This window comes from Carassius carassius, chromosome 3 (genome assembly GCF_963082965.1).
Source record: "Carassius carassius chromosome 3, fCarCar2.1, whole genome shotgun sequence".
Taxonomy (NCBI): Eukaryota; Metazoa; Chordata; class Actinopteri; order Cypriniformes; family Cyprinidae; genus Carassius; species Carassius carassius.
Window position 1 is genome coordinate 36727257 of NC_081757.1, and position 144179 is coordinate 36871435.

The 144179-nt window shown below is 38.5% G+C and overlaps 10 protein-coding genes across 13 annotated transcripts; 6 read left to right on the plus strand and 4 right to left on the minus strand.

Moving 5' to 3' along the window:
• Positions 1–8302: 8302 nt before the first annotated feature.
• kcng4b (potassium voltage-gated channel, subfamily G, member 4b) lies at positions 8303–14049 on the plus strand. Its single transcript, XM_059523497.1, has 2 exons — positions 8303–9125; positions 13037–14049. The coding sequence occupies exons 1-2, from the start codon at positions 8379–8381 to the stop codon at positions 13775–13777; spliced, it is 1488 nt and encodes a 495-aa protein (XP_059379480.1). The 5' UTR covers positions 8303–8378; the 3' UTR covers positions 13778–14049.
• Positions 14050–15744: 1695 nt separating this feature from the next.
• Positions 15745–17715, plus strand: LOC132115103 (beta-1,3-galactosyltransferase 2). The gene is made up of 2 exons (XM_059523506.1): positions 15745–15854; positions 16196–17715. Exons 1-2 carry the CDS (start codon positions 15829–15831, stop codon positions 17250–17252), a joined length of 1083 nt encoding a protein of 360 aa, XP_059379489.1. The 5' UTR covers positions 15745–15828; the 3' UTR covers positions 17253–17715.
• A 12386-nt stretch (positions 17716–30101) lies between these two features.
• nqo1 (NAD(P)H dehydrogenase, quinone 1) lies at positions 30102–36723 on the plus strand. Of its 2 annotated transcripts, XM_059523524.1 has the most exons (7): positions 30102–30236; positions 33121–33265; positions 34132–34299; positions 34505–34635; positions 34725–34838; positions 34965–35066; positions 36171–36723. In XM_059523524.1, exons 2-7 carry the CDS (start codon positions 33262–33264, stop codon positions 36477–36479), a joined length of 828 nt encoding a protein of 275 aa, XP_059379507.1. In that variant the 5' UTR covers positions 30102–30236; positions 33121–33261; the 3' UTR covers positions 36480–36723. The 2 variants fall into 2 exon arrangements, with proteins under 2 accessions (XP_059379507.1, XP_059379499.1); XM_059523516.1 differs by lacking the exon at positions 33121–33265 and having other exon boundaries at positions 30215–30236.
• Positions 36724–38142: 1419 nt separating this feature from the next.
• Positions 38143–50696, plus strand: kiaa0895l. Its single transcript, XM_059537024.1, has 7 exons — positions 38143–38328; positions 38945–39722; positions 40802–40945; positions 41032–41164; positions 42350–42655; positions 48761–48858; positions 48963–50696. The coding sequence occupies exons 2-7, from the start codon at positions 38982–38984 to the stop codon at positions 49122–49124; spliced, it is 1584 nt and encodes a 527-aa protein (XP_059393007.1). The 5' UTR covers positions 38143–38328; positions 38945–38981; the 3' UTR covers positions 49125–50696.
• An 873-nt stretch (positions 50697–51569) lies between these two features.
• On the minus strand, positions 51570–57871 carry LOC132125965 (casein kinase II subunit alpha'-like). The gene is made up of 13 exons (XM_059537025.1): positions 57473–57871; positions 56865–57056; positions 56609–56720; positions 55921–56022; positions 55412–55462; positions 54999–55058; positions 54821–54904; positions 54591–54701; positions 53459–53560; positions 53258–53358; positions 52982–53130; positions 52143–52230; positions 51570–52055 (listed from the first exon to the last, which is right to left on the minus strand). The coding sequence occupies exons 2-12, from the start codon at positions 56963–56965 to the stop codon at positions 52157–52159; spliced, it is 1047 nt and encodes a 348-aa protein (XP_059393008.1). The 5' UTR covers positions 56966–57056; positions 57473–57871; the 3' UTR covers positions 51570–52055; positions 52143–52156.
• Positions 57872–58639: 768 nt separating this feature from the next.
• LOC132125981 (zinc finger protein 319-like) lies at positions 58640–65172 on the minus strand. Of its 2 annotated transcripts, none has more exons than XM_059537027.1 (2): positions 64998–65172; positions 58640–62362 (listed from the first exon to the last, which is right to left on the minus strand). In XM_059537027.1, the coding sequence occupies exon 2, from the start codon at positions 62145–62147 to the stop codon at positions 60375–60377; it is 1773 nt and encodes a 590-aa protein (XP_059393010.1). In that variant the 5' UTR covers positions 62148–62362; positions 64998–65172; the 3' UTR covers positions 58640–60374. The 2 variants fall into 2 exon arrangements, with proteins under 2 accessions (XP_059393010.1, XP_059393009.1); XM_059537026.1 differs by having other exon boundaries at positions 64972–65172.
• Positions 65173–66427: 1255 nt separating this feature from the next.
• On the minus strand, positions 66428–74973 carry jph3a (junctophilin 3a). Its single transcript, XM_059537028.1, has 5 exons — positions 73724–74973; positions 71158–71920; positions 70848–70972; positions 69269–70581; positions 66428–67995 (listed from the first exon to the last, which is right to left on the minus strand). Exons 1-5 carry the CDS (start codon positions 74103–74105, stop codon positions 67915–67917), a joined length of 2664 nt encoding a protein of 887 aa, XP_059393011.1. The 5' UTR covers positions 74106–74973; the 3' UTR covers positions 66428–67914.
• Positions 74974–82308: 7335 nt separating this feature from the next.
• LOC132126024 (NAD-dependent protein deacetylase sirtuin-3-like) lies at positions 82309–88582 on the plus strand. Of its 2 annotated transcripts, none has more exons than XM_059537029.1 (8): positions 82309–82506; positions 82838–82934; positions 83036–83209; positions 83281–83513; positions 85604–85704; positions 85898–86059; positions 87622–87834; positions 88215–88582. In XM_059537029.1, the coding sequence occupies exons 1-8, from the start codon at positions 82380–82382 to the stop codon at positions 88236–88238; spliced, it is 1131 nt and encodes a 376-aa protein (XP_059393012.1). In that variant the 5' UTR covers positions 82309–82379; the 3' UTR covers positions 88239–88582. The 2 variants fall into 2 exon arrangements, with proteins under 2 accessions (XP_059393012.1, XP_059393013.1); XM_059537030.1 differs by having other exon boundaries at positions 82377–82530.
• A 2909-nt stretch (positions 88583–91491) lies between these two features.
• Positions 91492–98773, minus strand: LOC132115127 (D(4) dopamine receptor-like). Its single transcript, XM_059523535.1, has 4 exons — positions 98190–98773; positions 97552–97664; positions 95191–95786; positions 91492–91855 (listed from the first exon to the last, which is right to left on the minus strand). Exons 1-4 carry the CDS (start codon positions 98430–98432, stop codon positions 91653–91655), a joined length of 1155 nt encoding a protein of 384 aa, XP_059379518.1. The 5' UTR covers positions 98433–98773; the 3' UTR covers positions 91492–91652.
• A 25167-nt stretch (positions 98774–123940) lies between these two features.
• On the plus strand, positions 123941–133243 carry LOC132126046 (cadherin-related family member 5-like). The gene is made up of 14 exons (XM_059537041.1): positions 123941–124095; positions 124713–124888; positions 125490–125552; positions 126096–126185; positions 126309–126395; positions 127314–127418; positions 127514–127699; positions 128478–128568; positions 128653–128750; positions 128894–129100; positions 129408–129521; positions 130249–130315; positions 131949–132103; positions 132268–133243. Exons 1-14 carry the CDS (start codon positions 124005–124007, stop codon positions 132847–132849), a joined length of 2112 nt encoding a protein of 703 aa, XP_059393024.1. The 5' UTR covers positions 123941–124004; the 3' UTR covers positions 132850–133243.
• The last annotated feature ends 10936 nt before the right edge of the window (positions 133244–144179 follow it).

Here is a 144179-nt window from a genome sequence, read left to right on the forward strand (position 1 = left end):
ACTTTGGGGCGGCTATCAAGGGAGAATTTGTTACAAGCCCAGGACAGACAGAGCCGCCGGTACAACAGGGGCGCTAAACACCGCAAATTTGCACCGGGAGAGAAAGTACTTGTATTGCTCCCAACGTCAAGCTCCAAATTAATGTCAAAGTGGCAGGGGCTGTTTGAGATCGCACGACAAGTCGGAGAGCTCGATTATGAGGTTATACGGTCGGATAGGAACGGAGCACGTCAGATATACCACCTCAACCTCCTTAAAAAATGGAGGGAGGTGGAGCCAGTGATGTTGGCGATGGTGATTAGTGGAGAGGACGATCTTGGGCCAGAGGCGAGTGTCAAAACGCAATCCCTCACCCTGGCCCCCGGGGGAGATCACCTCTCGCCGTCCCAGCTCACTGACGTCACGAGGTTGCAGCCTGAATTTGCCGACGTGTTTTCTCCCCTACCCGGCCGTACAAACCTAATTCAGCACCATATCGAGACGGAGCCGGGCACGGTAGGTCGCAGCCGGCCGTATCGTTTGCCTGAGCATAAGAAAAAGGTAGTTCAGGCAGAGCTAGGCGTGATGCTTGAAATGGGGGTAATAGAAGAGTCCAGCAGCAACTGGGTGAGCCCAATAGTTTTGGTTCCAAAACCGAATGGCTTGGTCCGTTTCTGTGTGGACTACCGCAAGGTGAATGCTGTGTCGAAATTCGACGCCTATCCAATGCCGCGAGTTGACGAGTTACTTGATCGGCTCGGCTCGGCACGGCTCGCTTTTATTCGACGTTGGACCTTACGAAGGGATATTGGCAGATCCCCTTGTCTCCATTATCCAACGAAAAGACAGCTTTCACAACGCCGTTTGGTTTACACCAATACGTTACCCTTCTGTTCGGCTTGTTCGGGGCTCCAGCCACCTTCCAGCGGCTCATGGACAAGATCCTGCGACCCCATGCTGCTTGTGCCGCTGCCTATCTGGACGACATCACTATATTTAGTAATGATTGGCAGCGGCATATGCAGCATTTGAGGGCGGTCTTGAAGTCGCTGAGAGGGGCTGGACTCACGGCCAACCCGAAGAAGTGTGCGGTTGGGCGTGTGGAAGTAAGGTATCTGGGCTTCCACTTGGGGCATGGACAGGTGCGTCCCCAAATTGATAAGACAGCCGCGGTTGCGACCTGTCCGTGTCCTAAGACCAAAAAGGAGATAAGACAGTTCTTGGGTCTGGCGGGATATTATAGACGGTTTGTGCCTAATTATTCGGACCTCACCAGCCCCTTGACTGACCTTACTAATAAGGAGGCGCCTGATACAGTCCAGTGGACGGAGCCGTGTCAGCAGGCCTTTACCCAAGTGAAGGCTGCCCTATGTGGCGGGCCGTTGTTACACGCTCCTAATTTTTCTCTCCCTTTTCTGTTGCAGACAGACGCGTCGGACAGGGGGCTGGGTGCAGTCCTGTCTCAGGAGATAGAGGGAGAGGAACGGCCGGTGCTGTACATTAGTCGTAAGCTCTCTAAGAGAGAGACTAAGTACAGCACCATTGAAAAAGAGTGCCTGGCTATCAGGTGGGCCGTCCTCACCCTCCGCTACTATCTCCTGGGACGGGAGTTTACCCTCTGTTCGGACCATGCCCCCCTGCAATGGCTCCATCGCATGAAGGATACCAACGCACGGATCACTCGGTGGTATCTGGCTCTGCAGCCTTTTAAGTTCAAGGTGGCCACAGGCCGGGTGTTCAGATGGCTGTGGCCGACTTCCTCTCCAGAAATGGGGGGGTGGGGGTGGGTCTGCAGGCCGGATGGCTCCCCAGCCTGAGTCGGGCGGTGGGGGTATGTGGAGGCGGAGGCGTGGTTTAGCGGAGTCTGAAGCCGGAGAGAGAATTGGGAGACGAATGGTGAGTGAGCGGGCTGAACGCAAATAATCACCACCTGTCTCTTGTTTCAGTAATTGGCGTGGAGAGAGTATTTAACGCCAGGAGAAACAGGAGTAGAGGAGAGAGATCCGCTGCTGATGAACGTGATCGCAAAGCTCTGCTTACCAGTCTGTGTTTTCAGTATATGGTGCAAGAGGCAACGTTTTTGTTTTATGTTTTATTTAATTAAAAGTCGTCAGCAGTAAAGCCGACCCCTTGTCCTCTTCCTTCCAACCTCTGAACCCATTTACAGTCTTTTTGAGTTCATTTTGGTGCATCTACATCTGTAAAATACATTATTTGAACATACAGTAAGGATGTGTTGTGTGAAGTAAGTATATGTTCTGTGAAGACCAGAGAGGTTAAAATGTCTTCTAAGTAATGTCAGCCTGGTTCTTGTGCTATAGGTCGGGGGAAGTCAATCCAAAGAGCTTGTGATCGTGATTACTATCATGGATTTACATGTGATGGTCATGTTGTTCCTCTCTTTACCCATCAATCTTGATTACTTGCCAATTCCGAATTGGAATTGTCAATAATTGTTATTTTGTTCTAATGTTGAATGCTGTTCAAGCTGCTAGTTAGTGGACTTGCTTCAGACTCGTGGTGCTAGGATTTGATTTACAATATACTGTGTCTTGAGCCTTTCTGTGGAATTCTGCTCTTCATGGTTCAACCATGCTCCCAATCGAAACTTTAATTTGTCTGGTTTGCTCTGAAACCCTACAACTGAATGGTTAAATGGATTTGGTGAAAAGACTGTTTAATGCTGTATAATGTTTCAGAAAGGTTTAGTGTTTCCCCTTCAGGAACTAGAGCTGTGTCGAGAAACACTTTGGGAACGCCTCTGTGTGACCACATTCTGAAGCACATGTAAAATCAGTCCATAGAGAAGCGAGACGTCACGAACGGGGTGACGTGAGCAACCAGGAAGCATAAAAGCACATCTGGAAGAGTGCAAGTTAGCTTTTGCTCTTCAGTAGCACTCTGTGTATGTGTAAGTCTTTTTTACTGTTGTCTCGCAGTCCATCAGACATGTCAAAATCTAAGTCTAAAGTGGCGAGCGAATGGCATTTCAGACACTGCGTTCCTGCCTGCCCAAGCTTCCCAACAGGCCAGTGAGGATGACATCAGGTCTGGTAGGGAAAGTTTATATGGCAGCATGTAAGGCTGGTGCATATTTGCACACCGTGGCAGTGTTACAAGCATACCAGGCTGACATGCTCAGGGACCTGGATGACAAGAAGGAGGAGGAACCCAACATAGTAGCTGAACTGCATAGGGCCACAGATTTGTCCCTCCAGGCCACCAAAATGGAATGGCAGCAAGGGTGGCCACGGAGTGGCATCTGTGGTTGAATCTGTCCAATAAGCAAGACCAGGACAGATTTTTATCCTGGAAGCCCCACTCTTGCCTTCTGGCCTCTTCAGCGTCTCAGTCAACACTGTTGTCGAAAGGTTTCAGGAGATGAGCAAGCAAGCACTGGCATTCTGTTTCCTCCCTTAAAGTTCCCAGGTCTATGGGGCTGTTGAGCGGGTGCCGTCAGCCGTCAAATTCCTCATACCGCCAGTCTCAAAAACAGAGCATAGCAACCAGCACCTCCCCCTGCAGAGAGAACGGGGATCGGGGCAGCTTTTTTCTCCTCTATTGATACCAGAGGCCAGTCACCAGATGTAGTTTCCCTTAGTAGTTTTTCTGTCGGCTTGAAAACTTCTGCCGAATGTCAAAAAATGGGTCATGCAGACTGTAGGAAGAGGCTACAGAATCCAGTTCAGTTTTCGTCTGCTTCGTTTCAATGGGGTCATTACCACACTAGTGGGCCCCCGAGCAGGCTCTGTTAATGGAACAAGAAGTAGACACTCTCTTGAGGAAGGGGGCCATAGAACATGTTCCTCCTCTCTGCTGTACATGAGACACTTGGAGTGGTGTTTCAGGACCAAGGGGTTATCCCCGAAGGGAAATTCACTTCGCATGATCAAGGTCACGCAGCGATGTTTAAGTGCCTTGGATCTTTTTAATGAAATGTTGGTTCCTGGCACAAAGCCCGGTGTTGGGGGCTCCTTATCGTCACGTAATGCTAATGACGGATGCCTCCCTGATTGACTGGGGCAGTCATGAGTGGCTGCTCTGCCCAAGGTCTGTGGGAAGGCCATTATTTCATGTGCAATATAAACTGCCTGGAGATGCTGGCCGTGTTTCGAGCTCTGAGACACTTCCTTCCAGACCTGTGAGGACATCATGTGCTTTTCCGCACAGACAACACATCGATGGTCTCCTTCATCAACTGACCGAGTGGTCTGCGTTCACATGCCCTCTTTCCAGGCTGGCATGCCAGATCCTCTTGTGGGTTCAGGGAAAGCTCCTCTCACTCAGAGCAGTCTACATCCCTGTGTACATCAATTAGTGGAGCTCCTTTGGAAGGAGTTCGGCCAGGCGGAAGTGATTCTATTTGCATCATGGTTCAGATATGGCAGAGGCTTCGTCTGTACACTTTTCCCAAGATTGCCGTGGACGCTAAGGGGGCACAGCTCCTAGAATCTGGTCTCTCAACTGAGGTTGTTGAGACGATACTCCAGTCCAGGGCTCCTGCCACAAGGAAATAATACAACTTGAAGTGGAAGCTTTTTACTTCCTGGTATGGATAGTGACTACAGGACCCAGTCAACTGCCCAATTGGTACAGTTCTGGAGTTTCTGCAGGAGCAATTTTCCACAGGGTTTCTCTCCCTCCACTCTAAATGTATACTTTATTATATTAGCATAGAGGAAGTTTCAGACAAGTTATTCACTCTGAAAACTGTCTTTCTTCTCGCTATTTCTTCACTGCAAAGGATTGCCCAGGGCATGGTTAGAGCTTTTCTTTACACAAGGTCCAGGTATGTCCCTAAGGTGCCTGCTTCTACACCAGGGCTCAAAGTACTACAGGCATTCTTTCCTCCTCCATTCCAGGAATACACACATAGGCAGGGACTTGATAGTATGGCACAGTGGGTATTCTCATTCCCAAAGCGTTTTTCGATTGCAGCTTGAGTTCCTGAAGGGGACTATTCCTAGTTTATGTACGTAACCATGGTTCTCTGAGGAAACAAGATGCTGTGTTCCCCTGCCATACTCCCTGCATCCCTGTGGGCGCTACTTCATCAAAGCTAACTTGCACTCTGCCAGATGTGCTTTTATAGTTCCTGGTTGCTCACATCACCCCATTTTTGATATCTTGCTTCTCTATTGGACTTATTTTACAGATACTTCAGAACTTGGTCACACAGAGGAGTTCCCAAACATTTCATAATGCAGGGTCCCGTTCCCTCAGGGAACCATGTTACATATGTAACCTAGGGAAGTTTGTTAGTGGTGCATATTAGGCCATATAAAATATTTTCTGTATCTAATATTCAGCTTATTGAGAAGAGGTGTGCAATTGTTTTTCTACGCAATCAGACATATGATTTTCACCAGCTGATAAAAAAGACACAAATACTAAAGAATAACAAAAGGGATGGTTTAAATTACATGCAATTAGTTGAACTTAAGAATGCTTTTTTGACCCACTTAAGTAGTACATAAATATATCTGTATGTGTAATTTCTTAATTCTAGCTGAAACATGGTACATTCACTGAAAGGATTTTAACGTAAACTCAAATACACTGTCATTTCTCTTATAATATAATTTCGACTGAAATGTGTATGTAATGTATTTGTGATTTCACTTTTGTAATTTGAAGTTTCAATTTAGTACATTAGTACATTTACTGTAGATGTATGAATGTTGAATAACACACTACAGTTCAAATAATAATCAAGTACTTTACAAGTTCATTAGTATGTTGGTCAGAACACTGAAATAAGTGAAATGTGTACTTTAATGCACATATTTTAAAATACAATTTAAAGTGTACCTGAAAGTAAATATTTTATTCGGACATCAATCCGATTATTATGAAGTATACATTTTAAAGTGCGTACACTAAAGTGTGTTAAGAAACATAGTCATTAGAGTATACTTTTTTTGCGTATACTTAATAGGCCTTTTATTTCATTAATATTATATGAGCATTTTCCAGCTTTTTAAAATAGACTTTTAAGACTTAGCAGACAACAACATTTATTACAATTATAGGCACACTTACTTTCCACAAGTGAACCTAGCATTCAAAGGACTGAATAATTAACCATCCAAAACCTACCCTGATATGTAGGACATTTGTTGTTACCCAGAACATCCAATCAACCAAACTGGAACACGATGTGCACTGAAACACCTTTTGAAACATCTTTGCAGCTGCTAGCAGACATCTAGCATTGGCAACAAGATTTACAAAGCCACGTTTTTTATTTAAAGTGTAAAAATCATTAATAAATATGATTACTCTCTGCATATTTTTTTTTCTAGAAAGGTTAAGGGAAACATGAAAACCTAGATGCTGAATGTAGGACACCCTGATGTCAAAGCACTTAATAACGTTCTCCAGTTTCTTTCTGCAGGTCCAGTTCATCCAATTAGAAGTAACCTGAGAGCTAGTTTAGGAACAGGTTGAACATGACAAACAACCTTGGAAGAGTAAAGACATCCTTTGAAAAACAACTGTTCTAAATCTCTCAATATAACAAGTTATTGTTTATCCTAGGTGGTACTGTAAGTTAGGGTCGTCACTGGTTCAACTGTCCCAGCATGCTCACCATCATCTGTCTACAGGAGATTACAGCTAAGCCCTGCTATTCATTAGTCTGTGGATCAAGGGCTTCAGAGTCCAGACTCCCAATCTACATATTTCACTAAATCCATAAGTCAAGGTTTGCATAACAATGATTTTACCAAAGTCAAGTATGTTTTAGTTATTCTGCATCATTTTATGCCTTTTAAAAAAGTCCTGTTGTGCCTAATCACTTTGACAAAATAGCAGCAAAATCAATATGACAAAAGGCAGTATTATATAAATTTTTAAATGTTATATGTATGTGTGTGTGTATGTGTGTGTATTAAATTTGTTGTGAATAAAAAGCGAGAACACATTAAAGCTGCAGGTGGGCGCGCACGCTCACACAGCCACTGGTGTTTAATATCTGAAAAGCAGAGAGATGACAACAGTGGGCTTTCAGAGGACACTGGTGTTAGATAATCGGTTTTAACCTGGAGAGTATTTTTTTTACTCAACCTTTTTTCTCAGGCGCTTGTGGTAGGGATTCAGGGTTGATCTTTATGAGAAAGGCAGATTATTCATGTCCATCTGACTAGAAGTTTTTAGAAAGAGACACATGAAGAGCTCATGGCAACATTTACCTGCAATAAACTTACTTTCAGGATGGGACGAGGAACTTATCAACTTTTTTTAAACTTGGTTCATACACCTTCCTAAAGGAACATATATTTTAATAATCTTAGGATAGATGAGTAAAAACGTTTACAGTGTTCTGTTAGGATGACAGAATCCTTAACATTTTAAGCAGGTAAGTGGTGAAACTTTTGATTTTTTTGCATGGAATACTTTGTAATGACAGACAGGATTTTGTGATAAATGTTATTTAATGTTGTAGTGAATGTGTTGATGAAGTATGTATTTTATTAGGCTACTAACAACAAAAAAGCACTATACTTTATGATACACTGTAAAAAAAAATGTTTCTGGTAAATGTGTTTAATTTGATAACATCTAAACAGAAGATTTTATTTTAAAGGTTGCACAAACTAGAGCATTTAAAATTAAGAGGTGGGCCAGCCATTCACATGGATGAGTGAAATAATAAGGCATAATATGGTGGCTGTAGTCCAACCTAATGTTTAAGAGCCAATCACGCTTTTGATAGAACAATGGAAGTTCCAATGTACTGTAAAAAAGTTTGATGTCTCTTTAAATGAGACATACCAGTGAATGAGCTTAATTTGTTTTGCCATGGTTTCAGATGTGTCCCTTATTTTAAAATGTTATTTAACCTTAATATTATTAGATGAATAGAATGCATACTTACATAACTGGGAACAGCTGAAAGAACTAAAGTAATTTCTAAGGGTTAGATAACATCCATCACTATTTAAAAACACAGCTAGAAATACTGTAGCTCCTCCTTAAAAACTGTCCATTTTCACTTTTTATTTATTTTTTATTTTTTTACATTAGAGTATCAAAGTACTATGGTATTACCATATTATATAATCACTATATTATGATAAAGGTGCTATCATTTTTGAAAGTGTGTAACAATATTTAATTATTGCTTATGTAGAATTCTTGATCTTTTTATATAACTAATAAATATTTTTGTGGAAAGATGTTTTTATGTTGTCTACAAAGAAATAAAATAAAAATCATCCGTATACAAAAAAATTGGGGTAGGATTTTCAGAAATTGCTAGTAATTTGAAACATGACATTTTTATTTCAATAAAATCATTTTATTTCTATTCACCGTTCTCTGCCAGCACCAGTACTCTGCTACCTGCTTAAGCTACACAAACTACATTCAAATCCTTGACATCTCCAAATGCCACCATGCCCATCATCAGCAATGCCAACCATGATTTTAGCAATCTCTCAGTCAGCACAGATGACAGCAGCCTTGACCTGTATTTCTCAGAAATTCCAGAGACTGAAACCATCAAAGGTTTGTACTTTCAACGGGCTCAGCGACTACACAACATCCCGGCCTTCGAAAAAGTTGACCACAGTAAACTAGCCCTCATCAATGTTGGAGGAGATTGCTACACATTTCCCTGGAGCACACTGGAGGAATTCCCACTCACTCGGTTGGGACAGCTGTGCCACTGCAGCAGCCCAGATGATATTGCCAAGCTTTGTGATGATTATGATGAGGCCCGGCGAGAGTTTTTTTTTGACCGCAGCTCGATGGCCTTCCGGGTCATCTTAAACTTCCTGGCTGCAGGTAAACTGAGACTGCTGCGGCAGGTGTGTGCTGTGTCACTGTCTGACGAACTTAACTATTGGGGCATCGACCCTGTTAACATGGAACGTTGCTGTCGGCGAAAGTTGATGTCCCGTGTGGAGGAAGTAGAAGAGAAGAAAAGGAAGGAGGAAGAGAGAAGGCAGAAAAGGCTAGCCATACAGAAGCCTCTAGCACAAGAGAAGGGCTACATCTGGTTCATGAGCCAGCTGCAAGAAATAGTGGAAAACCCTCATTCTGGCTGGCTTGGGAAAATCTTTGCATGTTTCTCAGTGGTCATGATTGCTGTGACAGTTATCAGCTTGTGTATCAGCACCATGCCTGATCATGATAACAGGGTTAGTGCACAAAATCACTATTTTTATACATACTGTCTTCTGAGGGCATATATTCTGAGGGTCTTCTGTAGTATACCATGATATATATTCTACACCCTTTAAAAATAAAGGTTGATGCCATAAATTAAACATTTTAGGTTCCCTAAAATTACCTTTTGTTGAACAGTTCTAAAAAGAAAAAAATATTCCTAGTGTGAAGAACATAACCTCTTACCACTGATTGTGCAGTGGAAAGGTTCAATGGATGTTTAAAGTTCTTCATGGAATCATATATGCCATCAAAAACCTTTATTTTAAAGAGTGTACACCAAATGTCAGAAGACTGCAAAAATATCACAATCACTTTTATTTTTCACCACAATTCAGCTTTGCATGACCATTACATTTAATACTTTTTTATATATTTGTGTTATTTGTGTGTGGAATATCATGTTTTCAGGTTATTCATCCTTTGTGACAGTGATACAGTGATACAGTAAAGCCAAAAAATATTTTTGCAGTAGTTTCATCAAAAGTATTATATTTCAAATAACATGATACCATACTTTTGGAGTGGTGGGGGGGGGGGGGGGCAGAGAAGGGAATCCAGAGTGAACTGAAGAGCAGAACCAAACAGGAACACTGGTGGGAGATGAGTACAGTCCAATGAAGCGGGGAGCCAAGAGGGCAGGGCAGCAAGAGACTTGACAGTGGTGAAGGAAGGAATCTGGAATCCAGAACAGAAGTGGGTGTCTGGGGAGCAAAAGCAAGCCATGGTGAGATAGCAAGGTAACAAGAGGAGCAGGGTTACAATAAACAATAGTGAAGTGACATTCAGCCAAGTATGGTAACCCATACTCAGAATTTGTGCTCTGCATTTAACCCATCCGAAATGCACACACACAGAGCAGTGAACACACACTGTGAGCACACACCCAGAGCAGTGGGCAGCCATTTATGCTGCGGCGCCCAGGGAGCAGTTGGGGGGTCGATGCCTTGCTCAAGGGCACCTAAGTCGTGTATTGAGGGTGGAGAGAGAACTGTACATGCACTCCCCCCACCCACAATTCCTGCCGGCCCGGGACTCGAACTCACAACCTTTCGATTGGGAGTCCGACTCTCTAACCATTAGGCCACGACTTCCCCATAGAGCAGATGGAATGACAAACACAAACACCATATGTCAGCCATGGTAACAAGACAAAAAAAAGATGCAACGCAAACAAACCCTGAGCTGAACAGACCAGCAATATGACAATAAGCACCCCTGCCCCCACCAGGAGCAACCCTTTGTGCTCCTGGGACATAAAAGGAGTAGTCCAAGATGTCCTGAGACAGCAACCTCCAAAAGGTAACAGTATCCCCTACCAAGCCTCCTGGAGTCCCGCAGCCTTCTTAGCACAATAGGATAGGGGAGAGAGAGAGAGAAGTAGCAGACAAAGGGGAAGAAATTACAGGCTTGATACCAAACACATGTAAGCTGACACATGAGTGACGCTCTTCCGTTGGACCATAGACCATGGTAATGTGGTATGACCCTAAGATCCTGGGTTCCAGCTTGCGTGCCACAGAACCTCAAGGGACAGGTCCTTAGTGGAAAGCCATACCCTGTGCCCACAGATATACTTGGGAAAAGGAGTCAGACAATGATCTGCCACCTTGCCCCACCTGGAAATGCACCTTCCTGGCTCTTTCTCATTTGAGTCTGCACCACTGGACATAAGGCCTGGGAACATCAGTTTCCTGTGATACAAAAACATGCAGCTGATGACCAACAGAATTTGGAAAGGGGGGCATACAGGGAGCTTATTGTGGACATACTATTTCCAGGTGAGCTGATGGCTTCGGGAAGTGGGACTGTGGGATGCCAGACAGCAAGCATCTGCTCCAAATCCTGATTAGCTTACTCAGACTGCTTGTTGGTCTGAGGATGGAATCCTGAAGTCAGAATCACAGAAGCACCGAAAAATGGGGGAAAAAACTGGGGCCCCTGTCAGAGGCCACATCTTTGGGAAGGCCATGAATATTAAAGACACGATCGACTACAACCTGAGCAGTTTTTCTTTTTTTTTTGCTGAGGACAATTTGGGAAGGGAAGTTAAATGAGCCACACATGACAAGACAAATGTAGATGTGAAACATTTTCATAAAATGCCCCATTGTCCTGTTATGGCCACAGTAAGGAGAGTAATGCTTAATGATACAGAAATAAAAAATGGCAAACACTAGGAACCACTGCAGTGCTCTATGAGAGTCAGAGACTGTCCACTCTGAGACAGCCCTCACCTTATTCGGCTTGAAATATGCACTTCTCTGATTTGACATAAAGATGATTTTCAAGTAGCTTCTGCAGCACCTGTTAGGCATGTTGAATGTGTACCTGCAAAGATGGGGAATCAATGTACACAAAGGCAAATAAGTTATATCTGGACATCTGGGCCTGGACATCTGGGGTGTTCGTAAGCTCGTGGGGTATCACCTGGGTGCACAGTAGGGCTGTTAAAGGCTATCTTCCACTCATCCCCTTCCTTTATACAAACCAAATGGTAGTGATGTTACCTATGACACTGAAGCTTCGAGGCACATACTGAGAGCGCTGCAGTGATCTTCAGTGAAGCACAGGGCATGTATTAGTTTCACATAGTCATGTGAATGACAACGAACAAAGCCTCACTTTCTGTCCAATCACATGCACAGTTTTCTCTGTGTGTTGGAATTTTCGATTCCCCAGATTTATGAGCAAATTTGAGACTTATTAGATTACATTTTTAATACACAGACTGCATGAACAGCCGCTGCTTCGGAAACAGGACAAGGTGGATTTTGCCAAGAAGTGTGGGCCATGACACGTTGAGAGTGTATGTTGCTGCATATTGAATGTGACAGAGTAAGGTGCTTGCCTCTCCCAGATGGTAGTTGCCCACTATCTAATCCTCTCAGTGAGTAGGGTAACGACGAATTCCACCTTCGCTGCTTCGGTAGCAAAGATCGAAGGTTGCAGGGCAAATGTGTTGGCCCATTGGAAGAGGAATGGTTGGCATGACTTAGGAAACCCATTATATGGTGGTGTTGGCATTCTAGGTTCCGGAGCCACCTGGGAATGAACAGGAGCAGGCAACAGTAGCCTGGATCTAGTCGGTGGTGGTGGGGGCTGGAATCCTTTGGGACTGGCAGGCAGATAGAAAATCCAAAGAGGAGCTGGATGAATGGAACAGGAAGAGGAGGGGAGCCAGGAGGGCAGGGTGGCAAGAGTTTGGAGAGTGGTGATGGGGAAGAAGGGATCCAGCAGCCAGAACAGATAGAGTAGCTGGGGAGCCAAAAAATAAATTAGAAATATATCAGTTGAAATAACATTAATTTCTAAAATCTGTTTTTACCTTTATGGTATACTGACAGCCACCTTTAAAACATAGGTGGTAAAGAGAATAAGCTGAGGTAAATACAAATGTATACTATAGTAGGTGCACAGTATTATCATGAAAGTACAAAATGCTATCATGGTAACACATACTTTATGGCACAACAATAAAGTAATTAACATGAACAAAAAAAATGTTTCTACAAAACTAATAAGAAAAAAATAAGAGGAAATGAAAAACCATTAAATGCAAAACTGTCACACAGAGAACTCTGGAAATGTCATCAAGCTTCCTCATTAGGACTGACATCTCACATCATCACATCACATCATCTCACATCATGTGAGATGTCACATGAGCAGCCAAACCCTACACACTTTATCTCAGTAACTGCACTCCCTCCCCGCATTCAATTTTGAATCTGTGTTTCATTACATAATTTCTATAACAAAGCAAAAATGTCAATAGTTACATTGTTTTTTTGTTTTTTTTTGCAGATTTTGGAGACCATGCTTTAGTAAGTGATGTTAAATCTAAACATTCACCCGATTTCTCCTTATTGTTCTTTTGCAGGGTGCATGCTCAGAAAAATGTCGCAACATATTTATAGTGGAAACGGTGTGCGTGGCCTGGTTCTCTATGGAGTTTTTGTTGCGGTTCCTGCAGGCTCAAAGCAAACAGCAGTTTGTTCGAAATCCACTTAATATCATAGATGTCATAGCCATTCTACCATACTACATTTCTTTGGTTGTCGATAGTGAAGATGAATCTGAAGAAGCCGAGCTTAATGGTAGCGCTGGTCGTGGATATTTAGATAAGCTGGGTTTAATTCTGCGAGTCATGCGTGCCCTGCGAATCCTGTATGTGATGCGACTGGCACGACACTCACTGGGCCTTCAGACCCTGGGTCTTACAATACAACGGAGTATGCGAGAATTTGGACTCCTGCTTCTCTTCCTCTGCGTGGCTGTAGCTCTATTCTCACCTCTCATACATTTGGCAGAGAAAGAATTTGCAAAGAACAAGCCCACTGGGCCCCACAGCTTTAGCAGCATTCCTGCTTCCTATTGGTGGGCTATCATATCCATGACGACAGTTGGCTATGGTGACATGGTACCACACAGTATACCTGGCCAGGTTGTTGCCTTTAGTAGCATAGTGAGTGGCATTCTTATCATGGCTTTTCCAGCTACATCTATCTTCCATGTGTTTTCTCGTTCATATCACGAACTGAAGCGTGAACATGAAATTATTTGTAAAGAAGAGCGAGCGGCCACCTTGGAAGCTAAAGAGGATGCCCAGAGAGGGCTCTAGAGACACTCTTTTTCTTGGGCCAGCAATAACAGTAATAGTCAAATCAAGTGCAATGGGACAACTGCCAGTCAGTCAACACGCTGCAATAACATCTGATCTATTATTTGCATGTCTCTTCATACTTAATTGGATTTTTTCCCACTCAGCAACATATTGTTAGCACCGTTTGCTGTCTGGATTACTTTCTACATGTGATTTTGAATCTGTTGAAATGTGATTTCTGTGACAAATCAATAAAATAATTATCTGTATCATTAAAATTACTGAGGTTTTGCTTATGCTGTGTTCCTTTAGCCTTAAACATAAAAATTTATTTATATTGTGATTGAAATTATTCATTTAGGCCAAACCACATTACCATGAATGATAAGTCGCAGCCTTTTAACATTCAACTTCAACCTTTTTGTATTTGTGGTTTTATATAATTTAGAAATCCATATTTCTGAAAACACTAGCTCAAGCAGCTCAAGAATCGGCTAAGGCAAATAATTGGTACCAATTATATGCAATATTACTTTTGGAGAGAAAAAAATAAGAATAAAGTTTTATATCTACTTCAAGGACTCAAATTAACATATTTTTAAGCATACCAGTGACGGGTAAAATATATAGCCTAATGAAAGAAAAACTACACTGTGGTTTCATGAATGTGAATATTTTTTTGCATGTAGTAGTAAATAACAATGCTTAGGTTTTCGAACATTAAATGGATTTTAAAAATATTTTTGAGAATATTCAAATGACATTAGAGCACATGAGTGTGTTTAGACTTTTCTTTAATTGTATAATAAAGTATGTTGCTAGGTTAACCCAAATAATAACATGCCAAATAATGACATGCATACCTGTCCCTACTCTCATGCTTGTTATCATCAGATACATCTGGCCAATAGAGGGCGATAGGGAGCTGCCCTCGCCAAACCACACAGAAAATAATAATTATAGACCTATTTATAATGAAAAATTAAGAAAAAAATTAATGTTTGCTTCATGATATGATATGATATGACATCATCTGTGCAAATATTTGCTTTCCCTTTATGTCCCCATTTAGTGTCTGTTTGCATCTCCTGTGCTTGACTTGTATACTACATAACCCTATACTATGTATTTTTGCTGGTTTTATACTATGTATTTTTGCTGGCTTTTAACTTAATAGCAGAACTTGCTCATGATAGTTAGACTACCTCAAGTCCAGACTGGTGACTAGTTTTCCCTACTGTTGACACACTGCAGTTATTTGCATTTCTATCTTTCTTTCTTTATTTTTGGTCTATTGTGTGACACAAAAATCAAAGTTAATGACATATTTACATCCATATATTCAAAACACTATCATAAGGACATTTTTTCCCCAGAACTTAATAGGCTAGAAATGCTTCTACACTTTCAAATGTTCTATATTTAGTTTGAACTTTACTTTCTTTCTTTAATTGTTCCTTTTCACCTATAAAAGGTTGTTTATGTATTTGTTCAAAGATTTTGTGCCAAATGTTTTGTGGGTCACTCATGTAGTATTAAACTCTCTTAGACCAGCTTTATAAGCTACAGTAAAATAACCTATGGTAAAATATGTAAACACATGAATACACCTGAGATGATCATGTTTTTATTGTAACTATGGTGTTGTCCTCAGTCACATACGGCAAAAATAATTACAATCAACCCCTTGAGAGAGACACTGTATTTTTAACATGTTCATACACATACTGTCGTATTAGCCAGTACAGTTTATTCTACTTTTAAGATCTCTTAGCATGACCTAATTATCTTTAATTATTATACTAATGTGTTGGAAAATCACATGTTAGTTTCTAAGTCAGTGATTAGCTTTGTGTAATTCAATTCAGATGATCTTCATTAATGTTTGTTTCATATATCATAGTAGACAATGTTGGTTCCTTCTTATCTCTGATGTGGCAGGGGGGTGGAACTAGTTATGCAAAAAAAAAAGAAAAAAAAAAGAAGGTTTGTCTCATGTACTTCCGTGCACAGTGCCATGCCATGGCAGTGCTTGATAATGCGTATTAAATTCTACAAACAGAGGAAATATGACGGAAGACTGTGAAAATCAAAGGTAAAGCACTAATGCTTCTGTTTTACTTTGTATATTAAATTATAAAGACAACATTTTTATGTTAAGTTACTGAAATGTAGCCTACCGTACAGTTACTGTAAAATATTTTATTAAAGTGGCATACAGATTTAGATAAGACCAGATTCTATCCAGCTTGTGCGTGAGTTGCAAAAAATTTAATATAACTGAAGATTTTTTATGTTTTTATTAACTGTAGTACCTTATCATATATACCTTGAACAGCATCACCGTGTGTATTAGTGATAACAAAAGTTTATTTAGATGAATGCATCAATACTTGACATGCCAAAAGACAGGTCACACATTTCTTCTCTTTTTAGTCATGGTCAATCAAGTAGCGGATGCAGATCTCTTCGTTCATGTTTTATATTCACCATTCTTCTGTTCCTGTTCCTGTGCTACTACATTGTCCCCAATGAACTATCAGGATACTGGGCTGTAACAGTTGGATTATTTTTTCCTGAGAAATTCACCATTAAAATGATCAACGATTCTCTGAATACAGTGCAAGCAGTGACTTCTGTGGAACCGTGGAAGCCTCCGGAGCCATATTGTGTGGCATACCCACACAAGTATAATTTAGTTTTGAATGAGCCAGAGAAGTGCCAGAAGGAAAACCCCTTCGTGGTATTAATGGTACCAGTAGCTCCAAGCAATACAGCTGCTCGAGACGCCATCCGTTCTACCTGGGGATCAGAGAGGTTAGTTGGGGACAAGACCGTGAGCGTATTATTTCTGTTGGGTCTCCCGACTTCAGAAGAAAGAGAAACGCTTCAACAAAATTTGCTACAGGAAAGTGAGAAGTATCATGACCTTATACAAAGTGATTTCTGGGACAATTACTACAACCTCACCATTAAGACAATGGTAATGCTAGAATGGCTGACTGTTTACTGTCCGAATGCCCTCTACGCAATGAAAGTTGACTCTGATGTGTTTCTCAATGTGAAAACCTTAGTCAATATGCTTCTATCTGCCCCAAAGCAGAACTATATGACTGGACTTGTGGCTAGGAATGCAGTGGTACTGAGAAATCCTGATTCTAAATGGTATCTTCCAAAAACTGTTTACGAGCCACCTTTTTATCCACCCTATGCTCTGGGCTTGGCATATGTTTTCACCCTTGACCTGCCAGAGAAACTTGTTAAGGCAGCCCAACTTGTCAAACCGGTTTACATAGAGGATGTATTTCTAGGTCTATGTATGACGCATCTAGGAACTGATCTGACCAATCCACCTGATGGAAGCCTATTCAATGTCTTCCCTGTAGCATACAACTGCTGCCGCTATTCAAAACTCATTGCCACAACGACACGAAGCTTGAGAGACCAAGTTGACTTTTGGAAGGATTTACAAAGACCTGGTCCATATTGCTAACAACAAATAGTTAAATCTGTGTAATGGTCACATGACTTACATGCAACAAAGCTTGTCTGTCTTTTTATCCATGGACAACCAAAAACAGGCAATAACAAAATCTGGGCTAATTATGTGTCTTCAGGTTCACACAGCACAATTTCAGCCCTGATTTTAGCTTGGAAATTGCAAAAAATGTGCTCATTCATGTAGTGTGTGTTATGAAAGACTGTGTGTCTGTGTGTTGTCATTGACCTGTCAGCAACAACATTTCACAGTCCTACGATGTGAAATGTGTTTTGACTTAAAATGCATCAGCGACGACCTACAGCCAATGAGCTGGTCAAAGGGAAGTTCAGGGGATGGAGTCAGTCATAGATATGCAAAAACTTCCTTAATTGTTTTTATTTTTTTTATTCATCATTGCAAATCAGTGTACAGACAACTTGCTGCCCAAATGAATAAATCCATTCTTCTATGAGAATGCCTGTCTCTCATGTGAGCTTATCTTATTTCCCACATCAATTATCGTGTGTGTTTCATTGTGAGTTTTTTGAAAAGGCTGAGTTGTTGGCGATTCTTCCTACTGAAAAGTTGTTCTGGCGGAACATCTGATGCATATTGCACACATAGCGGAATATTATTATCAGAACTAATGTCAGTTATGGTCAAATAAATATTTCATTATATTTTTCCCAGAAACACCTTTGGTAACATTTTATTTTATGATGTACTTGTTGCTATAGTAATAATAAATGATGCACAATTTCATGAAACTAACTCTAAAACAAACCCTCATTCTAACACTAATCATACAATAAGTACATGTGGTTAATTAATATTACTTGGTACTTAAATGTATAATGTATTACTGTAACAAGGAAACGATAAAATAAATTGTAACCACAACTTCTTTTTATTTGTTCTGTTGCTTGTAATTTGTTTATTTGTTGTTATTTACTGACTTTTCATTTGGCTTTAATAATGTAATGCTTGAACTGTTTTTGTTAGGCTAGTAGTTTTTGCTTTGGTATCAAAATGGGAATCATGAATTGTAAAATTTAACTGCTATCTAAAACTTTGATATCATATAAGCTTGTTTATCAAAATACAAGAAAACATGGGCAGAAAAAAAAAACTATGATAGTAACAAGTTTTTTTTTTAATATATATATATATATATATATATATATATATATATATATATATATATATATATATATATATATATATATATATATATATATATATTGAGCCATGTTCTTTATGCAAAGAAGAGGCATTTGTTAAATAAAATGTATTGGTTCTCAAAAAAAGTAATGACTTGAGTACATTTAAAGTGTTTGGTAATTTTTGTGGGAAATAAAAAGAAACAGATATATAAAATTAATTTAAAAGTATTTTAAGATTTTAAGGTGACTTTTCATTCATGACGTAAATTCCAGTTTAATGCTAATTGCCAGGGGCGGTTTAGAAGTTCCTCGCATGCATGTGCAGAACGCACGTGTTTCTTTGCCATCGGCTGTAGACTGTGTGGTGTTTTCCAGTGCAGCTTTTTGGTCCAACGCTGCCTAAGCGAGGCGACAGCACTATCAGCTTTTGTCAATGCTAGGTCTTTGAAGTCAGCTTGGTGTGTTCGGGACTTAAAGAATATCTGTAAAGTTGCAAAGACTAAAGTCTCAAATCCAAAGAGATATTCTTTATAAAAGTTAACAGTCAACCACTCCTACCTAAAACGACTCGTTCTAACACGCCCCCACATGTCTACATCACAATGTGGGAAGATTTGCATAATGCCGCCATAATGTTCATGCAAAGAAAGAAGGTGTAACTTTTATTCTCGCTGTTGCCGCTTTTGCCATGTTGTGGAGACGCTGTGTGTTCCCTTGGAAAAGCGAAACTACTTTGTTTGGCCTCCCAAAAGAGGACACAACTAGAAATCAGAGGTTAATTTGTATTTACAACATTCTGATTGTATCTACTATTGTATCTACAATATTCTGATTTGTGCAGTACATTTTATAGAGGACTGTTTCCTGATCCTGGGAGAGTAGACTACAATGCCGTCTGTTCTGACTCATAGTCTGTAAGTAAGTTTACATAGGATTTTCCACTGATGATTCAAACACGTGTTTTGAGCAGTGTAGAGTAGCGCTTGTTGTTTGTCATTTCTTCGATCACAAATGCAGACATGATTTTATGTTTACATGGTGTGATGCAACACAATGTGTAAAGAGACAGTATAAGTCAGCATTTCTCAATTCCAGTCCTCGTGCCCCCCTGCTCTGCACATTTTTGAATGTTTCTCTTATCGCTTCAGACGTTTTTCTATTCGGACGTAAGTGCCCTGTGAAGTGGACATCAGAGGATATTCCGCCATGATTCCAGCTCGAAGTGAACATATATGTTCCATTCAAAGTGTGCAAGAGGTGAATTTAAATTGTTTTGATTTACAGAGGTATGATGTCACACTTGTACGTGTGTGCAGACGGACGTTGTGCAATGCAAATCCATGAATGAATGTTCCGAAGTAAAGTAAACTTCAACAGATTTTCACTGCTCAGGGAGTATGGGGCAATGAACACTGTGTAGTGACCATGTCAATGGAAACACAGTTCATGCACGGAGCTCACTTCAAGCTGATTATCTGAATCAGGTGTGAAAACAAAGTGAGACATGCAAAATATGCAGAGCTGGGGGGGCGCGAGGCCTGGAATTGAGAACTGCTGGTATTGTCATTATAATCTGTAATTATGTCCCCACTGGATGCAAACAAATTTTTAGTTTATAATGGGTTTTAATGTTTTTCTCTCTGTGCTCCATGACACACAGTATAGTAAGGTGCGTAACAATTCCGTCACACGCTTGAGGTATTCGGCCAATCACAATGCACTGGAAAGCTGGCCAATCAGGGCACACCTCATTTTTCAGAGTGATGGGCTTTGTAAAAATCGACGCATTTCAGAAAGGTGGGGCATAGAGGAGAAACAATAATGTACAGTATGTGGCAAATAATGTGTTTTTTTTACTTTAACCACATAAACACATTTCATTACACCAAATAATCTTCTTTTTAGCAACATCATATGACCCCTTTAATCAAACAACAAAAGAAAAACACGAGAATCACTCACAGCTCTTAACTAAGTAACTTTTGTAACTTTAATAGGTAATTGTGTTTATTTACTTCATATAGTAATATAGTTTCATATGTACTGTAAAATAATGTTTATTTAGGTCATTTGTATCATTGTATCTAATGGTCCCTCTGAGGACTGAGCCCCCCTTAAAAATGAATTCCTAGAACCGCTCCTGATGTAGACAATAAGTTGTAAACATATTTTCACAGGCTTACTCTGATTATGGAATTGTAAGGTTTTATGGTAAATTTTGTTGTGCAGTCTCTTTGGCAATATTTAATACTTTATTAATTTACCATCTGACCAAAAAATTTAAAGAGAGTGTACTGTGTACTAGATAAAGAGATGGCGTGAAAATTAGGTTCATGTTTAAATATCAATGTCTCACACAATCTTTCTTGTTTGAAATAGAAACTACATATTATATTATAGACACACTACTGGGTTTCCTATTAAGATGCTGGTGAGTCAGGAGCAAGTCCTGACAGGAAAAACTCTGACTATAAAAGCGATGAAGTCTTTAACTATGAATTGTTTAATGCAATAAATATATAAATATAAATATATATATATATATATATATATATATATATATATATATATATATATATATATATATATATATATATATATATATATATATTATTCATAATATGATTGCATACTGTATATGATGTTTTTAAAAATTTACATTTTGAAAATATGAAATGTTTAGCCTCTAAAATGATATGAAAATCTTTAGTTTAAGTGGCTTGTGAATGGATAAGTTTGTGTTCTGCTATTAGGATTAGCTTCATATTCATATTCAATATACAGTATGCTATCTATCAGCATTTCATCATCATGAAATGCTGATAGCACATTTTAACACGTCAAGTCCCTGCAGCAACTTTTTAAAACATTCAACATTCAACAATTCAACACAATTAATAATGATAAATCCAAAATGTAACATTAAATCTACTCCACTTTTCGGCAACACCCCAGTTTTAAATTTGTTCTTTTAAATCAGCTAAAGTTACATACAGAACTAACAAATATTGCTACTTAATATGCAGTCACATAATAATTGCTGTTAATAGTGATCATCGTCTGGTTGACTACGTCTTGTATTATTTTTTATAAACTGACAGTCACCACCAATATTGTAGAAACTTAATTTTCTGTATAGTTGTTTTGCAATGGTTTGCATTGTAAAAAGCGCTATACAAATTAACTTGAATTGAATTGAATTGAATTGAATTGAATTTTTATTAATTTAAAAGCTATTAGTGGATCGATTTTCTATTGGTCGCGCAGTTTCACATTTCACAAAACTTCTCTGCATGAGCTTGCCTTTCCCTTATCCTCCATTGGCATGAATACAAAGGGAAGTCAATAGAATGAAACATGTAGTGTGACTAGCCCTTTTTGTGTACTTATTTATAAAATAAAATTAACACATATATCTTGTACTCTCAGTTTATTAAGTTGCATACTCTTACTATGTTGGTTCCAAAACAACTGTGAAGACTTCAATAAAGGCCTGAACATGTTACATGAGAAAATATTGGTTTTAAGATTTGTGAGGTAAAATAAAATTGACATTGATGTATTTTATAATAGTGCTTTATAATAATTTGATAAATGATATAACTTTTTATAAATTAGTATGCATAAACTGAGCTGTTACACCCACTGGAGCATCATCAAAAAGGTATGCATGAGCCATATTCTTCTAAAGCTGAGAAGTCTGAACATGTAGTAAACCAACTCTTGTTCAGAAAGTTGCTATGGCTACTACTAGGTTATATGTTAACTTTTCTGTAAACTTACCCGGGAATGTTGCATAACCTGCTTTCTGGAATAACCCCATCCAGTTTCATTTGTCCCCATGGTATCAGATTAGTGCCACCTTAGTCCCCTCATTGTCTTGTGTATCCAGTTCCTTATTCTTGATTTGTTTTTAAGTTTTTAGCCCTTTCGGGCCATGCTTCTATGAGCTTTTCAGGGTAACAAATGCATATATAATATAAGGTACACATTGATTAAATTGTAGTTGTCATATGATGCTATTTACATTTTTTTTTTAAGTTTTACAAACTCTTGGTGCATAAAGAAAATCTGTAAAGTTTCAAAAACTAAAGTCTCAAATCCAAAGAGAGATTCTTTATAAAAGTTAAGACTCTGCCACACCCCCCTAAACGGCTTATTGAAACAAGCCCCCACATGTCTATGTCACTGTGTGGAAATATTTGCGTAATGTTGCCCAAATATTCATGCAAAGAAAGAAGGCGTGGTTTCAGTAACCACAGTTAGTGTTGAAGCAGCCATGTCAGGAAGATGCTGTGTGTATCTAGGTGAAAGCAGAAAGCACTTTATTTGGCCATCCGAAAGAAGATGCATTTAGGAATCTTTAAGATAACAGAATAGCAACACATTTTTTGGACAACCGTTTCATGAACCTAGGAGAGGAGGTCATTCTTACTTTACTACGACAATCTGGTGTTTCAGAATCAGCTACTATAAGTATGTTTTGTTATTAGTTCAAGTATTTGCTATTGAATGTTCAAATGCTGCGTTTTGTGAGTGTGTGTGTGTGTGTGTGTGTGTGTGTGTGTGTGTGTGTGTGTGTGCGTGTGTGCACAAGTGTGTGTGAGCGAGAGAGACAGTCACCCAAGTGGAGTAGTTTGTCTTAACCGTCTGTGGCTTGTGTACTGCAAACACATACAAGCTTCATCACTGTGTCAACATTATTGTCCAAAGACTTAATCCAATCCCTACCCCTAATACTCCCCCTACCCATAAATATTTCCTAAAATCTGTGGGAAATGATATCTGATTAACAAGGGTGTAGAAGCACCTAACCCTGAAAGTAAGCCTAAAACAGATATTTCCTGAAAAGTTATATCTCAATTCTGATTGGTTGATTGGAATGTTGTTCCAGGACCAATATGGATGTTGATCCAGGAACATGTTGTACTTGGTAAAATCACGCTCGCCATGTATATATACACTCACAGGCCACTTTATTAGGTACACCTGGGGCCTATACCATGAAGCTAGATTAGCTGGCTAGCCAGATAAGTTTCAGGTTAGTTTGCACCAATCCTGGGTTTTAAGTACCACGTAAGTGGCTTGGCTTTTAGCAGCATTCATTGCCATAGTAACTTACACTCCACGGCTAACCTGCTCCAGGGCAGGTTATGTTCTGGGTTAGAGATCTCAAACTGAAGTTTGATCAAATGTGAGAGAAGTGACACTTGTCTGATACAAAGTCGCTCTTCCAGTTTATCTTGCTCCAAATTAAAAGTCAATAATGCAATAATGTAATTCTGGCTTTAATGATAATTACTGAGTCATTTTATGATTTATATAATTATTGTGTTTCATATTATTATTATCATTATTATTATTATTATTATTTATCTTTTACACACAAGCAATTTTAGTTTAACAGTTATTATAAGTTGTTTATTTTAAATAAATATTAATGAATACAGATCATGTAATATAAATAAGCTGTAGTATCAAAAGATTGCATTATTTAAAAAAATCTGACCTTACATGTTCGAGTCTCAATCACTATATATTTTTAAATGTATAAACTAAGTCAACAAGTTTCACTTGTCACTGCACTGATAGAGCAAGATTATTTATTTTATTTGTCCTCCTCCATTTTTCATATGACGTTTAAATTTGTCATATTCTTCAATCTCTTAACCTTTAGCAAAACCTTTAACCTTTAGTTTTGAATCTCGCTGGGTCTCTCGCGTGAAGTAAATCAAACTTGCTTTGTGTTGCAAGGCTCATGATTGGCTGTTCACCAGTGATGTCACACATTCATGTGCAAGCGCACCACAAACTCAGGATCAAAGCCTTAGTTGACAAAGAAAGTTGATGATCAACATCATGGTACCAACAGCCAGATTGGAGAGGTTTGGTTTTGTCAACTCAAAGCTAATCCTGTAACACTGAATTTGTTCAGCTACCATCATGGTACAGGCCCCTGTTCAATTGCTTGGTAACACAAATTGCTAATCAGCCAATCACATGGCAGCAACTCAATGCATTTAGGCATCTAGATGTAGTGAAGGCGACTTGCTGAGGTTCAGACCGAGCATCAGAATGGGGAAGAAAGGGGATTTAAATGACTTTGAATGTGGGATGGTTGTTGTTGCCAGACTAGCTGGTCTGAGTATTTAAAAAACTGATGATCTACTGGGATTTCCACGCACAACCATCTCTAGGATTTACAGAGAATGGTACGAAAAAGAGAAAATGGCCAGGTGGACATGGAACCATTTTAACAAATCAGATAGCTATTCAATCTGAGAAAATGCATGAAGTGACCAAGTGTAAACAGGCCCATAGTGTCTGTTGCTTCACTGAGAAGAGAACTGAAAAATGTGTAAGACAGAGAAAGAAGAGGTTGCAGCAAAAGGAGACAAGAGGAGGAGTCAGTAGTGGTGAGCATGAAGGCAGAGAGAGAGATTTAAAAACAGAAGTGGTGTGAGACGTGGAATAACAAGATGGTTGTCAGTGGTGCAGTTAAGTGTTAGGATGAGGTCTTATTCTTTGCCTGCTATGTGTATTGCAGGAGTGTGCTGTCTTGTGATAGGAAGAGTTAGGAAGTCAGTCGCTTGAGATTTGTCTAGGTGGATGTTATTTTTCTAGGTGGTTGTATTGCCCAATTGACCTGGTGGAAGGAAGTAGACACACATATAAAGTAACTCTTACTCAAAAATGCTTAGTGATAATAATATGATTTGTCAAAATAGGTGTGCTGTAAGGCTAGAGTTCCCTCAGTAATTTCACAAGCACCCCAAGCAATTGGATTCTGAAACCTAGCATGTGCTGATTATATGTAGAAGTGATCATTCATGTAACTACAAGCTCAGCGTGGCAAGTGTGGTTCATTTCTTCACAATACCCCATGTCAGCTAAACATTTACTGTAACATTATGACTGCACTGTGTGTATTACTAGCACAGGTGTGTATGTTTGAAGCAGTCTTGTCTCTCTTATCTGATTAGTTGTGACTCAACTTTCACAAGAGTTGCTCACTCACAAAACCACTTATTTTGAATAGGTTATGATGCATACCGGAAAAAGAAGTGACATGCTGCCAAATACTCAAACTCAAGGCAACAGCTCAAAATCTAATCAATGAATCTAATCACCTTCTTCTTCTTCTTCTTCTTCTTCTTCTTCTTCTTCTTCTTCTTCTTCTTCTTCTTTTTTAGGATTTATTGTTAGTTGTCACTGAATGAACTGGTGCATTACCACTGGTGAATGGAACAGAGTGTTATATTATCTACAACAGAATGGAATGCAATACAGTGGAATGGAAGTGTGCAATCTCTGACAATAACAAAAGCATGTTATAACATGCACATGCTGGCTTTTTGTATTCACTTTTGATTTTGATTATATTCAGCAGAGAGGGGAGGGAAAGGGCACAGTAATTATTTTGAGGGAGCATGCTTCCACCTGGCATCAGCTTGATCTGCTGTTTCATTTTCTTTGAACAATGTATCCACAAAAATATACTGTAAGCTCCATCATTTATATTCTATTAAATGTTTCTCGCATCCAGAATAGTTTGTCTGCTGTCTGAATGACAAAGTATTAAATTAATTAATGATGGGTTTGGTCTCAACAGATAAGTGCTCTTAGTGGTTTTGCATCCTTCATTCACTGTAATCCTAACAGTATTGCAAGCAAACTGATAATATCTAATCAGGCAAAATATCCACTTCTATGAGTTTTGCTGCAAAAACCATCAAAAAAAAAAAAAAAAAAAAAAAAATATATATATATATATATATATATATATATATAGTACAGACCAAAAGTTTGGACACACCTTCTCATTCAAAGAGTTTTCTTTACTTTCATGACTATGAAAATTGTAGATTCACACTGAAGGCATCAAAACTATGAATTAAAGGCGCAATATGTAATTTTTCTGCTTTAAAAATAGCAGATATCACTATATCTATGTTATATATATTTTTTAGTTGTGTACTTACATTATCCCGACAGTTTCCACAAACTTTCAAATCCGGAGAAAATTATAGTTTAATTAGAAGACACGGCACGTTTCTTTATTTCCGTTTTGTCGCCCGTCTATGGCGTCATATAAACTTTGACCCCTCTGGTTTATCTAACTTCCTGCAGAACCGCCAAATACAAAGGTGAACATAAGCAAAGACGAGACGAAGAAGAAAAAGTAGTAGCTAGCCTTGATCGAGACTATTATATTTTATATTTATATTGTTTATATTCGTATTTATACCTCAATCAATAACTTAGTTATGGATCATGATTATGCTTTGCCTGCACGTTCTGTGAAGCGCAAACGTACGGGTTTAATAAATGACCTGAGAAGGTTTTGGGACAAGAGAAGAAACGAGACACGGGTAAATATCGGAGTTGCATTTCCAAGATAGAGAGAGCTTCGTGACAAGCTGAAACTACAGAGAGATGCTTGCATTCTAATAAACAGGTATGCATCCATTCAGCTAACTATATCTATCCGTATATTTTGTGAAACGATGATGTCTGTGTAAAACACAGACGGACTAGCTCTCATGTAGAGTATAATGTAAATCTACATGTGTTCTATATCTAGCTGGATAAAGTAATGCCTGACGCAGCGCGGTGCGCTGCTGCTGCTGTAGGTGACATAGAGGGAGACCGCCGACAGACCAGGCTCTTGTCTTCATGACAACAATATCTATACTTCATGTTGAACATAAATATAAAGCCTACTGATAAAGGACACTGTCAACAGTATTGACGGCAAAATAGACTATGTTTGACAGGTGCAATATTTGAAAATCGATAATTATTTATTTATTTTTTAAATTACATATCTGAATTTATGTCAACCTATAGACTTTCGAACATCAAAATGTCATGAATTAATATGTCTTTGTGTACGAAATTACATATAAACATATTTTCCTATTATATTTTGCCTGGAAACGCTTCCAACATGCTTGCGTGTCGCGTGAAAAATAGGTGTCGGTTCTATTTCTAGCATGCACACGTTTTCCGTGCGGCTCGAGCCACGCCTGAGACGCGCGTCTCACGCAGGCAGTCTGCAAGCTCTAACCTATTAACAAAGGAGCCGAATTAAAAACTGACACGCCACACAGCTGAGACGCTTGCGCCACGCATCCAGTGTGTCGCCGGCCTCAGTTAAAATGAGTGAGGAATGTGGGGAGCGACAGAGCGCGTGTTCCAATGAACAACAACTCCCATGAGCCTACGCTCTTTCCCGACGTCATCAAAGTACGTCTTATGTTATTATTTTGATTGAGTGACCCCTGGTGGCCAAAAATCCCATACTGTACGTTTAACACATGTGGAATTATATATGGAATTATATACATAACAAAAAAGTGTGAAACAACTGAAAATATGTCATTTTCTAGGTTCTTCAAAGTAGCCACCTTTTGCTTTGATTACTGCTTCGCACACTCTTGGCATTCTCTTGATGAGCTTCAAGAGGTAGTCACCTGAAATGGTCTTCCAACAGTCTTGAAGGAGTTCCCCGAGAGATGCTTAGCACTTGTTGGCCCTTTTGCCTTCTGTCTGCGGTCCAGCTCACCCCTAAACCATCTCGATTGGGTTCAGGTCCGGTGACTGTGGAGGCCAGGTCATCTGACGCAGAACCGCATCACTCTCCTTCTTGGTCAAATAGCCCTTGATGACTTCAGTGTGACTACAATTTTCATAGTCATGAAAATAAAGAAAACTCTTTGAATGAGAAGGTGTGTCCAAACTTTTGGTCTGTACTATATATATATATATATATATATATATATATATCAATATATATATATGAAACAGACTTTATTCAGCCCACAGAAAGACAATATATTTTTGACTATTATAGTTATTCCTCTGTATCTTTCAACCAATGTTAATTTCTTAATATCAAACGTTAATATATTAAAGATGTGCTCCATGACCTCATGTCAAAATAAATGCTTCTTTCTCAAGAAGTCAGACACAACAATAATCAAATAAAATGAAACAACTAAGGTTGAGATGAAAATGAAAGGGCATCACAAATACCTATATGTTAAATTCATGCTAACTTCCTGGTTGATTTACAAAACAAATCTAATCAAATTAAAACAAACAAACATTTACCTTTATGCATTTAGCCTACGCTTTTATCCAAAGTGCATTCATGCTATATATTTTTTTACCAGTATTTACAAACAAACAAAAACTAAAAAAAAAAATAAATAAATAAAAAAAAAAAAAAAAAAAAAAAAAAAACTACATCATATTTGCAGCACTCTGATGAGTGCACTCTTGATACATTCTGTGTAGGCCTATTTTATCCAAAATTTTACAGCCCATTATAAACATGTCAACTCTGTAGTTTTGATATTATTATTATTATTATATTAATAATGTTCCTTGTAGGTTTAATGACAGGGTTAGATTATGTTTTGGTTACACTTACACATCATACCAGGGGCGGACTGGGACCAAAAAGTGGCCCTGGACTTTCTGGCCCACAGCAGCCCACCACATCAAAACGCAAACGCCCCTGTTTTGATGTAATTTATTTATTTGATATTTAAGTATACTGTTTGGGGATTTTAACCAATAGGGCAACTGATCCTCTATTGAAAAAAAAAAAAAAAAAAAAGATAACCTGCGTGCTGCAGCTGTTCATTTAGCGACTCCTAGTGAGCGATACATGTTCATCACGAGACAAACATTCTCCTAGAACTCACACTTTGCATTCAGTTAACAGATGCATGAATATGCGGTAATATAAGTTCATGATCCGATTCGTGAACAGATTATTCTCTTGAGTAAATCTTTTAAAATAATCATTTATTTTGTTTAACGAAAACATTGTGGAAACCAGTGGTTCACAAACTGGATAGATCTGAGGTGCAGGGCTCGCAAAATCGCTAGCCCGACGTCCAGGGGCCATTGTGTTTTGCAGTCGGGCTCCAAAATGTATCACTGCTCTTCCCGACGGGCTATCGTGAATAGCGATTTAAAATTCGCGTTGTTCACTCGCTTGGAGGGGTGAAATGTATCGTAGTTGATCGTTTTCACTTGTTTCTAAATCTTGCTGATTCAACTTTTTTAAACAATTTGCGCGCGTTCGAAGCTTGGGCGCACTCGTTCAAAGCACGCGCTGTGAGCAGCATTTCAGACAATGCGCGTACAAAGAATTAATTCATCTTTTGGGTATCGTAACTTCTGAATGAACAAATACACACACAATTATTTCAAAATAATTGTCTCTGCAAGTATTCTCGTAAACACAGTCGGTTATGTTTTAAGTGAACGTATACAGTGGCCTGCTGCTCAGAGAAATTCGCTGTACGAGATGAATCTGTCTCTCTCTAAATTAGACGAAAACGCGCTTGTTGGCTGCGCGATCGACTCACTCATCCATTTGCGTAGAAAAGAGATGTAATATTATGATTTGCGTCAATTAAAAAAAAAAATTATATATATATATATATATATATATATATATATATATATATATATATATATATATATATATATATATATATATATATATATATATATATATATATTTGTGTACCGGGTGGGCCGGCCCACATTGGCTAGCGGCCCACCGGGAAAAGTCCCGGTGCTCCAGATGGCCAGTCTGCCCCTGCATCATACTGTATAAAAGCCACCGTTGTCGTTTAACTTTATTCTTTAGGCTTATTCTAGTCTCCCCCCACTGTCACAGCATCCGCATTTAGACCAATCAGCATGGAGACCACCGACCGAAAGCAGTGATCTGCCTTGCAGTTACAAATCTGGCAACGGAGACAACGGCACAACAAGCTTAACACGAGGTGTTTTTTATGAATGCAAAGTAAGTGATCATTGTTTTAAGACTAATAGTTGCATGTATTTTGTTTCGCGATGTTTGAGAAATGAGAATAAAATCGACATTTCTATATTTCTAACAGATTTATAATGATATTTTCTTAAAGTTATCGTTCATTTGTCATTTTTGCTGTTGGGTGTTTATGAAAGCGGTAACTTTACGGCTCATGTAAACAACTGGGTTTGCGCATGCTCAGTTCAAACCAGATTAGCCTACAATTCTCATCTTTCCTTTTTTTATGTATTTAAAAATGGCATGCTTAATTTCGAGTGATTATTAGAAATAGTTTATAATGTATTGTGCATTCTGCTTAAATAGAAACCTACAACTATCTACGACGCGTTCGTAGCCTACACGTAAAATGATAAATCATTGTTGACAATAAACACTTTAGAATCCGTGTTCTCACTGCAGAAATGTATTAATAATCATTCATTATTTATTTGATCATTTTCGAGTATATATATATGAACAATTGTAAATGTCACACAATACCAACAGTTAATTTCACACTATATAGGCTACAGATAAAAAGTATAAATAAATTAGGCAATTTGTTTTTTTCACCACTCAAACACTCGTTGACCCCAAACCACAGTTGCATAATGGTGCCACTTTAATGTCAAAGTATGACACCTAGTGCTTTTAAATAAAGCAACAACGTTTAACTGTAAATGTAAACACATAAATGTATAATAATAATAATAATAAAAATAATAATAAAATCTAATTGTAATAATATTAAACAGCCTATTCTTTAGGTTTAAGATTTAGGAAATTCAGTTGTCCTGCTTTTTGGTGTTAGTCGAATTACCATATTCTCAAGTAAACAAATAATTTAGCTTGTTTTAAAGATGTTTATATATATATATAAATTATTGCCAGTGTTGTTAAGCACCCTCTACATTGCGAGTAAATCACTCGCATAAATCTTCACTCGAGAGTGAAATAAATGATCATATTTTACTCGCCAGTATGTGAATTTGAGTCTGAGTATAAGTTTAGCACAGATATATATTCATTCGCCGAATAAGCGCTTCAGTTTCACTCTCCATTATGCGATCTGTGATATTTTTCAATTCATCTCAATGCATGCACAGTATGTGTTTGTTTTTGTATTTGGTGTACGTTAAACGCTAGTGTGAAGGCGCACGACTCGCGTCGCTTTCTCTCACATGCACGAAGTGAGAAAGAGAGAGAGCGAGCGAGCCTTACATATCATGCGGAGTTTACGCGTTACATGTTAACGATGTTCTTTGTTGTATTTTCCTGTCAAAATAACGGAGGTCCTTTGAATTTTTGTTTCTTTCAGTTTTTAAAAACAGCCGGGTTTTCCGGTAGTGGTCGGAACTAATAAGTAAAAGACAATCTTATTGGCTGGTGCTCACGTATTATCGTCCCTGTTTTGATTTCAGCAAATCAGTTCCCGCGAATGGACACAATCTGATTAATATTCATGAATCCAGCAGCTCGTTCATCCTTGGTGCATGTTTTACTGTTGTTATGAGTAGAATTCGGATTATTATTATCTTCTCATCACTATTATTAATCATTTTTTCCACTTTTTTTTTTTTTTACAGAAACACTGAATGACAAAAAAAAAAAAAAAAAACCCACCAGTCTTAAATTCAGTTACAATATCTCTGTGCATTCATACATGGTTATAAATTATAATTACTTAAGTTCTATCATTAAATAGTACTTGAGTATCCAGATATCATATTGTAATGCTTGACTGACTGATGTTAAGTATGTACTTTCAAGTATTTAAAAAGCTGTGCCATTTTAAAAAAAATATACAGTATTATACAGTATGTGTGTGTATGTATGTATGTATGTATGTATATATATCAGTCTGGCGAGTAAACTAAAACATTTACTAGCCAATGGCGATACAATTGCCAAGGTGTCCGTAGAGGGTTGTTAAGACTCGCACCTTTTCGCCTAACCAGAAATGGCTATGCTAGGGTGTGTTTCATTAAATATTGACTTTATAGTAGTGTGGCTGTGGCATTGACAGTCAAGTGAGACAAACATAAAAAAAGAATTCTAGGAGGAACTCATTTAAAAAGAATGTGTATACAGGTAGCTAAAGAGATAGTCATGACAACGGAACTTTAGAGACACCAAGCGATGATCCTCTGGGTCATATGACACTTATTGTTCCCCATTTGGGACTGGGTTCAGTTGCATTTACACCCGAGGTTCAATTACAGGTTGGCTGAGCCAGTGCACCACAAACATACTGACCACTTACATCACTCTGGGCCTCTGGCTTCTTTCCCGCTCTACCTGATTTTCAAATCCCTTGCTCGCAAAAGATACCAACCTCCTTGACAAACCAGTTTTGGTGTTTTTAGTGTTGCAATTCTAATAATAATAATTTAAGTGTCTTATTTTTACTCCTTGCAGGAATATGCTAATAGATTTGAAAGCTCCCAATGGAACATTCTTGCATTTGTTTTAATCAGCTGGAACTCAAACATTTTGTTTGTGAAATGCTTAAAATCACTAAAAAGCTTTTAATCATTGTATAATTTCTCTTAAAACCATTTGTAGATTTTTGATCTGCTATGCATTATATAATGTTTGTTAATAATATATTAATGAAGATTATTATAAAGTGTTATCATAGTTTATATAGCACTGCTAAGAGTATTATTTAATTTGGTCAAGCCATATCTCATAAATTAGTATACGGTGAGAGAGTGCATATGGTTGATGCCCTGATGTAAAGTACCAGTGCTACTGCTTTCTTTTAAGACGCAATGCGTGCCATGCAACTAGATTGTCACCAAGATGTCTGTTCAAATATCCTTCTTCATGAATGTATCTAGAATGACCAGTCAATCGTCCCACCCACTTACAGGTTATACGATAACAGAGACTGAAACCTGAGAAACTGCTTCGCACGCGAGGGCTGGTGCAAGCTTATAAAAGCAGCTCATTGTAAAGCTAAAGGCTTCTCTTCTCTATACTGGTGCACAATTAGAGACGGCAGGCAACAGAAATGGGTGAGAAATTTATACTCTTATGTATTTATTAAAATTTATTTAAAATGGTTTAATTAGCCGGTTAGTGTTTTATTGTAAAGAATTGATTATAGCATTTTGTATAGTGATGTTTTATAGTGATAGTTCACACAAAAATAAAATTTCGGTCATTTATTCAACGAAACCTGTATGACTTTATTCTGCAGTACACAAAAGAAGACATTTTAAAGAATATTGGTATCCATATCATTTTGGCGACTTTTGACTTCCATTTTATTGACCAAAAAACAAAACTAAAACTAAAGAACAACAGACAATTCTCAAAATATCTTCTTTTATGTTCCACAAAACAAAGGAAGTAATACAGATTTGGAACGGCATTAGAGTGAGAGAATTTTCAGCAGACAAAGTAACTAGGTCAGTGCTCACCCTTTGAAGAAATTGCTTTCCTCAAGTAATAATCTCAACTACAAGGCAATTCCAAGTAATGCTAATACAATCAAAAACAAGTCTCCAGTTGCTACTGCTTTGCAGAATTCTTAGCATTCTTTGACTGTTTGGAATGATATAATACACAGCTTATATTGTGCACTAGGATAATAATGAGTATGACTATAAGAGTATTTTTACTTAAAACTACTACTAGGAAATAATATGTGTATAGATTTAGTTTCAAAACCTGTGCATTGTCATCAAATTTTGTGTAATCTGGCTAGTCAATAAAAACCAGGAGTTGATTTTTTCAACAGCCTAGAGCCTACAGTATACCTGTTATTGTTGTTACAGTTACAGGAAAACTATTGGTTAAAGTGCCACAAACCGTCCTGTGGGTAAATGATCTCAAATACCAATGAACTCTTTCTCTTTCCCCTTATGTATGTAAACAGCACAGAAGACAGCATTGATTGTTTATGCCCACCAGAGTCCCGTCTCATTCAACGCTGCTGCACGGGATGTAGCTGTTCAGGCTCTGACAAAGCAAGGCTATAAAGTCCTAGTGTCGGATCTATATGCTATGAACTTCAAAGCCTCAGCAACTGCAGAGGATATAAAGGGTAGGAATTTGCTGAATTCACTGCTTAAATAGTTCTTAAATTCACTGCTTAAATACTTCATGGCTGTACACTTGTACTGCGTAAGGAAAATACAAAGTGCACTTACTGTACATTAAAATGCTACTATGGTATAGGTTCTTAAAAATGCTCTACAGTTGCAATTATTAGTGAACACGGGACCACTGTTTTACTGTAAATATTGCAGGTGATCTGAAGAATCCTGAGCACTTTATATACAATAATGAGATGATGGTTGCATGGCAAGATGGTCATTTAAGTGATGACATTGCTGAAGAACAGCAGAAGTTGGAGCAGGCAGAGCTGGTTATCTTTCAGGTAATAGTTTCCCAATGCTGCACAGTTACAAATGAGTTTACATGTTACTTTGATCTCAGAAAATAATGTGATTTGGGTTATATTTACAGTTCCCTCTCTACTGGTTTAGTGTACCTGCCATCATTAAAGGCTGGATAGACAGAGTCTTAACTCAAGGATTTGCCTTCACCCTGCAGAAGATGTATGACAATGGAGTTTTCAAGGTCTGAATCTTTAGAGTCAAAGCTTGTTTTGTTTGCTTGACATTTCGAATTACAAGGAAATAGTCTGTTTTTATAATGCTAATGGTGATCAGATTTAGTTAAAATGTCATTCACTATTCACACCAGGATAAGAAGGCCATACTTTCATTCACCACTGGGGGAATGAAGTCCATGTTTACACCCGATGGTGTCAATGGAGACATCAATGTTCTCCTCTGGCCTTTACAGGTGAGATAAAAATACGAAACCGATTTTTGTTTTATCTTTTTAAATAAAGAGGGCTAGTTATTCGAATTAAGCAGCAAGAACAGCTCGTTGTGAACTTGGAATCATGCTGGATTAAGTGATCAGAGTTGAATTCCAGATGAAATCCATAGGGAATGTGGGTTATCACCTATTTTAGGCTTTAGACCTGAGAACTTTATTTTTACTTTTGCTTTGGATTCAACTTAGTATGTAAATGTTAAGAAATTACATATTAGGAAAATTAATAGGAAATATGGACGTGGAACAGAATTGTTTGAGTGACATGCATTGGCTGTTGCTACGTGACTTGGATGGGAGAGTCTGTATTTCTTAATGCAAAAATGGTTACAGAAATGCAAAAAAATGGAATGGAAGACAGGAGTGGTTTAGGAAAGTCTGGAGAAAAAGTCAGAACTGCAAGATATTAACTTCTTTTTTGCAGTTATGATATTACATCTTAGATTTCTCATTTTATGAGAAATTTGAGTTTACACAGTGTATTTCAGGTTTTTTTTCTGCAATGGAATTAAAAAAATAAAAAAGGTAATTGGGACTTTTTCTCTCAGTAGTGGGTTGATATCTCACAATTCTGCATTTCTATATTGCGATTCTGAGTTTATGTCTCGCAATTTAGAAAGAGTAGCCAAAGATTGTGTTTAAACATCTCTACATTTTTTAACAGTACGAGTAGCACTGCATGGATTGTGTGAGTCAGTCACAATAGTTGCATCCAAAGGATGCACTATACACTTATACGTGTACTTAAGCACTACACATATACTTAACTGTATAGTCTATGAATTTTATAATGTTATTTTGTCATTCAGCATTGGAGTTTGAAAGCTTGAGTGCATGAAGTGTCCAACATTCCACACTTCGTTTTCTTGGTTAATTAAGTGCATCATCTGTGTATTTAAACTGCACTTTTTTATACAACAATATTGCATAAAACAATGCATAAATACACAAATTGGGATGCACCTAATGTACTTTACAAAGAGGCTGTTAACGACGTGGCAAATGTTAAATAAAAAATCTTACACCAGTTGAAATGAAGATTATAAACAGAATTTTTTTTTATTACAGAATGGAGTGCTGCGTTTTTGCGGGTTTCAGGTCCTCGCACCCCAGATCTTCTGGTGTCCAGCACACACACCTCCAGATGGCAGAAATGCCATGTTAGAGGCATGGAGGGAAAGGCTGAATGGTGTTTTTGCCGAAAAACCTCTTTCATTTGCTCCGACTGAATACTTTGACCTTAGTTTCCAAGGAGGGTTTAGCCTTCGGCCAGAGGTGAAAGAGAAGTATGCCTCTGAGCCGTATGGCATTACCACGGCACAACATTTAGGCAAACCTCTTCCTCCAGACAACCAGACCAAAGCTAAGCAAAGCTAAATGATCCAGTCACACAAGATATCATTCAAGGATTTCATTCTAGGAATTTTTAGCAGAATTAAGGAGTTTTAAATGCAAATTTAGGAATCAAATTCTTTAATGATACTATTTTGCGGATGTGGATGTTTTATATAAGATTACAATTTGTGCATTTTAATGAGTTCAACTCATGCTCATGTTTTACTCATGTTCATGTACGATTTTAATTATAATCAAAATGCAAAAAATAAATATATAACACTACTATCATTTATAGCACAATTGTTTATACACTTATTTATTTGCCAATTTGTAATTCTCCCGTAATTTTTTTTTTTTTTTTTTTTCTTCTGTGTGTTGTTGTGTGTCTGTTTACTGGAAGCTTATGTCACTAAAACAAATTCCTTGTATGCGCAAGCATACGTGGCAATAAAGCTCTTTCTGATTCTGATTCTGATTCTACTACTTTTTTGTATGTCTTCCCTTGTTAATCTCAATGTATTTTTTTAATCATTATTATTATTATTATTTATCCTTTGTAGAAATAAATGCATTATTTTTAAGTAATTGAAGTAGCAACTGATAAGTAAATAAGTGAACAACAAAAACACACTAGATTCATGCAGTCATGCTAGAGTCAACTATTAAAATTAAGGTACATTTTAATCATTAGTCTGAACAGTGTGCATAAGATACACATACATACACGTATACATGTTAAAATCAAATAAATATATTAAGTTCATAAGCTTTCGAAGTTCTTACAGCTTTTTTATTTAGAGTCTCTGATAGTGTCAATATATAGATTAAACTGTGTTCCTAGGGCAGAAATGGTTACATATGTTTATGCTGTAATTTTAAACAGTACATTCATTATCTATTTAACATCTCTGCAATTCTTTGTGTTTTATTTGGCAAATCATAATGAAATCTAGGGCCATATCTAGCCAATTTGATGCCCTAGATTAAATCCCTATTGATTTCCCCAGATTATTTATATATATATATATATATATATATATATTTGTCACATTCATATCGGTTGTCATAGTAACAACACTAATTTGTGGAGTTCAGCACATTGTGAGTTCCCCAAATCTGAATGCATTATTTGTAAATTGACTTAAGATAAACATTTTGCACAATTTGGCTGTAATATCATGGTGTTGCCACTAGATGCCTGTATAGCCCTACGTAACAATCCCTAGTCGTTAAGACATTGCACATAATTTGCACATTATTCACACATAAATACATTTTATTACATTTGGATTTGGGTGCATGAGATCAATGGCTAATTTTTGTATTTATCTGTTTTTGTGTTGTTGTTGTTGTTTTTTTTCAGTTATCGCATTATTATTTCAGTCAACCCTGTTACCCCAAACTACGTAAAAAAAGCCTTATGTGACATAAAAGTAATCAATGCGACTATTTCATCCTTTGCTACTCATTAACGCTTGAACTACTATGGGCTGAAATATGTGACGCTGCCCTCTATGTGAATGACGCTGTTGGGATCGACAAAGCGGCTTAATAAAGGATGTATTGATCTCGTGAATTAGCGATTTTAAATTACTCGGAGAAACATTTATTGGAATTAAAGTGACAACTTGCCCCGGTCTCCCTTACGTGCTTACGCACACTGACAGAAAAGCGTCGCGACGCGAATAGGTCATTTAGATGCGCCATCGCGTCATTTGCTGCAACGCAATCCCAGCCATCCCAATCGCGATCCCATTCCCGGCGTCATGTTCCGTTATTCGTCCATATCAGTCGTTTGACCTACTGAACGGAAGTTGAAGAGCTGCTGCTGATGGACGGAATTCCGAAATGAACTGAAGTTAATTTATTTGAAAAGTAGCGCTGCGCGGTATGTGTTATAAAATGTTTTATAAATATTGTTTTATGTGTTAATGACTCATTCGTGGTGAATCGGCAGTGTAAGCTGTTGATGTCATGCCTCAGTTATGCACTGACATCATTTTCTATAAGCAATAGCCTGTCTTTATTCTTCACTATCTATTATTCTAAAAGTAGCCAGAAATACGAATCATTTTACAATTTCCATAACGAGGTTTATTTTATTTATCTATATATAAAAGTATATATATATATATATATATATATATATATATATATATATATATATATATATATATATAAGTACTTGCTCTATAGATGCATTTCTAAAAGTACAAATACTCACATCTATTCTCTAAATTAACATGCGGTAATGAAACTACATGCATAATAATTGTAAGAATCAACCAAATTCTATATAAATTCATTTTCATTCATTCATGCATTGGGAGTAAATTAATTAATTTGAGTATAGCAAGATGTGTCAGCATCCCAAAAGTATTTTTTTCAATTCTATATAATTTGTTTACATAAAGAGATTTAAATCCTTATGTGTGGAATCTTTTTAAACATATTGTTCGTATGTGCTGTAGAATCAGGAAGTGGAGCTGTGTTTTTCTCTTCAGGTGCGCAGCATTGGTGGACAAGGGCGTGGATGTAGCAATGGTGCTGGATCTGGGTGAGAACTGCATGGAGCAGGCTAATGGAGGAGGGCTCGCTAAGAATGTCTCAGAAATGTTAGAACCAGAGCCCAGCACAGAGAAACCCAAACCAGTCAGAGCCAGGACCAGCAGTATCACCCAAAGAGACAAATCGACCCACAATGGGCCTCACACGCAGCCTCGTACCACTTGGGATGGCTGCTCCCAAGTTCAACGAAGACTCCAGAAGACAGACGGTAGAAATAAAGGAGAATCTGTGCAGCCAAGGGAACCTTCCAAACCACCACCTTGTCGAAGACCACTTAGTCTGGAAATAAAACCACAGCGAATTAGAGCAACGCAGCCAGTGCAGAAGGTGATACAGCCACCGTGGCGTACTGGGGGCCCTTCTCCACCCATGAGAAGCCAGACAAGTCTTAGTTTGGGGTCAGGGAACTGGCTTCGCCGGAGTGAGAGCACATGCACAATGATCTCCAAGATGCCCACACATGCTGGCAGGGGTCAAATGAGACCTGCAACCTCCTTGCCACATATTGCCAGGGGTATCACTCCACTTTCTTCACCATCAACACCTCGTGGGCCGTGCCTGCTTGTGGCTCTCCGTCCCATAAACCTGGAACAGGAGCGTCAGACCTTTTTTCAGTCTAACTATCAGTATGAGCCCCAGTTTGATTATGCCTCCCCAGAGCCTGTCAGTGTTTTGGAGAAGTACAGAGAGGGATCCAGTCTCTTTCTGTCCCAGGTATGTTTTATATCAAAAATACAGACGTTTAGATCCAGTGAGCTACATTACTGTCAGTGTCAGCTGCAGTCGCATTTAAGTTCTGTGATTTTTCATGAAAAAAAAAAACAATTATTTCAATAAGAAAACATGAGTGGGAACACTCCCCTTATTAAGAGATTGTTGTTTTGCCACGTTGACCAAAAGAAAGCAGCTTGGTTTGAAAGAGGCTTCTGTGTGAGCAGTGCTTCATACATTACTACAGTACTAACAATAGACAATGGATCCTTTTTGCCCACAGACATTTCAATAAAGTAACTGCACCTTAAGGTAGCATCTTAACAGAAATAGAGACCTCACAAGTGACCAATTAGGAAGACTCTATGTAGGGAGCAACTCTGTGTGCCATATAAATAGTGCATGAGAGACTCCAATTACAGTTGATTTTTGTAGAGTTTACATGTTTGCACGTTGCAAAGCTAATGATGCAATATTCTAATAAGCTTGAAATTATACAAGTAAAATACAGAATTTTTCATTAGTTTTAACCATTTTTATCTGTAATTTCACTATCTCTCTCCATTTTAATCAGCTTGTCAGTTCCTTCTCTGCAAAAGAAACATACAGTGCTGCCTTAGGTTTTGAATAAAACAAGGCGCCTTGGAAGTATGCATAAATATGCTGCCTATTTGCTTTACGTTGGGAGCGCAGTTATGGTGGAATAAAATGTTTACATTTTTATTTTATATTCGAGTAATTTTGACATGGTTTTGTGATTTTTATTATTATAATTTTTTTGTCTGTATAGTTCTTATAATTTTATTTAAATTTCAGTTTTAGTTATTTTAGTACATCAAGTGGAACTAAGTGCTTGCTTAGCAACCGTATAAAGTAAATGAAATATTTATATAAATATACTTTTCTATTATTTAATTTAATTTCAGTTAATGTCTATTTATTTCATGTAACAAAAATATGTTTTTTTTTCTTTTATTGTGTTCATTTTAATTAACTAGGATACCCCTGTTTGGAATATAGCCATAATGTTGATAAAGTCCTGAAACTGTTGCCATTTGTCTCACTTCGTGCCTTTTTTCTAGGCAGTTGGGATTATGGAGTGTGTGCTGAGGAAATATGAGACCTATGAAATCTTTGAAGAAGTCACAGGGGGCAGCTTGCTACCGAAGAGTCAAGTGTGGGCAGCCACACGCAAGTACCTACAGAAGGAGGGCTGTGTTGGTGAGGTGTGTGGATATCCCAGTTCAAGTGTCTGTACATTACTGTTTTGAAAAAAAAACAAAGAAATAGTAATCTCAGATCCTGTCACCAGGTGGTCATAAGTCTCTCTGATGAGCTTCTGTCCCAGGCAGTAATGATGGTGGAGAGATGTCGACCAACACTAACTATTAACTTGTCAGGAGCGAGGCAACACTGGCTTGAGGGCATGCTTAGACACGAGATTGGTATGAGCTTTAACACACTTCAAATTATATATCAAACACTAATATTAAAAACAAATTGTTTTGTCCTAACCAGTCCGACTGTGACAAGGGACATATTTTAAAGTCATTTCATTCGTATTGCTGTTGGGAAGTTCAAGGTAGCGCTACATATAGTAACATCTAATTGGTACAAATTGTGTTAGAAATAAAAGAGTGCTGCTGTGATTTTGCAGGCCAGCCCAGATTATAGCATCAACCCCAGGTTTTCTTTTATGCTAAAAACCATTTCGATATTAAGTATAGATCATGTTCCATTAAGATATTTTGTACATTTCCTGCCGTAAATATATCAAAACCTAATTTTGCGATATATAAATAGATTTATATGTATAAATCTCAATTTCAAAAAATGTACCCTTATGACTGGTTTTGTGGTCCTGTGTCAGAAATGTAGGCTATAAACAAACTAAAATACACTTGCAAGACTTCAGTGTCACTACCATTAAGCCTTTGACAACTCTTTAAAGTTTTTATCTAAAAAAATATGAGTTAAGCAAGAATGTGATTATAAGAGGTTGTGAAAGCAGACTAGGAAGTAGTTTCCTGTTTAGCAAAATGACGTTTAATGTCTCCAATGACCTCTGTAGTCCCATAAAGCACTGTTACTACAGTACAATAACAGTTTCTGTCTTTACTACTATTTAGCAACTATCTTTTTCAAGACAACTCAACTTAAAAAAAGGTGTATTACTGATGTATTTTATGTCGTAGAATAAAGCGTGAAAATATCTTGAGCTTGTGATAACCACCACAGACCTTTCATTTAACCAAAAATGCATAAAAAAAACATTGATTGCAAGAAGATAGAACTGCAAAAATGCTAACTAATTTCTGTTTTCTGGCTTGCAAAAAAAATGCCCTTTCTGCAGTATTCTGTATTGTATATTACATATCAGTTATGTTCTGTTTGGCTGTCAATGTGTCACATTGTGTAGCATTTTTGCATTTGGTCTCGGCAGGAAAAGCACTTGTTTTTGCTGGGTCACAGCTGGTTAGGACATTGATCGTGCTATACAAGAAATATTGTATTCTATTGACATTCTTCTGGTTGAATCTAGTTGATAACTGACCATTCTTGATGTTAATTTTGTAGTTTTTTGTCTACAAATCCTGCCCTTCCAGCAATTTTATGACTTTCACTCCCAGGCACACATTACTTACGGGGTGTGAATAACAGCATGCAGCCATGGGCCACTTCTGTTGCGAGAAAGCAGTTTGGACTGAAACCAGCTAATCCTACTGAAGAGGGGCTTGCTAGTCTTCACAGTGTGTTGCTACGGAAACAGCCCTTCCTGTGGCGAGCCGCTCTGCTATACTATACTGTATACCATGCCACAAACATGAGCTTCAGCCAACTGTTCAGCCATATTGCTCGCTTTGTCCAAGATCCTGCTGTACGCTGGGAATACTGCCTCCGCGCCAAACGAGGACAGACAGATACCTCGAAACCAGGTGAACTAATCACTAAGAATAGAACTGAGAAACATTTCTAATATGTTATGTGTCATTTTATTATGTTGACTTGAGATATCTGAAACATGTTAGCAACATGTTAAAGCTACCAACCATAATAACATGCTAAGACATGTCAGAATGTTAAAGTATCATGAAACCCTACAACACATTTTTTGAGATGTTAACATATATGAACAGGTTGCACACCATTAAAAACAACTTTAGGACTCCTTATGTCTATTAAGGTAAAAGTGGTTATTTATGAATTTTTTGAAGCAATATCGTTCTTTTGTTAAGTTAAGCCTACGTCATGAAAAGTGATGTATATTCGTTAATCTGGAGTGGTGATTTGCTGCATTGACCAGAGAGTACAAGTTTATGCAAGGCCGTAACCATGTCTTGAACATTGGGGGGCACCAACTTACACTACACACTGCCGTTCAAAAGTTTGGGAGCAGTACGTTTTTTTAATGTTTTTTAAAGAAGTTTCTTTCGTCAAGGCTGCATTTTATTTGATCAAAAAATACAGACTAATATTCAAAAGTTTGGGATCAGTAAATTGTTTTCCTTCTATAAATTCCTTAAAGAAATTAATACTTTTATTCAGTATGGATGTGTTAAATGGCTAAAAAGTGACAGTGAAGACATATATTGTTAGAAAAGATTACTATTTTGAATAAATGCTTTATTTTTATCATTTTATTCATCAAATAATCAAAAAAGAAGTATCACAGGTTCCAAAAAAAAAAAAAATATTAAGCAGCACAACAGTTTCAACACTGTTAATAAATCAGTATATTAGAATGATTTATAAAGGATCATGAGACACTGAAAAAGGAGTAATGATGCAGAAACTTCAGCGCTGCGTCACAGAAATATATATTATTTGAAACTTTATTAAATTAGGAAACCAATATTTAATATTTCACAATATTACTGGTTTATTTCTGTATTTTGGAACAAATAAATACTGCTTTGATGAGCATAAGAGACTCCAGTAAAAATCATAAAAAATTTAACTGATTTTGAATGTAGCCTATATATAAAAAGCTACATTAATGCGCCACTTGACGCAGACACACACACACACACACACACACACACCACTTGCACACAAATCAGACTGAGCACAGAAACTGCACGTCTACGGCATGCTGCCCCACGACTCTTGTTAATAAAATAGCTTTGATACTAAATCGCTACGTTATATTACTCAACAATGAGGAGATAAAATCGCTGTTTTTAAGTAACTAAACGCAAAACTTCAATCAACTTCCACCCCTCTCTCTCAAAATGGCAATATTTCTAAAGAAAAAGAAAAAAACAGCTGACTAATATTAAATCATTTGCAACTTCCATCTAACCTCACTGTGTAGTTTCAACGTTAAACTGACACTTCTTGCTCTGCTTCTGTGAACGGTAAACCCGCCTACTTTGATTTGATTGGTCGTCTCAGTTCCCTTTCGAACATTCTCTCACATTGTGTATGGGGGAAACTCCTGTTTACACTGAAACTGAAGCCTGATTTGTTCACATGCACAAGCCAGTGGTGCTCTAGCCCGCCAAAATGGTGGAGCTTACCCCTATATAAGTCGGCTCAGAGCGCCATTTCATCAGAATATTCTGCTTCAGTGATGACAATAATCTCTTCGCTGATGCTGGATGGAAGAAACCAAAGAAGGAAAGAAGCTCTCTCTGCTTGAAGCCATCTAAGAATCCATAGCAGTGGAAAAAGCAGGACGGACGCCTTCCCCTACAGCTATCCGGGTGACCAAAAGAGCAAATTTTGAGCACATTTCCATTGCTTCAAATTAGAGATGCAATGCAACAATATCATTTTTTCAGAACCAATCCAATACCGTAAATTCTGAGTATCTGTCGATACTGATCCAATCCAGGTTTTTTATTTGTATTTTTTTTTTATCAGTAGAATTTCTATACTTCTCTGTGTTAAACACGATCTACAACATATAGACAACTTAATTTTCATGAAAAATAACAAATGAAAAAATATAAATTCATAATCTATGAAAAAAAAATCCTATTACACACTAGGTTAGTTGATATTTCAGCAGCAAAATATACTCAGAAGTATAATGAAAATAATCAGGTGCACAATAATGTTTATAAAATCTAGTAAAAATTTTTATTAAATAAAAGTGAATGTCTAAATCTGGTAAAATGGTACACATTGCTCTTTGTATAGTTGTAAAATACATTCATGAAAAAACAAGTAAATACATTTATATATAAATATATTCTATAAAATTAAAGACATTTCTTTTAAATTTATAGCAACTTATGATAGATAGGACAGAACAAGAAAGACTATTAATAATCTTTTATTGCGCAGAAAAGTATTATAATACTATTATAAGGCTCCAATACAGAGTGGCAAAAAGTGCTTATGCACATCCCATGCGCAGAATGACGTGCTTGAAACAACACTGAGTAACAGTGCATAGGCTGCACTGCCCTCTGAGCTCTCTAGCATAGAAAAGTTAGTACAAAGGGAAGAGGTATTGATACGTAGTATATTAAAAAGCAAGCAAATTGCGAAAGCATGAGCCTCGCCAGTCATCCATCGCATCCATCGAAGCCCTGCAGGACTACCTCAGCCCTGGCCAATAAAGCATATGCAGCAGTCGGCCAGGCCAGCTCGGCGCTGCATTCAATGGTGGTTCTCCAGGTGTTTCAGGCCAAAATTATCCGATCTATGGACAAGTCTAAGCAGGATCACAAGGCTTTTAAGGAGCTGTGCACAGCGACAGATCTGGCTCTGCATGAAAGTAACAGCTCAGGCTATTGGCAAGACCATGGCGAGCCTTGTAGTGCTGGAGCGCCACCTATGGCTGAATCTCACAGAGATCAGGGATGCTGAAAAAAATGAGCCTCACCGGTCTCACTGAAGTGGCTATTTGGGCCAGCCATGGACAGGTTAGCTGAGCATTTTATGGAGGCATAGAAGACGTCAAAAGTGCTGCGTCATTTCCTGCCTAAGTGCTCCATCACTGCGGCCCCAAGCCTCCAGAAGACCCCTTCCACTCAGCAGCCACTGTACTGCAAAATCAGTGCATGCCCAAACATCCTACTACTGTGATAGCAGACGTATATACTCAAAAGAGCATTTCTCCTCTCATTACACAAACGAATGCAAATTCCCTACCCACACGCGGCAAATTTCGACTCAAAAAATTTGAGCATCTCAGTTCATGGCCTGGGCAGCCATTCCTGTGGTGTTGTCAAGTTGGGTTCTAAACAGATGAAGTTACTCACTTCAGTTTGCTCGCAGGCCGCCTCCATTCAGAGGCATTATTCACATGGTCCCAGACAACGAGGCTCATGTTCTCCAGTCCGAAGTACAAACATTGCTTGCAGAAGGTGCCATGGAACAGCAAGTCAGGCTTTTTCAGCAGTTACTTTTTTGTGACGAAAAAAGATGATGGGATGAGACCAATTCAAGATCTCAGACTTCTCTCTTATGAGATGGCCATTCAGAATGTTAACTTTGAAATAGATCCTCGCGCAGGTTTGTCCCAAGGACTTCTTTCTGACATTGGATCTGAAAGATGTGTACTTTGACACCCACATAACCCCCGCCATTGTTCTTGAGATTTGCATTCGATGGAGTGGTCTATCAGTACACAGTCCTACCATTCGGACTGTCTCTGGCCCCTCGCACTTTTACGAAGTGTATCATTGTGGCTCTTTCGCCTATGAGACAGATGGGAATCTGCATTCTCAATTACCTTGACGATTGGCTGGTTTTAGCCAGAACAGATTGGGAACTAATCGTGCACAGATCGCTGTAGATCAGCCATCTGGAGTTCCTTGGAGCGGCGTGGCTTATGCCAGAACAGTCCCTGACGATTCAGCAACTTGCAGCGTCTTTCAAGCCGGGCACTTTGTGTCCCCTCAGGACTTTCCAGAGAATGCTCGGCCTAATGGAAGCTGCCTCCTCTGTTATTCTTTTAGGCCTTCTTCACATGTGGCCTCTCCAACATTGGGTCAAAGGCCATGTCCAATCATGTCTTTTTTACAAGAGCTATTGGATAATGGATACAGTACTGGATACTAGAAAATTTATGTGGCAGTTATCACAGTCAGCCAGTCAGTAAGCAGAAACGAGTTGGTCATTAAGTTCTTGAAGGGTGCCTGGAGATTAGGGCTGCACCCCAAATCACATGTGATATTAAATGTGCATCTTGTCAGTAAAGCCGGTTCTGTAATCAGCAGTAAATCTCTAAACGTGCGTGATTTCACATGGAGCAGCGTTACCTACACAGAGCCGTTGTTCACTGACATGCTGCGCAAAACATGCGTGAAATATGATCGTGGTTTGGCGCAACTTGTCTGTGACCAACGGCTCTGTGTAGTTAATGCTGCTCCATGTGAACACACACAGGTGATGGAGATTACCGCTGATTACAGAACCAGATTTACTGACAAGATGTGCATTAAATAATGCATGCGATTTATTGTGCAGCCCTACCGGAGATTTGTATCCTACTCGCCCTCAGACCGTGCCGACCTGGGACTTATCCATAGTTCTGAGGGCCCTAAAGCCCCCACCTGTTGAGCTGTTCCATTCAGCCAACATGCGGCCCATGTCACTTAAAACCACCTCCTTTTGTCGGTCAAGGGTGTGGGTGACTTGCAGGCACTGTCAATCAGTGCTCCCTGTCTGGAGTTTGGGCCTAAAGACTGTAAGGTCGTCCTCAGTCAGTGCTTCCTGTCTGGAGTTTGGGCCTAAAGACTGTAAGGTCGTCCTCAATCCAAGACACTGTTATGAACCTAAGGTTCTCTAAACTCCATTCAGAGCCCAGGTTATTACCCTTCTAGTGCTTGCCGCTGCAGACGGCGAGCAGGGTCCCAGTACTCTGCCCAGTGAGGGCCCTTATAGTGTACATTTAGTGCTCTGGTCGTTTTTTCAGACAATCAGAGCAGATATTTGTCTGCTTCAGAGGCCCCTGTAAAGGGCTGCCAGCAACGAAGCAAAGACTTTCCTGCTATAAAGTAGATTATAGTAGAAATATATAGTAGAAATAGTTATATCTGTAGTCCCCAGCAGTGCTTTGGACTCAGTTTGGCTCATGTTCTTTGGAGTCCTTAATTAAGTGCTTCTACGACTGGGCTCGCAGAGCAGGTAGTTCTAAATCTGCTTGTAGCATGGTGTGATTGGATGTGTTCCCTATACACAACGTGAGAGAACATGTTGAACGCCACCGTTTTTCCATATTCAACTAACTATGTTCTTCCCCCAAATTAAACGAGTTGATATGTACCTCTCCCAGCTCAGTGTATGCTCTCAATCACTGTAGCGCGATTATGCTACTTTAGCTTAGCACCATTCATTAGGATCCAGACAGGGATGAATTTAGAAGCCATCAAACACTTCCATATTTTCCCTTTTTAAAGACAGTTACATGAGTAGTTACACAAGTAAGTATGGTGACACAAAATATAACGTGATGATTTTCTAAGCGGATAAAAAATTATAACAATATCATTTAGACCTTGGCACAGTTATATCATCACTCCTGAAAACTCCTCACGTTTGTTGTATTGATGGAAGTTAGATGGAGAAGGGAGTTTTCAGGAGTGATGATATTTCTGTGCTGTGGTTGAAATGTTGCGAAGTGCTCTTCCGCCATACATTATAGTCATAATTTGTATCCGCTTAGGCTATCGCCACTGTTTATTTTTTTGTCACCATACTTACTCGTGTTACTACTCATGTAACCATCTTTAAATAGGGAAAACATGGAACTGTTTGGATCCTAAGGAATTAATGGTGCTAAGCTAAACACTAGCATAGTGGCGCTGCGCGCTACAGTGATTGAGTGCACACACCGAGACGGGAGAGGTATCAACTCCTCTAAATTGAGGGAAAAACATAGTGGAATATGGAAAAATGGTGGCGTTTTCCCTTAAGACAGTGTGTAGAAAGTGTGTACGTGGAATAGTAATCTGGCCTCTTGGTATAAAGGAGAAAATATGCTGGCCCTTAGGTCTATCAAAGTTGCCCATCTCTGATCTAGTTTTATACTGCCTCTCTGTATTTGTAGTATTTATATTTTTTGCATATGTGTGTGTATACAGGTTGCTTCAGTAAAGATCAGGTCTACCTTGATGGAATTTTAAGGATTTTACGCCACAGGAGGAACATTGATTTTAAGATATTAACCGCTCTTGGCAAGGCAGGTCCTATTCACACTCATGTTTTTAAAATATTATTTTTGTCAGTGAATCTATTCAGTTAATAATAAATATTCATACCAATTTATGTAATTCCTGTTTTTAGGTTTCCTATGAAGATGTGGACAGACTTCGGCATTTGGCTGTCCTAAATGGAACTAGGATTCCTCACTTCATGCAGGATGAAGAACGTTATCTTCAACACCTTGACCACATTGTCACAGTGAATGAACTGAGCGATGCAGAGCTTCAAGAGCTCATTCCATGAAGAGATGCAAAAAAGTATCAAAACCATTCAATTTTCCCAGGCCAAAAAAAGTGTCTGCAAAATTGTGATTTTATAAACAACTGTTTGATATAATTTGGATGGTTTTTCATGAAAACGTGATCCATGATGATCATCCATAAAAAGTATTACAAACAGCATGGTTGTGTCCAGTGATGGAGGTGGTAATTTTCAGTATTAAGTGCCATACTCAGTAAGTCTGTTTACAAAAATAATAATTGTGTTTTAAAACCATATGACTCGGGCATGAAAGACATGTTTGGATTCTTGCAAACCCAAGGTATGTTCGGAATGGCAGACTACCATGCTCATAACATTTTTTTAATATATACTGTGCACAGTATGCACATTTTCTGAATACATGAATGATATAGTACATTATGCCAAAGTGTGCAGTACTGTAATGCAGTGAGCTCGACTTTACCTTGTGTTTCATGTTACGACTGAACCAAAAGCGGTATCAACCGTTATTTCTCTCTAAATTGATTAGCTGATCAGACAAAAAATAAGAAATTCAGAATAATTGTATTTCAGAGTTGACAGTTGGATGTCGTGTGGATTTTAACATGCATTGTATATTGTTTTTAATAAACTACATTGTATGTGATACAGTAGTATACCATTCCGAACACCACCATATTCATGAGAAGCTGAAAGATTGTCATGTAACATTTTAACTGCACACACAATGTAATGGGCACATCCCATCATGCCAAATAATGATATCACACACAAGGCAGAGCTATTTGAGTACTAAATTAAATAAATTACCCTGACAGTATTTATATGAGGTTTCGCACGTGAACCTATGAACACGTCATAGTGTTCTACTAGTCTTTCAGTTTCTCTATTATTTATTTTATGTATTATTTACTTCTTGTATTCATGTTAAACACTGAATGTCTGTGGTATTAGCTTTATACACAAGTAGCAAATGCATTTTTTCTTTAATTTAGTATAGCAAGCAATGCAAAAAGACACCAAGGCCGACTCAGTTTAATGAAGTATTGAGAATCTGATGAAAAAGAAAATTACACAAATGAAAAAATTGCCCCCTTTGGCACTATATTTTCCTCATTAGGGCTCATGAAATGCTAGTACTCTATCTAGAGATAGTGTTCTTCTGAGAGCATCCTTGGTGGTCTTTATAACCTGTGCTAATGTGATGTGACACCTTTGAAAGGAGTTGCCACTGCAACCTCTGCTTTTCTTACCTGTTTAAAGCAGTCCAGCTAGCCGACTTCCTCACTGTGCATATTAAGATTGTGATGGACTCAGGAAGAAAAAAATGGGAGGTCATGGATGTGCCTTATATGGGTTCCAAACTCATGTCATGTCATAGCTACATGGTATATGCTTGAAATTACATATCCATTTGTATTTATTATTATTGTCAGTACTGCACGAAAATTGCACACTTCACGATAAGTTGCTGTTATCTTATTAAAATTATACATTGAAGTCCCTAAAATCATTGTCTGAGCGCTGAATCTCAAAGACTATATATGTTGTGAAGCACGTCATAATTAAAGAAACAGTTCACCTAAAAATTAATATTTGCTGAAGATGATGTTGTCTTTGTTTCTTCATCAGAACAGATATGGAAAATGTAACATTCCATCACTTGCTCACCAGTCTATCCTTTTGCAGTGAATGGGTGCCGTCAGAATCAAACAGCTGCTAACATCACAATAATCCACAAGTAATCCACACGAGTCCAGTCCATCAACATCCTATGAACTTAAAAGCTTTTTGTTTCTTAGAAATCCTTCAAAACATTTTAAACTACAAACCACTGTCTCCAGCTAAAATACAAGACCTCTATCCGTAATAATGCTTTTATATATATATATATATATATATATATACACCTTAGAACCCATTGCATCTGAATCAGGAGAGAAATATGCATGGATCAAGCACGGTTTACAAGAGAAAAGTTTAAAACAAGTTTAAACGGGACAAAGATGGATTTATTACAAACAGCTTCTCACTTCACAAGACTTTGATGGTCTGGAGTGATGTTTTTTACTTTTTGTATACATAATTGTATGTATTTTTGTTTAAATGTGATGTTTTTATCAACTGTTTGGACTCTCATTCTGACGGCACCCATTTACTTTAGAGGATTTATTTGTGAGCAAATGATGTAAAGCTAAGTTTCTCGAAATATGCTCAGACAAAGAAAAAAATCACAACAAATTTTGTGTTCCTTTAAATTGTCACTATATCTTAATACATTTTATGTATGAATTATTAACAATATCTTACATATTAATATTTATAATCATTAAATTGACAAATTTGTAACTAAAAGTAATTCATAATATGACTATATTATGATATTGAGATAATATTATGATAATCAGTCACAGCTGATTATCACTAATAACTCACACTGAAAATGGTGAAAAAACATGAGACGGGTTAAAAACGGTTTCATTTAATATATCTTATTTTCAATAAATTGCAGTAAAGCCTCCATACCTGACAATACTAGTTTATAATCTGAGCTCATATCAGCAGGGCAAGTCATTGAACAACACAATCTTCCACTATATAACGCAACCAGGATCAGGAGTCCCCATCGGTCATCAACAGCCTGAGAATCATGGGGAAAGAGCAGGCATTCTTTCCCAGTCATAATATCATAGCTTAATTCAGTGTTGTTCAAAAAATGAAATGGAGATGTCCAACTCAAAAGGGGGGAGATAGGGGAATAACACAAGTTGGGTACCTAGATAACAATGGCAAGCAGCACTAATACAAAGTGAATGTAGGAGAGGGACAACAGCCTGTTGTGTTCATTCTGTACAAGTCTTGTGTTGCTTAACTTCTTGCTCCAGTAAACTGAAGCTTCACACCTGAAAGGCAGCATGTCTCTGCACGACATGTTGAGGTAAAAAGGTTTTCCTAGAAGAAAGATCCAAAAGAATTAATAAAATTATTAAAGACAACGATCAAAAAACAGCAGCGTACTGACTTTGGGACATCCTGTACCTGCTTTTAGCCCATCATGTTGTGGTTGAGCTGCTTATTGCCAGTGCGCCTTCTGAGTTTGACAGAGGCTGTCCCTTCAGCACAGGATCTATAGAGTAGTGTCAGATGCATATGTCAGGATGCAAAAACTTGGAATAATTAAGATTGTTTGGTAACACTTTACTTAAACTGTGCTCCGAAGATGTACAGTCTTACAGGTTTGGAACGACATAAGGGTGAGTAATTAATGACATAATTTAAATTTTTGGATGAACTACCTTTAAGTATAATGGTACTATAAAGGTAGTTTTAATGCATTAATTATGCCTTGTAATGCATTTTACAATCTTATGAATAATTGTAACCACAGTTAATACATTACAACACACATCAATTCATTGTTACACTATGCATTTTAAATTAAGTTATAATTATTTATGACAACTTATAATGTATTACATCACACATCATTAAAAATTATAATGCATTATACACTTTAATAACCCTTTATAGAGCATTACACAAAGTATGGATGCACCGAAATGAAAATTCTGAAATTAAACACTGGGCCGAAGGGTGAATATCGAGCACGTTTTAAAAAAAATTTTTTTATAAATATACTTAAGCATGAGTAGAAAATGGATATTTTAAATTGTAATTTATTATATTTCACATTACTACATTTTACTTTTTACATTTTCTTTTGATCAAATAAATGCAGCCTTGGTGAGACTTATTTCAAAACCATTAAAAATATATTCCAAACTCTGGACTGGAAGTGAATATAATAATATAAAAATAAATAATAATAATAAAAATAAAAATCAATGAATCAAAGCAGATAAGGAAAGCTGGCTCACAAAAGTATGGGTGTTCCATGGCCTCTTGGGCAGTCAGTCTCTGTTGATGATCATAACGCAGGAGTTTATCCAGCAAATCCAAAGCCTCTTGGCTCACCAAATGCTGATTCTCTGGCTGAACAAAGTTCTCCCAGCGCTTACGGGTCTGCCTGAAGATGTTTGCAGTTTCAATAAGAAATCATTTAAAAACAATATGTAGAATTCACTAAAATATTGTACAAAGATCCTTAACAACGGACTAATGTGACAATCTCTGTCAATAATGCACAGACTCACTGGCCAAGCAGATCTTTGAAACGTGTGTCCAGCTCAATGTGATACTTGTTCAGGTAGCTGAAGAGCTCTTCTGTTCCAAGAACCTTGGCAATTCTGACCAACTGCAGGAAAGATTCTGCTGTTAGCATACTGAATATTTTAAAACTACATATTGCAATTTATTTTTTTTAATTTTTTTCCCAGAAGAAAGAAAAGTCATACCTGGTCATAGTTGTCTTGACCATGGAAAAATGGCTCTTTCTGGAAGATCATACTGGCTAACATACAGCCTAAGCTCCACATGTCCAAACTGTAGTCATACATCTGCAAATCATTTGGGAGACTTAACTACAATATCTGATGGTAATGTTGAAACAAGTTAACTCCATATAAGACTGGCTCCTAAAATCTGGTCTTGTCTGTTCAATAAAAGCCCTACTGGGAGGCTGATTTTTTCCCATGGGAACATCTGTAAAAATAAATCTGCCTGGCACCTCCAGCGATCCTGCAAACCTGGGAACACGCTGCTCAAATGATAAGTCATATGATTGTCGGCTTTAAACAGCTGTCTGTTTTTGCTGGGACAATTAAAAAAAGGCATATTTTATTAAATATTTTTACAATAATGATTTTAAAATGTAATCCATAATATCCTATTCTTTATTTGATTGTTTAAATATAACAGAAAGCTTGACACTCTATAGTTTAAACTTGACATTTATAATGTCAAATGCATTTTAAAGATCTGGAAATTTACATAAGGTAAACATTTGACCCATTTGAACAAACGAAATAAATAGTAGTACAAACCATATACACATATATACATATATACACACACTCATCTAATCTATGTACATAATAAATATTTTAAAGATGTACTGCATACTGTAATGGTTAATTTTAAAAGTTTAAGAGTTTCCAGCATTTCAGTAATAAACGTTCAGATTTAAAAAGCGTGTACATTACTGTAAAGTGCATCAGTTAACATAACACACAGGTGCTTGGCAGTGGTCAAAAAGGATTTTTTTTTTAAATGACTGAACTAAATTATGAAACAACCATGGTGTTTTCAAAAACTTGGCTCGGAATTTTTACGTGGGTGGTGGGAGAAAAACAACATAATTCTGCATTTAAATGGCAATTAAACCCCTAGAAATTGTAAAAGTGCCTTACATCCCCATGAAAAACAATTACAGTCTGAATAAGTCTAAACACATGACACTGTAAAATACGTATTGATTACAAAAGGGACATATATCAGGAGCTATTCATGTAGAAAAATCACATAAACCTGAAACGTCCCCCACCCCCATACTGTATGGACAGACAACAATTAAAAGTCACAACATACCTGATAGTCAACCAGTAGTTCTGGTCCCTTATATGATCTTGAGGCGACCCTTACATTGTATTCCTGCGTGGGATGGTAGAACTCAGCAAGACCCCAATCTATTAGTCGCAACTACACCAGGTACAAATAAAAAGAAATAAACAAATACATCAGGTCACCAACATTGATCTGCAGTCACTAGTAAGGAACACATTCAAGAATAAATCCCCAGTGCTGTTATCTGACTTCACCTTTCTCATTTGGTGGTCTATCATGACATTATGAGGTTTGACATCCCGATGCATGATGCCCATGCTATGAGAGTAGTCCAGTGCCTGCATAGAGACAAAGCAGATGCACATAACGCACTCTCCTGTTCAAAATAAATGACAGTGTAATCCTATTTCAGCTACATCAGAGCATTCTTACCTTTAGAAGTTCATACAAGTAGAACCGGATATCGAAGTCTGTTAGTCTCTGATAGAGATCCTACAAATCGGAAAACATCATGAAAGATACTAGATGCTGCACATTTCAGTTTAACTCCTTTTATTGATGATATCCAAATGTGATCAGACAAAAGTAGTTCATTTTATATATATATATATATATATATATATATATATATATATATATATATATATATATATATAGTTCTTAAACATACAGACACATGTTTAGTCATTCAGCAGACGTCTTACAAATGAGGACAACAGAAGCAATCAAAGTTAACAAAAGAGCAAAAATAAGCAAGTGCTAATACGAGTCTTGGTTAACCTAATGCAGTACATATATACAGTACACAAATATATATATATATAAGTATATTTCATAAGTGGTACCTTGAAGTCTGTGTTATTGATGTACTCAAACACAAGGGCTGGCGTTCTAGACTGTGGAATACCAAAAGAGAATACAAAACAGCATAAAAATATAACAAAACAAAGATGGAATGTATACATACAGCAGACACTGTGTTGGTTTACCTATTTTGACACAAATTATTAACCCCAATTTAAAAGCAGTTATGGATAATACTAGATAACTGGATAATAAATCTACCAGTTCTGGGATTGATTTCAATATGATACGATGTGGTAAATGAAACTGAAACAAACGTACTAAACTGTTAGAGGTAGATAAAAGCACTATAAAAATTTGGAAAATATATATATATATTTTTTTGCTAATGTCACTAAATGCAATTCTATACAAATCTGCAGACAGTTGTGGGCCTACTGACAACAAATTATTTTAAAAAATAATAATAATAATTTATATGTTGCGACTATTTTTGCAAAAACAGAATTCTGTGGGAAACAGTTGCATATATTACTAGAGCTAAATTTACCACAGGATCCTTCACTGTGTCTACAAGTCGAATGATGTTGGTTCCTCCTCTTAAGTTCTCCAGAATTTTGATCTCACGCTTAATCTTCTTCTTTTTAACAGGCTGCAAAAGTAAAGCAAACATTAAAAAGTAAGCTCAGCCAAGACTGAAAGTGACAAACACAAAATAAATAAAATACATTTGTTTTATCTTTTCATCCCAATCATCTTTGAAACACAATTCGATTTTGTCCGACCACTGGAAGTCTATGTGATGTAAAAGTAAAAGCAATCCACATGAACCGAGCGGTTTCATCGAAGTCCTCCACTTCATAAGACAAATAGATTTATTTTAAGTCTTTATTGTTTATTCACATATAAACATTGACCAAAACACATTCACAAAGCACATTAAATAGGGTAAACTCAACCGTGCATCGTTGCCACACAAAAACAAACATCACTGGCTCCTGCACTTCAGGCAAACATGTTTCAGCCTGTGTTTAGTATATTTAATGTGCTCTATGTACTGTATGTACATGTACATTCATGAGAGACTTTTAGATGTCCCAAAAAAGTCTAGATGGGGTTGGGAATTAAATGAAGATGAGTAAATTATGACAAAATCATTTTTGGGTAAACCTGATATTTTTAAAAAAAGAAATAAAAAGCTTCTACCTGATGCTCAATGAGAGACCAGGTATTTTTACCTTCAGGATTTTAACAACTACTCTGTCGTTGCTGTTGATGTTGATGGCCTCAAACACTTCACTGTATTTGCCTCTTCCAAGCTTGCGCACAAGCTGGTAGTCATCCTGGTTGCTGAATAAGACACAGGAAGTAATACATAAATACAATTTAGCATTTTTGTCAGCATACTAGTACTATTTCCATTGAAACACTGTACCAATGTTCAGCCGCAGTATTTCCCCCCCAAAATAAATCATGCTAAAATAACATCTGTACCTCCAGCTAGGCACATGTGCTTCATAGTCCCAGTACTCCTTGCTCTTCACAGTGTTGGCATCAGCATACACCCGTGCTTTGCTGCTCACCGGACCGGGCATGGCGGGCTCGGCCAGTCGATCCGCCTTCCCTCCACCTACTACGAGACGCTCCAAACGATAGCGGAAATTTGACCGCCTCTGCTGTGAAATACTGCAGAGAGTATTGTGGTAGCGTAAAACACTGTAACAAGCCGCTTCAATGCAATCTCTCGCGAGCAATTGTGATTGACAGCTGCTCAGCAGCGGCGCACATGACCTCGCGCTTACGCTCGCGCCACTAAAAGCCACAGCAAAAAGGAGAAGGCGTCCAAAACACTGCAGAAACCAGCTTATTCTATTTCGGATCGCCAGTTTATTAAAAAAAAAGTCAGGATTTCATGATGTCCATTGAACAGCTCAATAAGATGTTTCTGTTTGTAAACACATTTAAATATAAACTACCACCTTTAACTAGATCGTAATATATGCGATTGCCTGTCGCAGCCCTCGTATAGTACATGTAACTTTAACGTTAAATAAACTGATGCAAGGGGAGGGGAATGACAAATACTGAATTGAAGCACAGACCTGTCAACGGCTAACGTTACGCAGTAAAGCGGAACATAAACACCGTGAAGCGGCCGAGATGTCGAGTTGATCGATGGTCTCTGGAAATGAACAGCGTTTGATCATCACCGTTTGTTATAATATTCATTACAGCGGTTCAGCAGTCGCACTTTAATAGCGTTCCCTCCGGATAAACGCGCTAAGCTAGTGATAGCGATGAATTGGTTTAATCGGCCTTTACAACTTCAACCCACACACCGCTGCAAATTTCCAATTAATCTTCAAATGGATTGTCCCTATTCCTCCCATTGATCCACCAACTGGATTCACTAAGCGATCGAGGGAACCGCCGACAGATAGGCGGATATCACCCCTAGCATAGCCAAGTTTTGCGAACGCATAGATGGAGTCACTGGAAATACTGTAGGAACTTCCTGTGCTTTTTAAGTTTCAAAATAAAAGCCCCCGAATTGAGTTTAAAAAAGTGTGGAATCCCAAACAGTAGTTTTTCTGCTTTAACAATTATATTTTATTTTTATATAATTTATTTGTAGGGATTGTAAGATGTCCATGTACATAAGTTAAACCATAAATAACCATAAATGTTTGCTGCATGCTGTATAATAGTCAGTCTGAAACCTTTTACAAATATAGTTTAATTGGTGGGATAAAACAAAACATCTATACCACAATAGTGTAACAATAACAGGTGCTAAAGTTTAAATTGTTTAAAAAAAAACAAATGTAGGATAGCTGTATTAATGTTCAAATTAAATTGTTCTCTTCAACAATATTTCACTACACTAAAGAGTACACTTTTAACAGTCAAATCAGTCTGAAACTTCTACGTGGTCTGTAGTCATTTTACCATTTGGTTCCAAAATAATACATAATGGTTAGCTATGTTTACAAACATTTAATTTGTAAATGCCTTGTAGTTATGACATGCCACACCTTTGTGATAATGGGAGAAAAAAAACAACACATAATGGCATTTTTACAAATTTAGTCTCTTCACTGTCTTATCTAGAAACAGACATTTAAAGGGATGGCTTGAGTGACGTACAGTAGTAGGTGCTGGATGGTGGGATAACCTGTTTTGCTAAAATACAAAAAAAAAAAAAAAAAGAATTTGATTCAACCCCCTAACAGTCTCAACTTAAAAAAATATTGCTTCACAAGCAACGACACCATTCAGTCTCTGCATTTAATGCACATGAGAGTACACAAATATGTAACAGAACAAACAATACTGATACATAAGCCATTAATGTTAATAAGGCCTGCAGAGGCATCGAAAGGGAAAAAGAAATGTTTGCAATGTTTACATTCAAGCTGTTAGGATAATACAAAGTATCATTAATATGGATTCAATTCATGTGCTTAGACATTTACACACTGCATCGTAAGAGGTTTCTGAAGTTTAAAATAAAACACTATACTACTACTTAATACTGCATTTTTAGATTCATTTAGACACATTACATGTATTTTTACTCTTAAATTTGTTTAAAATTATTTCTTTATTTTTATAATTACAAAAGCTGCATCCAATCTTATCTGTGGTTTAATATTTTAATTCAATTCAAAGGTTTTACCGTCAACCGATCCAATTCGGAAAGCACAAAATGTAATACCAACTGAAGATTTCTTCAAACAAAGAAATAATTTGTGGCAGAGAAACTGAACAAGTTGTCTGTGGCAAAAGAATAATCCACCGAAACAGAACCAACATATCCTCACAAGAGGAAACAATCACAAGCACAGTCTACAGTATGATGATACACAAACAGATACTAAATCCTAGCACTTGTACTCATGTCAAAGCGATACAAAACATCCATGTACAGATAACTTTACAAATTCTACAGCATCGTTTAGCTAACGCAACACCATCTGTTTGCAATCTGCAAACAAAAATACTTCATTGTTGTTCTCTGTTGCCTGGCAGTTAAAAAGTAACTGTTAATCTTTGAACTACTGTAAATTTACTCTCAGAACTGCTTGCAAACTATTGCGTCATTATTAGAGCGGAGTCAAAATGCACTAGAGAAAAAGAATGGCTAATATATATATTTTGTGTGTGTGTGTTTGTAGTTCTTTGCCTACAATTTAACATAGCAGTTTGCACTAATGACAGATTACAACAAACCGTATAAATTATTTAGGCTATTCATGCATACATATACCCTGTTACATCATGGGTTAGGTGATGGGAGTTATACATTACGAATACATACAATCACTACTGTATATAGTCCAGATGGCCATACAGTGTTCCATAGCTAACATGGAAGCATGAGATGGAGACACTGGAAGAAAGGCAGTTCATTTAAAAGTTATTCAGAACAAAACATAAACAAAACCAATGCAATGAAACATCTAGTTGTGGTTAATTGCACAAAGACCAAAAAGCAGATCCTGGATGTTAACATATTGCGTACCAATTTGTGTCATTCTGGAAAAGCTGTCACTGATAGATCCATTACTGCATTCTCCTTATTTTAGATAAAAATGAATGTCAGATACAATGCAGAAATCAACCTATATCTTCAGTTCCAGTTGTCTGAAACACCAGTCCTAAGCACATGGTGTATGGATAATGGGTTGCACATGAGACAAAATAGTTCATTTTTACAAGCTTATTTTAAGAGTAGCAACCACTTTTGTGTGCGGTTCTGTTCGTCAATGTGATTGGTACAGAAATGAGGCAAGTTTCTGAATGTGGTGTAGACGCAATGTTGCCAAAATCGGTACATCAAGACTTTTACAAGCGGACACATTATGTAGTTCCTTACCAGTCCAACAAGTACTGCAATGCTTGAAATGGGACGATTTCGCTAAATATACGCAAGTAAATCACAATGTTGCTATTGCATGCAAAGTGTATTTTCGCTTGGTAAGGAGCAAAAGCAGACAGTAACTACTCTATGCACGAGGAAGCAGGATAACCCCCTCCTTCTGCAGTGTGTTGAACTGTATGCTCTTGAAGGGCTCCAAGCTCTCCAAAACACTCTCCACACCAGACACACTTGAACTGGGCTTCACGGGAGTGGACAATGCCATGTTTGGCCAAGTGTTCACGCTGTTTGAATCCCTTGTCACAGGTGGGACACTTGAAGGGTTTCTCTCCTGTATGGACTCTTCGATGTCTCTGCAGCTCAGATGAATATTTAAAGCGCCTCTCGCAGTCTGCGCATTTCATTGGCTTCTCCCGAGCAGGGTCGCATCGGTGCTGCACAAAATCAGACGAGGACTGGAAGCGGCGGCCGCAGAGCGAGCACTTCAGCGGCTTTTCAGTGCAGTGGGAGTTCTGGTGCCTCTGTAACGTTGACGACTTTTTGTAGCCCTTCCCACACACGTCACACTTGTACGGCTTCTCCACAGCATTAGATCCAGAGTTTGATTCTGTACACTTGTGCCTTAGAAGTTCCCCAGATTGTCTGAAGCCCTTTTGGCAAGCGGCACATTTGAACAGACTCTCGATACCGTGGACATGCTGGTGGTACAGCAGGTGGGAAGGCTGCAGGAAACCTTTGTCACACTGATTGCACTTGAAAGGGCGATCTGCTGGGTTTTTGTGAGTACGACGGTGGCGAACAAGTGCGTACTGCTGCTTAAAGCTCATCTGACACTCCTCACACTGGAAAGGCCGCTCTTCGGAGTGAGTGCGCTCGTGCTGCCTTAGGTCCGAGGGCCGTTTGAAGCTTTTCCCACATGCTGTGCAGCGGAAGGGGCGCTCTCCAGCTGGCTGGCACTGGTGGTGCAGCAGTTCAGACGACTCCTTGAAATGAAGCTCGCACAGGTTGCACTTGAAAAGGTGCTCACCAGAGTGAGCGTACATGTGCCGTACCAGGTGCTGCCTGTGCTTGAAGGTTTTCTCGCAAACGGCACATTTATACGGGCGATCGGCACTGTGAGTGCGCTGGTGGTGCGCCAGATGAGAAGCTTGACTAAAGGTCTTATCACAAGTGTCGCACTTGTAGGGTTTCTCACCCGTGTGCACTCTTTCATGACGTGAGAGTTCAGAAAGGTGGCGAAATGCCTTATTGCACACCGAGCACTTATATGGACGGTCGGAGTCCTGGAAAGCTGTAGTGGAAGAAGAACCCATGGCTGCCCCATCACTGGACGTCTCAGCAGTAGAGGGTTGCTGAGGGTTAGAAGAGGCAGAGTCTGGGCGGTATGTTTTTTCACAAATAGAGCACTTCATTGGATTGTTTCCAGTGCTGTGCTCATTATGATGTTGTGCCAAAGACGTGAGAAGGGAGAATCCCATTTTGCACACACCACACACAAACGGCTTCTGCTCAACCTGAACACACTGATGCTCTAGAAGATCCGTTGCTTGGTTGAAGATCTTCATGCACTGGGTGCACTGGAACGAACGGTCCTGGTTAACCATGCACTGGTGCTCATGGGGATTGGCCAAGTGCGAAATATCATGGCCACACGCACCACATTTGTGGCCACCTTCACTTCCCACCTGCAGCTGAGGCTGCTGAGCTGGCAGTGGGTGCTGCTGTGCATGCTGGCTATGCTGAGGCTGCTGTAAAGCAGGGTCTGCCTGTAGGACAATGCCATATGCAGCACTGCCCAAAGCATTCTCTGCCCCTTGTAGAAGGGGGTGCCCAACAGGAGGAGGGGCCACTGCATGTTGCTGTTGCCATGCTTCTGTCATTGTTCCACTGTACATGTATGAATTCAGCTTTTAGAGATCAGCACTTTGGGACCTGAATACACGAAAATGTTCCAACAAGTGATAGTTAGTTCATTAGAAAGGTAAGAAATTATACTAAAATAGTCTTGTGGGGAGGTTCAAGATTTTTGGGTAAGCTTGCTCATGATGTGAGTGGGGTGCATCTGAAATGTTCTCCAGTAAACTAAAAAGAATTGTCTCCAAATGCATACCTGCAATAAGAAAAACAGTGTGTTATTACACAAAGCAAATCATTTACGCAAGAATTACTAGGGACTCCCACATCTTTTGGAAAAACAAAAAGATTTTCAGATTACGGATTTTGTAAATCATAATACAAGTACTAATATAACATTGCATCATTGGTTCTCATCTCAGCCAAGAGGGACAAAAAACTATTCAAAATACATTATTTTACAAAAATTATAATTTAAATTAAAGGGTTAGTTCATCGAAAAACCAAAATTATGTTATTAATAACTCACCCTCATGTTGTTCCAAACCCGTGAGACCTCCGTTTACCTTTGGAACACAGTTTAAGATATTTTAGATTTAGTCCAAGAGCTCTCAGTCCCTCCATTGAAACTGTGTGTACGGTATACTGTTCATGTCCAGAAAGGTAAGAAAAACATCTTCAAAGTAGTCCATGTGACATCAGAGGGTCAGTCAGAATATTTTAAGCATCGAAAATACATTTTGGTCCAAAAATAGCAAAAACTATGACTTTATTCAGCATTGTCTTCTCTTCCGTGTCTGTTGTGAGAGAGAGTTCAAAACATATCCGGTTCACGAACGAATCATTCGATGTAACCGGATCTTTTGAATCAGTTCACCAAATCAAACTGAATCGTTTTAAACGGTTCGCGTCTCCAATACGCATTAATCCACAAATGACTCAAGCTGTTAACTTTTTTAATGTGGCTGACACTCCCTCTGAGTTCAAACAAACCAATATCCCAGAGTAATTCATTTACTCAAACAGTACACTGACTGAACTGCTGTGAAGAGAGAACTGAAGATGAACACCAAGCCGAGCCAGATAACAAACAAAAGATTGACTCTTCTTGAGTCAAGAACCGTTTCTGTCAGACTCGTCCGATTCGAGAACCGATGAACTGATGATACTGCGCATGTGTGATTCAGTGTGAAGCAGACTGACACACCGAGCGTCTGAACTGAACTGATTCTTTTGGTGATTGATTCTGAACCGATTCTGTGCTAATGTTATGAGCACGGGTAAACCGAAGGCTTGAATCAACGGCAATCATCGCCAATGACGCCATTACCTTGAGCGCAAAAGAACCGGTGAACCGTTTTCTTCAACCGGTTTATTGAAATCAAACTGTCCGAAAGAACTACTAGTGATCCGAAAACCGATGCAATCGGTTCTTCACTCGTGAAGAATTTGTGGATTAATGCGTATTGGAGACGCGAACCGTTTAAAACGATTCAGTTCGATTTGGTGAACTGGTTTAAAAAGATCCTGTTACATCGAATGATTCGTTCGCGAAACAGATATCACAAACTGGTTTGTTTTGAACTCTCTCACAACAGACACGGAAGAGAAGGCAATGCTGAATAAAGTCGTAGTTTTTGCTATTTTTGGACCAAAATGTACTTTCGATGCTTCAAAAAATTCTAACTGACCCTCTGATGTCACATGGACTACTTTGATGATGTTTTTCTTACCTTTCTGAACAAACCTTTTCTTACAGTAAACCGTACACACAGTTTCAATGGAGGGACTGAGAGCTCTCGGACTAAATCTAAAATATCTTAAACAGTGTTCCAAAGGTAAACGGAGGTCTCACGGTTTGGAACGAAGTGAGGGTTATTAATGACATAATTTTGGTTTTTCGTTGAACTAACCCTTTAATGTCACTGAATACGACATACAAGTAAACCTACCTCATATTTATTTTGTTTTAATTTAAGAATAGTTACTGAAAGAACAGAAACTAATTGTACAGATGGGAGGTCAAAAAGAACCACTGCATTATTTAGATCTCACTGAGAAAAAAGCCCATTCTAGCTGATAAAATTATAAGCTAAAATCAACTAGAAGAAGAAAAATATATATTTTCCATGGCTTTTCGCAAACTTAATAATTTATCTGCTATCTTGTGGGAGCCCTGAGTTTTGTTAATAATGATTATGAAAAAAAAAAAATCACATGTATATTATATATACACTGTTATAGTCCAATGTAACTGAATCCAAATCAAAATTCCCATTCCAACATGCTCACACACATTTGACAAGAACAGTATATGTATGAAATATAATATTAATAAAACATAAATAATCATGCCATGCAATGCCAACACTAAGAATCTAAATACGAATAGTAAAGCCGACTGCCTGCTAACGTTAGCCGGGAAAAAGGGAGACATTTGGAATTTCCTTTGATGATCTTAATTCTTTGACTGATGCAGAAAATAAGCCATGCTTCGTGTATTAGAAATCCATATGCATAGCCATATCGTAAGGCCTAGCATAAAACGGTTTCATTGCTTTCTATTAGCAGTTTGTGTGCAAAAAAACTTCAGTTAGCTTTTGACCGATGCACACTTGCAGTCAGGGCTAGCCATCGCTGCTAATGCTCTTCTCTAACGTTATTTCAATCTGCCCGTCTGCAATCGCTACATTTTATATGACTCACAAAACACACATGCAAAATCGCCAAAATGCATAACGCGTCTGCAGAACTACGTGCAAATTATACGCAAAGCCCATGCAAATGTGTTTACCAGTACGCTAAACTGTAGCCATTGCGCTAAAAGAGGCAGCAGCCGCCGCCACCTCACTGGCCTTAACCTACTTTGCGTCGCGTTTTTCCTTTGATACCTTGTTTTCCCGAAGATCCACGCCTGCAATAAATATAAACAGGACGTTTTAAGGCAGGCAGAGAAAAAAAATCGGACGCTTCCCTGCCACTGGATGCAGAAGGCCCAAATAAACGTGACGCATAGGACCTCTACGACCAGCCCCTCGAACAAGGCGGACACCCCGATGATATGGGCGGAAACAAGGCGATGGAAAATCACAGATTTTACTACATATTAAACCCCAAAACACGGTTACTATAGTAAAGCCATGGTAACCACAAATTAACCATGGTTTTGTTACACTAAACATAGTTTAACCGTGTCATTTAAGTAAAACGGTGCTTAAACAAATAGTAATCAATAGCCTACGCCAAAAAAAAAAACATGGTTACTACACTTTTACTACAATAAAACCATGGCTAATTTTCGTATACAGTTTTATTCGACTCCATTGGCCGAGTACAGCCTTTGTGCAAATCCTAAAGGAATTAGTGGATTCTTAGGAATTATTCAAAATAATGAAGAAAATCCATCATGTATGTGTGTATTTTAAGATATGTCATTTATTATTAAATCCGACGTTTTATTCTTGGTGTATTATTAGGACATTGATCAGTGAATCCACTACAGTTTCTGGTATTAAAATACAAATCAGTCCATCTACAGAAAGACAACGCAGTCTAATATTATGAAAAATGTAACCAAATATTCAAGGTTAAGGGGTGTTTAGAGGGATGTATTTTATATATATATATATATATATATATATATATATATATATATATATATATATATATATATATATATATATATATATATATATATATAAAGATTAATATAAAAATGACTCATTATATTAAAGTTGGTTATGCCCTGAATACAATGAGTCCTTTTAAATTCACAAGTCAGTCCACTGGTCCTCTACATCTACTTTAACAAAGAGAGCTTGAAATCTAAACAAGTTTCGTTAAAAAATATGTCAGAAATAATATCTGTCAACAGTGGTATCATAAATACCACATCAAAAAGTGACAAATCTTTTTTTCTTTTAGGCAAGTTCAGTTAATGTGCACGCTAGAATAAACAAATATAAGACTGGCCCTTTTTACTGTAAGGTGGGATGTCCAGTCCTACAGCTACCACAGAGGGCGTCGTGATGCCACTTTCAAAATAATTTTGGTAAGGTGGAACTAGGCTACAAACTCCATATTAAGCATTAACATTTATTCTCTCATCATGTAAGTATGAGTGGCTCATCTCTTTGTAATGGCTTATGCCATGGCTCCTTTATTTGTTGATTACCAAATCCACATCTGATATAAAAATGGAAGACTGTGTGTGTGTGTGTGTGTGTGTGTGTGTGTGTGTGTGTGTGTGTGTGTGTGTGTGTGTGTGTGTGTGTGTGTGTGTGTGTGTGAATGTTTTAGTTGACAACCATAAGTCACGACATAACCTCAAACATTTTATTAATTTTCCACATAACTTGGAAACAATCTCATAAATCATTGCGTAAGAAAGGGCATGCTTAGGCATGCAATGATCTCACAACATCACTGGATGAATAGTATAAAATATACAATAGCAGTTTATCATTCATTAATTTAGATAATTTCAGTCAGGTCCCACTGAGAAACATAAGCTGGTATTTTTAAACTGCTTTCAGTCCCAATTGTTTTTTTAAGTTGCTGGACAGAGAGACAGGCAGAAAATCACACAAGAGTAACAGCAGAAGAGAACAGGCTAACAAACATGCTGTAAAAATCTCCACAGACTTAGGCTCAGATCTTAAGCCAACTTGATTTGATCAAAGGTGGGGTGGGAGAGAGACAAATCATTTCACGTGACCTCTGTATGAGCGGTCAACAGTACATAACCTGCTCGCTGGGATGGTTTCTCAATTAAAAAAGGCACTCAGCATATCAATGATATCTTGCAAACTTGTTAAAATATGTTAAATGTTCAGTAATATAGAATAATATATATTGAAAGCAGTGGTCATAAGGTAACAGTCTCAGACTTTATCCAGTATGAGCCGGAATACTCAGCCACTGCTGTACCTCTGTTGTACTTTTATGTCCCATAGCAGATGTGACATCACAGAAGGTTCTTTAGTAGTGAGTTTGGCATAGCAGTGTTTCAATGGTGAATGTGTTTTCAAAATGTGTTTTCAAAATGAACTACATGACTGGATTGTGCTGAAATTCTGTGAGGGGGGATTCTTAAGTATAGAGAGAATTCTTCAGGCTTATCTGATTCAAATGGCATGAGTTTAATGGGAATGCACTATATGATGAAGCCCTTTAAGATAGCTGTTACCACAGACTTATAGGTGTGTCAGATCTGGGTATGTAGATGAGAGGGTTGATTTCTATGGATGATGTAATGAGCGTCTGCAGCGATCATGTAGGGCTGTACCCTGGCATACAGTGAAGGGGGTGGGGGTATGTGTAGTCTTGGTTATATATAAGTGTGAATCGCATCTTACATCAACTATATCATAGTACATAAATCCACAAGACTGTCTTTGCACAATCTTCAGTCTTGTTACTCAATAATGGCCTTGTGTGCATTTAAAAAGAAAACAAATAAGTGTGAAATAATATTTTGTAACTTTTAAATATGTGGTAAAACATATCAGACAATCTGTATATTAAAAAACCTAAACGTGTGTAATACTTCATTTCTACAGAATATTGTAAATGGACCTTTATTATGAATGGAGGAAAAAGTAAGCAAAGTTAACTAATGGATTATAATGGAATTATATAATAAATCTGACCATAAAAGAAGTCTACAATTTACATGGGCTTGCCACACTTACACGGACATTTACTACTGTGATTTTGGGTTCCTTATATTTAGACGTGGTGCTAAGTGTGCATATCTTACTCTTGATGATGATTAATGCTGTTATTGACATTCTATAGGCCATATGATTAAATAAAGAAATGAATGAACAAAATGGCTACACCAATGTTGAGTAATATCACCATGACCACCAGGACAGAGCTGGAGCCCTGCAGAAAGAGAGTAAAATATCTTATTTAAAACAATGCATTGCAGATTTAAACATATTTTATATATTTTTAATATACTTTTATATATATATATATATATATATATATATATATATATATATATATATATATATATATATATATATATATATACTTTATATTTTATATAGTATTAGATACAATTTGCTCCTTCCTAATATTTGCAAGTGCAATATACATAATGTAGCATTTTACACAGCAAACAGAGACCAAAGGTGACCCTAAGAGTATTCACTTTTTTCTGTTGCCTGGGTTCCAGAAGTATTTTTCTATTCATTTTCTCCTTAGGGATTGAAAAATCTTCTCTACGGAGGTCTAAACCTTGAAAGAAACCAACCAGCTCTGAGATCTGGTTCACCACAATAGTAAATTAAGGAAAAAGGTCTTTAATCATTTCATTAAGAACTACATGAACTACACATTCCACGAAGCAATACAAATGATGGAATCTAATCAGAAACAGTACAGATACCGTATAAATGCCAAAATACTATATTATTGTTAAAAACTCCATTAGTAGCTCAATAGTCAGACTGAATAATTGAGTCATTTGTAATGCTTAATGGAAATTAGTGGTCACTTCTGAGTGTATTTGGAGCACTTATATTTCCATTGTAATTGTAGCTTGGTGGAGCTCTCTTCTGAATTATGGGTAGTGTAGCTCTACACCCAGAACTGAGCTTCTGTGTTAAACACAATTTTAATTACATTGCCTTGTGGCTTCTCAGCATATATCATCTTTTAAGCACCTCTGAGCTCATGGTAGGTTGTCTCGAAAGGTATAAACTCTGTCGTTAGGAATCAGTTTCTCTATATGGAATGTGATTTTACTAACAAAATCAAAATATGTGACACTGGACCGCAAAACCAGTTTTAAGTCACACAGGTGTATTTGTAGCAATAGCCAACAATACATTGTATGGGTCAAAATTAACTATTTTTTATTGCCAAAAATCGTTGGGATATTAAGGAAAGATCATGTTCCATGAAGATATTTTGTAAATTTCCTACCATGAATATATATCAAATCTTACATTTTGATTAGTAATACGCAAGAACTTTATTTGGACAACTTTAAAGGTGATTTTTTTTCAATATTTAGTTTTTTTATGGAATTTTATGGACTATGAATAGTTTTGTTATCCAGGGTCACATATGATGCTCGATTAAACGATAGCATTAGGTCGAAGATTGTCACCTTTCATACCCAAAGGCCTTCACGCTATTTACTTACTGAGTTTGTTTTCCTCAGGTTCAGATGCTCTCCTTCTTGTTCCAGTGATTCTGGAGTAGATGTTAAAGGGGGTGAAAGAGTAATGTCCCTGTGCAAAGGCCATTCCTCCACATCAACCCCAACATTCAAGGTGTCAAGCATCTGCACAGAGTCCATGGAACCCTCCCTGGCTGAAAGACCCCATTCTTTGCCTTCATGGTTTCGCTGACGTAGTCTCTGCAAATTGTGCCCTTGGAGACCCGAGCATTTCATGCCAGAGCCAAAGTTCTGATGGGAAACGGAGTCTAGGGGCTGGAACCTCATTTCAACCCGATAATCATTTTCCCCTTCTTTCTCCTGCAGATGTGAATGAGAAGAGGTCCACTGGGAATTGTTTTCAACAGTCCATTCCAGATTGGAGTTGTTGGCTCCACAGTCTGATAGCTGGTATGCATTCAAGCTAGACTCAACAATCGAATGATTGGTAAAAGACTTTCTTGGCTTGTGGTTGGAGTGGACATGCTCATGTTGTTTGTGATAGGAGGAAACATGCTCTTGGGGTTTATAGTGGTAAGAAACGTGTGGTTTTTCATTTGCAGAAATAAACTCCTTTGGTTTGTGACTGGAGGAAGCATGCTCATTGGTCTTGTGATTGGACAAATTATGACCAGCTGACTTGTGATTGGAATATATGTGCACCTGTGGTTTGAACTTGGAAGAGTCGCGATCAACAGATTTGTGATTGGATGGTTTATGCTCCCGTTCTCTTTCCCTGGAAATTGTATGTTCCCTGGATTTTTGATTTAAGGAAACATGCTTCAAGGGCTTTTGGTTGGAGGACATTTCATCCCACACCTTCTCAGGGGCCATATGCTCAATGGGCTTGTGATTAGAGGAGCCGTTCTCCCATGGGTGATGAGTTAAGGAATTCTCATGTCCATTAACATGACCGATCTCCTCTTCCAGCAAGGATGGAGTTGTAGAGCGACTGCTCTCCCCTTTGCTTCCTCTTCTGTGAGGACACATCTCAGCAGTCCAACTGTTGGCCCCACTTCTCATGCTGTCCATGCCTCTACCTTCTATTAGAACCTGAATCTCGGCCCCTCCTTGTTCATCCACAGCGCTCTGCCGCATAAAACAAGCATTCCTAGTGCGATGAGTAGGTGGGCTGCAGGGAGGTGAGGAGGGGCTGCTTAGAACTGGGCTCAGGTCAGGTGTCTGGGGTGGGGGTGTTGTGTCTGGTGTGCAGAGCTCAGGGCTGTCTGTACCAGTCGAGACAACCTCCTGGTCTTTCTCTTTCCTGTCCTGATGCTTTGGTCTCTGGCACTCCATTCCTAGTAAACGTAAATATAAAAACATGGTCACATCAAGTGATGAATTATAAAATACCCTCATAATCAAAAAAGATAGAATTAGACTTGGTCATTGCTGATGTTGGCCAAACATTACATGGAATAAGTTTAGTACACAACAGTTCCATTCTTATATGCATTACAGATACTGAATAATGATTTATGGGGAAGTATGTTACGTTATTTCATGTAAATTGGTTTGTGAGTTTTCATTTTGTTTTATTTATTTATTTATTTTTTTTACTGACCATTCCCATAGCGATGGATAGAGGGGGAAAGTTCTTTGGCTATAGCCCTGGCCAGATGGCACTCCTCTTGGGCTCTCTGTGCGACTCCCTCTGCAGCCTCTGCCTTTCCTCTAGCATGGCTCATCCTGAAGAAAGTAAGAAAGTTTGGTTCACCTTTGATAATGATCATAATTTCCTCCAAATTTTACCTATAATTAAGCTTGTATTTAGTTTTATTTAGTTGTCTTGCTCAAATGGTCATCTTTGTAACACTTTGTAGATCATCCCTAATTGTGATTGCACTCTTATGTGTGACATTATTACATCTTACCTGGACAATGCAATCTCAGCCTTCTGCTTGGCAATGTCTGCAGCTTTCTGGGCAGCTTCCACAGCACGATCCACTTTTTCACGGATTTTGCTGGTACGTAGTGGTATTAGGTTTTTCCGCTTTCCACTCACCAGAACATTCTGCTTGTATTTTCCCTCTTCCTTGGTTCCATCTGGAAAAGTGGTGCAGCCATAGCCATGCCGCTTGTTTCCAAACCACTCACCTTCATAGTGAAGTCCATCGGAGCGATGACTTACACCCCACCCTGATCGCATGTCATTCCTCCATTCGCCAGCATATGTTTCGGTGACAGTGGCATCCACGCTGCTCCCTGCTTCCGCTTCACCTAAGCTGACATTGGAGTTGATGTCTGAGGCAGCTGAGCTGACTGTGCTCATACCTCCCTCGCTGCAGAAGGAACTCTGCTTGCTTAACTGGCTGGCCAGAGAGCTCTTGGACTCAGACCTCCGCAGCTTCAAACCACTCAGTATGGACTGTCGGAAGCGACCTTTCCTCTTCCTGTGCTTGTCTGCTTCACTGTGAGCACAAAGTACAAAGCCACTGCGCCCCACTGGGCTGCCAGATACCCCACTGACACCAGAGCCATCTTCTGGAGTGGGGGCCCCTTCACTGTGATCAGATCGTAGGGAGTTTATTGAGGTGCACATAGGAGAGAAGATGATGGCTGCCATGCCATAAGGCACACTCTGTCGCACTCCATAGCCATGACGCATACCGCTCAACCACTGGCCCTGGTATGTGCCTGTGAGAGGAACAGGAATAGAGCAAAGTTTATATCATTATTCAGATGACTTGTACAATAGGGGTAAAATGCCTTTCTGATTTAATTTCTTTCCAAAACACTAAATGACAATATGTACCACTATGTTTTCATAGACACCTATTTGCATCTCAGAATCTTCCAGATTTATGAGGTCATTGTGCACAATGACAAAAATGCTAATTTGAGGTCATTAAAAAATTTGATGTGATTTTTAAACGTTGAAATTTTATGTATCTTATAAGACTTATTACATTTACTGTATATGAGACAAACAACAGATCTATAAATCTAAAGTTTCTTCAATAACTGTTAAAAAGTGCTGCTGTAAAAAGACAGTCAAATGGGGCACAAAAGGAATGGATAATGGAAAGTATTTTTTTGTCTGTATTTGTTTATTATTATAGCTATATAAGTTATACACTGTGCATTTACTAAAATCAGAAAAAAATAACAACAATATTTTATTATTAAATGTCAATGTTAAATGTCATTTAACACTGTTTGTGTATTTGTAGCTTTTCCTTATTATTATTTTTATTACTATTAATTTTTAAGCTTTTACTCTGCTTAACAATAGTTAAGAATTCTAAAGTCGCCGCTTTTTAAACACATAAAAAAAACGGGTGGAAAAAAACCTAGTAAATAAATGCATGTCCGTGAGTATTCACATTTCTACTTCAAGTGACTTGTGTTATTTGTTTATACATTACATGATTTTCTAAAGTAATTTGGAACGTTCGAGAAAAGGCGAGATCATGTTGTCGAATAAATGCGAGGCTTTACGTTGTTACAGTGACAGTCTGAAATGTAACAGATGCTGCTTAGCGATAGTAACTGTCCAGGGTGCTGAAACATTAGACACGCGTTATCTCGCTATTGTTGGGGATCTCGGCAAAATATTAAAGTCCTGTTTAATCAACGAGCGAAATGATTAACTACTGAATACATGTCCATCGCATTCTGCTTTGGATTTAATTCTAACCCGATCTAAAAGGGGGCGTCTGTCGTGTAATGCAAACACAAACGTTTATTTCTGTTTCCCAAATAATCCGTTCTAGTGTACAAAGACATGAATTATAACCAAATCACAATATTTTCCGCATTAATCTCCGAAACACGCCAGGAAGCGGATTACACAAGAATGTGAAACAGCCAATCAGCGAGCACAGCCAAGAGTCTATAGTGACATAATGACCTGCTGTCGGTCGGTTTCCATGGTAATTTACTGTACAGAGGCGTATGTGCTTCAGATACGCATGGTGAATTAGTTCATATGGCGAAATGTTATGCTTTAAAGCACATGCTAATTATTTTCTGTATAGTCTAAAATGTTTCATAACTTTTCTAAAGCAAAGCAGTCTCACTATTTTACTACAATGTTATATAAGTGGAAGCAGAGCTATCGTTTAAAACACTTTCTTTTTTCCATTTCTGTTATTTAATAGATTAATTCCTGGCTGTTTTCTCCTCCAGCTATGCAAGTGCTGTCTCTTGTCAATTTACATATAATATAAGTTGCTACTTACAAAGATCAGTGGTTTTCCACTGGTTTTGCTTCAGGCATCTGCCAACTTAATCTAGTTTCTATCAAATGACAGATGAATGTGTGCCAAAATACTGTAGGCTTGATTGGAAGCACAGGCTTTGACGTTAATAGAACAACTTTTCAAAGATACGGGAAGCATTTTAAAAGCTGACAGGTGTATTCATTTAACATGCTTAATGATTTAACATTAGTTCTTTGCTGCTACCAGAACACAGCGAATACTTTTAGAATCTGACCTCCATCCGAATAGGTCTCTGAGCCGTATCCATCCTGTAAGCCATTGCTCCATGTGCCTTCATAACGGGAACCGCTGCTAGTGCTTTCCAACTTCCCGTACCTGCCTTTGAACCCTTGTGTCCATTCCCCCTTGTACTCCCACCTCCCTTTGCTCTCCATGCCAATGCCATGCCTCTTGCCCTGTGCCCAGGTTCCTTTGTAACTGTTTCCGCTGGGCCAAGTGTAAACTCCAAGAATTTCGAATCCATGGCTCCAGGCCCCCGCATACTCCCCCTGGCCCTGAGGCCCTGTGCAGACCCCTCGGCCATGCGCCTTGCCCTGTTCCCACCCTCCACAGTACGACCCCCCATCATCAAAGTCAAACCTGCCTCCAGTGGACATGCATGAAACAGGTTTTGGCAAATCTTTAGAAAGTCAAGTGATGAATTGCAATTGGCAAGCAAAAAAGGAAGACAGCGATCAATTATACAGGAAGTGTTACAGCAATATTCCTCCCATCCTTCAAGTAGATTTTGAAAGTATAGAAAAAAAGCAGTGCTTTTAAGCCCAGACGATTTAAAGGGGTGAAAAAGAATCTACCAGACTACCATCCTGGTGTTATAGCTCCTGCCTGAGTGTGCGTGGCTTTTGGTATTGGATGTCTTTATTGTGCATGCTACTTCCAACGGGCATGCAGATGGTGAGCTTCTCCCTTCCTCTCTGCACAGTCCCAACAGGCTGAGGCACACAGCCGCGTCCCGCGTTCCCTGCGTGGAGATCAGCAGGCAAACAAGGCCTCGTTTTTTTCCACAGCCAAAGAGATCCACTCAGCAGCAGCATTGATACACTCAAACAGACATTACACGGCCCCCAAACATACCGCTCCGGCTCACAAAAATGCAGAAATGTGGGAGAGCATCCATAGCCTCAAAGCATGGATGGTGTTTAGGCCTCCCTCTAGATCATGTTTTCCAAATCAAATGACAGTATTTCCTCACTTATGTGTTAAATGAGATCAATCGAGCACGGCATTTTTCCTAATGCTGCTCCCTCTCGCTCTCTCTTTTCCCTTCTGCGCTCCTGCTGTGGTGTAGAGGTGAAGCTTCTTTCCTGGAAGACTGGTTAAAAGCGTCAAAAATCGGTTTAATCCTGCTCTTTAGTCCCCTCCGCCTTCATTTTTACGTGCATATTTAAAGGTGGGTATCCAAGATGGTCTGAAGCCATATGATGCTGACTGTCTCTAGAATATGCTCATTACAGGACTGTTCCACCCCAACCCATTCCCCTCCCCCACTCATGCTCTCCTTGTTGTTCTTAAAGGGATAGAGGATAAGAAAGTTATATGCATACAGTGGCTTCCCTAATTACCCATTTCCCTTATGATACCCTGTAATTAAATCTGCATAACAGCATTATGTTATTTGTTTCCCAGGGCTTCAAGAAACATTAGATAAGAAATGCAAATATAGTATAGATTCTCATCGCATTATAATGCAATAACCAGTGAAATGCTAATTGGATAAATAAATTATTTTTAAACATGCTCAACACACACTCTATCAAGTTCAAGTGAATCTAAAGCAAGAGTGCTATTAAAATTTTTATTCATATATATATATATCTTATATTTAATATAAAACAACTGAAAGCTGGATGAACCGCTAATAACAAACATGCACATTTTTTAAAGTGCATGTTATGACTTAGACCTTATTTGCTGACATTGATGCATTATGTAGGAATGCATGAAAGATAAATTATTTTATACGACTTCTTCTCTGTTTTATGTTTGATACATCCACCTTCATCAGAGAGAGAGAAAAAAATAGATGTTTTCTTGCATCAGTTTTTAAATTTATGCTCATGTTTAATGGCCCTCCTTCTTTAAAGGTTATACAATATGCATATGCCTAAACAGCACTAAAATCAAATACTGAGATAAGATCAATATTCATTAAACAGCCTATAAAATTCAATTTTGGGTCCTGCCTGAATGCTGTTCTTCACTGGCAGTTTATGTTAGCATGATAAGCGCACTTTACTTTATTTATTTTTTGCCCCACTTGGCTTCTATATACTATGATAGGGAGAGCTTTCAGATGGATAAGTCCTAGAAACAGCCAGTAATTGAAATCGTGATATACAGTGTTTGAAAATATTTGACATGCAGGTAGATGGATGCAGAGGGGTTGGTAATAAAATCGTATTTTTGTCATTAGAAATTATCATTATAAAATATCATTATGTAGCTTGGTCATTTGTTTTGTTAGGTAGGCTACATTTACCATTTGGTAGAAATTTGTTAAGCCTACTTCTTAGAGGCCTACTTCTTAAGAGGAGCAACATTAGTGCTAACAATACAATAATGAATTAGATCTAAGTACACAGTTTCGCCACTGGCAAGTAACATCTGTGCTTCTTCACCTTAAAAAATGAAAACAGCCTCACTGCTTCATTATATTCCAATGGCATCAAGTTACAGGGGCCTGATGTATAAAATAAAAATCGGCACTGAAAGGTGCACATAGGATTTCTGAATTCAGGTTTATTTAATTGTAATAAATGAAATGAAAAGGAAATGCTATTAAAATGTTCTGTGTGTGCTAATACAAGTGCTAATATTATTTTCAGAAAAAAATATGATACCTCATTCTTAAAACAAGTAAAAGCACTTATTTTCACCTGGCCATTGACTTACATTGTATCGACAAATAACACAATGACATGATTTGAAGGATATGAGGGTGAATAAATGATTAAAGAATACAATTTTTTAGATGAAATATCCCTTTAAGCAATGAAAATCTGCAGTTGCTCCATCTGGTGTTGTAAAATGGGGCTTACAGGCCCCAGTTGCAAAGCAATACACCAGTGCATGTTTCTTATCTGACTATTTAGTCACACTTTTGTTTCTGCTATCAAGAGTACCTCAACCATGCTGTACACAATGTTAATACAATATTGAAAATCTAAATTGAAACGATTTGTTCTATGCTCTCAGTACATTTTGTGGTTTTGAGGCTACTAATGGGGGTTGGGAAAAATAATCAAATATTAATCAGTTCTCTCAATAACGATACCACAGACAGAAAATACTGAAATTTTTTTATAAAAGGTCCTTCTGCATAAAAGGTCGAAAATAAAGGCATAGCCCATAATAAATTTCAAGGATTTTCTTTAACTTAGAAAGTTATATACATTGCACTAAAACAAATGCATAAAAAATCATTTACAAAAATGAATTGCTCGGAAAAAAATCATCAACTCACAAGATTTTGTTGTTAAACAATGTAACATCTTTCACTGCACTAAAAATCAATTCTTCAATAACTGCATGTCATTAGCTTGAAGTTATAATTCTCCAATCCCACATATGCTAACCACAAGAAATTAATATTTAGCATGAGCATTTTTTTTTCACATGTGATTTGTCTTTGCAGATTAATGTGTTAAATGGCATACATGCTAAATTAAAATGCTATTTTACTGACATTAGGTGATCTTCTAGAGGAGCAGAAACTTTGAAAAAGAAAGAAGTTTTGAAACAGTATTTTAGTCTTTTGTATTCACTATAGTTTTATCAAACATTACCAAAGCAAGTTTACAGAGACAAGAGAGCTAGTTCTGGATCATTTCTCTGCTATTTGCTACCAATAGTAGTTTTATGTAACCGCAGTAGCTCTGTGTGTGCATGTGACCAAAAGTGCAGTTCTTAATGGTTGGCCAGTTTTGTTCGCAGTGCAACAGAAAACAGATTACAACACCTGTTCTTAAAAAATATTGCATGTACTGCATGCTTGTGTTAATGTTGATATAAACAGATAAATTAAGTGCATTCAAATTAAAATGATGTGATTGTCTAAAACTCCTCCCACATGAAAGGCAGTGGTACGGCTTCTCTCAAGTGTGCACTCTTTCATGTTTCACCATGTTTCTAGACTCCACAATGTGAGCACTTCAAAGGTTTTTCTCCAGTATGGATTCTTTTGTGCCGCTCCAAGTCTCAGGTTCTCATAAAGGAATTTCCACATTCAGAGCAAACAAGAGATGTCACACCGCGATGTATTTTCTGGTGCTGTGTAAAAAAAAGTCAAGAAATATGAAACTCTTCCCACAAACAGAGCTGCTCATTTGAATGCTTATCTTCATTTAATTTATGCATTTAGAATACGCTTTTATCCAAAGCAACTTCCAGTGCATTCAGGCTATTTTTTATTTATTTTTTGCTAGTATGCGTGTTCTCTGGGAATCAAACCCACAACTTCTTGCGCTGCTAACATAATACTCTACCAATGAGCCACAGGAACAGCAATAGATCAGCAAAGGATCTTCTCAGCAATGACTTCAAAACAAATTTTGACCACACTGTTCACAGCATAATGGCTTTTCTCTAGAGTGAAACTGAAGGTGAAATCCGAGGCTTTGCATATAAGTGAAACCTTTAACACACAAATGGCATGAGTAAGGCCTCTCACCTGTGTGGATTCTTATGTGATACTTCAGGTGTCCTATTTGGGGAAAAGTGGTGGCATGTAAAATTATTTTTGGCCTCTGGTTTTCATGTGAGAAACCCTCTGAAGTTTGTGAACCACTAACCAAGAGTTTTCTCCAATTACCTTATTGGGAGCTTCCTGATTCTCCTCCTTTTTAATCTGCGCTTGACATTCCTTGTTCGATTCCATCAGTTCTATAATAAACATAGTAACATATGAAAAAGAAATTCAAGGGGAACCAATTTTAATTTAAAGGAAATTTAAAGGGCAAATTTTGTAAAACAAAGCAATTACTGAACAATCATAAATTAACACCAACCTCTTTGTTCTTCAGCCTCTTCATAATTCAGCATTACTGATGTCTTCACTCTCTACAACAAAATATAGTGAAGTGACATTCAGCCAAGTATGGTGACCCATACTCAGAATTTGTGCTCTGCATTTAACCCATCCGAAATGCACACACACAGAGCAGTGAACACACACACACACACACACTGTGAGCACACACCCGGAGCAGTGGGCAGCCATTTATGCTGTGGCGCCCGGGGAGCAGTTGGGGGTTCGATGCCTTGCTCAAGGGCACCTAAGTTATGGTATTGAAGGTGTAGAGAGAACTGTACATGCACTCCCCCCACCCACAATTCCTGCCGGCCCGGGACTCGAACTCACAACCTTTCGATTGGGAGTCCGACTCTCTAACCATTAGGCCACGACTTCCCCAATCAAAAATCAGTTTTACTACAGTGTCAAGTGGAAATTCTTATTACACCACACTTGATTCCTGCTGGCTTGAACCTCAGTGGACTCTTGATGGGAATGTTTCCAGCATTTATTGGTGATTTACTGAGGGAGTGACTTCACTGAAGATTGTGTTGTATGATTTTCTATGTGGCACGTTGGACTATAGGATGAAACCTGTGAAAAATAAATAACCAAATCCTTTTTATACTGCCAGCTGTTAAAACACAGCAGAATGACAATTAAATAAATCCCATGTCGGATGCATGGGCTAAAAGACAAGGCATATGCAGGTGTATGTACTTACAGATAGCTGCCACATACACTTAGACACATAGACTGCGAGAACAAGCAGATCAGACGTGTCAGTGGCTAGTGGCACATCATGTTCCCTCATTGAGAAAAACCACACTGCATTATTTCTTATGATGTGATCAGATCTACTTCAACTCTTCCTAATCTCCCCGAGATCTGTTGCAATATCTGTGAGTGGATTCTCTCTTTCCCCATGTAAGGAGGTTACCTTTCTTTATGAGGCCTGGCCTACAGTATATGAGAGGGAGATGTTGAATGTTGAAACCGGTAGCATCGTTGCTGATTTCATTAAAAGCATTGTGCAGTTAGAGTAACTACATACAGTATGAACTACATGCACTACAGACATTAAAGCAGGGGTGTCCAGTCCTACTCCTGAAGGGTCACCACCTCTGCAGGAAACTGACACTCCAGGGGTAGGACTGGACACTTTTAGAGTTTAAGAGGATTTTTAATGTTTTCTCTAATCTGTTACCGGCCCAGAATTCTCAGCATTCTTAGCTAATACCTGTTGGAAAAACACCTGTAGTGATGGTTTCATGATACAGTTCAGCATTTTTTCAGCACTGTACCCGGCATCCTTGAGGTGCGGAGGACACATAAGAGCCTATACAGCATGGTGATATCATATGGAGTGACACAGAACATAGCTAATATTTTAACATAGAATCCTCAGAAGAACTGGTCTGGGAAAGACACACTCACTGGGAGTCCACTTGTGATTGGATCACTGAAAATGCATTTTAAACCAGTTCGGAACAGGGCATTATAAGTTAAAAGACCATATTTATGCACCATGCCATAGGTTCTCTTGTATGTGTAAATGAACATGGTGCACCAGTGTAAAGAATTGATTGCAGTCTGAGACAGTAGTAGAAAAAAAAAAACACATAAAAATTAGGACTGCTCCTTAATTTAATAAGATGACTCATATGGACTACTTTTATAGTATATAGTCTTTTTTCAAGCTTGACAGCCTGCTGTTGAAAACGGATATTCTACAGAAAATAAGTTGAATGAACTTTCAAAAACACATGGAATAAATTCAAGACATAAAAAGTTTTAGAAAATGCATTTCAAAGTAAATATCTCTGCTTCTCATGTGTCAATTCAATTCAATTCAAGTTTATTTGTATAGCGCTTTTTACGATACAAATCATTGCAAAGCAACTTTACAGAAATTTAAGTTTCTACAATATTTAGTAGTAGCTTATAAGTGGTGGCTGTCAGTTTATGTGCATATGACAGGAATTTTCTGAAAAAATAATACAAGACGTGGTCAACCAGATGATGAACACTATTAACAGCAATTATAATGTGATTGCATAGGAAGTAGCAATATTTGTTAGTTCTGTATGTTGTTTCTGGGTTAGCATCATCTGAGGTCCTCTGAGGGCTTGGCATCATCTCTTCTTAGGTAAAGCTAAAGCTTTTGTGACCTTAGGGAGCGTGATGGATTGTAAAGTGGTATAAGGGTAGTTAGGTATGCCGGAGCTAAACCATTTAGGGCCTTATAGGGAAGTAATGATAATATGTAACTGATACGGAATTTAATAGGTTGCCAGTGCATAGACTGTAAAATTGGGGTAATATGATCATATTTTCTTGACCTGGTAAGGACTCTAGCTGCTGCATTTTGGACTACCTGTAGCTTGTTTATTCAGGATGCAGGACAACCACCTAGAAGTGCATTACAATAGTCGAGTCTAGAAGTCATGAATGCATGAACTAGCTTTTCTGCATCAGAAACAGATAACATGTTTCGTAGCTTGGCAATGTTTCTAAGATGGAAGAATGTAGCATGGGAAATATGGTTTTCAAAAGACAAGTTGCTGTCTAAAATAAACCCCAGATTTTTGACTGTAGAGGAAGTAACAGTACATCCGCCTAGTTGCAAACTGTAATCTATGAGATTCTGTGTATTGTTTTTTTGGTCCAATAAGTAATATCTCTGTCTTATACGAATTTAATAGGAGAAAATTATTGCTTATCCAATCTTTTACATTTTAACACACTCTGTTAGCATAGATCATTTAGAAGTTTCATCTGGTCTCGTTGAGATATATAGTTGAGTATCATCATCAATGCCCTGTACTTTTATATATAAATGTTTGAGCTGCTTAAAAAAAAGAGAAACAAATATTAGAACTGCACACACAGCAATATTACACGTTCAATTAACATCACCAACACAACATGGCGTCGTAAAATTGCTATGTTGCTTGAGCACCTTTGTAAAATAAATAAATACATAAATAAATGAATAAATAAGACAAAAATAAACCACGTAAAATTATTATATTGACTTATGCACCTAAAATCACTGAAAAATACTCACCTCGTTTATTTAATCAGAGAGATAAACAGTCCGCGGGGCATCCGTAGTGACGTCACAAAAGCGACACAGAAAAGCAAAATCAAAGTCTGGCTTTTATTTAGCTTATAAACAAAATCATAAAATACATAAAAAAAAAATACATTAAAAAGTTAAAGTGCCAAAGGGGGTATGTTTTGTTAAAATAAAAATATTTAACTATGACAATATGGAATCTACCAATGAAAGTTTAACATCTAGTATCTCGATGTAAGTTACCGGAATAGGTCTCCTGTATGATCTCAGTTCATGACCTACATTACCCATTAGCTTTAGCTTACAAATACATTTGCATACACACTGACACTCCACATCGAAGATAATAAAAAAATTATATATATATATAATTTACATTTTTACTAATTATTGACTATTTATTTGGTTAAATGTTTATATGCTGTGTATATTATTATTGCAATCCTTCCACCAAGAATGAACAAGCTGTCATCAGAAACACTCCATTCGCGACATCCAGTCGTAGGTACTGTAGTAATTACGCATTTTAACTTGAACCGAAAGTAGTTATACATAAAGCTTATTTATTATTTCAATATAGTCATGTTGCATGGATACAATATATTGTAGTGCATACATAGGAAAGAATGTACAGAAAAATGGCTTTTATCGTCTGTCATATAATTTGTTGGAAACTCCATTATGTCTGTTACGGTAATGACTGCGTCACCATTCTGCCTCTGGTTGTTCCTGCATGTTTATATTTACTCCTGCAAATCAAATTCGCTGAAATAATGCATGCCTTTTGACAAAGTAGGAGTCTTGCCAGAGTCCATTATGCTGTACTTAAAAACGGGTCTAAATGTGTGTAGATGCTGTTTTACAGAGAAGTCCTTATGGAGAAGAGGACTGTCTACTACTGAAAGTATTTTCTTGTTACTGAAATAACGTTAGTCGTTATGTTTTCTGTAGCTACTTTTTGTTGCAAATGCCAGTGTAGTTACTGGCAATCGTGGTATATACACACTATCTGTGTACTAATACACTAATAATGAATGACTGTTTCTGCGCTGAAAATAATATTAGCCTTAGTGTTGTTTCCGAGTTAAAATATCCAATCATCCTTAAAACAATAATAATGTACATTTACTAGAGAATCAACGCATCCTAAATCCTTATTTTTGGGTGCTTAGTCTGTAACACTGTTCTTTTTGACCCGTGGTAAAAAAGAATCTTACAATAATGCTTTTTCTCAGCTCTGATGAGGACAAACCTTGCCCATCAAAAGATATTGTCACATATCCCTCATGCACAAAAGGGTGCTGTATTTCTTTCACAATTCCTATATTGTCCGTAAGTATTGTTTTCTTTACCCCCCCCCCCCCCCCCCCCCCGGTTATGATCCCATTGAATCTCAGAGATTTGAACGTTAATCAATCATTTTGACCTGATAGAGCTGCCTTCACAAGATGTGGTGGCATAAGAGGGCTGTTCGGAGGAGGCCGTGGCAACATCCGCCAGCAGACTCTGGAGGACATTGCAGAAAATATTAGAGAACGCAAGTTCAAAAGAATTGTGGTGATGGCAGGGGCGGGTATCAGCACACCCAGTGGAATCCCAGACTTCAGGTAAATAAGGACTCATAAGGGTCCAACTTTGAGATGGTTGCAACTTCTCTCAAATCATATTTCTCCCACAGAACGCCTGGCAGCGGTCTTTATGACAACCTTCAGCAGTACAACCTGCCCTATGCTGAGGCCATATTTGAAATTAATTACTTTCATCACAATCCAAACCCTTTTTTTGCTCTTGCCAAAGAGCTTTATCCTGGTAATTACAAACCCAATCTGACACACTACTTCATTCGCCTGCTTCACGATAAGGGACAACTACTCAGGATGTACACGCAAAACATTGATGGACTCGAGCGAAGTGAGTGAAGTTCTTTTATCTCACATTACTAAAAGTAAAATACGTTTCCACTGAAAAATACTACTGCTTAATCAAGAAAAACATAATAGGTAATTTTATATATACAGGTGCATCTCAATAAATTAGAATGTCATGGAAAAGTTCATTTATTTCAGTAATTCAACTCAAATTGGGAAACTTATGTATTAAATAAATTCAATGCACACAGACTGAAGTAGTTTAAGTCTTTGGTTCTTTTAATTGTGATGATTTTGGCTCACATTTAACAAAAACCCACATATCTTATCAAATTAGAATACTTCATAAGACCAATAAAAAAAAAAAAACATTTTTAGTGAACTGTTGGCCTTCTGGAAAGTATGTTCATTTACTCTACATGTACTCAATACTTGGTAGAGGCTCCTTTTGCTTTAATTACTTCCTCAATTTGTGGCATGGAGGTGATCAGTTTGTGGCACTGGTGGTATGGAAGCCCAGCTTTCTTTGACAGTTGCCTTCAGCTGATCTGCATTGTTTGGTCTCTTGTTTCTCATTTTCCTCTTGGACAAGGTTCAGGTCTGGTGGGTTTGCTGGCCAGTCAAGCACACCAACACTATGGTCTTTTAACCAACTTTTGGTGCTTTTGGCAGTGTGGGCAGGTTACAAATCCTGCTGGAAAATGTTATCAGCATCTTCAAAAAGCTGGTCAGCTGAAGGAAGCATGAAGTGCTCCAAGATTTCTTGGTAAACGGGTGCAGTGACTTTGGTTTTCAAAAAACACAATGGACCAACATCAGCAGATGACATTGCACCCCAAATCATCACAGACTGTGGAAACTTAACACTGGACTTGAAGCAACTTGGGCCATAAGCTTCTCCACCCTTCCTCCAGACTCTGGGACCTTGGTTTCCAAATGAAATACAAAACTTGCTCTCATCTACAGTTCTTCTTCTCCTTAGCCCAGGTAAGATGCCTCAGGAGTGGCTTAACAAGAGGAATACAACAACTGTAGACACATTTCTTGACACTTCTGTGTGTGGTGGCTCTTGATGCCTTGACCCCAGCCTCAGTCCATTCCTTGTGAAGTTCACTCAAATTCTTGAATCGATTTTGCTTGACAATCCTCATAAGGCTGCGATACTCTCGGTTGGTTGTGCATCTTTTTCTTCCACACTTTTTCCTTCCACTCAACTTTCTGTTAACATGCTTAGATACAGCACTCTGTGAACAGCCAGCTTCTTTGGCAATGAATTTTTGTGGCTTACCCTCCTTGTGAAGGGTGTCAATGGTTGTCTTCTGGACAACTGTCAGATCAGCAGTCTGTGAATGTGTAGCCTAGTGAACCAAACTGAGAGACCATTTTGAAGGCTCAGGAAACCTTTGCAGGTGTTTTGAGTTGATTAGCTGATTGGCATGTCACCATATTCTAATTTGTTGAGATGAATTGGTGGGTCTTAAACTACTTCAGTCTGTGCATTGAATTTATTTAATAACCAAGTTTCCCATTTGAGTTAAATACTGAAATAAATGAACTTTTCCATGACATTTTAATTTATTGAGATGCACCTGTAGATACAATTCATCAACTATATTTGAAATTAATAATGATAAATAGAGAAACATAAAAAATTACATTAATTTCTTATGATTATTTTACTTGACATCTGCAACATGGACTGATGCTCAGAGAGGCATGCTGTTAAGGTCATGTTTGTGTTGAAAAGCTGCTAACAAAGTAATTAATTGACATAATGTTCTCTTTTAAAATATGAAAGAGTGTAAAATCAAAATGGTCATATATGTCCAGTGGACTGAAGTCTGTCAGGTAAAACAAGACCCTATTGAATACAATAAATATTTTGTTTATACAAAAACTTACATTTCAAAAAGTTCAAGTTAAACTTAAATAGTGCAACTCAAAAACATGTAGTACCCCTTTACTCAAAACTCTAGACTAAGTTGTAACTTGCACAGAGATGGTGCAACTGGTATTCATATAATAATTAAGCTATTTTAATGAAAGCTGTTATTTATTATTATCAAAAAGTCTAACAGAGTCAACGATTGTGTAAATCATTTATAAATGTCATTGATCTTTCATTGATTTCAGTGGCTGGCATTCCCCCAAAGATGTTGGTGGAGGCACATGGAACATTTGCCACGGCCACATGCACAGTTTGCCGAAGGGATTACAAGGGAGAGGAACTCAGGGTGAGTATGTGTCGTTGAACTATGGCACTGAATACTTTACCCCTGGAACTGCACTTCAAATAAACTCGTACTCGTTTATAAACAAGCATTTCACAGCCTGATTCTGACAGAATATTCTTTCTCTGTGATTTATTTCTGGTATGTTTGTTGAAATAAAGAGTTAATCTCCTGATTTATGGCTCTCTCCCATTAGAATGATATCATGGAAGGAACTATCCCCAAATGCCCTACCTGTAAAGGAATCATCAAGCCTGACATTGTGTTCTTTGGTGAGGAGCTCCCTCAGCAATTCTTCACCTACCTTACAGACTTCCCGATAGCAGACTTACTCATTGTCATGGGAACATCTCTAGAGGTGAGGAAAAGCTGCTGGATCTGTTAATGAGATTTTTGTCAAGCTTAGCTCTGGATTCGTACCCACTGAACAAATGCAGTGTGAGACCAAGACCCTTTAATACATTTAAACCCATTAGTTGCTGTATTTTATGAGTCTGTGGGCCGTGTCTGGTTGGCCTGCACTTACATAGTTGATTCTTTAGGGGCTTTCGCTCCAGTGGAAGGTTTTCTTAGTTTCTCTAACTATTGATGGAGGTACCGTATTTTTCGGACTATAAGTATAAGTCGAATCAGTCCAAAAATACGTCATGATGAGGAAAAAAAACATATATAAGTCGCACTGGACTATAAGTCGCATTTATTTAGAACCAAGAACCAAGAGAAAACATTACCGTGTAGAGCCGCGAGAGGGCGCTCTATGTCTTCAGTGTAGACTACAGGAACACTGAGCAGCATAGAGCGCCCTCTCGCGGCTGTAGATGGTAACGTTTTCTCTTGGTTCATTTCTCTCGGTTCATGTCAAGTTAATTTTGATAAATAAGTCGCACCTGACTATAAGTCGCAGGACCAGCCAAACTATGAAAAAAAAGTGCGACTTATAGTCCGGAAAATACGGTACCTGCTTTTTGACACATTTCCCCCCCCAGGAAATTAACTCCATGAACTAACTCCATTAACAAGCGATAGATGGACCAGTGCCAGGCACTTCTCTGTCCTCCATCCTCCAGTTTTTGACGTTGTTGAATGTCACGCTTAAATGAGGTTGTTGTCAGTCGGCTTACGTCATTTAGGAGTTCCTGCTAGTGCTGCAAATGCAACCATGTTGTTATTAACAGTAGTCAGTTGTTTTGATAGAAAGAACGTCTCTGTAAAACTTCACAGAATATGAAGCGCATGTGCATCAAAAAGAATAAAAATGCAATTCTAACTAAAATTTACATTGCACTACAATAATTCTTGTTGGACAGATGTAAGTTTAAAATTCTATATGTGACAAGTTGTATTTTATGAGAGCAGTAACAGTGATTATTGTAATGAAATATAAATTATGTTCAGAGTGAATGTGCGTGTTCCTCATATGAGTTTTACATGTAGTCTGTGTATTTTTTTTAATTTTATTATGTTATTTTAACTTCTGCTTTAAAATGGTTAGGAATTAGTTGTTGTTTATATTTTTATTTTAACTCTGTTTTATTTATTTTTATTTTTTTGCACAATGTATCGCACAGCTACATACACTATATTTTTTTCCATAGCTTTCAAATTGAATATTGTTTGAAGGACAGCAATATTTAAAAAAAATATCGAGGATAAAATGAATAAAACTTTGTCATTTTTAATTCTTAATAATTGTATAATATGTGTGTATATTATTATAAAATTATTATATTATTATTGTAAAAATAAAAAATGTAGTTCAAAAATAATTTGAAATGGTTGTGTTAGATTTATACCTGTAAATATAATCTGCGGATCATTTGCAAAAACAGGCCTTGTGTTATGGAACTACATCCCCAGCAGATGTCACTGTTGGGTTATCTGCTTACTGCTTTCAAAAAGGTCTGTTTTCTGCATTGTTAGGTGGAGCCCTTCGCCAGCTTGGCTGGTGCCATGCGCGGTTCAGTGTCACGTCTTTTGATAAATCGAGATCTTGTGGGGCCTTTTGCTTGGGGGTCCCAACGTCACAATGACGTGGCTGAGCTGGGTGACGTAGTTAGTGGGGTAAAAAAGCTGGTGGAGCTCCTTGGATGGAAGCAGGAATTAGAAGCCCTAATGAATGTTGGCAGAGACAAGGTAAGTTTTAATCATTCTCTGTTCTTACATATATAAATTACATGAGTAGATGCATGTAGATTAGTCTGCTGTACTCAGCAGAACATTCATAACATTTTGTATTCTACAAGAGTTATGGAGAATTAAATTTTTTATGCTCCTCTTGCATCATTATCTGTCATATTTCATATATCATAATTGCCAGGATATTCTTCATGACTTTATTTTTAAAGACTGGTCCAATGTAATAACATTGACAAAACAGCTTGAAGCTGCTTTACTATCTTTAACTGTGTTTAATGTCTTCTTTTTTGTAAGGAAATATTTGATAGAAATGTTTATTCTCATTTCGTAACCCCAAAAACTAGAGGTATCTAAAAGTTTTCTCTCCTTTTCTATAGACTTCAGTGAACCAGGAGGAGTGAGCAACCAAATTTCACCCTGACATGGGATTGTTTGTTGTTCGGCCCTTTGGAAAGCCCAGCCATTGCCTCAGTTAGTGAGCATGCACTAGAGAGACAGAGTTTCATTTGTTGAAAAGGTGTACTTGAATATATTGGGTTGAGCATGAGGATCAAGAACTTAACAAATAATGTTTTTGGTAATGTGGTAAAATAATGAATACAGTAATGTAGCTTAAAGATGCAAAACAAGAATTTCAACTCTGTTTGTTTAGCTGGCTGTTATCCATCATCTTAAACAAATTTTATGACTGTGGTGATATGATTAATTTATTCTGTAACTAAGGGTGGTTCTGAGATAAAGTGAATGGCATTCAGCTGGTCAGTTCATCACAATGTGTTTTCCAGCGTGAGGAAAAAAACACCCTGATGAATAATAAAAGCTTTTTCTAGAATATGAATGGCTCCATATATTATGTGTGTGAATAATTTTTTATCCTTTTTGTCAAATTTATAAATTATTTTCCAAGAATAACTTTAAATGCAACATTATTAAAATACATTGAAAATGAAATAGAAAATGTCAAACCAAGCGCCATTATTGTAAACAAACATAGCACATACCAAACCTTTCACACACACACACACACACACACACACACACACACACACACACACACACACACACACACACACACACACACACACACACACCAATAAATAAATAAATAAACATATTGTTAGACATACTATTCCATGAAAATTAACAAGCAGATTTAAACATTTTATAGATGGCAATACAGTGGAATATGTCTATAATTAATGTCATGAACTACACAGTCATTTTTAGTGATGTCCGAAATCATTTTGTACATTATTGAGTGCTCTCATTCAGTCCTATAATGCACTGCAGTAATTAGTGTAAACTGCTGACATGCACTCAGTGGCTAGCTGCTAGAAGATGCTCAAGCAACTAGGGGTTGCACTGAAAAATTCCCATGTCTCATATAAAGATTACTTTTTTTCATGTAGTTTCTGAATTTACAAATTAATTTTTATTTACTACTTCTAGTGCACTGAAAGTGAAAGTGACCTGACATTCAGCCAAGTATGGTGACCAAGTATGATTTTGCACACAACCGGCAAACATGATGTCAGTTGGCAACTCCAAAAATGGCTCAGGAAAGTGTATGTTAAGTTCTAACAGAAGATCTAGTATCATTGGTTTAAAGACATCACTTGGTTTAGCATATTCAGATATCTAATGTCATTCAATGAACCATAAACAAATTACTGTATCTGCGAAACAGTCCCTAAAGGAATAGATCACCAAAAATATATATTTTCTGTCATCATTTACTCATCCTCTCACCATTTTTGGGTGAACTATCCCTTTAAGGGACTAACTAATTTACAGGCAAAGTCACAGTTACATTAACAGAAGTAAGTAAAGAGAACTGAAAAACACCAGAAAAACAATGCCCATGGTCTCTGTTTACCTGTGTGAACATGCTATAGTCCTGCTGCAGGGAGGCATAAGGACTACAGATGATAATTACAATTAAAGTAAACTGCAAAGTCTGTAATGCAAGATGCCTGCAGTGCTACAGGAAGGACAGCTGAACATCCATGTAGTGGCAAACCACATGTAAACATGCATCCCCCTGGACCTGTTCAAGAACTTACAAGTGCCTTGTTGGAAAAGAGTGGAGTAACATCTCACAGCAAAAACTGGAAAATCTGGTGCAGTACAAAGATGCACTAGTTCTTAAGGCAGCTGGTGGCCACACAAGATATTCAAAGTGACTTGGATATATATCAGGGACTCATTAATCCATTTCTGTTCGACAGTGAAACGTGTTCAGTTTATGTCTCAGTTGATGAATGTTTTTATCTTAGTACTATTAATTCTGCATGTTAGGAAATTTAAGTAAAAGCAGTTGAATATGTTGACATTGTTACATGTGCCTCAACTTACTGCCCACACATAGATGCTTCATTTGTCCAGTAAAAAAAAAAGCAATGCATTTTCTGGTTTGGTTTGTCATGCCATGTAATGTTTTTTTTTTTACAGCATTTTGACATTGTTGGAGTGAATGAAAAACAAGCTCTGTGCTCATCACATCCATAAACTCCCATATATTGACACACAATAAGGGAAATAGTTGCAGGACTCATTATTTTGTCTGTTGAGATGGTGAACTAAGTAGTTCATTGTGTCATTATGTCTCAGAGTCTGAGTATGTCTGACACTACATCTCTGTCTATTTCAGTTCAGCCTGCTGGCTAGTGTTGCTCGGTACTATACAGGGTCTGAACAGATAAAGCAAACGATACCCTCAATTATCCGACAATTCAAGATGTCTAATGGAAGAAACAAAAAGTTTTAAAGAGTTAGATCTAGCTAGATTAATATATACATGTAAATGTTTTCAATAAAACTACAATTTCTAATTTTATTTTCAAAAATCAGATACAATGGAACCCTTGGTTGGGAAGGAAAGATGTTCACCAAGGCCTTAGTTGTTCCTAATTCTCTAAGAAATGCCAATATCAGGGTTAAGGGAGAAGCTGCACTTGATCATGCAGACATTTTATTTATAATTCAATAAGGGGGGGGGGGCCTGGGGTTCATGTGGGAATTCTGACCAGGTGTCTGATCCTTTCTTTACTGCACACACAGATGATGTGCTCAAAGAATAAATCTAAGTATGGTAAAATCCTTAGGGCTTTTCATGAACTTCATTAGAAACTTTCTCATGATGTTTTGGAGGCTTCACAGAGAGCCTTCAACTCACTGTAACATTACGAAGTCCTATTTTAAACCTCTGTTAGAGAATAGCGGCTTTATCACAAATGTCTCTTTACAGCAATATGCAGTTTCCATTTTCAGAAGAATTAAATCAAACTGAGAGCTATACAGGATCTATGGAAAATTTAAAATACTAGCAAAATCAAATGTATCAAAATATGCAGTGCCACTTGAGGGACTGTGCTGTTACTAGTTTGTACATTGTGGTCTTTTAATTTCAAACATTCCTGCAGGCAATAACATCTCATAGATCTGAAATATGCAATGCATTATTTATTTTGTATCATTAATCTTAACTCGAACTGAGACATATTTTGACAGAGCATGGCATATTTTAAAATGCTGCACAAATGTTCTAGGCACGACTGAGAATGTTTTGTTGCACTGAAAAGTGCTCTCTATCTCTGTCTCTCTCTCTCTCTCTGAATATATATATATATATATATATATATATATATGTATATATATAAAATAAGGATGTAGTACATGGTAGGCATAAACAAATAAAGTATTTGCATAATTATTACAAAACAACACAATTAAACAGTTGCAGTCCAGTTTACAACTATATTTGTCTTTAATATAAATTATGGAATTGTTATGTCTTATGGGCCATTTGGTGTGTGTCAACAGCAGCGTGGAAGAAATCCTCTGAAGAACTTTCTGAATTCAGTGTTGAAGACAGTGTAGATAACTGGATTCAGAGCACTGTTCACGTAACCCAGCCATGTCACTGTGCTCATCAGGTCTGGAGAGACGTGACAAGATTCACACAAGGCTCGTGTAGTGTGAACTACAAAAAAAGGAGTCCAGCAGAAGAGGAAGACACCTGCGGGGAGATCACACATCATATCTCATATTCATTATCGAATTAAAGCACGATTTTGTGAATTTTCAGAGCATTTTCTGAGAAACTACAAAGCAAACCTTACATAAAAGAGTATGTTCAACATAAAACAATTATTTTACTTTGCTAATTATATAGTTTTTATATTAAAATAATTCCAGTTCCTCTGCTTGTAAAAAACAAGAAAAATGTTCACATCCATTAAAGGAATAGTTTAGCAAAAAATAATGTAAATGACTTAATTGAAACTGACTTGAAGAAAATTAGCAATACATCACTCGCCCACAAGTGGATCCTCTCTAGTGAATGGGTGCCATCAGAATGAGTCCAAACAGCTGATAAAAACATTATAATAATCCACAAGTAATCCACTCCAGTCCATTAATTAACATTTTGTAAAGTGAAAAGCTGTGTGTTTATAACAAAACAAATTCATCATTAACACAACTTTAAACTGTAGATTATTAGCCCATCAATTCATAATAACATTTCCTCCAGTGAAAAAGTCCATTCCCTGTTGTCCTCACATTAAAAATCCATGACATATTTGTCTATAACTGTTTTGGACTGTTCTATCTTATAAACATTGCTCGATCTGTGCTTATTTAAAAATAAAAATCAGGAGGCCCTTTTTTTTTTTTTTTACTTTACAGTAGAAAGCAATATTATACATAGAGTATTTATATATATTTTTTTGTGGAAGCAATAATTTGAAATAAAAATGTTCTTAATGTTGGATTTACTGATTACTTTTTGCTTCATAATTGCTTCAAGAGTTGTGTGGATTGCTGTGATGTTTTTAACAGCTGTTTGGACTCTTATTCTGACGGCACCCATTCTCTGCAGAGGATCCACTGGTAAGCAGGGGATGTAATGCTAAATTTCTCTGTGAAATCTGCAAATAATAATTTGATCAAGAAACAAAGGCATCTACAGCCTGGATGGCCTGATAGTGAGTAAACTTTCAGCAAATTATTTTTGGAGGAAACTATTCATTTATTTACTATTAGTTTATTGACTATTCACTTAAAGGTTGAAGTCTGTATGGGCCAAAACTCTGCACTAGAATAAATGTTAAAATCTACACTTTCAAGACTTTAACATTACATGTGATTAGTGTGATATGTTTTATTAACATTTAAATAAATGTCATGACCCTTTCTGGTTCAGAAAACCCATAAAGACTGCATGAGAAGAACTGTTTACACACTTTACATAAAATCCACCCACATGAATTCCGCATAAACAGTATTTACAGTATTGTACTGAAAAGACAATTCATATTAAGTCACTGCTTAAATGACTCATAAATTTATATGGCTAATTAATACAAGTGCTTTCACATCAAAACTAAAGCAGCATCCAGATCTGCGTTTTAACCTGGCAGAATGCCTGGTTCATTACTGTCAGTGTGTTTTTTGTGTCTTACTCCTTTTGTTTTTTTACTCCTTTAATATGCAGAACATTGTAGTCTGAGTCCTGCTCCTGTTCTGATAAAGCATTAAAAAAAAGACCAGTCCTGGCTCAAAATATTCATGAATGACTTTAAGAGCTCTGGAAAGCTTTGAATAACCCAGAAACCCGCAAAATCGCAGCCAATAATTCTGCATTATGCAATGCTGGCATAAGAATGTCTTATGAAAGTAACCAAACTATGTCAAATCAAATGTTATGAATAACATGTGAGACAAAGCTACACATATAAATCAACCTCATGTATATTATAGATATTAATGTGCTCCTCCAGTGGCCTCAGCTCTGCTGAATTATTCAAGTATAGTAATGGTGTTTCTATAAATACCCAGTAATGGAGTTAGAATAAGTTTCAGATCATCTACATAACTTCAATAATATGTTTCTGTGATGCAAAAGAAATGTTTATACATTTGGAAATGTCACCTCTTTTCCCACCTATAACTTTAGGCCCTATGAATCCACACGAGGAGGTGAGTTGCACATTCTTTGTACAATACATTTGGAACTTTCCTGTTGTTACCATGAGAAGTAATTTAGCCTATAGTCATGTATAGTAATATTAAATAAGATTATTGACATGAATAGAAGGTGTTACCACATAAAGCATAACCTTGTATAGTTTATATAATTTTATATAGAATAGAGTGGGGTAAGCTGTGCCAGTTTCCCTTAAAGGGATAGTTCACACACACACACACACACACACACACACACACACACACACACACACACACACACACACACACACACACACACACACACAAGATTTCTGTCATTATTTACTCATTCTCATGTTGTTGCAAATGTGTTTGACCTTCTTAGTTCTGTGTAACACAAATTAAATTATGAAAGTATATTGGGTCTAATGTTGTATGGACAAAATTATTTTTCAACATATCTTCTTTTGTGTTCTCCAGAAAAAAAAGGAAAAAAAAGAAAGAATTACAGAAATTGGGTGAAATATCACTTTAAGTTTTTAAGCAATTAAAAATAACAAAGATGAAACTAATGTAAAACTATACTTCATGATGTCTGCTATGAACAAAGATTACGTGAATGCAAAATAATTAATATAATATAATTAGTGCTGTCAAATGATTACGTAATGGCGATTAATCACATACAAAATAAAAGTTTTTGTTTGCATAATATGTGTTCTGTGTATATTATGTATACATAAATACACACATATAGTATGTTTTGAAAATATTTACGACTATATTTATATAATATTATAAATAAATATATTTAATATATAAACAGAATATTTTTCTGAAATATATACACGCACGTGTGTGTGTTTATATATACTTAATAAATATACACAGCACACATAAATATATTTTGTAAACAAAAACTTTTATTTTGGATGTGATTAATCGCATTATTATAGAAAGATTATAGAAATAGAAATAGGTTTCCCTATGGATCAGCTATGATTTAATATAATGAACAGGTTTTCAACAACAACAACAATGAAGAAGAACACAAGTCTAATCTTTTCTATTATGTCTCAGTGTTAATAAATGGTGGCCTGGAAATGAGGTTAAGGCACCAGGTGAACCATGACATCATAATTGGATAGAGGGATTTGCCTGTAGTTCATTTTATCTGTGTGTTGCAGGGAAATTTAGCTTCTGTGGCAATTTCCTTCAAAGTTTTGAAGCTTATAAGTACCTGTGCAGAATAATTAAACTGTCGATAAAAGTTCAGAAGCATTTATTAAGTAGTATTTCTATGTCTTTTTCATTCTACTTTTTGAGGCCCTTAAATGAGTAATTTATTATGCACTTTCAACTCCAGCAAGACTGAAACAGACAAACAAATACACCAAAGCTTACCCACAACAACAGGTAAAACCCTCATAGCTTTTCTCTCCCTTCCATTGATCTTAGCCCTCTTCTTTCTCTGAGGTGACTGGCCATATTGAATGTCAGGGTAGGCCACAGTCTGAATGGGGCTGTTTTTGTACTCAGGTGGGAAGGGGTAGACGGGCCTTGTGAAGTCATCAAGCTCCTCAAGACTGGACTGGGCCAAGTCCCTCTCAATGACCCGGGGCAGAGACGCAGGCAGAGCCCCTAAAGGCGGGAGGGCGGCAGCCACTGCAGCATGCTGCAAACTGCGGCAGGCCTGGATACTGTTCCTCAGTTTGGCTTTGCGTGATTCTTCCCACTTGCGCAAGCCATGGAACATCCCAAAGTACAGTAGGAGCATAATGGGACATGGGATGAAAAAGGAACAGACAGACGAATAAACCACATAATTGTTGTCTTCAAGTTTACATTCTCTGGGGTCTCTTTGAGGAACATTGTTTATTCCGAAGATGACAGGAGACGCCACAGCCAGCGCCAACAGCCATGTAGCAGAAAGTAACAGAATCTGCCGATAATCAACATGTTTCCTGTTGTAGTTAAGTGGTATGGACACTGCTATAAACCTGTCAACAGAATGCACATTGAAATTTACCATCAGGACAAACAGGAAAAAAGCTTTCTAAGCACTATTATTACAACAAAGCAAAAGTTCAGACTCAAATGGTTCTCAAGCAGTTTTGCTCAGGACTAAGATAAAACAAGAGTAAACAAGTGTGTCCTTTAAATTAAACAGGAAACAACTCGTAAATGTTATCGTGAGCTGACAGTATGCAAAATGATTAACACGAATGCTGAAAGGAGTTTTTTTTTGCTTGTTTTATAGATGGAGTGTTCAGTTTCATGTGCTTAATAGCCAATAGTTCACTGCACAAAATATATTGTGGTTACCAGAAACCATATTTACTCTCACTGCAAAATAACCCATAGGATTTAAATGAATCTTGGTCATATTTTCTTTCACTTTTTGCATAGTTTTGTTCATAGACTTTAATGATGAGGGCATGTCATGCATTGTAGCTACTCATAATGTAATAAATGCACATAATGTAAAAACAAGAGTTTTGTATGTATAATGTAATAAATATTACTTTATTATTGTAATAAAATGTTCATAATGTAATAATTTTCACAAAACGTAATACATTCTTGAGCTCATAATGTAACAATAATTTTTTAATGTAATAACACTTTTTCATACAATATAATAGGTTATTGTATGAGAAATTTATTACATTATGAACACACTGTGGCAACTTATAATGTAATCACAGTTCATAAGGTAATACCAGCAGATAATATAAAACAATTATTATTATGTTTACAATATCATAATAAGCTTTCGATATAATGTGAGCACAAAACATAATCCTTTTATTTAAATAAAATTAGGCTTATTAGGCTACATTGTGAACTTTTATTTTTTATAAAAAGCTTATAATTTTGTGATTAGTGACATGCTTAATTTTTGATATATATAGGCCTGCTTTCGCAGACAGGGCTTATACTAAGCCAGGATTAGGCCATAGTTCAATTAGGACATTTAAATAATTTTTCTTTATGAACGTGCCTTTGAAAAACATGAATAGTGTGCATTTTGAGATCTCTATCTCTTATACACATAGGCTGAATAACAGCACAAATATGTTGACTTGGCTGCTTATACTTTATTATAAGTATAAATATGACAATATTAAAATATTTGTGGTCAGTTTATAATGTAATACATTTCTCATAATGTAATAATTGTTATTACGTTATCAGCTCAAGATTTTATTACATTTTGAGAACATTTGAATAAAATAATTTTGTAATACTTATTACATTATGTACAGTTTTTACATTATGTGCAGTTATTACATTATGAGTTGCAACGCGCATGTTTAACATCTTCCTGATTTGGCCAGGTTCTTAGTGAACAATCAATTTGTGCCAAAATGGGACACATTGACTGTGACATCAACAACAGAAGATGTGACATTTATTCTGATGCATTTTATTATTTGCATTTAGCATTGTTGCTATCAGATGTGGCCCATTTTTGGGTTATGACTCACCAGTTCTTAGCTTTCTTAAATAAAAATACTCAAAGAACGCTGTGTGCAGCACTGATATTCTGGAAAATAGTCTTGTGCACAATAAGAATAAACTTCAAGACCAGCATGACCTGTTTCTGCAATCAGATTAAGTCAAAATAATATGCTAAAAACTGATTATACAGTCTGCATTCTTTCTCAGGAAAATACCTGAGGGCTCCCAAAGCAACTTTTCTCATTCAAAGTAATGCTAAACTAAATATCAGGTATATTTGACTGAAATTAAAATACAAACCTGTCCACACTGATTGCACAAAGGTTGAATATTGATGCTGTACAGAGCATTACATCCATGGTCATTAGTCCATCGCAAACAGCTACATCTAAGGACCAGACACCACCTTGAAACTGGAAAGGCAGATTTATTGGGTCAAGAAAGAGTTTTAATGAGTCAAACTAACCTAATGAGCCTAATGAAGCCACAACTTGACTGATTTAATGTGATGGCAACTTGAGGATAACAAGATAAGTGGCCTAACCTAAAAAGCTTGAGAAAGGGATTCAAAGAGGGAGTTATCTAGGAGCCTATGTAGTAACTCTTTTCAAATAAACTACTGTATCTATCTATACACATACATACATACAGTATAAACACATAATGAACAAGTTACATTTGTCATTTATTATAAATTAGAATGCAATCGTAATAATATCTGAAAATTGTCTGTTACACTACACTACTTAAAAGTCTATAGTCTATATCACAGTGCTCATTCATTTCTGATAGACTGACCTACAGTATTTGGATATAAAGTAGACCTGCATGCCTTATAAAATGCAATTTTTTATATAAAATATATATTGGGGAATTTAATGAATTATGCAGCTCTCATTATGTCTCAAACAGGTATTGCGCTTAAACACAACACTTACCTCTGCAAAGACAAACAGGGGTAAAACCAAAACTGCCAACAGCAGATCTGCCACAGCCAAACTCACTATGAAATAGTTTGTCGTTGTCTTCAAGGCTTTTTCCTTGTAAACACTCAGGCACACAAGCGCATTTCCACAAATTATCACAATAATGAGCAAAACCCCAAATATGAGTGCGGGAACATTGTAGGTAAAGAGCTCGTGCTGAAGTGTGTTGTTCACGCTCGAGATATTCACAGACATTGTTCTTGATCCGAGCGAGAACGGCTTCTTCGGGGAAACTTTTCAGAAATGTCTCATGTTGTCCTGTCCACTGTGGTCCATCTCTGCTCATCTTGTGTTAGTCAGAAGACAAGCCATCTATACCAGCAGCACAGCGCCAGAAATGGTGCACTGAGTAGGTCAATCCATCTGCTGTCTCTCCTTAAATAACACAGTCCGTTAATCTGTGAAAATCGCGAGCTGCATTTTGTTTAAGGGGAGCTGCTGTTAAAATAAAACTTTTCGACCTTGCAAAAAAAAAAAAAAAAAAGGAAAATTAAAAAAATAGTAGCCGCTCCAACCGCTTAACCAATGGTGAGGCACTTGCACTGAAGATCGATGTGTCGCTAAAGGCGCTCATTTATTATGAGTGGCTGCAGGGCTGTTTAGACGCTCTATATGAGTAGCCTACTCGTCCTTTATTGCCCTGCCCATTTTTTTTAATAGCTAAAAACTTTTCTGTTTGTTTTCCCCCAAGAGGATTTTTTTTTAATTCATCGAGATATTGCATTACATTTATTGAATAGACTATTTATATTTAATTTTATATATTAAGTTTATTTGTAGGTTACATGTAGGCTATAGCCTGTATAGGGGAGACTCACAGGTTCTCATAGCATGCTGAATATTTCTCAAGGTAGGTTTATTTTTAAAGTCGGTTTTTGTAACCTACGTGTAGGTCGCGTGAAAAATAAATAAATAAATACATTTAAAAAACGAATAGAAAAATTGCTCTATTATTGCATAAAACCGCCTATGTAAGGTTCTCAGATAAAATAAACAGCAAAACCATTATGAAATACAAAACTCATTCACTTATGAAAAAGTAAAAATGTATAGTGTGTGTTTTGAACAACAAATATGAAAATTAATAAAGTTCAAAACTTGTGAGGACTATCACTATAAAGAAAAAGAGCTGAAAGTTTCTTCAAAACCTCTTTTGTTTGCTGCAAAAGAAAGAAAATCAAACACGTTTAACCTTGTGTAAAATAAGTGTAGTTAATGGTGTTGAATGTGGACTTCTACTTTAAATCTTAAAAGAACATTAAAAGTATACTTGCATAATATTAATTAAATAAAAGGCCACTTGTTTGCAAGTGTGTTAGTGTTTCATTGCACACTAACAAAAGCACATGTGAAAAGCTTGATTATAATGTAACTGTAGGTTATTTAATTACATTTAAAGTTAATACATTTTAAATGTACTAAATTTCAACCTCATCATTACAAGTTTGTAATTAAAAATAAATGACCTTTTAATTTAAAGTATATTTTAGCTAACCACACATGCTTGTCAGTATATTGGACAGAACATTTTATTAATCATGCATGTTTCAGATACAAAAGTAATTATAAAATTACATAAATATGTACTTAATTATACTAAAATCTGTCAAAAAGCACTCTTAGGTTATTGTAACAAACCTGGTTTGTAGTCTTCTGTCCGATCACCCCCAGAATTTGTCTGTGCTTTACATTGACTCTTGCACCACACAGACTGTCACAGATCACCATACAGTTCCCACAAAGCATCTCACTGATTGCATGCACATCTGAGGCCAATTCACAGGCTCTACAAAAGGCTCACTCTCTTACTTATCTGGGCCGAGTGTTGTTAGTGTTTACCGCTCGAGAGCGTTAGCTACTTTGCAGAGCCGTTTCCCTTACTGAGTTTTGTTTCATGTCTTAGCTTTAGTTTAATCGTTCTAGTTTCATCCCATGCCTTGACCTTCTGCCTGCCTTTGTTTACCTCTCTAGTCTTGTCCCTGTTGGACATTGTCTACCCCTTGCCTGAGCATTGCCTGTATACGGATGACCCTATTGGATATTGGACTACCCTATTGGATATTGTTCGCAGATCGCAGATCCACACCCGCCTATGCATCATTCTTCGTCTTGTCTCCTCTGTTCCTGTTTGCCAGTGTCTGATCTTAGCCTGTCTTACCATGTGGTCTAAAAGCTTTGCATTTGGATCCACACATTTCCTGTTGTTTCGGCTCCATAACAGTAAACTAATTGTATTTAAAAGTGTCCAAAAGTGTCCAAAAACATTATATTGAGTTTGCACAAGTATTCCTTTTGAGTATTTATGTAATACATCTCTCTGTACTCATTTAAAAAGTATGTTAAGTGTATTTCTTTTTCATAAGGTTAACATGGCATCAGGGTGAGGAAATAATGACATTTGAACTATATGTGAACTTACCTTAACTCCATTAATGTATTTGTTCACCCCAGAGTAAAGGCCACTTTTAACTATAGATGTCACGATCGGTGTTACAGAACACACAGGAGAGAGAACCAATTGCGGGTATGTATTTATTAAAGGGGCAATCCAAAGAATAAACAGTCCAGGCAGGGGTCGATATCCAACAAATCCAAACATAAACAAAACACGAAGACAAGGCAAGGCAAGGCAAGATGACGGACATGAATTAACATCAACATTAAACAAGGACTCCGTAACACAGAATCAGACAGACCGGGTATAAATACACAGAAGGATAATGAGGGAACAGGAGACAGGTGGGGAACAATCAATTACTCAACAAGGAGGAAGGTGACCAAATAAGGGAACAGGAAGTGATAAGGTGACAGACACCGTGAGAAAGGGGTACATCTAGTGGAAACCCAGGGACACAACCCAGACACTGTGACAGTACCCGCCCTCTACGGAGCGGCTCCCAGACGCTCCACGACAGACACAAAACAGAGACCAGGAGGGAGGCGGACAGGTGGAGGCTCAGGGGGAGGGACGGAGGGCCAGAAAAGAAAAACATGGGGAACAGACACCGGAAGTGTGAACACCAAACAGGGAGACCAGGAGGGAGGAGGACCGGAGGACCGGAGGAGGTTCAGGGCCCTTACGAAAAATAACCATGGTTTTATTATAGTAAAACTGTAGTAACCCATGGTTTTTTGGCGTATTGACTGCCATTTGTATAACCACAGATTTACTACATATACCATGGTTAAACTATGGTTAATATAGCAAAACCATGGCTAATTTGTAATTACCATGGTTTAACTATAGTAACCACGGTTTTTTGGTTTTATTTGTAGTAAAACCATGGTTAATTTTCGTACGGGGGGGGAGGGACGGAGGGCCAGATTGACAGAGAGGAACAGGGACAGGAGTGAACACAAGAACAAAAAACAAAAAACAACATGAAGCCCCCCAGGGCGGAGCAGAAGACCACCACGTCCTTGTGGTCTAGGCCAAAGTCCTCCAGGGCGGGGCAGAAGACCACCACAACCGTGTAGTCAGGGCGAGAGCCCCCCAGGGCGGAGCAGAAGACCACCACGTCCTTGTGGTCGAAGCCAAAGTCCTCCAGGGCGGAGCAGAAGACCACCACAACAGTGTGGTCAGGGTGGAAGTCCCCCAGGGCGGAGCAGAAGACCACCACAGCCATGTGGTCAGCACGAGAGCCCCCCAAGGTGGAGCAGACCTCCGTGCGGCCGGACCAACGGGACGACGAAACTCTGGTAATCCCCTGGTGTCTTTACTGGACTCCAGAAGATTGGTGCTGGCCTGACTCTGCTTGCGAAGATCATTGGTGACTGGCATTTGTTCATGAAGACCATCGGTGACGTGCACTTGTACATGAAGATCATTGGTGACTTGTATTTGCTCATGTAGATCAATGGTGACTTGCCTTTGTTCATGAAGATCACCGGTGACTTGACTCAGTTCATGAAGATCACCGGTGACTTGACTCAGTCCTAGAAGATCACCCGTGACTTGACTCAGTCCTTGAAGATCACCAGTGAATTGACTTGACTCTGAAAGGTCAACGGTGACCAGCCTTGTCTCTGGAGAGTCCATGGTACCTAGCCCTGGCTCTGGAAGGTCAGCGGTGACTAGCCCTGACTCTGGAAGGTCAGCGGTGACTAGCCCTGACTCTGGAAGGTCAGCGGTGACTAGCCCTGACTCTGGAAGGTCAGCGGTGACTAGCCCTGACTCTGGAAGGTCAGCGGTGACTAGCCCTGACTCTGGAAGGTCAGCGGTGACTAGCCCTGACTCTGGAAGGTCAGCGGTGACTAGCCCTGACTCTGGAAGGTCAGCGGTGACTAGCCCTGATTCTGGAAGGTCAGCGGTGACTAGCCCTGACTCTGGAAGGTCAGCGGTGACTAGCCCTGACTCTGGAAGGTCAGCGGTGACTAGCCCTGACTCTGGAAGGTCAGCGGTGACTAGCCCTGACTCTGGAAGATCAGCGGTGACTAGCCCTGACTCTGGAAGATCAGCGGTGACTAGCCCTGACTCTGGAAGATCAGCGGTGACTAGCCCTGACTCTGGAAGATCAGCGGTGACTAGCCCTGACTCTGGAAGGTCAGCGGTGACTAGCCCTGACTCTGGAAGGTCAGCGGTGACTAGCCCTGACTCTGGAAGGTCAGCGGTGACTAGCCCTGACTCTGGAAGATCAGCGGTGACTAGCCCTGACTCTGGAAGGTCAGCGGTGACTAGCCCTGACTCTGGAAGGTCATCGGTGACTAGCCCTGACTCTGGAGGGTCAACTGGAACCTGACTCGACTCTGGAGAGTTCGCTGGAACCTGGCTCGACTCTGGAGAGTTCGCTGGAACCTGGCTCGACTCTGGAGAGTTCGCTGGAACCTGGCTCGACTCTGGAGAGTTCGCTGGAACCTGGCTCGACTCTGGAGAGTTCGCTGGAACCTGGCTCGACTCTGGAGAGTTCGCTGGAACCTGGCTCGACTCTGGAGAGTCCGCTGGAACCTGACTCGACTCTGGGGGGTCAACAGGAACCTGACTCGACTCTGGAGAGTCCACTGGAACCTGACTCGACTCTGGGGGGTCAACAGGAACCTGACTGGACTCTGGAGAGTCCACTGGAACCTGACTCGACTCTGGAGGGTCAACTGGAACCTGACTCGACTCTGTAGAGTTCCCTGGAAACTGACTCGACTCTGGAGGGTCAACTGGAACCTGACTCGACTCCAGAGGATCAGCTGTGACTGTCATCCTGTGCAGCGGCATTGGGCAAGCAGCTATCTTGGGCCATGACTCTGGACAGGTGGCCATCTGGTGCTGTGGCACTGGGCTGGCAGCCATCCTGTGCTGTGGTGCTGGGTTGACGGCCATCTTGGCCTGTGGCGCTGGATTGATGGCCCTCTTGGGCCATGACTCGGGACGGGCGGCCATCCTGGACCTTGGTTCTGGATAGGTGGCCAACTTGGGCATTGGCGCTGGGTGAGTGTCCATCTTGCGCTGTGGCACTGGGCTGGCAGCCATCTTGTGCTGTGGCGCTGGATTGGCGGCCATCTTGGGCCATGACTCCGGGTTAGCGGCCATTTTGCGTTGTAGTGCTGGTCTGGCGGCCATCTTGTGCGGTGGCGCTGGACTGGCGGCCATCTTGTGCTGTGGTGCTGGGCTGGCGACCATCTTGGGCTGTGGTGCTGGCTCAGCAGCTGTGATGTGAACAGTCTTGGGAATCTCTAAGATCCTTGACAGTGTGGAAAAGTAATCCAAGAACGTGTTAGCGGCCATCTTGGGCGTTGGCGCTGAGCTGGCGGCCATCTTGCCTCGTGGCGCTGGACTGGTGATCGCCTTGTGTTGCTGTGTTGGCGTCCATCCTGCCTCGTGGCGTTGGACTAGCGGCCATCATGGGCAGTGACGCCACCGTGGCGGACGTGCGCTTTCTCTCTCCTCTCCCTCCGCCATGGTGAGACGGTGGCTCTAATCCATCCAACACGAGCCCCGGGTCGAAGGGCGGCCCTGGTTGAGAGCGGTGCTGAGTATCCTCTCGACCACTCCCTCCTCGGCGACCTCCTCTGGTTCCCCGGAAAACCACCAGGCGAGTTCCTTCAAATCCATTCCTCTCCCGCACTGTGGCTGGGGAGGAGACATAACCCGACATACCGCTGGCTCTTGCTGTGACGGAGTCCTTCTATCACGATCGGTGTTACAGAACACACAGGAGAGAGAACCAATTGCGGGTATGTATTTATTAAAGGGGCAATCCAAAGAATAAACAGTCCAGGCAGGGGTCGATATCCAACAAATCCAAACATAAACAAAACACGAAGACAAGGCAAGGCAAGGCAAGGCAAGGCAAGATGATAGACATGAATAAACATCAACATTAAACAAGGACTCCGTAACACAGACTCAGACCGGGTATAAATACACAGAAGGATAATGAGGGAACAGGAGACAGGTGGGGAACAATCAATTACTCAACAAGGAGGAAGGTGACCAAATAAGGGAACAGGAAGTGATAAGGTGACAGACACCGTGAGAAAGGGGGACATCTAGTGGAAACCCAGGGACACAACCCAGACACTGTGACAATAGATAACTATGAAGTCTTGCTACAAAGCATGGTTTGCATTCCCAAAATTTTGTTTTATTTATTAACATTTGAGGTTCTCCTTAAGTTGCTTCAGTATATGTTTCCTCTGATCATACTGCCTGCGGCCAGGGGGACATATAAGATATTAACTGAACTCATTATTGTAATCACATGTAAAATGAAGGTCTACAGTACAAGCAAGATGGTTTTAGTCTTAAGTGTTTTGAGCTCTTTTGAACTTTTTCCTCCAGGGAAAGTAGACTTCTGACTTACACTCTTTGTCTGAATACTTGAACTATAAAGAATAAATCTTGTTCTCATATTTTCACCTCCATACACTCAGACATAGGTGAAAGTGTAAAGTGACAATAGCAATCTGGCAGATTGTGGGGGAAGATAAAGAAGAGTGCAATTATAGCACATAGTTCATTCAGAAGGGAAATAAAGTCTCAGATAACTTTGGGGTAACTTGAAGATTAGACCTTGTCTTCGTCAAGATTCTAATAAAAGTAATTTCCACTTTGTAATATGTATAGACTGTAGGCTCAGTAGTCTACAGAAACTTCAACAGATTACAGGTGCTTCTCAATAAATTAGAATGTCGAGGAAAAGTTAATTTATTTCAGTAATTAAACTCAAATTGTGAAACTCATGTATTAAATAAATTAAATGCACACAGACTGAAGTAGTTTAAGTCTTTAGTATTTTTAATTGTGATGATTTTGGCTCACATTTAACAAAAACCCAACAATTCACTATATAAACAAATTTGAATACTTCATAAGACCAGTTAAAATAAAACATTAAGTGAATTGTTGGCCTTCTGGAAAGTATGTTAATTTACTGTACATGTACTCGGTAGGGGTTCCTTTTGCTTTAATTGCTGCCTCAATTCAGCGTGGCATGGAGGTGATCAGTTTGTGGCACTGCTGAGGTGGTATGGAAGCCCAGGTTTCTTTGACAGTGGCCTTCAGCTCATCTGCATTTTTTTTGGTCTCTTGTTTCTCATTTTCCTCTTGACAATAGCCCATAGAATCTCTATGGGGTTCAGTTCTGGTGAGTTTGCTGGCCAGTCAAGCACACCAAAACCATGGTCATTTAAGCAACTTTTGTTGCTTTTGGCAGTGTGGGCAGGTGCCAAATCCTGCTGGAAAATGAAATCGGCATCTTCAAAAAGCTGGTCAGCAGAAGAAAGCATGAAGTGCTCCAAGATTTCTTGTTAAAAGGGTGCAGTGACTTTAGTTTTCAAAAAACACAATGGACCAACACCAGCAAATGACATTGCATTAACACTGGACTTCAAGCAATTTGGGCTATGAGCTTCTCCACCCTTCCTCCAGACTCTAGGACCTTGGTTTCCAAATGAAATACAAAACTTGCTCTCATCTGAAAAAAGGACTTTGGACAGATGACAACAGTCCAGTTCTTCTTCTCCTTAGCCCAGGTAAGACGCCTCAGGAGTGGCTTAACCATAGGAATACGACAACTGTAGACAAATTCCTTGAGATGTCTGTGTTTGGTGGCTGTTGATGCCTTGACCCCAGCCTCAGTCCATTCCTTGTGAATTTCTCTAAAATTCTTGAATCAATTTTGCTGGACAATCCTCATAAGGCTGCAGTTCTCTCGGTTGGTTGTGCATCTTTTTCTTACACACTTTGTTGTTCCACACAACTTTCTATTTACATGCTTGGATACAGCACTCTGTGAACAGCCAGCTTATTGCCAATGAATTTTTGTGACTTACACTCCTTGTGAAGGGTGTCAATGATTGTCAGAGACCATTTTGAAGGCTCAGGAAACCTTTGCAGGTGTTTTAAGCTGATTAGCTGATTGGCATGTCACCATATTCTAATTTGTTGAGATAGTGAATTGGTGGGTTTTTGTTAAATGTGAGCCAAAATTATAACAATTAAAAGAACCAAAGACTTTGACTACTTCAGTCTGTGTGCAGTGAATTTATTTAATACATGAGTTTCACAATTTGAGTTGAATTACTGAAATAAATGAACTTTTCCTTGACATTCTAATTTACTGAGAATCCTGTCCTGTTTGGGCTCTGAGAGACCCCACGTTTTGTTTTATGCATGTATTTTTCCCCAAAAAAGTGTACTTAGCATAAGATTGGAAACCATTGACACAGAGACAATTTTTATAAATATATGAAACAGAAGAATTAAAGTCATTTAGGTGGGTTAAATATAACAGAATTGTCATTTTTGACAAACTAACACTGAAATAATTCTAGACAAATGTATTGTTATATGATGTTTGAAACCATACAACATTAATAAAAGCAATGAATTTTCACATGATAAGATTAAAAGATAAGATCAAGAGTTGTCAGATTGTCCTCAAACAAAAACATTGTTATACTTTTCTTAAAGTGTATGTTCAATACCAAACAACATTGGGTTAACATAATATCTGTTGACTGCATTTCAGTTAGGTCAGAGTAAAATGTTTAAAGAATTTGAAAGGAAAATAAGTTCAAAAATACTATTATTATTTTTACATATAAAGCTTTGTGGGAAGAACGTTGAAGAAAAACAGGGTTAGGCTTTCTATTATCAAAGCAAATAGTCTGACATTTTAAATGTTTGAATAAAAAGATTCACATGCACTATATTGATATAAATTCCATATAGTACAGTTTATAAAACATTTAATTGAATTTACAAGCATTACTGACAGATATGTCAGTTATGTGTTTTTTTTTTTTTTTGGATGCCCTCTGTGTGATACAGTTAAGGCAAACAGTATGTAGTATTGAGAATAAGATGTTACAGTTTAAATAAGCTCTGCATTCATGACTTTTGACTCTAACATCATGCTGCCACAGCAGGTTACTGTATTATTATAAATAGGCCTATATTATATATTCCATGTTATTGTTTTCTGTTCCTCTCATGATTGGCTTAGATTTGATTAAATCCTGGTGGTGTTTAATTTCTCTAGGCTTAAGGACACACCTGGTTTCTCAAAATGGTAAACATATACAAGGTCACCCAAATGTTGTGATTGGATTTTATCCCAAGTCAAGTCAAATCAGCTTTATTTATATAGCGCTTTAAACAAAATACATTGCGTCAAAGCAACTGAACAACATTCATTAGGAAAACAGTGTGTCAATAATGCAAAATGATAGTTAAAGGCAATTCATCATTGGATTCAGTTATGTCATCTCTGTTCAGTTAAATAGTGTCTATGCATTTATTTTCAATCAAGTCAATGATATCACTGTAGATGAAGTGTCCCCAACTAAGCAAGCCAGAGGCGACAGCGGCAAGGAACCGAAACTCCATCGGTGACAGAATAGAGAAAAAAACCTTGGGAGAAACCAGGCTCAGTTGGGGGGCCAGTTCTCCTCTGACCAGACGAAACCAGCAGTTCAATTCCAGGCTGCAGTAATCAAGGGCTTTAAGATAATTTTGAGCCTTTTGAGAATATCATACTCAAAAACTTTTAAATCAATTTTAAATTGTCTATAGTTTTTTTCTTAAAATTTGTAGTTAATGAATAAACGGCATATATCTAAAGTAGTTTTTTTTTTACAATTATTTTCTGTTTTAAGGCCCCTTTGCACAGTACTGGTTATTTGGATTTATAGATATATTGTAGTTGGATGCAGTGTAAATGTCTTAAAAATAGGTTAGCTATATACAGCCATCTACGTCTGCTGATTCTCTAGAGGTTTCTTTTTCTGGGTTTTACAATTGGCCAAATTTTATTTATCTGGCCATACAGAATAAACTAGACAAACACTGTGGTGTAGGTGGAGATATAAAATGGAATAGAAATAAGACAAAAAATAGAAATAAGTAGAAATGCACAATGACAATTAAGTTCAAGTAATTTAAAGTTGACTTCTCCCCTTATTTTTGGTAGTACCTGTTAGTAAATTATTGATACTTTATTTAATAATTTGATGTGTAAAAGGTGGTATTTGCACCATGAGATGGTCACATATCAATACATGAAGTTGCAAGTCAGTTTGAAAACATGCATCAATTTGATTATTAATTGACCTAAATGCTAGATTGAAAATATTTTTTTATATAATATATTATTTTGATGCATGTATATGTTTGCTTATTTATTTTAATTTAGTTAATATTATTTTATTTTATTCTTTTTGTTCTGTTACTCAAGTATCAATGTTTGAAACTAAGTACTCTTTGGCTCTGAGCTTTGAGAAGATTGTCCCTTGTGAAACACATTCACCTCATACAACCTTCAAGTCTGATATTTGTAATGATGGTGGGCAGCATGTGCTGCTAGGTTCATGGTGCCATCTAGATTCACTTATTAAAACTGCGACTTAAAGAACTGGTATTGCAAGCTGCATTAAATATAGCCTTAAAGAAGGAAAATAACGTTCTGATTTTATATGATATATATATCACATATGATTAGTCAATGAATGCATTCCAAACTTTTTTACAGTTCCATGTAAAATATTATATATATATATATATATATATATATATATATATATATATATATATATATATATATATATATATACATATATATATATTTACAGTGCCCTCCACTAATATTGGCACCCTTGGTAAATATGAGCAAAGGCAGCTGTGAAAATAAATCTGCATTGTTTATCCTTTTGATCTTTCATAAAAAAAAATCACAAAATTCTCACGCATCATTAAAGTAAAACAATTGAAAGTGGTTTAAACAATTGTTCTTTTTCTAATGCATGTTGTCCACAATTATTGGCACCCCTAGAAATTATTTTGATTAAATTATCTCTGAAGTATATTACCATTGATATTTTAATTTTTTAGCACACCAGGGTGACTAGGAGCATAAAATTGTCCAGCCATGGCTTCCGGTTCCACATGATTATAAATATGAGGAAAGCAAAGGCCAAATACCCATTAATCATCCATCACAAGGAGTAAAACCAAAGAATATAGTTCTGATGTGTAGAACAAGATTGTTGAGCTTCACAAAATGGAAAGTTGCTGTAAGAAAAGAGGTAAAGCATTGAAAGTCCCAATTTCCACCATCAGGGCAATAATTAAGGGGTTCCAATCAACTAAAGCTCTAACAAATCTGCCTGGAAGAGGACATGTGTCTATATCATCCTAATGCACAGTGAGGAGGAGAGACTGAGTGGCCAAAGGATCACATCTAGAGAATTGCTAAGATTAGTTTAGACTTGGGCTCATAAAGCCTAAAAAAATCAAAGAGCCCCTACATCACCACATGTTGTTCAAGAGAGTTTCAAGGAAAATCACCTTGCTCATCCAAAAACAAACTCCAGCATATTCATTTGTCAGAAATGACTGAAACTTCAAATTCCACTCGCTTCTATGGTCAGACGAAATGAAACAAACAACAAAAAAGAGCTTTTGAGCAGCAAACCCACCAGATGGGTTAAATAAAAACAGGGATAAAAAGTACCCCATGTCCACAGTTAAATATATTGCTGGCTCTTTAATTTTCTAGGCCTGTTTTTCTGTCTGAGATCCTGGACGTCATGTCCAGATACATGGCATAAAGGACTCAAATCAGATACCAAAAAGATAAAAAATCTAAACCTGACTGCCTCTGTTAGAAATCTTAAAATGGACCATAGATGGATATTCCATCAGGACAATAATCCAAAACAAATATTAAAATCAACACAAAAATGAGTCACTGAGCACAAAATTAAGCTTCTGCTGTGGCCGTCCCAGTCCTTAGACCTGAACCCTATAGAAAATGAGTGTGGTGAACTGAAGAGAAGAAGCACCAACATGGAGCTGGGAATCTGAAGGATCTGGAGAGATTCTGGTTGAAGGAATGGACTCTGATCTTTTATCAGGTGTTCTCCAAACTCTTCAGGTATTTTAGGAGAAAAACTCAAAACTGTTATATTGGGAAAAGGATGTTGAAATAATTGGGTTCCAATAATTGTGGCCAAAATGAACTAGAGAAAACATTTATTTCATGCTTTTGATTGTTATACTTCAATGAAAGTTTAGAATTTTGTGAATGTTTCGGATGAAAGATCAAAAGGATGAACAATGCAGATTTATTTTCACAGCCGCATTTGCTAATTTTTACCAATGGTGCCAATAGTAGTGGAGGGCACTGTATGTATATATACCAGATGGAGTTGTCCTGTCAGTCAACTGGATAAATGGAACCTGAGAGATGAATTGCCAAGTGCATCTGATGGGCAAGGAGAAAAGGAAGTAGAGCTTACAGCCATGTTGCAGGAGATGAAACGACATACAGTGGGTACGGAAAGTATTCAGACCCCCTTAAATTTTTTACTTTTTGTTATATTGCAGCCATTTGCTAAAATCATTTAAGGTAATTTATTTCCTCAATAATGTACACACAGCACCCCAAATTGACAGAAAAACACAGAATTGTTGAAATTTTTGCAGATTTATTAAAAAAGAAAAACTGAAATATCACATGGTCCTAAGTACTCAGACCCTTTGCTGTGACACTCATATATTCAACTCAGGTCCTGTCCATTTCTTCTGATCATACTTGAGATGGTTCTACACCTTCATTTGAGTCCATCTGTGTTTTATTATACTGATTGGACTTGATTAGGACAGCCACACACCTGTCTATTTAAGACCTTACAGCTCACAGTGCATGTCAGAGCAAATGAGAATCATGAGGTCAAAGGAACTGCCTGAAGAGCTCAGACACAGAAGGCACAGATCTGGCCAAGGTTACAAAAACATTTCTGCTGCACTTAAGGTTCTTAAGAACACAGTGGCCTCCATAATCCTTAAATGGAAGACGTTTGGGATGTCAATGTCAATGTCACCTTTATTTATATAGCGCTTTAAACAAAATGCATTGCGTCAAAGCAACTGAACAACATTCATTAGGAAAACAGTGTCAATAATGCAAAAATGATAGTTAAAGGCAGTTCATCATTGGATTCAGTTATGTCATCTCTGTTCAGTTAAATAGTGTCTGTGCATTTATTTGCAATCAAGTCAACGATATCGCTGTAGATGAAGTGTCCCCAACTAAGCAAGCCAGAGGCGACAGCGGCAAGGAACCGAAACTCCATCGGTGACAGAATGGAGAAAAAAACCTTGGGAGAAACCAGGCTCAGTTGGGGGGCCAGTTCTCCTCTGACCAGACGAAACCAGTAGTTCAATTCCAGGCTGCAGCAAAGTCAGATTGTGCAGAAGAATCATCTGTTTCCTGTGGTCTTGTCCTGGTGCTCCTCTGAGACAAGGTCTTTACAGGGGATCTGTATCTGGGGCTCTAGTTGTCCTGGTCTCCACTGTCTTTCAGGGATGTAGAGGTCCTTTCTAGGTGCTGATCCAGCATCTGGTCTGGATACGTACTGGATCCGGGTGACTGCAGTGACCCTCTGATCTGGAAACAGACTGGATCTGGTGGCCACGTTGACCTCGGAACAAGAGAGAAACAGACAAATATTAGCGTAGATGCCATTCTTCTAATGATGTAGCAAGTACATAGGGTGTTATGGGAAGTGTTTCCGGTTCCGGTTTACCTAATTAATGCAGCCTAAAAATCCTTTAACGGATTTGGATAATAAAAGCATATTAGTATGTTATGTGTATGCCAGGTTAAAGAGATGGGTCTTTAATCTAGATTTAAACTGCAAGAGTGTGTCTGCCTCCCGAACAATGTTAGGTAGGTTATTCCAGAGTTTGGGCGCCAAATAGGAAAAGGATCTGCCGCCTGCAGTTGATTTTGATATTCTAGGTATTATCAAATTGCCTGAGTTTTGAGAACGTAGCGGATGTAGAGGATTATAATGTAAAAGGAGCTCATTCAAATACTGAGGTGCTAAACCATTCAGGGCTTTATAAGTAATAAGCAATATTTTAAAATCTATGCGATGCTTGATAGGGAGCCAGTGCAGTGTTGACAGGACTGGGCTAATATGGTCATACTTCCTGGTTCTAGTAAGAACTCTTGCTGCTGCATTTTGGACTAGCTGTAGTTTGTTTACTAAGCGTGCAGAACAACCACCCAATAAAGCATTACAATAATCTAACCTTGAGGTCATAAATGCATGGATTAACATTTCTGCATTTGACATTGAGAGCATAGGCCGTAATTTAGATATATTTTTGAGATGGAAAAATGCAGTTTTACAAATGCTAGAAACGTGGCTTTCTAAGGAAAGATTGCGATCAAGTAGCACACCTAGGTTCCTAACTGATGACGAAGAATTGACAGAACAACCATCAAGTCTTAGACAGTGTTCTAGTTTATTACAAGCAGAGTTTTTAGGTCCTATAATTAACACCTCTGTTTTTTCAGAATTTAGCAGTAAGAAATTACTCGTCATCCAGTTTTTTATATCGACTATGCAATCCATTAGTTTTTCAAATTGGTGTGTTTCACCGGGCTGCGAAGAAATATAGAGCTGAGTATCATCAGCATAACAGTGAAAGTTAACACCATGTTTCCTGATGATATCTCCCAAGGGTAACATATAAAGCGTGAAGAGTAGCGACCCTAGTACTGAGCCTTGAGGTACTCCATACTGCACTTGTGATCGATAGGATACATCTTCATTCACTGCTACGAACTGATGGCGGTCATATAAGTACGATTTAAACCATGCTAATGCACTTCCACCGATGCCAACAAAGTGTTCAAGTCTATTCAAAAGAATGTTGTGGTCAATTGTGTCAAACGCAGCACTAAGATCCAATAAAACTAATAGAGAGATACACCCACGATCAGATGATAAGAGCAGATCATTTGTAACTCTAAGGAGAGCAGTCTCAGTACTATGATACGGTCTAAATCCTGACTGGAAATCCTCACATATACCATTTTTCTCTAAGAAGGAATATAATTGTGTGGATGCCACCTTTTCTAGTATCTTGGACAGAAAAGGGAGATTCGAGATTGGTCTATAATTAACTAGTTCTTTGGGGTCAAGTTGTGGTTTTTTGATGAGAGGCTTAATAACAGCCAGTTTGAAGGTTTTGGGGACATATCCTAATGACAATGAGGAATTAATAATAGTAAGAAGAGGATCTATGACTTCTGGAAGCACCTCTTTTAGGAGCTTAGATGGTATAGGGTCTAACATACATGTTGTTGGTTTAGATGATTTAACAAGTTTATACAATTCTTCCTCTCCTATGGTAGAGAATGAGTGGAACTGTTCCTCAGGGGGTCTATAGTGCACTGTCTGATGTGATACTGTAGCTGACGGCTGAATGGTTGCAATTTTATCTCTAATAGTATCGATTTTAGAAGTAAAGTAGTTCCTAAAGTCATTACTGCTGTGGTGTTGGGAAATGTCAACACTTGTTGAGGCTTTATTTTTCGTTAATTTAGCTACTGTATTGAATAAATACCTGGGGTTATGTTTGTTTTCTTCTAAAAGAGAAGAAAAGTAATCGGATCTAGCAGTTTTTAATGCTTTTCTGTAGGATATGTTACTTTCCCGCCAAGCAATACGAAATACCTCTAGTTTTGTTTTCCTCCAGCTGCGCTCCATTTTTCGGGCTGCTCTCTTTAGGGTGCGAGTATGCTCATTATACCATGGTGTCAAACTGTTTTCCTTAACCTTCCTTAAGCGTAAAGGAGCAACTTTATTTAAAGTGCTAGAAAAGAGAGAGTCCATAGTTTCTGTTACATCATCAAGTTGTTCTGAGGTTTTGGATATGCTAAAGAATTTGGATACATAAGGAAGATAACTTAAAAAGCAGTCTTTTGTGTTAGAAGTGATGGTTCTTCCATACTTGTAACAAGAAGTAGAATTTACAATTTTGGCTATATGAATTTTGCAAAGAACTAAATAATGATCTGAGATATCATCACTTGGCTGAATAATTTCAACACCATCAACATCAATTCCATGTGACAGTATTAAATCTAGAGTATAATTTCGACAATGAGTAGGTCCTGAAACGTGTTGTCTAACACCAATAGAGTTCAGAATGTCTATAAATGCTGATCCCAATGCATCGTTTTCATTATCAACATGGATATTAAAATCACCAACTATTAAAACTTTATCTGCAGCCAGAACTAACTCGGATGTAAAATCACCAAACTCTTTAATAAAGTCTGTATGGTGCCCTTGTGGCCTGTATACAGTAGCCAGTACAAACATAACAGGGGATTTATCATTAACATTTGTTTCTTTGGATAATGTTATATGAAGTACCATTACTTCAAACGAGTTATACTTGTAGCCTGCCCTCTGAGAAATCCTGAAAACGTTGTTATAAATTGAAGCAACACCTCCACCTTTGCCTTTTAGACGTGGCTCATGTTTATAACATTAATCTTGGGGGGTGGACTCATTTAAAATAATGTAATCATCAGGTTTTAGCCAGGTATCTGTCAAACAGAGTACATCTATATTATGATCAGTGATCATATTATTTACAAAAAGTGTTTTCGTAGAAAGGGATCTGATATTCAATAAGCTAAGCTTTATCATTTGTTTATCCATATTGCTTCTGTTTTTTATTTGTTGAACCTCAATTAAATTGTTAATCTTAACTTGGTTTGGACGTTTTTTGTATTTTCTAGTTCGGGGAACAGACACAGTCTCTATAGTGTGATATCTAGGTGAAAGAGTCTCTATGTGCTGAGAATTAACTGACCTCTGTGACGAACCCTTCCTAGAGCTGGCTATCTGGCCTAACTGAGCTATCGGGGGAGAAGAGCCTTGGTGAGAGAGGTAAAGAAGAACCCAAAGATCACTGTGGCTAAGCTCCAGAGAAGCAGTCGGGAGGTGGGAGAAAGTTGTAGAAAGTCAACCATCACTGCATCCCTCTACCAGTCGGGGCTTTATGGCAGAGTGGCCCGATGGAAGCCTCTCCTCAGTGCAAGACACATGAAAGCCTCCATGGAGTTTGCTGAAAAACACCTGAAGGATTCTCTGGTCTGATGAGACCAAGATAGAACTTTTTGGCCTTAATTCTAAGCGGTATGTGTGGAGAAAACCAGGCACTGCTCATCACCTGTCCAGTAAAGTCCCAACAGTAAAGCATGGTGGTGGCAGCATCATGCTGTGGGGGTGTTTTTCAGCTGCAGGGACAGGACGACTGGTTGCAATTGAGGGAAAGATGAATGCTGCCAAGTATAGGGATATCCTGGATGAAAACCTTCTCCGTTGTGCTCAGGACCTCAGACTGGGCCGAAGGTTCACCTTCCAACAAGACAATGACCCTAAGCACACAGCAAAAATAACGAAGGAGTGGCTTCAAAACAACTCCGTGACTGTTCTTGAATGGCCCAGCCAGAGCCCTGACTTAAACCCAATGAGCATCTCTGGAGAGACCTGAAAATGGCTGTCCTCCAACGTTTACCATCCAACCTGACAGAACTGGAGAGGATCTGCAAGGAGGAATGGCAGAGGATCCCCAAATCCAGGTGTGAAAAACTTGTTGCATCTTTCCCAAAAACACTCATGGCTGTATTAGATCAAAAGGGTGCTTCTACTAAATACTGAGCAAAGGGTCTGAATACTTAGGACCATGTGATATTTCAGTTTTTCTTTTTTAATAAATGTGCAATCATGTCAACCATTCTGTGTTTTTTGTCAATATGGGGTACTGTGTACATTAATGATGGAAAAAAAATGAAATTAAATGATTTTAGCAACTGGCTGCAATATAACAAAGAGTGAAAAATTTAAGAGGGTCTGAATACTTTCCGTACTCACTGTAATTCAGATCTGTGACGTCAAGCAATCATCTTCTGGAGATCATCTCAGCATCACAGGAGATGTGCCAACATAATGCTATATTACATCACAAATTTCAAAGACTTAAGGCTGAAAAGGGAGCCCCATCAAGGCCAGTGCCATCACCAGTGTCATCTCCAAGTCCCTTTACTACAGTAGTGAGCTGTAAGACGCCACAAAGGTTCCATCCGTCTCCCACAGACAAAGCCACCAACTGTTTACTGCAATGAGAAAACTGCAACCAGCTAGGATTTTAGGAACATGGACATTTCTTCCTCAATGTATAGAAGAGTACCACCACAAGTGCGTAACAGGGACCCACCTCAACCCAGGTGCCCTCGTTCCCCCAGCACATTCCATCCCATCAGTCTGAGTTCGAGACCCCAGCACATGAGTGAATGCCACCTGCTCAGACAGACTACAGACACATTTATTACCAGCCTTCATCCACACAAGAGTTCCATCTTAACAGGACCTCCATTGTATCTTTCATAAGTCTCGTCTCAAGAGTTTAGCTCTGCGTAGCCTATGTAATAAAAATATAATAATGTTTTTTGTTTGGGAGCTTTTATAAAAATATAGAAATTATAATTCTTTCTAAATGTGATTTATATAGGCTACTGTGACTACAAATAAACAGAAACAGAATATTCTACTGAATAAGCAGGCTATGTTTATAATACTTTATTTCTGTGTGACTAAATTTCAATCCTGATAAATTAATGAATTATGATAAATGTATCACTTATTATAGTAAAACATTGATGCTTTTGGATTGAAATATTTAACACAGCATACAAACAAACGGCCGCTTTTATCATGTTTGTTTTGTGATTGCACTAGTTCCCGTGACTTATTTCTTATTAGTTTTCTGATAACTTCTCTTTGTTGGTGAAATGATTGGGTTGCATGACATTATTATTGAGAGGCGTGTAAAGGGCGGATTTAAGTGAAGTGCAGCGGAGCTTCTGGCACGACGGTGGAAACGCATAGCTATTTTGTCCTCGATGCTACAGGTCCGAGGCTATTAGCCCTGCCCGGCCCATTTAAAGCACTGGCTCTGACTGTCCTTATTTTATCACGTCAATCAAACCAGTTAGACTGGGTCCTCCTGGTAGCTATGCTGGATGGACACTACACTGCCCAGCACAGGATTAAACAGCAGACTTTCCCCACAGCAATGTCTTTTCACCGGCTTGTGGCCCAATAACAACCTTTATGCAAATGTGGAGAAAATGTGGAAAATGGACATTCTTTCATATCAAAACAAGAAGGTATTGATGAGGTCAAGGCAAGACCAAGTGCATCCAACTTCTCTGTGACAAAACAGTGTTGATGTTAACGGAATCCATCACTATACTACCCCTCTTCTTTGTGACAAAGTTATGCCATGTCTACATTATTACAACCTGAACGAATACCCGCTCCCATGTCCAGCTAATATACATACATATATATATATATATATATATATATATATATATGAATAATATATATGAATAAATCATGACCCAGATTTTGATACTAAAATCTAAGAAATATATACTGCAACCTGCTTAATTTAGCTAATAGGAAAGATAGAGCACTGGACATTTGTTTTCATTGCAAGGATGAAAGGTGTCTCCTAGTAGTCTTTGTCTTTGCCATATGAAACCATGCTCATTTTGTGTTATTTCCTTTAATTTGAAATGAGGAATGACAAAAAAGTATGCCAGCAGTTCAGCAAGGCAAGACATTCTCTTAACGTGAATTTAAGGTCAAAACTGTATTCTAAAAACAGCAGGTGACCTAAAACAAGATGTTTTAACCAGCTACACTTCCCCAGTAGTAGCTACTTCATAAACAGCCTCTGAGAAACACCACTACAAGCTATGAACAACAACATTATTTATACACTGTACAACTACCACAGTGAAAGTTCTCATCTCAAACCCTCTCTGACCTCTCTCCTTTTTGCAGGATGGCTTGTGGGTCAAACCACAGCGAACATTAAGCAGGTTTACATAAGGCTTAGTTGGGAATACTGCAATAATGTGGAGCTCATTGTATAAACAATGTAGCACATGTGTCACTATATGACATCATGTGAGTTACTTTTACCAAAGCAAAGTTGTCCATAGCTTTATTTCAAAACAATCCTTACAAGTTTGAATAAGGACTTGCATTTGTACAGAAGATGCTGGGTAATTGCCTCCAAGAAGAAATTACAACAAATACTTTATATTATTGTGATATGTTGGAGGTTTTTTATCACTTAGATTTTAATTACCCTGTTTCCTGAAATGTTTATGTAAGGTGGGGTGCAGATAAACTCAGATTGCAAAGTTAAAACAAAAAAGGTTTAGTGGTTGGTCTTTAATAGCGCAGAAAACTCAATTCTCACATATGATCTCTTATGAAAGTAGACTAGAAGTATGGAACTTAAGATAAATTGCAGTTTAGGAGAAGAAATTGAGATATTAAAGAAATAGTTCAATTATGACAATTAAAAGGGTCTATATTAATTGAGCTTTAAAGATGTCTCATTTTGAAGTACATTTTTATAATCTCTTGACTGTATACCTAAATGATGTTGACTCGTTTCAGAAAAGTACACATTATAAGATTGAATGTTCATCATGAGGCTTAAGTTATTGTAAATTTGCTTATACTTTCAGATGTAATGTTTACTTTTCTGAAATGAGACAGCCTCAACTACGTATTCAGCTGGCAAATGCAACCTCCGGAGTCTTCCAAATGCAGACATAGTAGACATCTTATGAAATCATGAGACATTTGTGTGAAGAACACATTGGAAATTAAACCATTATTTACTTAAAAATCTATTGTTGAAAACGTATTCAACGGTGCAAATTCTGCAGTAAAAATAATTACCATTGGTAATGGTAACCTAATGTTTTAAAATATCGAGTAGTCAAATATTGACCACAAAACTGAGATTGTAATTCTCGAAGTGGTGAATTATTGTGCAAATTCATACATTTTTGTACAGTTTGCTTATGCCCCAGTGATACTTTAGGGTAAAAGTTCAATGTCATATCCAGACCTTGTATGTAAAATGACATACTTCTTTCTTGGTGACATATGCAGGAACATGGGCGTACTTAAAATATAAGCGAGGTAAGCGTTAGAATCCACTCACCGCTAAAAATGCAGTCTCCCATTATAACAAAGTGTAGATACAATGCAAAAATTAGATTCACTGTGCAGTGTAGGGAGCTTATTAAAGGAATGTTGTGAGATCACAATGAACTGAAGTGAGTAACTTAATCTTTTAGTTATTATAGAGGAAGTGCTCTTTGCACACTTTCTAGGCTGTATAATCTCAGAAAAGAGATATTCACACCAGTAAAGAAAGTATTGTGTTTAAGTCAATTTTATTTGTCTTGATGTTTCAAAATGACTCTCTTGTGTGCTTTTCCTAGGAGTGCTGGTGCGAACTGTCACGCAGGCCTATTTGTATAAAAGCATGAATGCAATGACAGGAGATTTTCGCTTTTATATCTGTCACTACTTCATTGCAATGTCAAATAATATCTGTTTTATGTTACTGGTATCCCGTTAAGTAATTTAGCAGATTATGTGACATAACATACATAAGAACATACATTAAATTAATCCGCTACTGATTGTATACTGAGCTATAAATAAACTAAAATAGCAAGAATTTTTGGATTCAATGCTAAAACCTGTTTGGTCAAACCCTGTCCTAGTTGCAAGCCAAGTTGGCATGGATTGGGAGAAAATGGGATTTATCCTTTATCCTTATCCTTTCTACAGAAGGACTTGAGGAATGGAGCATGTTGTTTTGAGAAGATTAACACATTGTTGGTATTTGTATTTTTAAGCCCTTTGCATTCCCCTAGATTCCAATTGATCAGTATATATCTAAAATAAATATTTACACACATTGGTAAATTCCTGAAATTCATAAATCTTGCATGCTCCCAAATTATGCTCATCCATGTTAACTTCAGGTGCTCTACTTTACATCTACTCAACTCATCTTCAAGGCTTAGCTGGTGAACATGCACAGTAGATGTTGTCACTAAACAGTCTGGATAGAAAGCCATTCAATACATCAGCATATTCTGACTTAAACCTTTTCACAAGAAACATTCAATTGCAAACATTCCAGATTATTATAATCATATAATCATGGTTTGATATTAACAACTACTAAATGTGGGTGAAATTCAATGATATAGTAGTTAACGATATCAACTCTCTAGCCAATTTGGCAGGTTATGATTACTGTAGGAGTTGCATTGCTAATGCACTGGTGAGGATGCGAGAGGCAATAATTTAAATGTTGCAAAATTTGTAACTTTGCAAATACATGTCAACTACCCTTTATTAACAGTAGACTTTATTTTAATGGTTCCCTAACAGACATTGTACTAGTACATGCAAGTACATGTCAAGTGCATAACCTTAACCTTTAGTGTAACCTGACACTTTTCTAGTACTCTAGTAATACAGTAACACTTTATTTTATTTTAAGGACCGATTCTCACTATTAACTAGTTGCTTATTAACATGCAGATTACTAGAACTTTGACTGCTATTACATGTAAAGCACATATAAAAGCTTTATTCTGAATTACTATATTTTAGATCCCTTAATCATACCCCATACCTAAACTTAACTCCAACCTTACTTACTATTAATACGCAGAAAATTAGGAGTTTATTGTGGTGAGAGTCATAGTTAATTGTTAATAAATAGTGAGAATTGGTCTCCAAACTAAAGTGTGACCTAATAAGAGTCAATTGATGTGTACGTAGCTGCAAAGCTACTGCAAGGGGAACATCAAAAGGTAACCCAAAATTCATAATTTAATTTAAATTCCCTGTGTCGTGTTTCTCTCTTCCTTGCTGAGCTAATTCTACCGAACACCATATTTCTTTGAATTCCATAAAACCTAAAACTGTAATTAAATTTCAGTCTTATATTTAACATTTATGTGTAGTCAGGCCTATGTCTCTTTCCTTATGTCTCTTTCTTGGCGCTTCAGTCTCCTTTATCATTTCCTTTCACACACACAGGAGCTGGTACTCATAACACCTTATCCCATTATCTGAATCCTATATGTAATTTGTAATAATAACTTTCATTTCAATCAAGATACTCTGATTCAATCTGCTCTACTTGCAGTATTTTCACAGAGTTAACCCTATGTTAGCCAAACCCGAGGAACTTAGAACCCTAGGTCATGTTCAAATATGTGGAGTAGAGAACCCCGAGAAAATGATTCTTTCACTTTTTAAATCATGTTCCAGCTGAGTTCTTAAACGAGAATGCTCAAGCTTTCGCCAGGAATTACAGACCTCCTTGAGTCAACTCACTTATTACTTCAAAGCTGCACAACACTGGCCTCTGCTGGTGAAAGAAAACTCTGCTGGTGTTAACTTGCAGTTAAAATGATCATCAGGAGGGCCTTGCAGCAGGTGTGGAAAGGCTGCAGAGCCAGTGGGTGGAGCTTGATGTCCAGCTTCCTGTCATTGGATGTAACCACAATTCTGTGATTTGAGAAGGCTACATTGATCAAACATAGGCTATGATCGCTCACTGTCTGTCATTTTGCCATTACATACAAAACTGAACTATTTTAATAGCTTTAAAAGTAGTATTAGCAGTTTTGGGAGAAGCGAAAAAAGACTGGCTTGGGTCGGGCTCTGGCCAGTAATTCTGATGAGCTGTCGGACACGGGCCAGGCTAGGGCCTAAATTTGAGGCCCATACAGGGGGCTTCTATACTCTTTGCCTGCAGTAGAGGTCATAAACCCTGCTTATTATCATGCATATTACTAGTACAATGGCTGTTTATATTTATAAAGCACATATTACTGCCTTAATCGTACAGGTCATAAACTCATGTAAATGAATGGGACATGGCGTGACCCAAACTAGAAAATCAAATTACACTTCAAATACATTTTTCCCAAAAGATTAGTCCTTATAATGCTGATGTGTGCTCAAGTGTTCAATTTTCTCATTAAGTTTACTTTTAGTTAGTTATTTGAAGCTATAAAAATGGGGTTTGGCATATTGAGTGCTTGCGACTGGGTTTAAAGTAGAAAGAGGGTGGAATTGTTTTGAAAGAAGCATTATGTTGGCCAGTATTTCTTTAAAAAAACTTACAAAACAATGCAGCCTACAGCTTAGCTGTTCAAGGCCTGCTCCATGAATCCATGACAGCAACACACATCTACATGGCTGCACAATGTGTCTGCTTCATGTGACACTGTGTTCCTCTTGTTCCCACACAGAGAAGCAGTGGGGAGGAAGAGGGGCTTCTTCTTGTTTGTCTCCAAACATGTATTATACTAGCTGATGTCACGGTCGCGTGTGGCAGAGAAGAGCTCTGATTGGCTGAGAGGGACGAAAATATTTTGAAGGAAATTAATTAAGTACTATCAACAAATATGCTAAACTAAATAGCACACGGCATAAAGAGTTCTTGCTCTTGCTCTCAGACTTGGTCAGAGCTGATCAGTGGCACACATTATTACGTAAGTCTTGAGAAGACAGTCTGGCCATTACTTTCACACGTTATAGAATATGAAATTAAAACATTTTAGTGTATTTTGCAGAAAATTAATAAGAGTACTGATCTATGGTAGTTGTCTCCTATTCATAAAATATGATCAACACTTTCAGTACAAAGTTTGGAAAAATTAAGATTATTCATTCATTCACAGTCAGCCAGTCAGTTATTCATTTAATCATTCATTCATTAATTCATTCATTCATTCTTGTCTCTTTTTTATGAATTTTTTATAAGTATCTTATGCTCACCATCTCATGGTTTCCAAAAAAAAAAAAAAAAAAGGTTAAGCAGAAAAAAAAACTGTTTTCAACTTTGATAATAATAAGAATCATTAATATATAATACATTTTGAAAATAATGCATATAATAAAATATACTTTACTGAATTGTGTCTAAACACCTTCGATTCTGGATACAGATCCCAGGATTATTATTTTTTTTCTCATACTTTAGTTTTAATAACTTTATTATTATTATAACATTTGGAACAGCTTTTAGAACAGCTGCAATATAGTAATTGTGCCTAAATATTTGGTTGGCATTTCATTATTAGTATAAATCTAAAGCACTGATCAAGGATTCAAGTAGTGACAGATTAACTAACTATTATTAATATAACTTTTTGTTTTATTTCTCACCACATTTATTTTGTAATTTAACTTTAAATGAATCCAGTGCTGCATAGTTTTCATTTATTCATCTGGTTAGACTGTCAAGTAATTTTAATATATTTCACATTATCAGATTTCTCACAGCCTCTCATCCTGCAGTGCTTCCACTAATACAAAATGACCCCTGAAAAACAGATGCAAGTATTTGGGTGGGAGGGAGCAGTCCACTGCTGGCAAGCTCTTTAGGCAATATATGACCGTAAGATGAAGTCACAAACATCACGACTGGAGTCAACTCCCACTCATCGGACAGCACAGTCAATGCTTTATGTGAAGAAGTACCAGCTGGTGCCACGGTCTCATAGTCCTCCATACTTATTTGTGTGGATCAGAAACTGGGAAATGGACATGATATTTAAGCGTAAATCCATAACTACCATCTTTGGCTGTTTATTTGCATTATTCTTTCACAAAATCTGCTTTGCTGGGAAAAGTAAGTTACTCTTGTTTCAGTTTTTAGATCTGCTAAACTATTGTCAGCAGTGCTATTGTGTTGGTATGACGTGCCAGTCTCTCTCTGTGGTTATTTTTTATGAAACAAGTAATTTCAGCTCAGTCAGTGGAAATAAAAAAGACGCCATGTCTGTTCACTGTCTATAGATGACTGAAATGTAGAGCTTCAAAATACAGTTTATCTAGTTGTTCAAAATGCTTTCCAACAAACAGTGTCATCACAAAAAATGAACTGCCCCTCAAAAACTTTAATGTGCTATAAAAACTGCTTAGTATGATTTCAAAAACAGCATTATGACTTTAAATACTGATATGTTCGCACAATTCTAGAATAAATAAATGCAAATTAAAATAGTCAGTTTAATTTATTTTAAAACATTAGCATATTAGAATCAGATTCAGAGAGCTAAAATTGAGTATCACATACAATATCTGTGCATACACATTTACAAATACAGACAACAAAGATATCGTATTAATGTATTGACTGTAAAATATGAATTTCCACAAAAAATATTTGTATTATATAACAAAACACATTTTTGTTATATCTGCTATAATATGGTAAGAATGGTGATATTTGTTTTCTTTCCACAGTTTGTACCGCCCCCTCAGAGCCTGTAACAATTAAAGAGAATAACACCGCTGACACAGTCATTGTCTATATTAACACAACAACAAAGGATGTAACGCTGAATCTCACAGAGAATCCTGGGAATGCCTTCAGTCTGAAAGGTTCAGAACTGATAGCAAAGAAAGGCCTGGACTTTGAAGTATGTTTATTTCATGTCTTTCCATTTTTTTGTGCCAGTTTGAGTAACAAAACTATGATGACACTGTTAGAAAATCCAGTTAAACCAGCTTCAGATGGTAGTTATGTTTACTTGGTTTGTAGCTGGTCATTCATGGTCAGTATCTGATGAAGCTGATTTAGTTAATCAGCCGCAGTACCAGACATTTAACCTGGTTTAAACATGGTGGTAGACCAAACTGGACTGGCAACAAACCAGCTACCATCTGATTTGACTTTGGTTGAACTTGACTTGGTTTAACACTGGACTACACTCTTAAAAATAAAGGTGCTTAAAAGGTTCTTCACAGTAATGCCATCCATCTCTTTCATAATGCCATAAAGAACCATCTCTTTCTTACTTTTTATAATCTGAAGAACCTTCTTTCATCACAAAACCTTTTTGTGAAACAGAAAGGTTCTTCAGATGTTAAAGGTTCTTTATGGAACCATTTAGACAAAAAAAAAATCCTTCTGTGGCACCGTGAAGCACCTTTATTTTTAAGAGTGTAGTCATGAAAATTCACAATGAAAGATTACAAAAGTTTAATGCTAACTTCACTTGATATTTAACTGTTTTCCAGACACTTTCAGGTCCTGAAGAACTAACTGTCCAGATCCGATGTAATAAAACTGGCTACAGAAGTGTAAGTTACTCAGAACCAGAAATTAAAATGATGGAATTCATGCAGATGAATTCAAAGAAAAAAAAAGAAAAAAACAAAAAACAAAGTCTAAGTATTAGATAAAATATGAACCCATGTGTCATTTGAAAGAAAGATAGCACACTTTTTAAGCAAAACATTTCACAAAAATACATTTTAAAGTTTTTAATTGACAAAATAATTAAATACTGCATGAATTAACACTTGATTTTTGATGATGAACATATGTGGTTACTGCATTAGGACACCTGAGTGAACTTGAGGGAAAGGGACTTCATATATTCACAAAAAATCCATCTTATTCAATTTGAAACCATCTGATTAAAAGTAATTGTAAGAATGGCTCAGAAAAGAACTGGTGTGAGATAAGCTAGCATTTATCATTTGTTTGGCGATGCCACTTGATAATGTTATCTAATGACATAAAATGACAGCAGTCTGTTTGGGGGCACTGTTATATCCAGAATTAATAGTTTATTTTTTCATTTTTGGCATTTCATTTTCATTTGTACATTTTATCTACAGATCACTCTGATTGTAATTGTTCGTGTTGTGAATATCAATGACAACCCTCCATCATTTGACAAGAGCGAGTATACACTTGACATAAATGAGGTGAGATTACATACATAGTAAGTGGTCAGACAACTCGCTCTTCATTTTTTAAATCAACTGTCAAAGTGAGGATGCTGTCATTCTAATGCCATTCTAATGTTGTATTTTGCGTGTACTGCACAGCTTACTCCAGTTAATAGCAGCATTGGCCTGATTGAAGCAATAGATGATGATTCTGAGGTTCTGTATTATTCTATGGAACCAACTGTGGTAAGTAATCAATTCCTTTTCTCTAATGAGAAGATCATTTTAGTTACTTCAGGAATTGTTTACCCGAAAATAAGTCAGTCATCATTCTCTCATCCTCCTGTTATTCCAAGCCCATATGAGCTTGTTCTGTGGACCACAACAAGAGAAGATGAGCAGAAAGTTCAAGCAGTTTTTTCCCCCATACAATTAAACTACCAGGGGCCAGAGGCTGTGAAACTCCAAAAAAGAACAAAATAACATGAAAGCATCATAAACATGACAACTGTGCTGTTACAAGTCTTTTGAAGTCATACGCTATAGCTTTTTGTGAAGATCTGACTGAAAATTAATGGGATAGTTCACCCAGAAATGAAAATTCAGTCATCAGTTTCTTACTCTCACATTGTTATGTGAAAATAAATAAATAAATAAATAATAGTAGTAAATAATATCTATGAAATCTGAGAATTTCCTGTCCTTGAATTTTATTTAATAAAAATGTCAGTTTGGGTAAGTTCTTCAAAAGGTTCATACAGAAATATTAAACATAATTCAAATGAATTTAATGGTTTAGTCCATGCCTTTTGAACAGACACAATGATGAACATATAAGGTGAATAATTTAGGCTTTTACTCGCACATAAACATTAATAAACACACTTAGAACACATCAAATATGACAAATGCAAGCTCAAACAAGCATGCTTGCAAATTGCAACCTTGTCTCGTCAGAAGTCTTGGATTAAACCACTCAATTCACATGGATAAAATCTATATTAACTTTTTGAAGCATGAACGTTTTAAGTGAATGGACTTTTAATAAAATGACTGAAATCAAACTGTGAGAATTTAAAGCTATTGGTTTGAAATGGAATGAGTAAGTGTCATTCTTTGCATATTTGCATGAACTATTACTTTAATATAAACATTTCTTTACAGAACAGATACTTCAGACTTGAGACCATGTACACACCAAGCATCCTTGTGAACAGGATTATAGATTACGATGTCATCCAACAGGTGAAACTGATCTTGTATGTGCAGGTATGTAAAACTTGCACGGTTTCATTTGAGTGTGATCATTTCAGAAATTCTCTCCTGATCTGACGCAAAACACAAACAATTCTTGACTCTAACAGGATACTCTACCTCCATCACAACCGGGTGAACTCTCTTTCACAGCTTCAGCAACCATCATCGTCAATATTATAGACATTGATAACCGTCCTCCCTGGTTTCAACCATGTACAAGAGTAAGCATTGGTAATGCCAAACTCTGCCTGAGCCTGGGCTACAGGGGCAGGGTGAACCTAACAGAGAAACAGGTACGATTTCGTTCATAATATGGCCATAGAAATTGTTCACCCAAAAATTTTAATTTGCTCAATTTCCCTTAGGCCATCCAAAATGCAGATGAGGTTGTTTCTTTGCTGGAACAGATTAGAAAAAATTTAGCAGTACATCATTTGCTAACCAGTGTATACTCTGTAGTGAATTGGTGCCATCAGAAGGGAGAGTCCAAACAGCCGATAAAAACATCACAAAGTAATCAACGAACTCCAGTTCATCAATTCACATTTTGTGAAGAGAGAAGCTGCATGTTTATCATAAATCTATCATAACAACATTTTTTGTCATTGCTTTGGGCTAAAATACATGTCCTCTGTCCGTTATATTGCTTTCTACAGTTTAAATCCAGTCTGAATCAGGGGAGAAATATGCAAAGGACTTATATTATAGCCATACACTAAGAGACAGTTTAAAATTAAAACACTCTGATGACAGATTTGTTTCTTATAAACAGGAGGCTCTTTTGCTTCACAATGCATTGACTGTCTTGTATTTCATTGTGATGTTTTTATCAGCTGTTTGAACTCTCATTCTGATGGAAACCCCTTCACTACACCCATTCCAATGGTGAGCACATGACATAATGCTAAATATCTCCAAATCTGTTCTCATGAACAAACAAACTCATTTAAGTCTTGTATGGCCTGAGGGTAAGAGAAAATTTTAAGCAAATTTGAATTTTGTGGTGAACTATTCTTTTAATAAATGATATGGCGTGTTTTTAAATTATTCATACTAAATTGGTATTTCCAGGATGGAGCCTTGCAATTGCAGCCAGGTCCAGTTTATGCCAGAGATGGAGATAAAAGCAGAAATGAAGAGATAAGCTATAAAATTGTTCGAGGTATTAAAGCATTTTTCCTCACATAATTGTTGCTACTACACACTTAATGCTCAACATGAACTGCACAATCATTTCTGTGCCTAGGAAATGATGACAACATATTTCAGATTGATGAGAAATCTGGAAACATATCAATGCTCAAACCAGCAGATATAGCTGGCCCAATATCACTCTTAGTTTTGGTGAGTTTCTTGTGCATATTATGAAGACTTTCATAATTTTGTGACATATGCATTCTCATGATATCTGATTGGACCTGAGAGCAAATACAATTTTCACTGCTTAATTTTGATAATAATATCAATCAAACTTCTGTCCTTCCCAGGCTTCCCAGGTATTAAATAGAGATCAGTTTGCCACCACTTCAGTGACTATTGATGTAATGAAAAAGAGCAGAAATGCACCAAGGTTTGAGAAGGATCGATATGAAGGGTATGTTTACAGTACTTCAGGGCCTGAAAACATGGTGCTTAGGGACAGGATATCCAACAGACCCATCAGAGTCAGAGCAAGGGATGAAGATTTTGCGAGTGTAAGTTTTAAAACTTTTAATACCATCAGTTAGTGATTTACACATTGTGATTTAGCCATGTGACCCTAGAGCAACATCCTTGATGGTTTTGGAAAGGTTTTTAGGTTTAGGGTTGATGTTAGGACTGGGGTTGTGGCTTAAGCAACATTCATACCAACTTATCACTCCCCTCTCATTTTAAAACTAGTTTAATGGATAGATTTGGGGATAATATTTGTTTGAGAGAAATGTTTTTCTTTTCCAGGACCAACAAAGAGATTGATCAAGGATCAATAAGAGATTGCCAGTTTCTCCCTTTATTTTTCAGGGAATCAATCCTGACATAAAATATGAAGTGCAATATAGCAGCTATGTTAATATCACATCAGATGGGTTTATACTTTTGAAGAAATCTGTTCGGACTGATTCATTTGCTGTGCAGGCAAGTAAATATGTTTTGTTGCATATATTTTGAGAACATTTTAACCACATCATAGCTGATAATAGTTGTTTGCACATGAAATCTGTCTACTTTTACCATTTATTACGTTCTTCATTTATGATTCTACTTGTGTCCTAACCTGACACAGCATTGGTTTTGAGCAAGTTTCAAGCAAGTAATCTATAAAATAAAAAAGTACTGCACAGTAACAAACACATATCACATATTTGATGCTTAATATAAAGATGTAGATGGATTTTGGATTTATGAGATCTGAGTGAATGCAGAGCTACCCAGTATGATAATTTATTGTCAAACAGTCCTTTTGTTCACTACGACCACAACATTTACCAAAGCTTTTATTACTTATTTTATCCTGTCATTTTTTTTTAAATACATGTCTTACTTTATATGGGCATCTTATTACACTTAAAAAATGGTACACAACTTTCTTTGTTTGTTTGTACAGTACATTTCAAAATAATTACAAAGAAGCAGCAAGTAACATATTGAATTAAACCTAATATTTCTAAGTGGAGAGGCTGAAAAGAGTTTTTTTATTTTCCTGTATGGGTAGGTTTTAGGGGGTTAAATTTACTACAGAAATTAATTACAGATATAGTTATTAACGTGTTGGTATAGAAACAATTAAAAGTACAATGTAAGTATGTACACAGTAAGTGTATTGTATCAAAGTGTGACTGAAAATGATTTATTTTGCCACCAGCTTCGGGCAGTGGATGTGTCTACTGGTGAAGCAGGAACAACTACTCTCTCTGTGATTGTAGTACCATGTAAGTTATACTACAAAAAAAGTGTCCTATACAGTTTAACCCAGGGGTGTCCAATTCTGCTTCTGGAGGGCCATCTTCCTGCAGAGTTTAGCTCCAACCAGCTCCAACTGGCCTGGAGGTTTCTAATGATCCTGAAGACCTCTATAAGCGGGTCCAGGTGTGATTAGCTGGGGCTAGAGCTAAACTTAGCTGGAAGGTGGCCTTTCAGGAGCAGGATTAAACACCACTTGTTTGAGTGTTAAAGGATTACTTCACTTTCAGAATAAAAATGTCCTGATAATTTTCAAACCCCATGTCATCCAGTCAAAAAGAAATTAAAGTTTTTGAGGAAAACATTCCAGGCCTTTTCTCCATATAGTGGGAGAATGGGATCCAATGGGTTGAAGGTCCGAACTGCAGTTTCAATGCAGCTTCAAAGGGCTCTTCACGATCCCAGCTGAGGAATAAGGGTGTTATCTAGCGAAATGATCTGTCAAATATAAAAATAAATAAATAATGAAAATTGATATACTTTTTAACCACAAATGCTCGTCTTGCACTAGCTCAGCGCTCCTCAATTCCAGTCCTGGCGCCCCCATGCTGTGCACATTTTGCATGTCTCTCTTTGTTAACACACCTGATTCAGATAATCAGTTCGTTAGAAGTAAGTAAGTAAGTAAGTTAGAAGTAAGAAGTAAGCTCCGTGCAAGAAATGTGTTCCGATTGACATGGTCCCTACACAGTGTTCATTGCTCCCTACTCTCTTGAGCAGGGAAAATCTGTTGAAGTTTACCTCACTTCGGAACATTCATTCACGGATTTGCGCTGTGCAACGTCTTCACATACGGACAAGTGTGACATCATATACCTCGGTAAATAAATATAATTTAAATTCATGTCTCGCACACGTCAATGCACTTTGAAAGGAACATACGTATATGTTCGCTTCGAAATGGAATCGTGGCTGAATATCCTGTGATGTTCACATCGCAGGGAACTTACGTTCGAATAGAACAAATGTCTGAAGAATAAGAGAAACATACAAAATGTGCAGAGCAGGGGGTTGTGAGGACTGGAATTGAGAACCGCTGCACTAGCTCAACATCACGGATTATGTAGTCATGTTGAAAAGGTCAGGTGTGATGTAGGCGGAAGTACCGACCTAGTGTTTACAAAGTGAACATGCAAAGAAAATGAAATGGTCTTTAATAAAACGGCCAATCATTTCACAAGATAGGACCCTTAATCCTCGGCTGGAAACGTGTAGAGCCCTTTCAAGCTGCACTAAAATTGCAATTTGGATTTTTTTTTCCCATATAGTGGACTTTAATGGAACTCAGTAAGTTGAAGGTCCAAATTGCAATTTCAGAGCAGCTTGAAGGGCTCTATACCTCTACAAGGGTGCTATCTTGTGAAATGATCGCCCATTTTTTAAAAGGCCGTTTGATTTTTCTCGCATGTTCAAATGTTTTCCTCAAAAACCTGAATTTCTTTTCTACTTAAGGAAGAAAGAAAGACATGAGCATCTTGGATAACATAGGAATGAGTACATTTCAGGAGATTTCTTTTCTGGTAAATAAGCTAATCCTTTAAGGTTCTATATTTTTCCAGCATGTTGCATGTCTAATTTTTTTATTTACACCTGCCATATCAGCAATGGGGGACCAGTCGCCCGATGAGGGGTACCGTGCAGGAGACATGGCTTTGCTGGGCTTTGTAATGGCTGCGTTACTGGTGCTCTGCCTCATTGTGATTGGCTATCTGATATCCCGTGTCAAGAAGGGGAATCCTGATGCATTCAAGTCTGAGGTCAGCATCTTCTCATCAAAGCTCAGTGAGTCCAGCTCTGAGTGTCCACTTTGTAAAAGAAATGACGCTTAAAGGAAAGTTCCATAAGAACACCATAATCATGTACTACAGCAGGTAAAATACAGCTCATGAAATTGTGAGATTAACCCTCTGCCCTCATTCAGTGTTTAGGGCCATGCTTGAAGTTTACTCAGCCCCCTAACAGGCCAAGTCCAAGAGATAGCATGCAGTTCACCAATGATGGTTTCTTGAATGAAGGGGACACAGGGAGAACCAGATCCAGGCGAGCTGAACTGAGAGAAAGGAGACTGGATCCACTTCAAGCAGCGAGGGTTCGAGTGATACCTCGCGAGAGACAGGGACACTGTAGCTCCTGTGGACTCCAGACGCATACAAACCATTCTCACCATAGTCCTGCCATCCAAACCAGAGGAAAGGTGAATAAGCATAAAGTAAAATCCATTCTGGCTAAAGAGAGGAGGAAGGATGACACACAAAAGACCGTTTGGTTTAAGGAGAGTGAGGATTCTTCAGATATCGAGCTGGAGATCATCCCTGACACTATAGGGCTTAAACCAGAAGAGGACATGGAGAAAGTCGAAGGGGATTTTGCTTCCTCTCAACCGGAAGACAGTGAGATGGAACTGGGGGAGTTGACGATGCTCAATTTACAGGACTTGAGTAACAGGGAAACAGCAATTTCTGATAGTAGAGAAGGACTGAACACAGAAAGAAGAGATCAGTGAAACAGTAAAACAAGAGCTCATTGCTCACCAGAGACTGAATTTGTTTATTTCTCAAGTTTGGTTTGGCTGAAATAATTTATATTTGTACAAATATAACCAGGTCCTGTTCAGACATAATTAATGGCAAAATACTGAAAAATTTATTCATATTGGTGATAAATTGTGAGTACATTATGATATGCATTTTCCATTGTGTGATATGCATGCTAAATTAATATGCAAACATGTGTTGATGTGTCTATAATTTCAGAAAACAATGCTTAGAATTTAATGTTGGCTTGCTGCTTTATTTAATATCAGCTGTGTATATGAATAATACATTGAGAAACAGAGTATTTTGTACAGTTATGTAAATTATGTGGAAAACATCTAGAATAAAGTAAATTTGAAAGTAGCATCAAGACCTGATGTGGTGCCTGATTAAAAATATATATAAGACAAAACCATATATTTAGCCATATTTATAGCCCTTTATCCACATGAGCAAATTACACAAAGGCTTTTTGTTTAAGGAGGATGTGATATCTGGATTGTTATGTTGTCCCTTGCTGGTGTACTGAAAGTGTTTGGGTTTAGAAAACAACAGTTGCCTAAGTGCTTACATTTTTAAAGAACCTTCAACAGGTAGTTGTTGTTCATGCATTAAAATGTGATACGAACCAATACCCACCATTAGCGTGAGTCCTGACTGTCTCATGCCAATGATCTAAATAGTTAAGACAGTTAAGGCAGGCTAGGTCTTTCGGATATTTTCTCAACGTGCACACTAGTTATCTGCTGATTAGCTTTTTAAATTCTGAAAATATTAAGAGACAACAAAATTAGATTTGTGCCCATTTGGATCATAATCCATATAAAGCCTCTAAACTCGACGCGGCACAGCACGGAGCAAGACTCGTTCTATTTATGACATGCTTATACAAAGTTCAAATGATTTGTAATGCTTTGTCACATCCAGTGTAGAAAGAGAGAGAAAAATCTAAAATGTAATAATATGAAGCGACGAGAATACTTTTTGTAAGAGAAGAAAACAACAATTCCTTGGTCAACAGTCTCCTCTGTGTCTCTCCACATCACTGTATGATGCCTATGCTCTTCTGTGTCAGCCGCGCCAAAAGGATGATGCGCAACTGCTGCGCATCATCATGAAAGCATCATTGCATAATTTGCATGTGTTTTTAAGCCGTGCTCAGCTGAGTAATGTTACTCGCGTGCCTTGTTTGCTGTACACGGAGAGAGCTGTGTCTCACGGACAGTTACACTGAACTGAGCTCTCTCCTTTGGGTCCTCCTACACCTGAACGGCCAAATACAAATTGCAGTTTGAATATGCAAACAGAAAAAGATGTGAAAGAACCCCCTTCAGCAGCAGCTCGTGCAGTGTTCTGTATACACAGTGCGCAAGCTTGCACTTTTACCGACAAATACATACAAAATTATGTCAAAATTCAGTACAGAAATTAATGAACATCCATGTTGTATATACACAGGCATTCAGGTGGACCAAGAATATGAATGCAATTCAAAACAGCAACATTTATGCATTTTCTATAATGGTTTTCAATAGCAAAATGCTTAACGTGCAACTTTGGGTGTTGTGTTCAAATTCTGGGCTCTTATGCTTGCCTGTATGAATGATCAATAATATTGTATCCTGAATTTGTCATTGTATTTTAAGCCACATTAAGCATTTTTAACAGTGTGGGATGCTGAAGCATAGATATGTATCTTCATAAAATGCATGTGATTTTTGTTGGAATGTATTCCTCTATATCTGAAGCCATGAACTATCATGCTGGCAGAGTAACTTGTTAGTAAGTACTACCATTAAACAAAACACTACATGCAGATAATTTATCTGAAATCGTATGCTGAGACAGATTAGTGTTTGGTGTTAATGATGACAGCATACAATGGAGATTACTGGCTGAGGAGGAACTGACATTTGAGACAGCACTAAGGAAAGCTCAGGTGATTAAAGCTGCTAATAAGGATATGGCTGATTTGCATAAAAATAAAGGAAATCGAATGGGTACCACTGTTTTCAAGATGGACACAGGAGAAAAAGCAAGTCGAGTGTTACAGGATTGTGCTATCGATGTGGTGGAAGTAACCATGGGCCCAAAGACTGTAGATTTGCCAACGAAAAGTGTTATAATTGTGGTAAAATTGGAAATGTGAAAAGAGTATGTAGAATGAAATTACAAGAAACAGGTTTTGATGAAGACAGGACATTTTGGAAATTGGGGAGAGGAAATCAATCAAAGAAGGCAAAATTATCTTCAAGAAGAAGAGGAAGATCGGGCTGTAGATGTTTTCACCATGTATAACATAGAGGATGTAGTGTGACTGTCGTATCACAGATGGAGTATGGGAAAATGGAAGCTAAGAAGAACTTGTCTGAACTCAAAACAAGCACTCTCAGTTTAAAAACCTACACCGGACAGTGCACGTTTTAGGTACCACCAAATTTAAAGTCAAACACAGAGGGCTTACCAAAGAACTCACAGCAGTGGTTGTGGCAGGATCTGGGCCTAATTTTTGGGACGATCATGGCTCACAGAGCTAGAACTCAGCTGGGAAAAAGTGAGTAAACTTAAAGACAGCTCAGAGTTGTTGCAAGATATCCTAAGGAAACATGAAATAGTTTTCAAAGAGGAACTTGGAACATTGAAAGGAGCCTCTGCTAAGATTCATGTACCAAGCGATGCAAAGCCTTATTTTTTTTTTTAATCAAGGTCACTGCCTTTTGCTATAACAGAGAAAGTTGAAGCCAAACTTGAGCGTCTGATTAAAGATCATATTATAGAGCCTGTGAAATTTTCAGAGTGGGCAGCACCTGTTGTGTCTGTTTTAAAACCAGATGGGTCAGTACGACTTTGTGGAGATTACAGAGTAACCATTAATTGAGAGTCGTCACTGGAGCAGTATCCCATTCCTCGAATGGAGGACATGTTTGCCATCTTAGCTGGAGGTGAAAAATTTAGTTCCAGTCCAGCAATTTTCCAGAGGACCATGGAAGGGGACCTGAAAGATATTCCAAAGGTCACTGTATATCTGGACGATATCTTGCTGACAGGACAAGATGATCAAGAGCATTTAAGGACACTGGATCAAGTGTTGCAGCGGTTGGAGGAGTCTGGTTTGAGGTTAGAAATGGGTGTGACGAGTGGGGCGGGGCCGAGGGACATGGGAGCGAGGCCGGTGGAGTGATTGGAGACATTTTGTGTGCACCAGTCGTCCGTGAGGGGCTGGTGCGCTGTTTTGTGTTTATTTTGCTTTATTAAAATTTTGTTGGATTTTCCGCCGGTTCCCGCCTCCTTCTTCCCGATGATTAGCAAGGTTTAATTCATTACAATGGGCAAATGTAAGTTCATGGAAAAGGAAGTAATTTTCCTGGGACACAAAGTGAATGCCACTGGTATTCATCCAGTTCCCAGAAAAGTCCAAGCAGTTCAAAATGCACCAAGATCAACATCAGTAACTGAGCTGATAGCATATTTGAGACTGTTGAATTTCTATAACAGGTTTCTGCCAAACCTCTCAACACTGCTTGCTCCATTGCACCGGCTCTTAAAGAAGGAAGTCCCCTGGTTTTGGAAAGAGGAATAAGAGGAAGTTTTTAAAAAATCCAAAGAATTACTGCAGTCCAACCGGGTGTTAATCCACTAGAGTTACAAATGATCTGCTCTTATCATCTGATCGTGGGTGTATCTCTCTATTAGTTTTATTGGAACTTAGTGCTGCGTTTGACACAATTGATCACAACATTCTTTTGCATAGACTTGAACACTTTGTTGGCATCAGTGGAAGTGCATTAGCATGGTTTAAATCGTACTTATATGACCGCCATCAGTTCGTAGCAGTGAATGAAGATGTATCCTATCGATCACAAGTGCAGTATGGAGTACCTCAAGGCTCAGTACTAGGGCCGCTACTCTTCACGCTTTATATGTTACCCTTGGGAGATATCATCAGGAAACATGGTGTTAGCTTTCACTGTTATGCTGATGATACTCAGCTCTATATTTCTTCGCAGCCCGGTGAAACACACCAATTTGAAAAACTAATGGATTGCAAAGTCGATATAAAAAACTGGATGACGAGTAATTTCTTACTGCTAAATTCTGAAAAAACAGAGGTGTTAATTATAGGACCTAAAAACTCTGCTTGTAATAACCTAGAACACTGTCTAAGACTTGATGGTTGCTCTGTCAATTCTTTGTCATCAGTTAGGAACCTAGGTGTGCTATTTGATCGCAATCTTTCCTTAGAAAGCCACGTTTCTAGCATTTGTAAAACTGCATTTTTCCATCTAAAAAAATAAATCTAAATTACGGCCTATGCTCTCAATGTCAAATGCAGAAATGTTAATCCATGCATTTATGACCTCAAGGTTAGACTATTGTAATGCTTTATTGGGTGGTTGTTCTGCACGCTTAGTAAACAAACTACAGCTAGTCCAAAATGCAGCAGCAAGAGTTCTTACTAGAACCAGGAAGTATGACCATATTAGCCCGGTCCTGTCAACACTGCACTGGCTCCCTATCAAGCATCGCATAGATTTTAAAATATTGCTTATTACTTATAAAGCCCTGAATGGTTTAGCACCTCAGTATTTGAATGAGCTCCTTTTACATTATAATCCTCTACGTCCGCTACGTTCTCAAAACTCAGGCAATTTGATAATACCTAGAATATCAAAATCAACTGAAGGCGGCAGATCCTTTTCCTATTTGGCGCCCAAACTCTGGAATAACCTACCTAACATTGTTCGGGAGGCAGACACACTCTTGCAGTTTAAATCTAGATTAAAGACCCATCTCTTTAACCTGGCATACACATAACATACTAATATGCTTTTATTATCCAAATCCGTTAAAGGATTTTTAGGCTGCATTAATTAGGTGTCAGGAGAAATCAGGCTGGATTCAGGTGCGGGTAAACTCAAGGCTTTATTCACAAAGCGGAGACAGAGAAGAAAGAGTCACGTTCCACAGGTTTCACTCGCAGTGACAGGATGAACAGCAGATGAGTCACGTTTCACAGGTTTCACTCGCAGTGACAGGATGAACAGCAGATGAGTCACGTTTCACTGGTTTCACTCGCAGTGACAGGATGAACAGCAGATGAGTCACGTTTCACAGGCTTCACTCGCAGTGACAGGACGAACAGCTGAAGCTACTAGGAGCTCTGGGCTTGTAAGAACTAGAGCAGAGAAATAAGCCAAACACACTGGAGCCTGAGGAAAAGACACGACAGGGTGAGTACAAGAGCTGCTAGATGATCGGAGCTATTGGAACGAATAACAACAGTCTGACAATAGACAGAGAAACACAGGGAATAATAAAGGGGAAAAAATTAGAAGGACATAGAGAACAGGTGGCGAGCAATTACGGTTAACAACGGGGAACAAGGGAGGCGGGGAAAACACAAACAGGCAGACGTGGTGAGCTGTCAAACCATCCCAACACACACACACACCCACACCAAAAAGACAGGTGATTAGCCCCGAGACCCGACAGTACCCCCCCTCCCAGGAGCCTCACCTGGCGCTCTAGGAAGGGGCCTACCTCGATGCCGCTGGAAGTCCTCAATCAATGAGCGGTCCAGAATGTCCCGGGACGGCACCCAACACCTCTCCTCTGGACCATACCCCTCCCAGTCCACAAGATACTGAAACCCCCTGCCGCGGCGCCGCTCATCGAGTAATCTCTTAACCGTATAGGTAGGAGATCCATCCACAAGACGAGGGGGTGGGGGGGCGGGGCGACTGCAAGCAGGATTAAGGGGGGAAGAGAACACAGGCTTTACCCTGGAAACATGAAACACCGGGTGAACCCGACCAAGAGTAGGAGGGAGCTTGAGCCTGATCGCCACCGGACTACCGGATGCGGAAAGGCCCAATGAATCTGGGTGCCAGCTTACGAGAAGGCGCCCGGAGAGGCAGATCCTTGGTAGAGAGCCAAACCCGTTGACCACACACATAGGTAGGAGGAGAGAACCGGCGACGATCAGCTGCAGCCTTGGTTCTGTCAGAGGCTTGGACCAAAATCCTCCTGACTCTCTCCCAGGTGCGACGGCAGCGCTGGACGAAAGCCAGGGCGGATGGAACCGCTGCATCGGGTTCCTGTGATGGGAACAGAGGTGGATTATAACCAACAGCACACTCAAAAGGGGACATACCTGACGCGGCCGCAGGAAGGGTGTTATGGGCGTATTCTGCCCAGGAGAGCTGCTGACACCAGGAACTCGGATTGTTGGATGCTAGACAGCGGAGCATTCTTCCTAGATCCTGGTTGGCCCGCTCACACTGCCCATTGGTCTGAGGATGAAAACCAGATGACAGACTAGCAGAGGCCCCAATCTGTCTACAAAATTCCCTCCAGAACCGGGAAACGAACTGGGGACCCCTATCAGAAACCACATCCACCGGTAACCCGTGGAGACGGAAGACGTGATCCACCACCAGTTGGGCGGTCTCCCGGGCGGAGGGTAGCTTGGGCAGGGGAATAAAATGAACCGCTTTGGAAAAGCGATCCACCACCGTGAGAACTACAGTGTTTCCCTTCGACGGAGGAAGCCCAGAGACGAAATCAAGGGCAATGTGTGACCAAGGACGGGAAGGGATAGGGAGAGGATGCAGTAGACCATCAGGAGGGTGATTGACAGGCTTACTTTGGGCACATGTGGGGCAGGCCAACACAAACTGTCTAACATCTGCGGCCATAGTAGGCCACCAAAAACGCTGTCGGATGGCAGACAACGTTCTCCGAATACCTGGATGGCAGACTAACCTGGATGAGTGACCCCACTCAAGGACCTCAGAGCGCAGCGCAGCCGGCACCAGCAACCTGCCCGCCGGACACTCTCCCGGCACCTGCACCCCTCGACCGGCCTCCTCAACTCGCTGCTCGATACCCCACGAAAGAGCCCCGACCACCACCCCCTCAGGAAGGATGGCCTCGGCCGCAAACTCCCCCCCCGGAGCACCGAACAGGCGAGAGAGGGCATCAGGCTTGGTGTTCTTTGATCCCGGCCGGTACGAGAGGGTGAAATTGAATCTGGCAAAGAAGAGCGCCCAGCGGGCCTGACGCGAGCTCAGCCTCTTGGCCGAACGGATGTATTCTAGGTTCTTGTGATCCGTCCAGACCAAGAAGGGCTGCGCTGACCCCTCCAACCAATGACGCCACTCACCCAAGGCCAATCGTACCGCCAGCAGCTCTCTGTTGCCGATGTCATAGTTACGTTCTGCAGGGCTGAGACGACGAGAGAAGAATGCACAAGGATGAACCTTCCCATCATGGAGGGAACGCTGAGATAGAACTGCGCCAACCCCAACGTCAGAAGCATCAACCTCGACAATGAACTGGGCCTCCGGATCTGGAACCATCAGAATAGGTGCAGAGACAAAACGGGACTTTAAAATGTCAAAGGCTACCTGCGCTTCCCGGTTCCACCTGAAAGACACCTTAGTGGAGGTTAAGGCTGTCAGCGGTGCAGCGATCTGACCAAAATTCTGGATGTAACGCCGGTAGAAGTTGGCAAAACCCAGGAAATGCTGCAGAGCCTTCCGGGAGTCAGGGACCGGCCACTGGGCAACAGCTTCAATCTTAGCGGGATCAGGCTTGATCCCCTCCGTAGAAATAATATGGCCAAGGAACGTAACAGACTCAGCGTGGAATTCGCACTTCTCCGCCTTGACAAACAACTGGTTCTCTAGTAACCGCTGGAGAACCCGTCTGACATGCTGGGTGTGTAATTGGAGAGAAGAAGAAAAAATCAAAATATCATCCAAATACACAAAGACAAATTGATTAATCATGTCACCCAACACGCTGTTGACGAGTCCCTGGCTGGAGCATTGGTCAGACCAAACGGAAGAACCAAGTACTCGTAGTGTCCCGAAGGGGTGTTAAATGCCGTCTTCCACTCATCCCCCTCCCGAATGCGCACCAAGTGGTAGGCGTTGCACAGGTCTAACTTGGTGAAGACCCGAGCTCCCTGTAATAATTCAAAAGCAGAAGACATTAAAGGTAGGGGGTACCTGTTCTTGATAGTAATGTCATTCAAACCTCTGTAATCAATACAAGGGCGCAGGGAGCCGTCCTTCTTCTGAACAAAGAAAAACCCTGCACCAGCGGGAGAGGAGGAATGGCGGATGAGCCCAGCCTGAAGTGACTCACGTATGTTCTTATCCATGGCCTCTCTCTCTGGACCTGAAAGGGAATATAAACGACCCTTAGGCGGAGAAGAGCCCGGGAGGAGATCAATGGCACAGTCGTAGGGGCGATGCGGAGGTAGCGAGGTGGCCCGGGCCTTACTGAAGACCGCCCGAAGATCATGGTACTCCGCCGGAACACCAGTCAGGTCAGAGGGATCCTCCTGAGGAACACAAGACACAGAGCCAGGACAAAAAGCAGTACCCAAACATGACACGTGACAAGACTGACTCCAGGCTAAAACAGAATTATAGACCCAATCAATGTGGGGATTGTGCTTGTGCAACCATGGGTGTCCCAGAACTAAAGGAGCCTTAGGGGAATCAATAATAAACAGTTCAATCCGCTCATGATGACTGCCAGCAATATGGAGGTCTATCTTGGGAGTGACGTGGGTGATGGTGGTAAGGGGACGGCCAGCTAATGACCATGCTGAAACGGGGCTAGCCAAAGGAACAAGCGGGATCCTCCAACGTTGAGCACAGGCAGCATCAAGGAAGTTCCCCTCAGCCCCTGAGTCCACAAGGGCGAGTCCAGTGTGTGAATGACTCTGGAAGGAGAGTTGGAACGGCAGCTGAGTGCGTGTTGCAGGAGAGCTTGAGCTGAGAATCGTGCCCACCAGGACGCTCCGCCTCACTGGTGGACCCTGGCCCTTTAATGGGCACTGAAGGGCGAAGTGGCCTCCCTTGCCGCAGTATAGACACGCCCCCGACAACAGACGCTCCTGCTTCTGCCGTGGTGTAAGCCGTAGACGACCCAACTGCATGGGCTCCTCCTCCGAGGGCTATCGGCTGGCTAAACTGGCTGAAGAGGACTCTAGGTGGCGCCACGGGGCGGGTGTTTGCCGTTGTTTGCGGCGCCGGCTGAGACGACCCTCAATGCGGAGCGCGAGACTAATGAGCCTATCCAATTTCCGCGGGAGCTCTATGGCCGCGAGTTCATCCGAAATGGCGAAATCCAACCCCTCAAGAAAACGAGCGCGCAGCGCGCTCTCATTCCAGCCGCATGCCGCAGCTAAAGTCTGGAACTGGATAGCATAGTCAGTGACGGAGCTCCTCCCCTGAGACAGCCGTGATAACTGGGCCGCCTCGTCACCCTGAGCAGAGCGATCAAACAATTTGGCCATCTCTTGACTGAAATCCGCGAAAGTGGCACAACAGGGAGCCCGCGATCTCCAAACGGCAATTCCCCATTCGCGGGCACGGCCCGAGAGGAGTGTAAGGACGTAAGCCACCTTGGTCTCTTCATTAGCGTAACGCCGGGGCTGCAGAGAAAACACCAGCGAGCATTGGGAGAGAAACGCTTGACAGGCGTTAGGATCGCCATCGTAGACCGGCGGATTGTTGGCATGGGGTTCGGACTCGTGTGACATACCGGTGTGAGAAACGGGACCCCGGCTCGTTGCCTCTTGCTGAAGATCGTCCACCCGTGTGAGGAGTTCGGAGACTCGGGCACTGAGAACTTCCACATCCAGCGCGGTGGTGTTGAGCTGAGTGGCATGCTGCCCCGATCAACACTCCCAGTTGAGCGAGAGCCGAGCGAAGCGGATCAGATCCCGCTGAATCCATAATATGGTCAGACTGTTCTGTCAGGAGAAATCAGGCTGGATTCAGGTGCGGGTAAACTCAAGGCTTTATTCACAAAGCGGAGACAGAGAAGAAAGAGTCACGTTCCACAGGTTTCACTCGCAGTGATAGGATGAACAGCAGATGAGTCACGTTTCACAGGTTTCACTCGCAGTGACAGGATGAACAGCAGATGAGTCACGTTTCACTGGTTTCACTCGCAGTGACAGGATGAACAGCAGATGAGTCACGTTTCACAGGCTTCACTCGCAGTGACAGGACGAACAGCTGAAGCTACTAGGAGCTCTGGGCTTTCAAGAACTAGAGCAGAGAAATAAGCCAAACACACTGGAGCCTGAGGACAAGACACGACAGGGTGAGTACAAGAGCTGCTAGATGATCGGAGCTATTGGAACGAATAACAACAGTCTGACAATAGACAGAGAAACACAGGGAATAATAAAGGGGAAAAAATTAGAAGGACATAGAGAACAGGTGGCGAGCAATTACGGTTAACAACGGGGAACAAGGGAGGCGGGGAAAACACAAACAGGCAGACGTGGTGAGCTGTCAAACCATCCCAACACACACACACACCCACACCAAAAAGACAGGTGATTAGCCCCGAGACCCGACATTAGGTAAACCGGAACCGGAAATACTTCCCATAACACCCTATGTACTTGCTACATCATTAGAAGAATGGCATCTACGCTAATATTTGTCTGTTTCTCTCTTGTTCCGAGGTCACCGTGGCCACCAGATCCAGTCTGTGTCCAGATCAGAGGGTCACTGCAGTCACCGGGATCCAGTACGTATCCAGACCAGATGCTGGATCAGCACCTAGAAAGGACCTCTACATCCCTGAAAGACAGTGGAGACCAGGACAACTAGAGCCCCAGATACAGATACCTTGTCTCAGAGGAGCACCAGGACAAGACCACAGGAAACAGATGATTCTTCTGCACAATCTGACTTTGCTGCAGCCTGGAATTGAACTACTGGTTTCGTCTGGTCAGAGGAGAACTGGCCCCCCAACTGAGCCTGGTTTCTCCCAAGGTTTTTTTCTCCATTCTGTCACCGATGGAGTTTCGGTTCCTTGCCGCTGTCGCCTCTGGCTTGCTCCAATGATGAACTGCCTTTAACTATCATTTTTGCATTATTGACACTGTTTTCCTAATGAATGTTGTTCAGTTGCTTTGACGCAATGTATTTTGTTTAAAGCGCTATATAAATAAAGGTGACATTGACACTTACAGAGCGGGCAAGGACAATGGAAATGCCGATTCCCTCAGTCGTCTGCCTGTTCCAGAGATTCCGGAAAAAGAAGCGAAGGAGGATTATATCTTGATGTTGGACAGCATTATTAGTTCTTTGACGACATCAGAACAGATGAAGCACTGCACAACTCGAGATCTTGTCCTCTCTAGAGTGTGTGAGTATGTACTAGTTGGCCTGATCACAGTAATATAATTGAGTTGCACCTTATAAACAGAGACAACAAGAGCTCAGTGTTCAAGACGGGTGTGTGCTGTGGGGAGCCA

Bases quoted from the DNA above. Each gene is read 5' to 3' on its own strand.
- LOC132125981 (XM_059537027.1), bottom strand. From the start codon at position 62,147: ATGTACAGTGGAACAATGACAGAAGCATGGCAACAGCAACATGCAGTG.
- jph3a (XM_059537028.1), bottom strand. From the start codon at position 74,105: ATGTCCACTGGAGGCAGGTTTGACTTTGATGATGGGGGGTCGTACTGT. The intron at 71,921-73,723 runs GTCAGATTCTAA...TTCCTCTCACAG, and splicing joins AGAGACCTATTCGGATGGAG to GCACATACCAGGGCCAGTGG. The intron at 70,973-71,157 runs GTAAGATGTAAT...TACTTTCTTCAG, and splicing joins GCTGAGATTGCATTGTCCAG to GATGAGCCATGCTAGAGGAA.
- LOC132115103 (XM_059523506.1), top strand. From the start codon at position 15,829: ATGACGGAAGACTGTGAAAATCAAAG. The intron at 15,855-16,195 runs GTAAAGCACTAA...TTCTCTTTTTAG, and splicing joins GAAGACTGTGAAAATCAAAG to TCATGGTCAATCAAGTAGCG.
- kiaa0895l (XM_059537024.1), top strand. From the start codon at position 38,982: ATGGTGCTGGATCTGGGTGAGAACTGCATGGAGCAGGCTAATGGAGGA. The intron at 39,723-40,801 runs GTATGTTTTATA...CCTTTTTTCTAG, and splicing joins CCAGTCTCTTTCTGTCCCAG to GCAGTTGGGATTATGGAGTG. The intron at 42,656-48,760 runs GTGAACTAATCA...GTGTGTATACAG, and splicing joins GACAGATACCTCGAAACCAG to GTTGCTTCAGTAAAGATCAG.
- LOC132125965 (XM_059537025.1), bottom strand. From the start codon at position 56,965: ATGCCCGGTCCGGTGAGCAGCAAAGCACGGGTGTATGCTGATGCCAAC. The intron at 54,702-54,820 runs GTGAAGTCAGAT...TACCTGGTGTAG, and splicing joins TAGACCACCAAATGAGAAAG to TTGCGACTAATAGATTGGGG. The intron at 53,561-54,590 runs GTATGTTGTGAC...AATGATTTGCAG, and splicing joins AACTACTGGTTGACTATCAG to ATGTATGACTACAGTTTGGA.
- nqo1 (XM_059523516.1), top strand. The intron at 34,636-34,724 runs GTAATAGTTTCC...TTATATTTACAG, and splicing joins CAGAGCTGGTTATCTTTCAG to TTCCCTCTCTACTGGTTTAG. The intron at 35,067-36,170 runs GTGAGATAAAAA...TTTTTATTACAG, and splicing joins TTCTCCTCTGGCCTTTACAG to AATGGAGTGCTGCGTTTTTG.
- LOC132115127 (XM_059523535.1), bottom strand. From the start codon at position 98,432: ATGTCTGTGAATATCTCGAGCGTGAACAACACACTTCAGCACGAGCTC. The intron at 95,787-97,551 runs GTTTGTATTTTA...TTCTGTTGACAG, and splicing joins TGTGCAATCAGTGTGGACAG to GTTTATAGCAGTGTCCATAC. The intron at 91,856-95,190 runs GTAAGCTTTGGT...ATCTCCCCGCAG, and splicing joins GGTTTTACCTGTTGTTGTGG to GTGTCTTCCTCTTCTGCTGG.
- kcng4b (XM_059523497.1), top strand. From the start codon at position 8,379: ATGCCCATCATCAGCAATGCCAACCATGATTTTAGCAATCTCTCAGTC. The intron at 9,126-13,036 runs GTTAGTGCACAA...GTTCTTTTGCAG, and splicing joins TGCCTGATCATGATAACAGG to GGTGCATGCTCAGAAAAATG.
- LOC132126024 (XM_059537029.1), top strand. From the start codon at position 82,380: ATGCCTTTTGACAAAGTAGGAGTCTTGCCAGAGTCCATTATGCTGTAC. The intron at 83,210-83,280 runs GTAAATAAGGAC...TTTCTCCCACAG, and splicing joins AGTGGAATCCCAGACTTCAG to AACGCCTGGCAGCGGTCTTT. The intron at 85,705-85,897 runs GTGAGTATGTGT...CTCTCCCATTAG, and splicing joins ACAAGGGAGAGGAACTCAGG to AATGATATCATGGAAGGAAC.
- LOC132126046 (XM_059537041.1), top strand. From the start codon at position 124,005: ATGGACATGATATTTAAGCGTAAATCCATAACTACCATCTTTGGCTGT. The intron at 124,096-124,712 runs GTAAGTTACTCT...TTCTTTCCACAG, and splicing joins AATCTGCTTTGCTGGGAAAA to TTTGTACCGCCCCCTCAGAG. The intron at 129,522-130,248 runs GCAAGTAAATAT...TTTTGCCACCAG, and splicing joins CTGATTCATTTGCTGTGCAG to CTTCGGGCAGTGGATGTGTC.